This window comes from Episyrphus balteatus, chromosome 1 (assembly GCF_945859705.1).
Source record: "Episyrphus balteatus chromosome 1, idEpiBalt1.1, whole genome shotgun sequence".
Classification (NCBI taxonomy): domain Eukaryota; kingdom Metazoa; phylum Arthropoda; class Insecta; order Diptera; family Syrphidae; genus Episyrphus; species Episyrphus balteatus.
In genome coordinates, this window is record NC_079134.1 from 99,818,798 (window position 1) to 99,962,976 (window position 144,179).

At 32.4% G+C, this 144,179-nt stretch overlaps 3 protein-coding genes across 7 annotated transcripts; 2 read left to right on the top strand and 1 right to left on the bottom strand.

Annotated features, from left to right (window-relative positions):
* Positions 1-2,667: 2,667 nt before the first annotated feature.
* Positions 2,668-28,431, bottom strand: LOC129907888 (uncharacterized). Of its 3 annotated transcripts, none has more exons than XM_055984370.1 (4): positions 28,280-28,431; positions 8,041-8,319; positions 7,829-7,982; positions 2,668-2,868 (listed from the first exon to the last, which is right to left on the bottom strand). In XM_055984370.1, exons 1-4 carry the CDS (start codon positions 28,311-28,313, stop codon positions 2,811-2,813), a joined length of 525 nt encoding a protein of 174 aa, XP_055840345.1. In that variant the 5' UTR covers positions 28,314-28,431; the 3' UTR covers positions 2,668-2,810. The 3 variants fall into 3 exon arrangements, with proteins under 3 accessions (XP_055840345.1, XP_055840346.1, XP_055840344.1); XM_055984371.1 differs by lacking the exon at positions 28,280-28,431 and adding an exon at positions 25,026-25,318; XM_055984369.1 differs by lacking the exon at positions 28,280-28,431 and adding an exon at positions 25,030-25,317.
* On the top strand, positions 27,837-51,077 carry LOC129907887 (caspase-14-like). Its single transcript, XM_055984368.1, has 4 exons — positions 27,837-28,172; positions 45,377-45,655; positions 45,713-45,848; positions 50,931-51,077. The coding sequence occupies exons 1-4, from the start codon at positions 27,986-27,988 to the stop codon at positions 51,001-51,003; spliced, it is 675 nt and encodes a 224-aa protein (XP_055840343.1). The 5' UTR covers positions 27,837-27,985; the 3' UTR covers positions 51,004-51,077.
* Positions 51,078-92,198: 41,121 nt separating this feature from the next.
* LOC129918696 (mucin-2-like) lies at positions 92,199-123,240 on the top strand. Of its 3 annotated transcripts, XM_055999403.1 has the most exons (5): positions 92,199-93,263; positions 119,924-120,151; positions 120,518-121,755; positions 121,828-122,140; positions 122,207-123,240. In XM_055999403.1, the coding sequence occupies exons 1-5, from the start codon at positions 93,155-93,157 to the stop codon at positions 122,560-122,562; spliced, it is 2,244 nt and encodes a 747-aa protein (XP_055855378.1). In that variant the 5' UTR covers positions 92,199-93,154; the 3' UTR covers positions 122,563-123,240. The 3 variants fall into 3 exon arrangements, with proteins under 3 accessions (XP_055855378.1, XP_055855370.1, XP_055855387.1); XM_055999395.1 differs by having other exon boundaries at positions 92,201-93,263; positions 120,518-122,140; XM_055999412.1 differs by lacking the exon at positions 119,924-120,151 and having other exon boundaries at positions 92,203-93,263; positions 120,518-122,140.
* The last annotated feature ends 20,939 nt before the right edge of the window (positions 123,241-144,179 follow it).

Below are 144,179 nucleotides of genomic sequence, written 5' to 3' on the forward strand. Positions count from 1 at the left end.
GTCCCACTCCCTTCTTTTTCCTTATTCATTATTATAGGGGCACCTTTGCAAAAATTAAATTGGTAGGAGGAATATTAGGATTGCTTTAGTCTTTCAAAAGAAATTGGGGCGCCTTGTTCTTCAAAGATGAACGGAGATTTTGGACACCATTGTCCTTCCGGAAGCCAAATAAATTAACCCAAAATTGGGGGGCGCCTTCATTCTTCAAAAAGTTTAGGACAAACAATACGAGCGCCGTTGAAAATGTAAAATAGAAAAAAATTGGGGCGCCTTTGTGAATGTAAAAAAAAAATAAAACATCGATTGGAAAGTATTCGTTATTTATATAACTTTTGTAAAAGTTCGGGGCGCCTGCGGCGCCCCTCAATTCTTGCGCCCCTGGGCGACGGCCCAGGCTGCCCCCCCCTAAAACCGGCTCTGCTTCTAGGTAAAATATTAGGTGGCCCAATATCTTAAAATGAAGGTTACATATTTTACTAAGAATCATATTAATTTCATCCTTTTATCACAAACTGCACAATTGATTTTTATACTTTAACTTTTGCACCTCACTCCTTCAAAATATTAATTTGTAAGTATAATTAATTTTTGGATTATTTTTGATTCTCATACGATGTGTAAAATATATATGCGGTTCAAAAAAATGCAAAAAATTTCCATTCGGTGCAATGGTACCATTTCAAAAGTGTTCTTTCTCGCTAAAAAAACACCCTTTGACCTGAAATTTTTTGATGGACATATTTTATTATTTTTTTCTATGCACGGTTAAAAATTCTGGAGTATATTTTAATATTTTTTGAGTTACATATAGGTAGGTCTACACCAGAAATGTATTAAAATTAAATACATGACAAATATTAAAATTTTTTAGTTAATACAAAATGTATTAAAATTTAATATAGCTGGTATTAAAACATAATACAATTTATATTAGAATTTAATACAAATGTATTAAATTTTAAGTATTGCATATTAAAATTTAATCTTTTTATATTAATTTCTAATAAGAATTTTATTAAAAGTCAATACAAAAATATTTCAATTCAATACCAAATGTACTTTAAGTTAATAATATATGTATGTATTCTTTTCCTAAATTCATTACTGAAAATAAATGTCATAAATATTATTATTAAATAATATATTAATGGTGATATTATTTTATCTGTTTCACAAACTGTGGCATGTAAAATCTTACTGCCGATCAAAATTCATAATATAATAATATATACCGAAATGACATTGGTCGCCAAATTGTCAAAACATGGAAAAATCAATTTGGCGACCAATGTCAGCTAGCGTAATTATTTTAATTACCGACGAAAAACGCACAAAAACCAAAAAACCACGCACACCACTAATTTTTAAAAAATTATTCACCATTTTCCGCGAAGAAACACGAAGAAAATTTGTTTATTTTTAATTTATAATTTTTTCAAATGACATTTTATAAATTAAAACAAAAAAAAATTTCTTATTAACTGCGGTTGAAATATAAAAATTAAAGGCATACCTGACACGTGTACTGGCTGGCGTTGTTTGATTAAAATTTAATATTCTTGTATTACTATTTAATACTTTTTATATTAGTTTTTAATAAATTTGTATTACATTTTAATACAATTATATTAAAATGTAATACAAAAATATTAAAATCTAATACAGTGCTATTAAAATTCAATACAAGATTAGAATTTAACCCACGGAGGTTTTTTTCTAATAATTTTTGTATTACAAAAAATAAACTAAGTACTTAAATATTGAAATTTAATACAAAAAAAAATAAAAAATAATTTTAATATTTTGGAAGTATTTAAATGTAATATTTTTTGTATTGAAAATTGTTTTAATACAAGAGTTGTATTAAAAAATACTCCAGAATTTTTAACCGTGTGGTATATGAAACGTTCACCCGAAATTTTATCAACCTACCACTTTTTTTCAAGGAGTTCTTGGTAATATTCTGACTCTTGCTCTTTGAGTAAAAGACAATTCATAAAGAGTCCAAATCTTTTTACATGATGGTCGAGACATTTTGGTATTGATTTTATTCGATCGGGCGCTAGAAAATACCTCGAAATCATGTATCATATTAATACAAATGTTTCATTGCCTATACTATGATATGCAACAAATCGAGTGCAACACAGAAAAAATTTGGTATCTATCCTTCCAGATGGAATACAATATCTCAAAATAACTCTTATATTGAGTATTACCAAAGATGTTAATTTCATGCTTTTATCACAAAGTGCACGATTGAACTCTTTTTTAATGCTAAGCCGCCTCTTTATACTACAAGTTGCTTAAAATCACTTTTGAAATTGAGCACATATACAATTCTCAACTCTTTCCTTTTTCAGTAAAATGCCTTTATCTCAAAACTACAAAAATGGATATATGCGCCGTTTTTGCTTAGCACGGCAGCATAACTTCTGTTTTTCATTCTTTCAGTTCCGGCATTGGTATTTTTTTTTTTTTCTTTATATTATTAATATCACCAAAAAAGCTTTTGTCAACAATTGCAAAACACCCAAGAAATTAATAAATCTGGCAGATTTCTCTTAAAAAGAAGTCAGCCCCACAAGCCCCCGCCCCCGGCTACGTGCTTGTGAGCGGCACTGTAAATATGCGGCCAGACACAGTTAAATTTTTAAAGTGAAAGAATACAGTTCGTAATGAAGTTTTATTGCAATACTTAATAAAACATTAGGTACAATATTTAGTAATTTATAAAAAAAATTAATCCAGTTGTGCCATTGTTTTCGCTCGATCTACGTGCATATTCAATTATTATCGACAATAATTAGCTATTTCGCACTTCTCAAAATAAACGGTTCACGTAGCCTAGTCCGTGATGGAGAGTCTCTGTAAATACAAAATGATATAGTTAAAAATTAAGAGTAAAGACAAAGAACGCAAGATTGAATCCTAGTTGCTGCCAATCTTATCTTTCAAAATTGAAATTGCATTTGATGTCGAACTAATTCCGACAAAAATGATTTATGGCGCAAAATGTATGTGAGACCTTCCTTATCAACATACCCAAAATCGACATTCGTACTGTTGGGACTAACATTCTAATGATCTAATGATCATAAAAACGACCAAATTTCAAAATAATCAAAATATAGCAATATGGGTATCAAACGAAAGGTATTTTTGTACTGAATCAAGAAATAGTCATTTTTTATCTGTTCACAATTGATAAGATGGCGGCCATGGCGGTTTGGCATGTACCTAAATTAGGGGTATTCACCATCTGGTGCAAGAGGCCTAGTAAAAATGTAAAATTTTATTTTTGAAGATTGTGAACACACCTCTTTTTGTCTATAGTAAATATTGAAGCATGAACGAATATCAGCTTCACTACGTTTTTTTTTCGGGGCCGCCGCGGATTCTTCTTTTTTTCCACTTTTGAAAGGTTAATTCTTTGTTTTGGCGGGTTTATTAATTTTCACAAATTATTTTACAAGAAAATAAACAAAATAGCGGCATGAAATCAAAAAAGTTACCGAAAACATTTTTGATTTTTGAAAAGTTTGGAATGCAATTATCAAGATTAAATCCTTTTATTTAAGATTGTGTGGAAAAACTATACTTTTGTTTTTTCTTCACCCCTAATAAAGCTTAAAAATTGTTAAACAAATCATCATTTCGTACATAATTCATGCAGTAGAGTAGAGGGTTGAGTTATGCCTAGAACATGGTTCCAGATCTGTTTTTTGTTATACATGTATTGATATTAATTAACCTTAATTAAACCTAAGATTTGTTTGATTTGTAACATTTTGTTTAAGGATCAGTTTACACCAAGCGAGGGGGAATACCTTTGTTGAGCTTATTTGGTAATAAAGGTATCAGCGTACCACTTTTGTTAATCAGCTAATGAGCTCTACAACTACCTGAAAAGTGGCCCGGCAAAGGTGAATGTTAAACTGCTTTGCTTCTAAATCATAGATAGATAATCGACAGTTAGAGGTAGTTATTGAGTTTGTAGAGACAGAATCTGCCTAACTGTATCTATGGTTGAGTGTCCACCTGGGGACCTTTATAAATAGAGAACATTTTATTCTGGAACCGTTAAAAAAAACAGCACTTGGAAGAAAAAAAGACAGCATTTGATTAAAAAAAACAACAATAAACTTAACATAAACTAAATAAATTTATTTTTCTAGGCAGGGCCATTCGGCTATAGACGATTTTCGGCATTATTTTAAAATTTCAATATTTGTTGCTTTTTTTTTGTAATAATAACGAGTAAAATAACTGTTTTTAATAAGATTAATAAAAACAAGCCAAATTTAACAAAACATTTGTTTTATTGCGCTTGGGATGACTGATCAAACAGAACTTTCTTGAAAAACGATAAAATATTAGATATTCGCTCAGTTTCGTAGTCAGCATAAGACTCTGACCCATTTTGGCTGAAAATCTGTTGAAAATTTTGAAGAAGTTGTAAGGGCAGTAAAAAAACACAAGTCTAAAAGCGATGAGCTTTGAGCTTTCCATTTAGCTGAAATACGACCGAATTTTAAAGTTATTTCATCACAGATTGATAGATCCTATCTCGAGGCATTGTTAAAAGTGATTAAAAGTGGTAACAATTAATTCTAGTACACTGAATATATTGAAACAAAAGCCTTTTTCCAAAACGAGCAGAATTGGTCAAGTCCAAATACCAATATGATACTCTCCATTTTTGGACAATGAAGCATTTTTTAAAATTTTAATCAGGAAAACAAATGATGGCATAATATAGAAAAATAATAAAATAAAAACGATTTAATTTATGTAAAGAACACAACTTTTTCAAAAAAGGCAAAACATTTGACCACTTTTTCTCGTCACTGTATATGTCTCACTGTTTGCTTTTTAAAAATCTATGTCTCACTGTTTGCTTTTTAATAATGTCTCACTGTTTACTTTTTGTCATTTTTCGGAAGGATATAAAATTACAAAAAACGAGAAGGAATTCTAATTACATGATATTTTTTTATGAAAGAACATATATATATAATACATATGTAAAAAAAGTTCTGTCCACTAACCAGATTTTTTTGTGTTGTACACTCTTTTTATAACACTCCAAAAACTTCTTTCACCTGATTTTGTGTGATATTTTACGGTGTTTTTCTGGACACCAAGTGTCGTTATACTTTTCGTATAGATTTGAGCCCAGAAAACTCGAAAATCTTATCTAAAAAAAATAATTATGGATAGGTTCTCGAGATATGATTTTTCAAAGTTTTTTGTCGTTTTTTTTTCAGCATACTTAGTATTCGGGCTATATCTTGAGTAATAAACAACTAATCTGAACAAAAAAACCGGTTCTTGAAAGCTGATCAAATAAGCAACAAACACTGGAATAACTTTTTTGTGTAATACACTTTCTGGCAAAGATAACAAAGTAATTTTCTTCAAAATCTATGGATAAGTTATAAAGATATGATTATTTTTGTAACGATCAATATTTTCGAATTTTTTTTGTTATTTTTTTTGCTTTCGTCTATAACTTGAAAATGAAGCCGAATATGAAAATTTGTATTCAGTAATTTTTTGTAGTTACTTAAATTTCATATCGATATGTATCCTTTAAAAAAAATTAATATTAAAATATTGTAAAATACTAATGAAAAACTATTCGAAAAAGAAAAAAACATGACATTTTTGGTGTTTTTACTAAATAGTTTATTTTTATCTTTTAAGCATTTATAGATATTGAACATGTAACGGAGAAAAATACTTTATCTTTCAACATAATGGTCACAAAAATTGAATATGACAAAAATTGGATAAAATATGGACTTTCAAAATCTACTGTTTTTGGTCTCTTTGAGCCATTTTTCTTTAACATATTTTACAAGTTGTAATTAGGAGTTTTGTATGTTTTTATGTTTATTAATTTATGCTCTATTTTCTAAAACGCAATCTCATATGATATCTTTTATCCTAAATCCCAAAACTATTTTCTAATTTTATAAAATGTTTCGAATGAAAATAGATTTAGTATTTGTTTTAATATTTTCTAAGTTTTGCAAATATTTTTGCATTAAGTGGTTTTATGGTTATAATGTTCAGAAAGTAATTTTAAATACAATAAAACCACCGCTAATCACCATTTCTTAAAACATGTGTTAAAGAAAAATGGCTTAAAATTTTTTTTTTTTAAAAAAGGTACCTTAGACAATGGATTTTTTTCTTTTTTAAAATGACTGCTTCTGTCGTTTGATTAATATTTAATATTCTTGTAATACAATTTTATACTCTTTATATGAGTTTTAAATAAATTTGTATTACATTTTAATACAATTATATCAAAATATAATACAATTATATTAAATTGTAATACAATTATATTAAAATGTAAAACAATATAATAAAATGTAATGCAAAAATGTTAAAATCTAATATAGCGGTATTAAAATTCAATACAGGATTAGAATTTAACCCACGGATTAATTTTTAACTTAATTTTTGTATTACAAGGAGTAAAGTAATTTTCAATATTTTGGAATTATATTTTTTGTATTGAAAATTGCTTTAATAAGAGCTGTATTTAAAACATACTCCAAAATTTTTAACCGCGTATTAGCCCTGTTCCATTGGAGGTGGTAGTCTACTAATAGAAGATGTTTTGGTTAATCTAGTACTATCATCTGCTCTTTTCCCGAGTTAATACGATTTGTATTGAATTCGTTGAAAGTGCGTTCCATTAAAAATCGCTAGTACACACGGTTCAAAATTCTGGAGTATTTTATAATACAGCTCTTGTATTAAAGCAATTTTCAATACAAAAAATATTACATTTTAATACTTCCAAAATATTAAAATTAGTGTTTATCTTTTTTGTCTTAAATTTCAATATTTAAGTATTTAGTTTACTACTTGTAATACAAAAATTATTAGAAAATATCTCCATTAGTTGACTTCTAATCTTGTATTGAATTTTAATACCCCTGTATTAGATTTAAATATTTTTGTATTACATTTTAATATATTGTATTACATTTTAATATAATTGTGTTACATTTAAATTTATTAAAAACTAATATAAAAAGTATTAAATTGTAATACAGGAATATTAAATTTTAATCAAACGATGCCAGAGGTCATTTTAAAAAAGAAAAAAATCCATTGTTTGAGGTACCTTTTCTGAAAAAAAATTGAATCGAAAACTGTAAATTTGTTCGAATTTGAAGGCGATTTGTATTTTTTCGAAGCAAAATGCATACATTGTTGATGAATTTTGATCGGCAACAAGATTTTACATGCCACAGTTCGTGAAACAGATAAAATAGAGGCAATAATATCATTATTATAATATTATTTATGATTAATATTTATTTACAGTAATGAATTTTGGAAAATTTAATAACTTTAAATACACTTGGTATTGAATTGAAATATTTTTGTATTATCTATTAATAAAATTCTTATAAGAAATTAATATAAAAAGATTAAATTTCAATACATGCAATACTTGAAATTTAATACAATTGGTATTAAATTTTAATATAAACTGTTCTATTTTTTAATACAACTATATTAGATTTTAAAACATTTTGTATTAACTAAAAAAATTTAATATTTGTCTTTCATTAACTTTTAATACATATCTGGTGTAGACCTATATGAACCCAAGAAGGAGGTACTTTGCAACCTCCCTAAGGAACAGGGCTATTAGCAGACTACCACCTCCAATGGAACAGGGCTAAAATAACAAACTATGTTTTTCAAAAATCTTAATCTTTATAAATTAAGTTAGACTTGAAAATTTCATCCGAATATTATTTAATGTATGTACTGTACATATATAGATACTTACTCAGTTATTTGAGGACAAACAACTTCATCTAACAATTTATCAATAGGAAGTTGATCTTCTTTTGGAAGCATAATATTTTGGTTGATTCCTTCACATAAATATTTAATGAAAGGACTTGGACTTCCACTCGTCCATTGGTGATTTAAAATACATCCTTATAAAAAAGTCAGCAAATTTAATAAAAGTAAATAAAAAGATCTTAACCTACGAACCTGTTGAAGTTGCATAAAATTTCAAATCATTTCCAAAGTAACATTTTTGGTTTTTAATTGTCCGTCTTTTTATATCTTCTGCAAACACTCGATTTGTTTGTAATATAAAAAAACGAAATTTTCTTTCTAGAGATTTGTTTGCACAAATTGCTGTCATCAGGTCCCCATTTATATGAAAAATTTTTTTATCTTTAGTTATCCAAATATATTCGTCCTCGTTTTCATTATCCAAAATAATGATAACAATATATTCGAACTCGGTGAAGTCGCCCTTAACAACTAAATGAAATAAAGAAATGGAAGAAATGCGAATAATGTTAAATTAAATTTAGCACTTTTTTAAACGACATTGGTTAAAATGTTTTCATAGACTTTAATACATTATCTTGAGGTTGAGAACTTAATTTTTAAAGTATATCTATGTAGGTCAGGTAGAGTTACAGAGTGAATGCACAAATGCGGATGATATTGCTATTGCCGTATCGGTGGGTTAAAAAAAAATGTGTTAAAAATAACGTTAAAAACTACTTAGTTCTTGTTGCTAAAATCAACGTAGTCGTCTCGGTTAAATCAAATTGTTTAAAATAACCTTCTTAGAAGGTTATTATAACCCATCAACTTGTTTATATTGATCGAGAAACTCGGTTACAATTTGAATTTTTTGGGATTGTTTAATTTTACTGATTAACTTGGTTAAATCAAACGGGAAACCGACGAAGTTACGAATTCCAGAGTTACGGGCGACAAAGTTACGCGAAACCGAAGTTACGAAAAACTAGAGTTACGAACTCTAAAGTTATGTTAAGCTATGACATGTGATTTTTGGGTTGGCAACAATTGCGAGGAACGATATGGAATTATGCAAATACAAACAAGAGATTAACATTTTTCTCATTGGTCAGAACTAAATGAGTTAAGCGAAAATGGGTGTTATTTAATCTTCTAAAATTTTGATTCGATAGGTATAGATATACAATACATATATGGTTTTGTTTTTGTGAGAAGATCGCAAAAACGTTGAAATAGAAAAAAAAAACATAAGTATACTTATGTAAGTTTGGGGGACATAATAATTGAAATTAACTTCTTATTTGTCCAACTAATATTGCACCAACGTATTTTTTTTTTTCTATTAATTAATATAATTATTCAAAGCGTGATTTGTTATACCCACTTTGTATATCTATACCTATCCAATCAAAATTTTACAAGATTAAATAACACCCATTTTCGCGTAACTCATTTAGTTCTGACCAATCAGAAAAATGTTAATCTCTTGTTTGTATTTGCATAATTCCATATCGTTCCTCGCAATTGTTGCCAACCCAAAGATCACATGTCATAGCTTAACATAACTTTAGAATTCGTAACTCTAGTTTTTCGTAACTTCGGTTTCGCGTAACTTTGACGGCCGTAACTCTGTCGCCCGTAACTCTGGAATTCGTAACTCCGTTACCATTTCAAATCAAACAAGTGTATTTATTTAATTTAACATATCAGTTATTTAATATTAAACCACCTTCTCGTTTGAATTTAGAAGTTTTTGAACTTTTTTAAATTTACCGAGTGGTTAAAATAAGGAAACAGATTTATGTTATTTAACTGAGTAAAAAAATTAAAATTTTGAATATTAAATAATATTATCGGTTGATTTACCCGAGTAGTGATGGTCATTACAAAATGATGGGAGTGCACATCAATGCAGATGTGCACTTTATATCCTACAGTGTCTTCTATTTCTCGGTCGCAACAACCGCTACTTTTCCCCGATTTTTGCTCTGCGGTTGTTATGCTACACCATAAACAAAAAATACCAACACTGAAAACTCGGCGGTCAACTGACGTTTGCCTATAAGCTGCGAGGTGTGGTGAATGTCGTGAACCTATCGTTGTGTTCGTGTCCGATGTGTGGTGAATGTCGTGAATCTATAAATGTGTGCGTGTTAACGTCATTTACCATCGTGGTGGCTTTCACATATATTCACAGACAACACTATACACAAAAGGGTTTTGGGGGGAAAGACGTACGAAAGTTTCCAGTCTTGGTATTTTTTGTTTATGTGCTACACGTTTGGATGGATTTTATTTAGTAGACGAAAAAAGGAAGCTCACGTGTTTGTTGTTGTTTTATTGCTGTTCTCGTCTCGGTCCGGGGTGCAGCTGGTGGTCAATGATAAACAATTTTCTCGCGCCGCTGCCAGTTACGAGTTACCGCTAATTAGAAACAAACATTGTTATGCAGTTGTGCTCTAGTAGGAATTGTCCTGTTCGCACATGTTTTTTGATATAAATATGTGCATTTTCCAAATTTTTGATAAATATTTTTGTTTGCTTACTCTATTTAAGAAGCTGAGTTACTCATATAATCACTTTTTAGTTCAGAGCTCAGTCTTTGAATGTTAAAAGCTGAAACACAATCACGCTTTAGGGCGTCGCTTCGTTGCGTTACGTTGAGAAATCCTCAAAGCGCGCTTCTGTCACTTTGACTTTGAACAGCTGATTGCAACATAAAATCTGCTGTCAAATAAAAAAAACACAGTCACTCACAAAATTATTGGGCCAAGTCTTTATCTTGATTTAATTGTGGAAAAATGAAAAAGGATATTAATGTGTTTAAAAAATGCATAGAAATTTGTTTATTCTTTAATCCTATAGTTATAAAAACAAAACCAATCAAAATATATTGTTTTTAACAATAAAACTCAGTCTAAAACATCATTAATTTTTTTTTGTTTTTAATACGTAAATTGTTTTGATTTAAAATGTCTCGATGTCGTTTTTTTGTGCAAAATCTAGATAGAGAAATTAAAAAACACACATAGTTTTGCAATAATTTATTTTTTTTTATTCACATTTGGCGCAATAATAATGTGGGTGACTGTAACTATGTCTGTTAAATGTCAGAAAGCGAGCAAAAGTTCAGTCTGGTTGAACTTTTGCTCGCTTTCTTACGTTTCCTTACGTTTGTCAAAAAAAGCGTACGTAAGAAAAGCGTCATTGTGTGAGGATACACAGATTTCCTATAGTTGAACTTTTCGCAGTTGTCAAAATCATAAACAAAAAATACCAAGACTGGAAACTCGGCGGTCAACTGACGTTTGCCTACAAGCTGCGAGGTGTGGTGAATGTCGTGAACCTATCGTTGTGTTCGTGTCAAATGTGTGGTGAATGTCGTGAATCTATAAATGTGTGCGTGTTAACGTCATTTACCAACGTGGTGGCTTTCACATATATTCACAGACAACACTGTACACAAAAGGGTTTCGGGGGGAAAAACGTACGAAAGTTTCCAGTCTTGCTATTTTTTGTTTATGGTCAAAATCCACGGCAAAGCGTGATTGTGTTTCAGCTTTAATGCAAGTGTTCGGTCGTGCTTGTCTCCAATTTTTTGGAATGTAGGTATTTTCTAATAATAGTCAAAGTTACAAAAGTGAATAATTAAGTAAAAAAAAGTTATTGTTAGTGGACGAGGACGTTGCCTGTTTGCTGCGCCAGAGGCCTATATGTACATATATAAAAATTTGAAAGTATCTAAGTAATAAATAATAATAGGTATACATAGGCACCTATTTCTTTTGATTTTTTTTAAAATATTATACATATGTATATGTATATATATTATTTATTGAAAAGTTAAGTAAACAGTTCTTGGAAATTGCGCACGTTCTTAAAAATTTGGTTTGTTTTGTTTTTCACCAAGTCTCTGAAATTTATTTTTTTTTTTTTTTCATTTTGTCACTGTCAGCTGTGGGGAATTCCGAATAAGTTTCCAGTTTCACAAACAAACAGTAGAGGAACCAACCAACCAACCGGCAATCTCTTGGTAAGTTATTTTATTACTTATTTAAATGTAGAGGTTAAATCTACTGTATTTTTCAAACTTTTTTTAATTTTATTTTTTCAGTTTCATAATATTTCAAGTGTATCTTTCCTGAAAACACCAACGGACTTATAGAGTGTTTTCACACATACGAAAATTGGCTAGTTAAATTAGCTGCGAACCTAACTGGAAAGGACAATTTTTTACAAAACTTGCTGGCTTTGGAAAATAATAAAATAAGTAAAATAATATAATATAATTTTGCTTTGATAATAGTAAACCATTAAACTTAATAAAATATACGATATTGTTAGCTTATAATGGAAATAAATAAATTTATTTGTAAATAATAATTGAAAATTATTCTTTTATTTTATCATTTATTGATATATTTTGGAGATTCGCTACTACAACCGAGCAGATTGGTTACTCCAACCGAGTAGTCGGTTACTCTAACGTCTAACCGAGTAAATAGGTTATTTTAATAATTGAAAAAAAAAGAGGATAATAACCGAGTAGATCGATTTTTTCAATCCATTGGAGTGTTTTAAGTAACAGAGTCAATTAGTTATTCTGTTTTAGAACTAAATATAATAACCGAGAAGATGGGTTACATTAACCAATTAACTTTATTAATTTAATCGAGTAAATAGGTTACATTAAGCTATTTACAGGGTAACTTTAAGTACCGTACTCGGTTAATCCAACCTATTATTTTTAGACAAAATCTAACCGACTAGGTAGGTTAAAATTATTTTAGAACCCTTTAACCGAGAAAGTGGGTAAAATTAAATAATTCTGAATAACCGAGTCGACTCGTGTAATTTTAACCGGGTTAGTTTGCAGGTGCTATATTAACAATCTCCCTCTGTTAATTTTACACGAGTTTTACGTTGTTTTTAACCGATCATTTTTCTCCGTGTATACCACTTAAATTCTCTGACGAGGCAAAATATCTAGGTCTGATCTTAGATAAAAAGGTAAGCTGGAAACCTAACATTCAAGAAAGAGTTAGTGGCACTCTTCTCATGCAAAAAAGCCATGGGAAATAAATTAGGTTGAACATCGAATTACTCATTGGCTCTACACAACCGATCCTTACATACACGGTTAAAAATTCTGGAGTATTTTTTAATACAGCTCTTGTATTAAAGCAATTTTCAATACAAAAAATATTACAATTTAATACTTCCAAAATATTAAAATTATTTTTAATCTTTTTGGTATTAAATTTCAATATTTAAGTATTAAGTTTACTACTTGCAATACAAAAATTATTAAAAAATAATCTCCGTGGGTTAAATTCTAATCTTGTATTGAATTTTAATACCGCTGTATTGGATTTTAATATTTTTGTATTATATTTGAGTGTATTGTATTTCATTTTAATATAATTATATTACATTTTAATATAATTGTATTAAAATATAATACAAAGGAGAATGGGCATTTTGGACGTTGAGCGGCCATCAATAAAATTGGTATCAAATGAAAGAATTATAGCCCAGGAAAAACTATTACTATGGACGTTTCGCTGTATTGCGTTAAGAATGCAAAATAATGCAGTATTAGTATTGTTAATGCATTGTTCAATGTATGAAAGAAAAACTGATTTATATTTTTATATGGAATATAAAATATGATGCTCTGTCATTTTCCCTGAGCATGAAGACATTAATCTTGAAAATCCGACCAATAGAACTCATAATATAAGATTTTTAAGACAACCATTTCAGGTTCGAAACTTTTCAAACAATTCAAAGTAACAAAAAATTGAACAACAAAACTCTAAAAATAGGCTTGAATTTGTTGTTTTAAAATGCTTATAGTTTGGGTTCTAGTGGTTGGATATTCAAGATAAAGGTCTTCAAACTCAGGGAAAATGACAGAAAATAATATTTTGCACTTAAAATACACAATTGAGTTTTAACATTGAGACATATATAAAGCGTTAAATGCAAAAATGCATTTTATCCGTTATTGAAATACGTCACAGGGATAAAACTTCTGCACAATATATGTAAACCTTAATTACTTAAAAAAATAACAAATTCATTCCGGGCCGCGTAACGTCCACGTTTCATACAAACTTGCCCATTCTCCTTTATTAAAAACTAATATAAAAAGTATTAAATTGTAATACGAGAATATTAAATTTTAATCAAACGTCAGCAGCCACAGTACACATAATAAGGTTATTATATTCCGAACGTTGTCAAAATTTGTTTGTCAAAAATGGGCACCAATCTGTCAGGTCGGCCTTTAATATTTATATTTTAATCGCAGTAAACAGGAAATTTGTTTTAGTTTATATTTATAAAGTGTCATTTGAAAAAATTATAAATTAAAAAATAACAAATTTTCTTCGTGTTTCCTCGCGGAAAACGGTGAATTATTGTAAACAAAAGTCGTGTGCGTGGTTTTTCAGTTTTTGTGCGTTTTCCGTCGCTAAATAAAGGAAATAAGATTTACGGTAGCTGACATTGGTTTGGAAGATATTACCTTTTATGTGTGTACTGTGGTCAGCAGAAGCCATATTAAAAATGAAAAAAATCCTTTGTTTGAGTAACCTTTTCTAAAAAAAAATTTAATTAAAATTTGCAAATTTTTACTAATTTGAAGGCGCTTTGTGTTTTTTCGAAGCAAAATACATACATTACAGATAAATTTTGATCGGCAATAAGATTTTACATGCCACAGTTTGTGAAACAGGTAAAATAGAGAAAATAATATCACCATTATTATATTATTTATGATTAATATATATTTTCAGTAATGAATTAAGAAAAAGAATATATTTTATTAACTTTAAATACATTTTGTATTGAATTGAAATGTATTTGTATTATCTTTTAATAAAATTATTAGAAATTAATATAAAAAGATTAAATTTTAATATACAATAATTGAAATTTAATACATTTAGTTTTAAATTCTAATATAAACTGTATTATTTTTTAATACAACTGTATTATATTTTAATACATTTGGTATTAACTAAAAAATTTTAATATTTGTCTTGTATTAAATTTTAATACATTTCTGGTGTAGACCTATATGTAACCCAAAAAGTATTGAAAAATACTCCAGAATTTTTAACCGTGTACGGTGTGTCAGTATGGTGGACTGCTCTAAGCAAAGTCCATCGTTCAGCCTGTCTATGCATATGAGGAGCACTTCGCACAACCCCTTTCGCAGCACTGGACACGCTGTTCCATCTAACACCCCTTGACATATATGGCAAACAAATGGCTGCAAGTACAGCTATTCGTCTCAAAGCCTCTTCACAATAGATCAATAATAACATTGGTCACTCTATTATTCTGAACTCTTTCGGATCAATCCCAAGTAAAATAGACTACACCATACCACAACTGCAATTTGATAGAAACTTTCACGTACACGGTTAAAATTGCAGATGAATTTTGATCGGCACTAAGATTTCACATGCCACAGTTTGTAAAACAGATAAAATAGAGACAATAATATCACCATTATCATATTATTTATGATTAATATTTATTTTCAGTATAGTGAATTTTGGAATAGAATTTATTTTATTAACTTTAATTACATTTGGTATTGAATTGAAATATTTTTGTATTATCTTTTTATAAAATTCTTACTAGTAATTAATATAAGAAGATTAAATTTTAATATGCAATACTTGATATTTAATACATTTGGTATTAAATTCTAATAAAAAATGTATTATTTTTTAATACAACTATATTAAATTTTAATACATTTTGTATTAACTAAAACAATTTAATATTTGTCAAGTATTTAATTTTAATACAATTCCGGTGTAGACCTATATGTAACCCAAAAAGTATTAAAAAATACTCCAGAATTTTTAACCGTGTAAAGGAACTATACAACTCTAAAAACCCTAGTATGCATACTATGATTTTCGCCTGATACTAGCAAGATATTCTCTGATACACTTGTAGTTTAATCTTATATTAGTAGTGTCTGGGACAGAATAAAGTGATGAAAAAAAGAAAGAAGTAATGGATAAATAGTATGAAAATTGGTGACAAAAGAAGAGAATAAAAAATGTCTGTTTTACTTTTCCATTTGACCTCTGCGTTAATTAAGTCAATAACAATTTTTACTCCAATAATTTTTTTTTATCAAATTTCATAAAAACGCAACATCACAAAAATAGTGTTCTTGGAAGTTCAAAATTCGATATATCAAAAACTTTGCACGTTAGAGCCATTCTAATTCTAGATTCAAATTAAGAAGGTCAAAGGCCATTAGAAAAGTGGTTTCTATGGAAAAATATTTCTCGCCAATAATACTGCCACTTACGGAAAAATCGATCTTAAAAATCGTTTTTTTTTTCAATTTTTCTCAATATTTTCTAAAAGAAAAGTATAGTTTTTCTACATAATCACAAATAAAAGATTATAATCTATAATTACTGCTTTCCAAACTTTTCAAAAATCAAACATATTTTCGGTAGCTTTTTTGATTAAAAAATAGGTTATTTTGTTCAAATTAAATTCGTCAAAAATCCAAAACTTAACACAAAATTTTAAGGACATAAGGATCACGAAAGTCACGAGCACATCTTTTAATGAAACCAATCATCTTATAAGCTTTTTTTTAAATATAATTGTAAAGGTTAGTGAATGAAAGTTTTGAATCCAACACCACACCGACACGTCAGAGAAACTTGGTAGACTACACAATTGAGACGTGTTTAGCAAATAAGTATATGACAAGACATTGTGTTTGCGTGAAAAACGCATGATTTTACACTTGTCAATATTAAAAGAAAGACGATTAGTATTGCACCATTCCCAGAATTTTTGAAGATCTTCCTGTAAAAGTTCACAGTCAGCTACTGAGTCAATTTTTCGAAATATTTTGCCGTCATCGGCATAAATTACACCCATAGAGCTACTTAAAACGAAGGAAGATCATTAATAAATAAGACAAATAATAAAGGACCCATGTAACTACCTTCTGATACACCCGAATTATCTTTAAACCATTGGGAACGTTCATTTCTAAAGACAACACTATATAATCTATTTTTGAGATACGAAGAAATCCATAGAATAAAGTGATCGTTAAATCCAATGGTGCTTAGATTCTTAAGTAATATTTCATGATTAAGTTTGTCGAAAGCTTTACTGAAATCAGTAAAAACACAATCTACTTGTTTATACTTTTCAAAGGCATCTAAGCAGATCGTAGTAAATTTGTAGATTTCTTTTTCACAAAGACATGGTGGTTTTCACATATAACAGGGGTACCTACAATGAAACGACAGAATATCACAGGTAATAGATTCGAACAGTTTAGGGATGACAGAAAGCTTGGCAATAGGTCTGAAGTTTGTCACTAATTTTTGTGGACATTTATTTTAAATGTGAGTAAGAAATGCATTTTTCCAAATACTAATTGACTTATTGAATAGTACAAACAACGGGTAAGAGAAGACATATATATTGCACATTTTTTCAAAATAAAAGACGGAAAGCCATCACGGCTGGGACTGAAACACTCGTCTAACTTTTCGAAATAGTTAAGGATAGTTGCTTCAGAAATTGCAAAATTAATCGAACTCATCAATTGAATAAGTTATATTTGATTCATTTGTAGAATCATTTTCAAAAGCACCATGGAAGAATTCTGCGAATATGCGGAAATTCTAGTAGAATTATTATACGTCATATGTGCTTGGTAACCGACAGATTTTTTTTTACAAGTAACATAATTCCAAAAGTTACGTGGATTAGGTATAAAGTTCATTTTCTGTTTTAGATATAAAGTTGTATAGAGAAAGTTGGAGTAGCTTGCTTAAATGAATGTAACTATTACGGTTTTCATCAGTTTGTGATAGATTGAATTTTATCCAAGCTTTGTTTCTTTTGTTAGCTTTTTTATATGCAAATCGAACCATGGCGGGATGCTATTAAACAGTTGTTTTGTACGTACTCAGTAAAATTTTGCTTAGTTTAGTTTATTTCGTTAAATACTAACGATATATAGTTACATTTTTTCTTAAAAACTAAAATTATAATTATATATTATACATTACATTATTACAAAAGAAAAATTTACATCTATAGAAGGTACATTATGGATTATTTTGAATAAAGAATATTTTTCTAAAGTTTAGTGATTTAACATTGTCATAGCTGCAGTTATTTATATTTGAATTTTTATTGTAAATATTTATTAAAAGATTTAAAGGACTATTAGCACCGTAGTTTGATCTACTGTAAATGTTAGAAATTGGCAACTGCCTTCTCAAACTATACTGACTAGCAATGAAATTCAATCGACAAAGGATCGATGGAGCTGAAATCGATCCATGGATTATCCCGACAATAAAACAAAGTTGTAGATACGCTCTGTGACTAGTTAGAGATGGAAGATTTATTAGTTTAATACGTTGAGCGTAAGGTTAATTTGATTTGACCATGGTAGAAATCTTAAGCAAAATCTCATAAATCTTCTTTGAACGGACTCCAATCTATTTATATGAACCGCATAATATGGAGCCCATATAACGCAACCATATTCTAAAATGGATCTTACGAATGAGACATATAGAGTTTTCAAAACATAAGGATCACGAAATTCTCGAGCAAATCTTTTGATAAAACCAAGAGTCATGTTAGCTTTTTTAATAATGTATTCAAAATGGTCAATAAAAATTAATTTTGAGTCCAACACTATCCCAAGGTCACAATGATGACAAATTAATAGAGTAATTATAGACAATCACATTTTAAGCACGGGAAACAACAACATATGACTACTAAGGATAAACAAGGTTTTTTATCTGTTGGTAAACAGAGAGTTTCTTAAACTTATAAATTTTTGACAGCCCTGTGTGATTTTCAAAGTTATATAATAAAACCACCAATAGCCCCAAAGTATGCTATGTATTTTCAAAAGTATGCAAAATAAATTATTTGCTAGAATATTTCATACAGATCACAGAAGTATGCATATAGGGATGGCGGTTTTTAGTACAAAAACCGGTTTTCCGTTTTTCCGTTTTTTTTTCTTTTGGTTAAACCAGTCGGTTTAAACCGGGCCAAAAAACCCGTTTTCGGAAAAACAGTCAACAAAAAATTAACCTAAAAACTTTTCGAAGAAAATCCCTAAGAAAAGCTTCTTTTAGTTTGATTTTGTTATTAGAGTTTTTAACTCACTCTTAGCAGGAGTTTTGAGGAATTTTTTAAGCTGAGTTAGTTGAGGGAGGGAATGAAAGTTTTGAGGGTTTTCAGTGTTTTGTCTCGTCGTGTATTTTTTTTTGTTAGGCGTTTTTTTTCAGCTTGTTTTTTCGTTTTGCAAAAACCGGGAGAGCAAAAAAAAACGGTTGACCGATGCAAAAAAACCGAAACCGGTTTAAACCGGCCGGTTTTTCCCATACCTAATGCAATAGCAAAATACCACAAACCAGAGAAAGAAACAAATAGTTATTCACCCAAAACAAAAAAAAAAAGAGCACTGGATGGAGGTTGTCAAAACACAGAATGAAAAATGTGGATTTGTAAAAGTTAATTATTAAAAGACCAATTGTATTTTATGGGCTTTTCGTTTGGTCCAAAAATCAATTTATTTTTTGATTTAGATCTGTCAGAAAACTGATTTTGACCATTTTTGTCTTCGTTATGGCCAAAAAAATTGATTTATTTTTTGATCAATTTTCCAGATCTGGATTTTTCGGCATTTTGCATCATTATTGACATCCATCTGTTTTACAAGTTTTTGTTCTATAATAATTTTCCACCACATAAAAAAAATAAAAATAAAGTATTAAATAAAGAAAAAAAAAATTAAAAAAACTTGAAAAAAAAAACAAAAAATAAAATGAAAAAGCATACTTAAGCACTTGTTAGATCAGTAGAAAAAAATAAAAAGTCTAGTTTCAGTTTCTCTTTTACTTTTACTATTTACTAATCTTTAGGTCCAAGAGGTTTATAATATACCATATAGAAAGTTTTTTTTGTGTGATCTTGCTGTTATTGCAATCAAAAATATTAGAAATTTTATTAACATTCCTTAACATTCTCGTAATCGGTTCATTTTTACCATAAACAGTTCTATGAAGAGCTTGATGAAATTGCGGGGTCGTTCTGAGAGAGTGGGAACTTACGTTAAAACTAATTTGCTCAAGGAGGGTAGAGCTTTCAAATACATCAGATAAAATTTGGTGTTTGCAAACAACATCGGCAACTTCGCGAAGTTTTGCTAAAGATTGTAAGTTAATGAGTCGCAAAAGTTCTTGATACGGGGGCAAGTTGAAATTGTCAGCCCACGGAAGTCCTCTTATAGCAAAACGGAGGGATCTACGCTGTACTGCTTCAATTCTCTTGATGTGAACTTGGTGATAAGGGTACCATACTTGGCTCGCATATTCAAGTAAAGGCCTCACAAACGTAGTATAAAGTGCTTGACGAAACCTAACAAAAAATTAACCTAAAAACTTTTCGAAGAAAATCCCTAAGAAAAGCTTCTTTTAGTTTGATTTTATTATTAGAGTTTTTAACTCACTCTTAGCAGGAGTTTTGAGGAATTTTTTAAGCTTAGTTAGTTGAGGGAGGGAATGAAAGTTTTGAGGGTTTTCAGTGTTTTGTCTCGTCGTGTATTTTTTTTTTGTTAGGCGTTTTTTTTTTCAGCTTGTTTTTTCATTTTGCAAAAACCGGGAGAGCAAAAAAAAACGGTTGACCGATGCAAAAAAACCGAAACCGGTTTAAACCGGCCGGTTTTTCCCATACCTAATGCAATAGCAAAATACCACAAACCAGAGAAAGAAACAAATAGTTATTCACCCAAAACAAAAAAAAAAAGAGCACTGGATGGAGGTTGTCAAAACACAGAATGAAAAATGTGGATTTGTAAAAGTTAATTATTAAAAGACCAATTGTATTTTATGGGCTTTTCGTTTGGTCCAAAAATCAATTTATTTTTTGATTTAGATCTGTCAGAAAACTGATTTTGACCATTTTTGTCTTCGTTATGGCCAAAAAAATTGATTTATTTTTTGATCAATTTTCCAGATCTGGATTTTTCGGCATTTTGCATCATTATTGACATCCATCTGTTTTACAAGTTTTTGTTCTATAATAATTTTCCACCACATAAAAAAAATAAAAATAAAGTATTAAATAAAGAAAAAAAAAATTAAAAAAACTTGAAAAAAAAAAACAAAAAATAAAATGAAAAAGCATACTTAAGCACTTGTTAGATCAGTAGAAAAAAATAAAAAGTCTAGTTTCAGTTTCTCTTTTACTTTTACTATTTACTAATCTTTAGGTCCAAGAGGTTTATAATATACCATATAGAAAGTTTTTTTTGTGTGATCTTGCTGTTATTGCAATCAAAAATATTAGAAATTTTATTAACATTCCTTAACATTCTCGTAATCGGTTCATTTTTACCATAAACAGTTCTATGAAGAGCTTGATGAAATTGCGGGGTCGTTCTGAGAGAGTGGGAACTTACGTTAAAACTAATTTGCTCAAGGAGGGTAGAGCTTTCAAATACATCAGATAAAATTTGGTGTTTGCAAACAACATCGGCAACTTCGCGAAGTTTTGCTAAAGATTGTAAGTTAATGAGTCGCAAAAGTTCTTGATACGGGGGCAAGTTGAAATTGTCAGCCCACGGAAGTCCTCTCATAGCAAAACGGAGGGATCTACGCTGTACTGCTTCAATTCTCTTGATGTGAACTTGGTGATAAGGGTACCATACTTGGCTCGCATATTCAAGTAAAGGCCTCACAAACGTGGTATAAAGTGCTTGACGAAACCTAAAGCAGAGTTAGCACTGGATACTATATTGTTGTTTTAAATTATTTCGAGCACTGTATAAAAGGTATTTACTATTGCGCTTTTTTCGTGATTTTAAAAATTAATTGATTACACTGCACAGTGGGTACCGCCATAGGTCAAAAATAAAAAAAGTAAATGTCAGTTTTTTAAAATCCAATGATTAAACAACGTTCTACGATCTCCCATCGAACCAAAACCAAAAAAAGGTTGACGGTTACCCCTTTTTTCATTTCTTTATAGCCATTCAAAGTCATTATATAAAAAAAGGTACAATTTTCTTATCACTGCAGTTATAAGGTGTGTACTTGCGATAGTGATAGCGGGTGTTAAAAAATTGTGAACAGTATTAAATTGTTATGGATATTAAACGAGAAGGTTATATTATTTCTTTCTAAAAACATAAATTATATTGTTAAATATCATTAAGACTAATTGAATCATTTATTTTCAAAACATGATAAGGCTGTCTTCAAAATATGAAGTATCTACTCCATCTATATCCGATTTTACAGCTACGCGAAATACTTTTTTAGCATCAAAAACAGGATAAGTCCCGGACTTATTATCTTTTGAAAATAAACAGCAGCTTCTTTATGTGAAATGCTATAATAGGCTACTGGCTGAAAATCTTAAGTTTAAAGCGTCTTTAAAGTTAAATAAGCACTCCGGACATTAGGTATATTTTAATCTCAAATACAGTTGTGTGATAAACTGGGGATGAAAGCAAAATGGTATACCCATTTTAAAACTAATTTCACATCCGTTTATTTTCAAAGTAGTATAAGTCCAAAAGCGTTTTTATTTTTTATCTCCTGAAAAACTTAAAATCATGGACTTATCATGTTTTGAAAATAAATGATTCAAGTGTAATGGAGCTCGTTAGCGAAGCAGTTTTCATTTTTATTTAGCATAATTTTCAGTAAATTGGAGATTTAGTTGGTTTGCCTTCGAGTGCCCACTACAATTTAAGTTCTCAAATGAAGAATACTGTCCTACCTTTCGAAATAATAGCGCAGTTTTTTTCCCTTTTCGAGTAATACGACTTCAAATGACGATACACGGAGAAAAAAAAATTTCAACGTAAAACTAAAAAAATCCTTTTTGGCACTATTATTTTTATAAAAGACTGAAATAGAGGGTAAGGTGGTCGACTGACAGTCAGGTTCCATTTCCGGCATGAACCATTTTTTTTTTAATTTTTTTTTTTTACCTTTTTTTATTTTTCTTCAAAATAACAAAAGTTTAAAAAAAAGGACTTGATACATTTTTTTGCAATAAGAAGTCATATAAAATGATAATACAGGCGTTTCATACAAAAACATGGTCATTATATTTTTGACCACACTTTGTATGGGAGGGTACCCACTGTGCACTGGTCTGCAAAAGTTATCTTTTTTTCTATACTTCAAATAATTTTTTTAAATTAAGAAAGATTTGACTTTCCTGAATCTAAATTTGGTTCTAAATTCTAGCACGTACCATTTTTTTTAAGTGAATTTTGAAAAATATGAGTAGTTTGTAGAAAATAACCCTTTTAGATTCGGTTGACCTTGTACAAAAATAAAACTATTATTCGTATTCAGCTTAAATTTCGAGGACTTATTTCTCATGATCTATTATTATGACATCATTGTATTTATTAATTAAAGTTTACAAACATTTTAAGATACTAATTAACAAAAACAACAAAAATATTGAAATACTGCTGTTTTTAGTAAATCCCACATGAACAAAAACACCTTAATAAAGGAAAACGTATAATCTCAACTCCCGCTGTATATAAAAAGTCCAATACAGGGTGGCTGATGAAAGCCGCTACCTTTTTCTTCTTAGTGAATCTGGTTAATTTTTTTTTTATTTTACAGATTGGTTTTTAGATTTAACAAAAATGCATAATAGAAAATGGATAATGTTTTCGTAGAACTCCTACGAAAATTTTCCGATAAGCTCATATGCACGATTTTACCATTCCGTTAAAATCCCAAATCGCTTGCACTTACTGCATCCGACTTTTTCTTTTGAGTTTATTGTAAACAGGAAAGCCGCAAAGCAAAATCAACAAATTTGAATGAAAGAAAACAATCCAATCGAGAAATATTTGCATTTATTCCTGTTTCAAATCTTCAAAAAACAACTTTTTTTAAGGCACCCCATATGCATTAAAGACCAGGGTAGGCATTTAAAATCCATTATTTTTAAAACTAATAAAGCTATATTTAATAAAATTGAATGCGCTTTAACATGAATAAAAGAAAAATAAATTTCATACACTGAAAAAAAAGTTATTTGAATTTTTTAATGTAGCGATATTCATCAGCCACCCTGTATATAAAGGAAAGTATACATAATAAAATACCTTAATTAAAACAAATTTATACGTGTTTTGTAATTTTATATACTATTTATCTATTTCGAAATATTTTATTTGTGCTAAACCATTCGATAAACTGCCTAGTAAAGCTTCAGATATGTTTCGGGAGGTTTTCCTTGCAGACCAGTGTGATCAAAGTTTTAGTTTTGAAAGGGCGGCGCGTGAAATCATGGTCAGGGGCGCCGGTAGTTCTAAAATCGACACTGGCAGTATGGAAAATATTTGTGGAGAATAATTGCAAAATTGTTTTCATTTATAAGCTTTTTGTATAAAAGCCGTGTTTTGTTATTCATGTGGACCTGTATTTTCTCCACTTAATGTAAAAAATAACTAAAAAAACACGATTTTTCAACTTTTAACCACAATAGCAAAGTATTATTGAACATCATATGAAATGAGATTTTACTGTATTATATTTAATAAAAATAACACAAAATCTTCAATTACAAATTAAAAGACACTAATCACAACAGAGTAGCCAAAGCACCTTTAAAACTCAATTTCACCTCAATTGATCACAAAATCCAACTTTGAGGTCAGTTATTTTTTTTTTCACTATCCCCACCCAAAAATGTATTCATACTTGCTTAGTGCAATTTATTAGCTGCACAAAAAACCGGTTTTTGCCTTAAATCTTGCTAGTGAGTTTTTTAATAAAATTCCGCTAGATGAGCGATTTGTCACACTGTGCGCCGCTCGCTAGATAAAAAAAATAAGTGATAGAGATGGAGTTGGAGAATAAAAATTATGAGCGAAAAAAGATGAATATAGATATCTGTTTAAAAGGTATATTTGTTCATTCAGATCGCTATATTTTGTAATCATGATCATATGGATCATTGATCATAGTAAAACGTAGCTAAAGAGGACTAAATATTGGCAAAGAAGTTGAATTAAAGTTAATCAAGTTTAATTCATTAAAATAAAATTAAAAGCTTTGTCTGGTATGAGGTTTAATTAACCACTGAGCTTTATTCCAATGTACCTACTGTTTTTAACTTCATATTTCAGCTGATCATATGTTTTATCTTGCACTTTAATTACTTTTACTACACACTTCAAAGATTCAAATGTACCACATAAAAGTTCAACATCTTTTTCATTGTTATTAATCTTATTAAAAATGTAAACATTTGACAATTCTTCTGGATTTGAAAATAATCCTCCCATTTTTGTTCGTTATATTTTATAAACTAAATACAATTATTGTTTGTGTTTACTTATCAGACGATGGAAAAGAGAAATGCTTCACTCCAGAATTTAAAATTTATGTATAACCATATTAAAGCAGTCATAGCTATTTGTGCTTTTTGAATGAATCATTTGTTGATACTTCATTTTTTCATTGTTTAAGAATTCAATAATCAAAATAAAAGATACGAACCTCTTAATATATGTATGCGAATATTTTGTTTCATTCTATTTTTGTAGTGGAAAGCTTTTTATCGAAGTCTGGGCTGTCGTTTGAGTATTGACGGACGGAGGTCCGTGAACACAAGTGAACATACAATGAAACTACTTCAAATAAAGTGTATGAAAGTTAATTACTGAACGTTTATGCAATTGTGTTATACTCGTATACCTATGTATACCTATAATATGTTGTTATTGTTTATGTTGAATCGGGCTTTTTTGGTCACTTCCTTCTATATGCAAATACACATTTTTTATTTCATACTTTTTCCCTACGTTTCGTCGTAATTTCACGACTTCATCACGGGAATTTTATTAAGAGACAATTTTTCAATCTTCTAATAAACAGTCAGTTAACTGTTCTACGAATAAAGTTATTAGGCTCAAAAACAATCGGATAAAAACATTGAATTTTTCAATCAAGAATAATTTATTCTACAGAATAACAAAAAAAAATTGTCAAATTCAAAAATATTTAAAATTAAACGTCAATTTTATTCATGATTGTTTTTGTTTTCTTGTGTTCCACTGTATTTTTTTCAAAATTATTTCAAAACAGCTTTGACAACTGACACTATAATTATTGATAAATGATTTTATAATTTTCTAAAATAAAATATAATTTATTGACAATTAACTAATAAAAATTAAATATGTAAAAACATACATCATAGTTGTGTTCACCGACGCTGCACAGTGGGACGAATATATGGAAAAATCGGCATTTCTAATCAGCCCTATGATGGTAGCCGATCGGAAAAATATCCGATCGGAGAAAAGTTCCGATCGGAAGATTTTTGTATTCACGGTACCCGAATTTGACAAGAAAAATTAACTTCCAAACAACGCACTCATTTCCCATTTTTTTTTGGTTTTTATATTTTTCGGATAATATTTCACGTTTGAATTTGTGTCGGGAAGAATCGGAAAGAAAAAACAGCACAAAGAAAAACCCGTCGCAAATATTTTGACAGTTCACTGCATAGCATCGCATTTATTTTAAATTTTCAACGCGCCTAAGATTTTTTTCGTAAATCTGTCCGATTTTACAGTCGGAAGGGTAAAAATCATACGAAAACTGAAAAATTCGTACAAATCGGATACAAATCTCTTCCGATCGGCTACCATCATAGGGCTGAATATCTTGTGTTTTAGTAACTAAAACTACGCAAAGTTGCATTAAGACGTCTATTTACACCTAAATCTATGAACTAAACATGAAAACCAGATAAATGGAAACGTTTTAGCCAGGAAATTCATTTTTATTTAATTAAAAGAGTTTAGCAGCGAACTTTTTATGATTTTCTTTTTATTATTATTTTTTCTTTTCTTTTAAATAATTTTAATTTATGTAAAATAGAACTAATAATAGTATGGATAATAAAACACTATAATTTGAATATTCAAAGAAATAAGAAAATAACAAAATAAAGAAAGAAAACTTTTTTATAAAATTTGATCCCTTCATTTTTGATTAAAATGGTAAAATGTTATAAATAACATTGGTTTAAAGAGCATTTTTTTGTTTTAAATTGATGTTATCACGTACGCAATCATGTATAGATTTAGTTATATTCAGATTAGAATTCAGCCATTATTCGTTAGCGCTCATGAACCGATTGAGTCTTCTAGAAGACTGCTCCATCTTCTACTTTACTTTGAGGCAATAAAATTTAGTTACTTCCTGTATTTGAGCTTCTACATCTCATGTTGACTCCTCTAAGCCAAGAAGTTGTTGAATTTTCAAACAGAACCCATCAAATCGTCTGTTTTTGAACTATCCAGCCAAGTTTTTAAATTTTGGCCATTTTTGATATAGGGGGTCGAACCTAAAAAACGCGATTATAAGTACTTGGGGCAAGATTTTGATTCCTTTAGAGGATACTTTCCTGAGTATAAAAACATAAAAACCCCAGAGAGCCTTTTAGGTGTAAAAAAGAAAATCTTACTCAAAGTCAAAAAAATTTTTTTTGCTATAAATATAGCAAAATTTCCTTCAAATTCAGAATTTATGAATAAAATATTATGACTTTGAACCAAATATCTTTTATTTTGATTAGATAAAATGGATTTTAAAGTCATTCAAAGTCATTCTGGTGATAGAATAACCAGTGATAAAATTTACAGAACATGGACACAGATGAACTAACAAACTGAGAATCAGGCTATTGTTTATACATTAGGTATTATATCGAAGTTCAAAAAAAGTACCAGAAACTACTAATTTGAATAATGATTTCCATTGAATAAGTTAATAAGACACCACTGAGTACTCTCCCAGTTTAAGCTCAAAAATACAACCTTATACTTGAAGCACATATGTATGTCTAGAATCTGTTAACACATTTGATTGTCATAACGTCATGTCATGCTCTGAATGCATATAAGTGTATAACGTATATAATATAAATTTATATATTAGTAAATATGTTCGAAAAATACATTTAAGTTGTTTACATTTAGATTCGATTCGGTTGCAATGATAACTGAAGTGTACTTTTTATTTTTATAATATTTTTAACATATAATAACATGAATAAATCTTGTGCAGTGGTGATTTTTAATTTTATTGACTTTGATGTTCATGATCACTTAGAGCGTCGAACATCGAGTCTTCGTGATGTGGAACGACTGGAAAAATTATTTCATTTGTTTAATACAGATATTGAAAAAATAATTAACCCAAATCTTCAAGAATTCAAGGAAAAAATTGACAAACGTGAGTTAATAAAGCATTTTTGTTAATAAAAATGGAACAATTTTTACTACGTTGAAATATATATCTAACATTGAATAATGCACTTTGGATATGACAAAGTTACTTACGATTAAGAGATTGTCTAGCCGAATGTCGAAACATCGACTTTAATAACGTTATCAACGTTTTTCGGAAAGACTATCTAATATATCAAATTCTTGTCTCACAGTGTTTGTTACCAAACTCCTTCGAAACGGCTATACCGACTTTTATGAAACTTTTGTTTCATATTATTTGTTTGACTATCTGTGTTAAAATTTTAAGCATGAAAAGCTTTTAGCTTCAATTTATTAATTCTCAAATAAAAAAACTGGCAAATCGCATAAAATTTTTAAAACTTCTTTTTTTAAAAGGCGATGTTAAATTTAATGGAAATTTTGGATTGTTACCCACATTTCTTAAAAGATACATCATTTTACATTTTTTTGGTTATTTTTTATGGATAAGGCCCAATGTATACACTATCCATTAAGTTTAAAGACGTCATTAAAAAAAAAAAATTGTCAAATCGCATACGAATTTAAAACTTCCTATTTATATGGGGACTTTGAATTTAATGGAGAGTGGATAAATTGGGACTAAGTTTAGTTTTCAAAAAATGAAATTTATAACAATTCATATTTTTGCGTGAAATCCACAAAAATGTAGGAAATAAGTCAAGGAAAATATTGCAATCACACACGTGATTATTTTTATTTGTTTTTAATAATTTTTGATTTCATGTATTTTTTTGGTGTCCCGATTTGTCCCGACTTTTAAGACCTATTGTCCCGACATTAATAAAATTTTATCTGGAAGCCCTAGTCCAACCAAAAATTTTTTGAATTTGTTTTTCGAACGATATTTATGATATTTTTTTGTGCATATCCGGTAAGTCTAAGAATCAGCCAACATCTACTTTCATACCACTAAGTGGTTAGGGTGGTCCAACCAACATTTTAAAAAAAATTTTTTTTTACGATTTTGTGTGCGTCTGTGCATATCGGGTAGATCTGAGAATCTACCAAAATTTATTTTCATAAAAGTAAATGGTTCGCCGCAGCGTTTAAATTTCAATTTTTCTTCTTAGTTAGTAGAATTCCTTAACCAGAAGCGCACCCGGTTTTTGTTATTTTCGATTTTTTTAACTTGTTTGATTCTGTTAAAGGGAAAAATATTTTTAAAGTGGAGTTTAAATGAGCATAAGAAAGAGCAAGCCACCTACACCATTTATGAAACGAAAGCTTAAACAAAAAAAAAATAAACTAATTTTGACTGCGCATTTCATCAGTTCTATTGAAAAGTTTTATTATTTGTGGAAATAACATTTTCAAGATATAAATATATTAATTAGAACCGTTTTTTTTCCTATAATTGCTTGGTATATCCTTGTTTAGACTATGCATGTAAACACAAGAACAACGTTGCTTTCAATGATTGTTTGCGGTACGTTTATGGCATACCTAGGCACGTGAGCGTTTCTTGCTACAAAACTTCGATACTGCGAATGAGTCTGGATAACTTTTACAGCTTTAAGTCAGTTCTTAAACTTCATAGCATAATCCATAATGATTGTCCCGAGTATTTACATGAATATCTTTACTTTATGCAATCGCCAAGAGGCCTAAAATTAGTTTTACCACGATTTACACATACCATTGGAGAACAATCTTATTTTGTTAATGCAATTAGGTTGTGGAACAATCTTCCACACCAGCTGCAAAGAATAACATCGTCGCGGAGGGAGTTGCTCAAACACATGGCGGAAAGACCTTAAGATATATCTAATCATTTTTGAAGTTATACTTCTTATGGGACGGTGGGTATGAAAATTTGTTTTTTGACAAGAATGTCAAAGGGATTATGACGCGATCGCCATCTCCGACAAACGACAGCCCTGCTACCAAAGAATAACACCGAAACAGTCAATTAAATTGTAAAAATCTGTAATTCTTCTAAAATACACAGGAGGCAAGTTATTTTATTTATGTTCTCTTTTAACATAAACATTATTTCTCAAACATCGAATTTCACGGTTTTGACTTTTAAACGTCTAAAACTCCAGTAGCAGATTTTTTACATTTTTAGTTTGTATGTGTGACTTTTATAACTTCACAATATCTATCGATTCCAGTATCAATCATTTTTTTACCATTCTTTGTTAAGGAAATAGCATTTTGACCTTTTTTCAAATTTACCTCAGTTTCCCCTTCTTATATGTCAAATTTCTAAAAATCCTGAATATTAAAATTTTTAAATGTAATTTTCTCTGACATAATTTTTTTTTACACCTCTAACACTTACCATATAAGCAGGGTGGTGTGGTCGAAAAAACTCAAAAAATGAACTTTAAAGCGTGGCAACCCTATGGCTTGACAGGATGTCGCCAGGCAACTCATGTGCAAACTGTTTCTTTAGACACTACCCTTAGGAAAATATAGCTTTCAACTGGTATAAAGACGTGGATAGGTCGTCCTATGACGGGATTTTTTCCTTTAATATATTGAAATACCAAAATAAGTACCTTTTCAAAAAATCCCTCCGCGAAAACGGTAAGTTAAATTAAAAATTTGACAGATACGTGTCAAGTTAATTTATTTTTTCTAACTTATCACATATATTTATTTATTATGAATTATTTCTCAAATATAGAATTGGAGTGTCATGACTTAAAAAAGACTATATCTCGAGTTTTAGATTTTTTACATTTTTAATTTGTATGTGTGGCTTTCATATTTTTATAATATCTATCGATTCCAATTTCAATTTTATTTTTATCACGTTTTGTTGCCCTTTTTCTAAATTCACCTACTCAAACTTCAAATTTTAAAAAATCCTGAAAATTAAAATTTTTAAATTAAATTTCCTATGACATAATATTTTTTTTATAACTCTTAGGGTGCCATATAAGCAGGGTCGCTTATTCAAAAATTTGCAAAAATGAACTTTAAGGGCTGGCAACCCTATGCCTTGACAGGATATCGCTAGGCAACCCATGTGCAATTTATTTCCTTAGACACTAGCTTTCAGAAAATATAACTCTCAACTGGTGGGATTTCCTACTAGTAGTTTTTCAACTCATATGAATAGGCAAAATTAATATTATTTCATATTCTAAATACAGGAACTGATGCTCTGTCATTTCCTTTAAACCTGAAGACATCAATCTTGACAATGCGATCAATACAACTCAAGAAGCACATTATTTTATTTATAAACACCTATATTTGATGTTATGCCCCGATTTTCTTTTTTGGCAAAGATTTTCACACTCGAAAATAAGCAATAAAACAAAACAAAACAAAACAAAAATTAATAAAGGGGCCGCAATCTATAGATCCTTAGGATCTAGTGTCGAAGACAGCCAAGAGCTCCATAAATTTTGACTTCTATAGAATTAATATTATCATTCCACGTTAGAAATCTGTTGAAAACAATTCCAATTTTCCAATTGACAAATTCTAGTTCAGAGTCATCAAGTACAATAGGTGGAAAATATGAAACATCAAGGCAGAGGCGTACATTCAGCGGGTGGGTCACCGAATAAGAATCAATTTGGGGCTCTTTTTCATTTTTTTTTAAAGAAAATTTAAGTTTCTTTTTATTTTTGTTCACCTTATTCAACATTTTGTAGCTCTTATCGGTCAGTTTTATTTCAATTTGAAGTTTAATACGTGCTCTTCCGGTCCCTTGTGCCAATGGAGATGGGTTTAAAAACGACTTTCTTGAACATTTTCTGCCACTGATTATTTTGGAAAGTTACAGCTACAAAATAAGGATAATTTTTTCAAAATTTCTACATTGGCTTGAGCAAAACGGAAGTGGGCTTTTTGAATTACTCATAAGTTATGTGGTACAAAGTTATTTTTGGCGCATGAAATGAGCTTTTAACTAGTTATACTTTTGTGATTGAAATTTTTTGATTCCACCATAAAGTGTCCGCCAAAGTAGTAAGGTAAAAAACAACTTAAAAACAACGAAAACCACGTTGATTCAACTATTTTTCGGAATGATTCATTATACGTTGAAGACGAAAATTTTAAAATCAAAGTAGGTTAGGTTAGGTTAGGTAAATAGGGTAGTGCACAGCTAAGCTGCAGCACACACGGGGGCCTATTGGTCCATTGTGATTCCCTTTTATTTAAAAAATCGCATTGATGTTCCTAACTGTTCATCGGTTTAAAAAAACTGGCTCATTTACGAACCATCCTGTACTTTCAATGAATTTTCTCATGTTATCCATTGACACTTGCGCTAGATCGTCTAGTTCTCCTACGAACCTTTTTCCGAAGTAACGGAGTCGGTTTGTTTGGAGGTTTGGACAATCGCAGAGCAGGTGTTTAATGGACTCTATTTCCTCTTCATCTTGACAGCTTCTGCAGATATCAGGTGCAAATACACCCATTCTAATAGCCATTGTACCAATGGCACAATGACCCGTTAGTACACCTATCAAGATATTCTAATGTTCTTTTTACTCAGGTATAAAATATACCGAGTTCCTTTTTCGTTGATTTTAGGCCATACACATCTAGAGATAATACAATCGTCCCTAGTTTTCCAGGTGTTATTGATTTTTTCTTTAGTCATTAGGTCTATTTTCCTTTTGAGCACACCGATAGGGATATCTGGTCCCCTTACTAATTGGCTGCTGCTATCCTCTTTTGACGCTGACCCTAACCTAGCTAGTTCATCCACTATTTCATTCCCTTCTATATTGCTATGCCCAGGAACCCAGCAGAGTTTTACTTGGTTAGTGTAGCAAATGCTATTGATTTTCTTTCTGCAGTTTAAAGCCGCTTTGGATCATATCGTCTCACTGGCTAAAGCTTTGATAGCAGCCTGACTGTCCACAAAGAATGTTATCTCCGAGGAGATTAGTTTTTCTTTGTGAACCAATTCTGCCGCTTTTTCTATAGCAAAAATTTCAGCTTGAAACGCACTGCAATCGTCTGGGAGTCTATATGATTCTCTAATATTGAGAGGTTTACAGAACACCCCAGGTTCTGTTCCTGTTTCCATTTTTGAACCGTCAGTGTAGAAAGGGAATCCTTGTTCCCTGATAAGCGATTATTTGTTTTGGTATTAAAATGGAGAAATTTTTATTGAAATCTACTAAAGGTGGAATGTAATCTGTAGTCTCATTCAAACCCGGATCTGTGTCGTATCTTTGCATGATAGACCCATGACCATAAGTGTTTTGCCTCCAATAGCCCAATTCTTTTAATCATCCATTGGATGACTTGAGGTCGCATACCCCATCGTGCACCAAAGGTTATTTTGCATGTGTAGAAAGCGCATAGTGCTTTTTTCATTCTTTCCTCGGTGTTACGTTTCCATGTTAGATTGGAATCAAGGATTACTCCAAGATATTTAGCTTCTTTGGAAAGAGTCAGAGGAATATCACCAAGTTTAGGAGGATTAAAATCCCCTAGATTCCTTTTCTTCGTGAACAGAACTAGTTCCGTTTTTGTGGGGTTAACCCCAAGACCATTTCGGGCTGCCCATGAAGATATTTCTTTGAGTACGTGTTCCATAATATCTCCGACGGTGGTAAGAAACTTACCTGTTATCAGAACTACTATGTCATCAGCGTAAGCTACTATTTTAATACCTTGGTTTTTGAGTTTTGTGAGAATTTTGTTAATCACAAGGATCCAAAGGAGAGGCGAAAGAACCCCTCCTTGTGGCGTACCTCTTGTAACTGTTTTCTCTACCGTACTATTTCCCATTTGTGAGTTAATGATTCTGCCATTTAACATAGTATGAATCTAATCTACTATGACAGAATCTACTCCAATATCGACTAGACAGTATTTAATTGATTCTGTGTTAACGTTGTTAAACGCTCCTTCGTTATCTAAAAATGCTGCTAGTGTATGTTCTTTGTTTTCAAGACTTTTCTCAATATGCGAAACTACCTCATGCAGTGCAGTTTCCACTGACCTGCCTTTAAGGTAAGCGTGTTGGTAGTTGCATAAGTTGTTGGAATTGAGAAGTTCCCTAATATGCAGATCAATGATTCTCTCCAGTGTTTTAAGGAGGAACGAGGAGAGACTTATTGGTCTATAATCTTTTGCGGTTGAGTGTGTCGGTTTTCCTGCTTTTGGAATAAAGACCACTTTAACCTTTCTCCAACTCATAGGGACGTATCTAAGTTTAATACAACTAATGAAGATAACCCTAAGCCATGGTGTTATTACATTTAAAGCGTGTTGAAGAAGAGCTGGGATTATTTCATTTGGTCCCGCAGATTTGTAGGGTTTAAACGAGTTGATTGCCCAGATAATCTTCTGCTCTGTAATAAAATCTGTTCTATGTTTGATTCTTGGTTTGTGGATTCAAGCAAGTTTGATTGCGTGAATCCAGATTTATCAGGATTTTTACAGCCAGGAAAGTGTGTTTCCATAAAGAGTTCAAGTGTTTCTTGGCTCGAGTTCGACCATGATCCGTCAGAATGCTTAATGTAGCCCGGTGTCGTGGGGTTAAGAGCAAGGACTTTACCTCACTTGTGTTCTCAATAGATTAGCAGTGCCTAGCCCATGAATCTTTTTTAGCCTTCCTCAGTTCTTTGGTGTAAAGGTTAAGTTCGGCTCTATATGAATTCATGTCTTTCTCTAATTTGCTCATTTTTGCTCTATTGAAAAGTTTTCTGACCTCTGTTCTACGTTTCTTTAGCTCACTATTCCACCATGGTGGGTTAGTGGGTTTTGTGCAACGGGATAGGGGACAGTGTTTTTCAAAAGTTTTCATTTTAATAGTAAGGTTTTGGACAGTAGTATCGATGGCTGATGTATTTGAGAGCGTATTTTCTCTTGGTGGGTCGATACGCTCCTTCAGCCAATTTGTGTACTTTGTCCAATTTGTTCTAGTTGGGTTTCTATAAGGTTTGATATCTATTAAATTTCTGTCTAGGGTGAAGAGTATCCTAAAGTGATCCGAGAAGGATTCCTCCAATCTCCTATCGAAATTTGCTCATTTATGCTTATAAGAGTCAGATCTAGAATTTCTTCTCTGTTTTTGTTTCGAAATGTTGGGTGATTACCCCTATTGCATATCGTCATATTGGAACAAAGAATGTATTCAAAAATTGACTCACCTCTTTTATTGATATCATTACCACCCCATTGTGTATGATGGGCGTTGGCATCACATCCCATCACCAAAGGTGTTCCATTTACCGTGGAATAGTCCACAAGCTCCCGGACTGTTTTTGATGGTGGGTTCTCCTCTTCGTATGGCATGTACGTTGACGTTAATATGAAGTTGCCTTCCTTGTATTCAACGCTGATTGCCGCATTATCGTTGTTGCTGTACCTAGATAAAAAGAAAGCATTAATCGACATTTTCGTTAAAATACAACTTCTTACTTTACCTACTTCAGACGTGGAATGAAAAAGGTTGTAGTATTTTGACCTCAATCCATTTACCTGGTTCTTACAGATCCATGGTTCTTGGATCAAGGCCACATCCACGTTCTTTTGAGACATGACGAGCATTTGGTCGTGAGTCGCTGCTTTAGCGTGGTGCAAGTTGATTTGCACCACCAGCAGCTTTTGGCTCCCCTTTGCTATCATGCCTTCTTACCTTTACGGTGCCAATACCGTACTTCAACACGTCTCCTTTCGTTTTTAGCAGGAGGTCAGATTTCTCGTCAACCGCGAGAGGTCTTTCCCTACCCCGCTATCGGCCATCTTAGATTTGATGAGCTTCCACTCCCATACGGGTATTTCCGTGTTTTGTCCTTTTAGCAGTCTGATTATGTCCGCGTCCTCGTGAGTTGCAGGAGGTGGTATCCATACATTGATCTGCTGGCGAAGTGGTAGAGCTGTCACGGGAATGATTTAAAGAGACGCCCCTTCCCACAGTACGCCACATTTGGCGATTATGCTGGAAAGGAAATCTTTTGATTTCTGATCACCGCAGCAGACCACTTTAACTCCTTTTCGCCATCCAGCGCCATCGAAGGTATAGTTCGCAGGACCATCATTTTCGGGTAACGCCATCATCGCTTTAAGGATCTCGTTTTCCACAAGTAGCCAATGTTCCGTCGAGATTTTCCCATCAGGGTTGTCCCGACTTATTATGGCCACTTGTAGATCGATCGGGGTGGTGTCAAAGCTGCTGGTTTTCAATTTCTTGACACCTTCAGTTTCAGCTGCTTCCTCCGACCTGTCTCTTTTTGATGCTCTTTTGCTTCGTCCTTGTAGGGTTGCCTCCTTGTGCTTTTAGCAGTAGAGGCTAATATCTTACTGGCCGTCGCCTGATCAATATCTGCGCCATTGAGCATTAGAGTTAGAACCAGCCTGTTTACTTGCACTAAGAGTAGAAGGATCCTTGCTTTCTGTGGCTCTCACGAATCTCTTCGAATATCTGTAGCTCCTGCGGTTCCTCGATTCCTTGAGGTGTTCAGCAGACTTTAGCTTGATGTCTTCTTGACTCGGATCTACCAGTAGCTCATCCTCGGTTTGACTACCTATAGAAGGAGGTCCGTCCGAGTTATCCAGACCTGCGATCGTTAGCTGATCAAGGTCAGGAAGGAGGTCCACTGATAAAATGACAGCCTTTTGTCTTTTAAGCTCTTGCTTTTCGTTGTTTACATTTGTCACTGGCGACTTAGCTTCTTGCGAAGCCAAGCCCTCGCCGACAGCCGTGACTTCTGCCGACACTTGAGTGTATATCCCCACTCGATTTTCATTATCCTGTAAACTTTTATTGTCCATGATTATTATTAGATAAACATCCCTGCGTTTTTATTGGTTTTCTTGGTTGTAAGCCTCTGCAACTGGATTGCTGGAGAGTCAAACGTAAGCCCACCCGCCGCGACAAGGCGAAAACCTCGGGGGGTAAAATCAAAGCAGAACATCGTTATGGCTCATTCACACGACTGGCAAAATGACAATTTTTCTGTCAAATTGAAGACATTAAGTTTGTGTTTGTGTTTGATTGTTTTTTTTTGGTCAATTTGGTTTGTTTATGTAAATAAAAATTAAAACATAAATTTTTGTCCCGACGCGTCGTTAGTAAAAACTAAAAACTTGCATTCTTTAAAAGGTGTTGAATTGGTAAGCAATAGACGCAACATGATGGTTTTGTGCAGGCTTCTCTCTTCTCTTTGCATAACTCTTACTATGTAATCTGCATTAGTTTTAAGGTTTTGAGTATATATGGGTGTTTACCAGACTCTACATAGATTGCATAGTTCGGAGTTGACGTCGGCAATCTAAACAGGCGTAAATAAATTCATATTTTCAATTTGAATTGAATTTAAATTTGCTATTATACAATATTAATTGAACTTATATATTTAGATATCTCATATCCTTAATTTGTTTTCAATTTTATTAATTAAAGTAACATTTTTGGCTCAATTCTGTAAAATTAGCTTACCTCTATTTTATAAGATTTTATATCTTACAGATTGTAGGCAATCACGAAAAATGAAATAAATAAAATAGTGTTTTTAATTACCGACGTTTGAAAAAAAGCTCATCAAAATCAGAGCTGTTCGGCCGGGTTCCCTAATAATTTGCTTTAGTTACTTCACTAAGTGAGATTAATCTTTTTTACACATCGTCGCCCGAGAGTTGTTTTGTCGTAAACGCCAAAATGCACTTTTTTATACTGGATATGTAGTAATAGGTTTTAGAACGTTCTCTTTTCATTTCTGTTATCAGATTTGTCCTATCGTTTACCGTTACTGAGATAATTAGTGTGCATTTTGTCGTATATCCACAAAATAAGCATCGGATTAGCGTTGGTTTGTCGTAAGCGCCAACTTTTGGCGTTTACGACAAAAATTCTATGTATTTTTCAGCTTTTTTTTCTTCAGTATTGGTTTGTCGTACGTCGTACAAAACAGATACGGTAGAAATTTCGAACTTGTTTTGTCTAAGGTAAATGACCCAAATAGAATATAAACAAATATAATAAACCTACTAGAAAAGTATTTATTGAAAATAAGGACTTCATGTGCTATAAGGACAATGAATTTAAAAACCGTCGGTCGCGGGCGCCGCTTCGTTCAAGCGCGTTGTCTTGAGCGAAGTGAAAAAAGGTCGCAGTTTTATTTTTTTATTGTTGTACACTTATTGATCTTGTCACTTCGTTCGCGCTCGCTGTCTTCAACGAAGTAAAGTGAAAAAAAGGTTGCTGTTTTATTGTTGTATACTTATTGATCTTGTATCGAACACACAAGATCAACAACTCGACTGTCGTGGGCGCCGAGCCCGTGGCGCCTCTTCGTTCACGCGCGTTGTCGTGAACGAAGCGAAAAAGGGTTGCTGTGAGTTTTGTTATTGCACCCGCTCGCAAAAAACACCTGCTGGTCGAAAATTATTTTTTTAAGCCGCCATTGTTCTTCGCTAAATTTGCGTTACCTATTGTTTTACAAATTGATGATACTGATGATACTTTTACAGTATTTTATAAAGCGAGCGGTAGAAAAGTGGAATATAAAAGCTCATCAATATTTAAAACATATAAAAAGTCTACCATAGCAACTTCTGTAAATTTGTTCAGCCAATGTCTTCAAATTACTAAAAAATCTAACTCGATAACTAAGGATAAGATTATTGATATTAAAAGCCTTTTCATATTTATGCCTAAATCAGACCAAGAATATTATGAAGCGTTATTCAAATCAAAAAATAAGAATAAATTCTTTAGTTTGATATTTATTTAATTTACTTTTATTTATGACCATATATTAATTTATTAATTTAACCAAACTTGGTTTATTTTTATTTTATGTCTTTCATATTTCATAGACATAGGATGACTTCTATTTTTTGTTAAGACATTTTTTAAATTTTTTTTTTATGTTTATGGTCATATTTTTTGGTTTTTCTTTATTTTTAATCTATTTATTTTAATAATTGAGCCTCTAATTCAAACCAATACTACTTCTATGTAATAAGAAACTATTTTTTAAATGTTTAATTAATAAATAAAAACGAACTGTGAAAATTTTTTAATTTATTTTTTAGTATTGGAATGTCGTACGTGCGCCTACTTTGTCGTACGTGTATGGGATGGAAAAAAAGTTGATTTTGGTGGCGTTTACGACAAACTGATTTTGGATAAAAACCTTGATAATTTGAAAACTAAAATAGATGTGACAATTTTGACAACATAAATATGAAGAAGATATCGCACAAAATATTCTATAAAAAATTGAAAAAAATCTATCGGCCAGTTTTTTTTTTATAAAAGATCAAACCTTAAAATGCGATTTCCCAAAATTCCAAAATTGGCGTATACGACAAAACAATTCTCAGGCGACGACATTTAACTTTCTTTTACGTAAGTCGCAACACCACCACCACCACGATCTAATCTATCAGAGCGAAAAAGATTATAGCCCTTGAGAGAATACATGGTAGGTATAATTTACATCAAGCGAGAACCATGTTTCTAAACCACAGATGGCGTCGATTACAGATAATTCGAAAAAATATATAAATTCTTCGATTTTCCATTAACGCGCTGGCTAAAATTCAAACCATTGTTCGTAAAATACCACCACTGCACTTACACCTAGCTGGGGAGCTCACATTCATTTCACTCAAATCTGTCTGTATCAATTCAATAATCGCATGGTGCCAGCAACATACTCATAAACATAAAAACATTAAAATGACTTCTTTTATATAAATAATATTTACAGACAAATCTACCAATCAATACAAAATTGATGTTAAAAAATACACAAATTCTTCTGAAATCACATCTAATTAAAAAACTTGATAAAAAATACAGTCACTCGCGAAATTATTGGGCCAAATCTTTGTCTTGAGTTAAATGTCGAAAAAAATCAAGAAGGAATATATAAAATATTTAGAAAAATGCATTATTGTAAATATAATTATTGGGCCAAAAGTCAAAAATCGAGTTTGGGCAATTTAACTTTTAATTCAGCACTTTATTGAATGACTCTTTTATATTAAACAGTTTTTAGACCTCTCCATAAAGTTTACACCAGGTTTTACGAGCTAAATAATTGATTTTATTCGATTTTCCTTATTGTACAATATTCCATGTATTTGTAAAAATAACGGTTAATTTCTGAATGTTAAGCCTAAATGTAAGCCACAATTAAACTACAAAACAAAGTTTATCGGAAAAAAATAGCTTAATAGGTTACATCTATTAGCTATCAGTATATTATTGTAAATATTTGTTTTTTTTTTATTTGCATTTGGCCCAATATTTATGTGAGTGACTGTAAATGGAATCCGTTTATGTCTGTTAAAATCAAACTGAAATTTCATTACAATAAGAATTTACATCCTAAAAAAGTTAAGTGTGTCTGCTAAGAATGAAAAGATTTCTCATTAATTATATGTGTGCAATTGTGCATTGGGGTGTGTCAAAATACTAAAGTATGGAATTTTCAAATGTAATAACTTTTAAAAGTTGCATGGCTTATCAAAATTAAATCCTCCGCTTACAATTTCATTTTAATTAATATCTTTGGCTCGCTCAAAATAGATATAGGAAGAAATCGAAGAAATTTGGATTTTTAGAGATTTTTTAAATATACACAAGCCCAAAAAATTAAGGGAACAAAAATTAGGATTTTTTAGTGATTTTCGATAAGGTGTATCTCAGTAAAAAATGATCGCATAATGACAAATCAAAAAGCATGTGAAAGCTACATTTGTCTTGTTTTAGGATTTTACAACTAAATATTTTATTTCTAACGGTAAAAAAGGTTAATCGTTGGAACTGTTCAAAAACCAACATTTTCAATTTTTTTTTTTTGTTTTTACTTTTCTCATAAAAAAGTGGGAAATTTTTTTGTGATAAAATGATAGTAATTTTTAGAAAGGCAATTTATTTGGCTTCAAGATTATTTTTGTTTCAAACTTCTACGATTTTTTTAGACTACAATATCAGTCCTCGAACCAAAAACCATACTTTTGACTTTGACTATCAATATCCCAACAACGGATCACTCCACAGAAAATCTAATAGCCCAGTCATTTTAGTCATTTTTAAGCCCAATCTGCGGAAAAATTCCTACTGGGCTGAATTTTGGTATACAGCTTAATGACGGCTTTGTTATGAAGATGTGAAAAATCGACATTGATATCGTGTCCGCGTTAAGAGTTATAGGGGTCAAAAGGTCACAAAAACTGGTTTTTCACGATTTTCAGCAAAACGGTAAGTCTTATCAAAAAATTTTCAATGCAAGAATTGTAGACCAGATTATTATATATAAAAAGTGTCATGACACTTTTTTTCCTAAGACCCACCGTTTCTTAGGTATAACGATTCAAAAAGTTGAAGTTTAGTTGTAATCGTCATAATCCTATTCCTGAAAAAAAAAACTCCTAACTGAAAAGTTCCTGAAATTTCATTATTTTTTTAGCTTGAATTTCGTTCCTCAACTGTTAAGAATATGGGGAAACCAAAAAAAAATGAAAATTTTCGCAATTTTTCCGATTGGGGTCCTTCTCCCGAAACCATTTCCCTGGGAATTTTTGTTTAGAATATGTCTGAAAATATACAGGGTGTGCAATAGAGAATGGACAACCCTAAAACGGCTTATAGCTACACTTATGATTGTTCTAAAAACAGATAGAAAAAAGTTCTATCGCAACCAGTTCATAAAATATGGACTTTTTTTCGTTCAGTGTATTTTAAATTTTATCATCTTATGTTTTCGTTCACTACAACCACGAATGAATGAATTTTATTTATTTCTTTTTTTTATAATTTTCTACAATAATTGGATGAGTACATAAACACTTTAAAAATTTCATAGCTATTGCACATTTGTGTAAAAAAAATTTTGAAATCTGTTTTTTGATGCAAAATGTAAAAAAAGTATTTTATGAAAAATTTTAAACACCTGTGGTATAAAATAAATCTATAGAAACCTAGGTGGCCATCTTTCTTAAAAATATTCTCCTTATACCATATAGACCAAAAATTAATTTGCAAAGTTTCAGACTTATTCATCAAACAGTTTTTCTGTTGTGAGAGTTTGAACTTTTGAGATAATTTAAAACACCACATTTTTGCAGCTGAAAATGACTTACTTCTAATGACTTTTTTATGAGCAAAATCAAATTCTTTTGAGTTTATTTGAACATTTTATTAATAAATACCTTTTAAATTTTAGATAAACCAAAGAAAAATCCAAAATTTTCAAAAAAAAAAAAAGAAAAAATATCCAAAAACGGTATGATTTTTTTTTCAAAATTTAAATTTTTTTGAAAACTTTTAGTTTTCTTTGGTTTATCTAAAATTTAAAAAGTATTTATTAATAAAAATGTTCAAATAAATTAGTTAAGCGGGTGAGATGGCGCGGCGGTAGAGATGGCGTACTACAGGATGTCCCAAAAGTAATGGATCAAACGAAATATGTTTATAAGCCAACTTAAGGGCTCTCAGAATTTGGTAACTTGTTCATCCCAAATCCTTACGGTTTTCTATTAAATGCATTTTTTGTGAAATTTCGAAAAATCCCTACTTTGCAACAGTATTTTGCTTCCTCCGTCCACAATTGATTTTTGTTTTTTAATTATTCTTTCACTTTCACATTGTCCAATAATAAGAAACAATAAATGGATCAAAATATTGTTTATTTTAAACGCCATTTTCCAGCCAATTAACTAACAGTTACAAGTTTTTAAAAAACTTAATTTCTTACATTTATTTCAGAGCAACACACCGAAAAAATTTGTATGGTGTGGGACAGGTTTCTTATTTTAAAAACTTGTCACGATATTGCAGTTTTCAAAAAGATAAAAAAGTTTCGAAAGTTGAAGTTATATAGAAAAATATTTCAATTTTATAAGGCTTTTTCAGAGCAAAAATACAAACAAAAATAGAGGCTTTTGTTCAAAGAAAAATAAACAAACAACAGCTCGAGAAAATGTGTTTATTTTTGTTTAATTTTTGCTCTGAAAAACCCTTTTTTGTTTTATTAAAATTGAAATATTTTTTAAAATAATAAACTTGTCTCACACCATACAAATTTTTTTTCGGTGTGTGGCTCTGAAATAAATGTAAGAAATTGAGTTTTTTTTAAAACTTGTAACTGTTAGTTAATTGGCAGGAAAATGGCGTATTTTGATCCATTTATTGTTTCTTATTATTGGACAATGTTTTAGTGAAAGAATAATAAAAAACAAAAATCAATTCTGGACGGAGGAAGCAAAATACTGTTGCAAAGTAGGGATTTTTCGAAATTTCACGAAGAATGTATTTAATAGAAAACCGTAAGGATTTGGGATGAAGAAGTTACCAAATTCTGAGAGCCCTTAAGTTGGCTTATCAACATATTTCGTTTGATCCATTACTTTTGGGACACCCTGTATATCTTGTACATTTATTGCTCTTAAATATATGAAAAATATTTTTAGCTTTCTTTAAATATTTTAAATCGAAGAAGCCAGTATTAGTTTCTTTAACTGTGATACAAAAAATTAAAAAAAATTTCAAAGTAAATCATGTGATGATTTTTTTTTTCGATTTTTTTTTTTTTTTGATCTTTTTTTGTTCCAATATTTTGTGAGTCGTTAGGATCTTAGGTGCCCTTGATACACTAATACATACAATAGAGTATAAGGTATGCATTGCATGTGAAATGTGAGCTCTTGTTCTATCTGCTTTTTATGGGTGCTTACGAATAGGAGTTATGCGAAAAAAAGGTGAGATGGCGCAGTTTTTTGCGGGTGAAATGGCGCAGTTCGTACTAGAATTTTTTACTTGAGTTTAGTTTCAGCATGTGCTATATCACCCTCAAAATATTTTTTTAAGTAATTCAGCCAAGCTCAAATGTTCATTAAAACACACAAATTAGAATGAGGTAGTGTAAGTGAACTTTTTAAACGTTTGCTTTGACATAATTAGTATCTATTGCTTCGTTGGTATACAAAACATTCTTTTAACTTAAACAAACAGGTAAAAACTAAATAGCTTCAAATTTAAAGGAAAATCAATTCTTACGGAAACATTTTTATAAAAAAGACGACTAGTTTTTTTCTAGTATATGGCATGCGCATTGGTGATTGACTCCTGCACATCGTTCAATCATTTGTGCAATGAATATGGCAATTGAAACCTAAAACAAACTTATGCACCATCTCACCTACCAGGGTATGCCATCTCACCCACCCTAGAGGGGGAGATGGTTTTTTTAAGCTTTTTTGCTTTATTAATTTAAAAATATAATTTAAAAATATAAACTTCTGTAAAACATAATAATACGTTGGATATTGAATATACATAGAACATTTTTGCGTTGTTAGAAATATGAAATGTGGTTTACTTTTAAAAATATGCCAAAAACAAAAAAGGTGTGCCATCTCACCCGCTTTTACCCTAAATGCGGAAATCCACTTAATTTAATACACTGAGGGAAAAAACAACGTAAAAACAACGAAAACCACGTTGATTCAACTATTTTTCGGAATGATTTTGCGTTGAAGACGAAAATTTTTAAATCGAAGTAGAACATCGTTAGTTTAAAGTGGTTTACCGTTATGAAACATCTTTAAATCAAAGTTGTTTAGACTTGAAAAAGCGTCAATTTATTAATAAAAAAGAAAAAATGGGCAGCCGCTGGGGATCGAACCTACAACTCTTGGGTTACTAGGCGAATGCTTTACCAACGTGCTATCTCACTGTTGAAAATTAGAGTGATAAAATGCAACAAAAGCTGAAGTCCGACAAAACTAAAAAAATTTCTTACGTTGTTTCAATTTTATTTTGAAGAAGTTTCATGTTAATTTTTTCAACATTAAATCAACGTTGAATATTTTACATTTTACGTTGCGTTTCCCTCAGTGTACAGATTCCATTTGATTTAGTATGTCTTTTTTCTCCGTGTAAAAAAAATAACAAGAAATATATTAGTCCAGTCAAATTGTATTTTTAAGGAGTATGTAACTTTACAAAAATAAAGCAGCCGAAAAACAATAACTTTATGAGTACCTACAGAAAGAAATTTTCATTTTAAATGCAGTTTTACTGGGCTATACGTAGTTTGAAAAAAGTTTCTGATAACAGCTGCGTTCCTTTGGGAACATTATCTACATAAAACTTCTTTGAACTACTTTTGCTATATTGAAAAAGTAGTCCAAAGGAGCTTTAAGTACTAAGCAGTAGAAAAATATTCCCAAAGGAACACAGCTAACATGTATGTTTCTTGTTGCTTAAATTTTTCACAGTATCGAAATTTGATTTCACCAATTATGAATCAATATTATTGATTTACATGTCCCATGGTGATACCGAAAACACAATTTCCTGCAAGGATGGAAAATTTAATTTTTTGGAAGAATCCAAAAAGATTTTTAGAGAAAATTCAACTCTCAACAAAAAACCAAAATTTATAACAGTTCAAGCATGTAAGGGTTCATTTGATGCGGATTTTTATGCGTACGATGACAAGAAAGATCTTTCTGACGATTCTCATATAACCGCTATATTGATGAGTTCTTTTGAAGGTAGGTTATTTAATTAAAACAAAAATCTACCAATATAATAATTATTATTATTTTCAGGTTTCGTTTCAAGACTAGGTGATGATAACGGATCATATTTTATTGAAGTTTTTACTGAGATGTTGAGAACATCGTGGAACAAAAAACCTTTCTTACAAATTCTCAAAGATGTCAGCAAAGAGTTCAACGTTTCGCGGTAAGCTTACACTCATATTTTAATAGTGAGCTGCTGGCTAAGCAAGTCAATCGTGTAACTTTAAGATATTGGGTGATATGCGAAATGTTTCATCTCAGTCTCAAATCTCATTATTTTTTCTTTTGCTAGCATTTGTATGCAAAATTGATTTGAGATCACAATGGCTGAATATTTAAACATTTTTGATCCCTGAGTCAACAAAATAATATAAAATCATTTTTAGGTTTATACCCTTATCCAAGTTGAGACCTTAACTAATAATAAAATTATTTTCTTAAAAATAGTTAATATTTGGTAATTTTTCTATAGTACCAGACGGAATGATGTTCTTCTACGATTTGTTGATTACTGAAATTGCTGAAATAATAATAATAGTAATTTTATAATAATTTTAACTACATCCTCAGAAATAATTATAAAGGTAGTTGATTTGATTTGTTTTTAGATATTTAAAGGATATAAATTTTTTAAATTTTTTGCACAAATAAGAAAAAAGCAAACGTTAAACTTAATTATTGAAACAATTATTTTTTGCGTTTCTGGTGCGAAATAATTATAAAGGCACAGCTGATTTTCACGTTTAAAGATTAAAATGTAATCAAAAGTAAGCAAAATAGTTGGAAAATGAATTTAAACCCAGGAAAAATAGATTTTTTCAGGGAAAAAATGTAACAGGCTGATTTTTGGTATACAGCTTGGTGTTAGAGTGGTTTAAAATCTGTGAAAAGTTCTGAAGTTTCCTATGTCCGCTAGTCCCATTATAAGAGGTCAAAGGTCACAACATTTTTTTATTTTAAAAACGGTAGATTTTAGACAAAAATTATGTTCTGCAAATTTTAGCTGATGTTATTTAACAAAAAATTGTCATACAAAGTTTTCTTGTATCTTCAAACTCGCGTATTTTTTTTGTTACGGTAGATGACCCTACCCTATTCAATATGCGATGATTTGCTTCCACCAATTGCTAAAGAAGAGAGGAACTCCTATAGTAAAGATTGGATCATAGTCCTGATAAGGGAGTGCAGTATGCATGCTTGTCATTGCACGACGCCCATGCTAGCTCGTCGGTGTCGTGGGAACTTGCACTGTTAGGTACTTTTTTACATGTCTGAAATATTATTATTTAACCGAACAAACTATTTAAAAATTATGTAGGTATATGCCCAATGCCCACGAAATTCTTAGTGATAATTCAAAATTAAGGGAGAAACATAGTCGTAGTTTGTTTCTCTTTGGCTGTTTCTCTTTTTTTTCGTTTTGGTTTACTTTCTTTTTCTATCAATTCAACTCAACTTGAATCATATCGATACGCATGTATGGAGTTGAAACTTTTCAAAAGAGAAACTCAAAACACACAGGCGCGAAAGTTTTACCGTTTATTTTTTTATCTCTCTCCAAAATTCCTTCGCGTCTCTAGAGCATGTCAATTTTAGGGCCGTGGTTTCATAATATATCGTTTTTTTTTTCCTTGCAGATTTTCTTATAGAAATTGTTTGCTTCGATATAGTATTTTTTAATGGCTGGATAGTTAAATTTTTGGAATACTCTTAGCCATCCAAATGATTTTTTTCTAGCCTTTTCACATTCCATATCATACCACTCCTTCTTCGTTTTCTGTATTGAAGTATTTGATTTTCTAAAAATCGGATATAAAGATTTATTTAAGTGTTCAATATCCCCTACATTAAACTCAGCTTGCTCGTGAAGATTTCGATTTAAGTTCTGCCGATACACAGTTGACTTATTTTCCTTCCAAATTAGTTTAGGAGGCAGACTACTGTGATTGGCATGTGATCAGAAAAAGGCACGCTCAAAATTTCAAAATCATGAATAATTGGCATTCATTCGCCACTTGCTAGACAAAAGTCTACAACTGGAACTGATACACCTTGCTGCCCCACAAAGGTAACTTCACCATTTTAATCAAAATCACTCACACCATTCAAGATATGGAGTCCAAATGACTCACACACTTCTAAAGCGGCCCATAGACAAGACACTTGTGTGCACACTTGTGCGCACATTCGTGTGTACACCGCACCACAGACGGCACACCGATCATGACACCGACACAAAAAAATCAAAAAGTTTTGATTTTGTGGCTACGGTGCACAGTGTGGTAATTCGCTCATTTAGCGGAATTAAATTAATAGCGCTTACAAATTTAACTTTTTGAGAATTCTTTTTTTGCAAGATTAATTATAAATATATCAATAATGAAATATAATAACAATTATTTAAATATCTCGTCAAATTTTGTATGTACAGAGCTCTGAAAGTACAAGTTTTTTCCCTTTCGTGGACTTATTTTTAAAATTACTCACAAAAAAAACCATTTACCATTTCTTTTTTATAATATTATTAAAAAATAAGTAAAATAATGAGTTGAAGTACGATTAATAACATATTTACACACATTTTTGATTTACAGAGCTCTAAAAATACCTACACGTTTTTGGCACTTTGATAGACCCTCTTAAAAAATTAATTTCGCACTGAAAAAAAAACTTTTCATTCATTTTTGTTGGTACTATTTATTACTATTACATACGAAAATGAAATAGAAATAATTTTGTATGCAAAATTAACCAATTTTTTGATAAACGGAGTTCTGAAACTACATGATAAAGGTTAACTGGAAACATTGGGTTTTTTGCAGGACTCATCAAATTCTTTTTTGTTTTATCTAACGATGGTCTGCTATCATAATATGAGAAATTAATTTGATCTTAGACTATTTACAGTAGTCTTAAATTCTCAATGAGTCGGGAAAAGTATGTGAATTTCAAGCTTCCACAGTTTCGACCGATTTTAGCCCATATTTCACTGAATCTTTAACAAAGCGTTCTTATAGTTGCCATAAATAAATTTATTCTATCTTCAGAAAGCAACACATTGTCTGAGCCACGAATTATAAACACTGAAACACACTTTATCCGATATAATCTTTTTTTATTCCCTGGTAAATTCCTCTTTTAATTTTTCAAATTACTTAGTTCTTTTTTTCTCTGACTCTAAATTTTGGATTTGAACACCCTGTATTTCTGTTATAACTATTTATAAATGAAATTCACTAGCCTATTGTTTTTTAAACACCTTGTGAAATAAAAAAAATTCTTAAATTTATAACATAGCTAACCAAATCCTAAGAAATTATTCAATTTTGACGGTAGGTCATCTTTTTTTTGTTGAATAGTCACTTAGAAAAATCAAAAAAATATATATTATAACATAATTGGGGTTCCAAATTTTAGTGATTCTTGATAAATAATAAATCAAGCTTTGCATTAAATATTGTCTCTTAGCGGAATAACGCGGAATAACTAAAGTTTTGCTCTAAAAAAGGTACAAAAATCGAAAAAACACATTTTTTTAACTTCAATCACCAAAACGAAAAGGTGAAACACCCTGTGAAATAAAAAATTACTGATTTAATTATACCTTGATATTAAGGAAATATAAAAAAAATAAAACTTTTATTTAAACACACCAAACGCACTAGAAAAAAATAAGAGCAAAGTAATCTTTTCCACCAAATAAACAGAATAAAAATCGCCAACTGCAACTTCAAAGCTGTTTTTTTTTTGTTTTTCATGATCCCCACCGCTTTAAGAAAAACCGGTTTTGGCATCAAACAATACAAGTCATTTTTCGAATTAAATTCCGCTAAATTCGCGAAATCCCACACTGTGCGGTGGTGTGCACACAAGTGTGGTGTCTATGGGCTGCTTAATAGCTTAATTTTTCTCGGATTTATAGCTGTATCTTCTGATTTTTTTACTTTACCCGCGAACATATTTTCATTAACTGTTTCCCTCCCAATTTTTGCATTTAAATCGCCTATAACACTGGCCAACACATACAAATTTTCCATATCGTTGTTTATCATTTCTTATTAAATTTACGGTGCTGATTCCGAAAACAACATTAGTTTTCTTTTAGCAGCTCTAGTTCTTAAGTTATTCATACATGAAAAGGCATAGAAATTTATACAAATTTTTTTTTTGTTAAATTTTTTTTTTTATGTAAACATTTTTTTTTGTATTTTTATTTTACTTACTGAACCGAAATACAATACATTCAAAATAAAATTTTTCCAGCAAAACTTTAAAAAGGCTTGTAATAAAAAAATCAAAAAAAAAGTAGTATCAAATCAAATCAAAAATCTAAAAAAAAAACTAGAGCTCCTAGCAACCTGTGTGATTTTTAATCTTTGTGAGCCCAAATGCAACAGGTTTGACAAAAAATGTTCTGGAAAATCTTAACAAACATTTAAAATAAGCATAACTTTAAAATTAGAACGAAATCATCCCCAAAATGTGGAAAACTTAAATATTTTAAAAAATAGAGCTCCTAGAAATAAATTAATGTGATTTTTAGGTTTCTGACTCTTAATACATTAGGTTTAACATACATTTTTCTGGAAAGTTCGAATAAACGCTCAAAATAAGGAAAACTGAAAAATTAGTATTAGTAATATTTCGTGCGAAAAATTGTTGAAATCACGTTTCTTCTTCGCTTTGGATTTACCAAAACCAATAATTGTTTTTTGTCAATTGAGTTACATCAGTCGGACCACCTTCCCAAAATCAAGCCTCCTACATTTTCTGGTAAGTACACTCAATATAATACATACCAAACTCCATAGATACATTATTTGGCGTGTTTTTAACTTCCAATGCCACTACTCCCCAGGGGCGGACCACCAAAGTATTTTGTTGTCATCCGATCTACGTATATGTACTAAGTTTTGATTCAATACGATAGCTGGAAGTGGGTCAAAATTTAGTTCCAAGATTTTATTACATTATTGTTAGTAAGTTAGTTAGCTAGTTAGTTAGTTAGTTTAGTTAGTTATAAGGTAGTTACAAGTGACGATAATAGTTAGTTACAAGTGAAGCTAATAAAAGGGTATTAAAAATAAGTGGTTTGTTATGTGAGAACACCCAAAGAGCTACAGCGCACCGAGAGTGTTTTTATTTAATTGGATAGTAAAATTTAACAAATAGACTTAGTAATTTAACAAAAGACTTAGAAATTTAATTTTGAAAGAGACAACATCTTTTTTATTTTTTTTTTCAGCCATGAATCCGCTGGAACTATTCAAATTCGACCAAATGTTTGTGATGACATTTCCAACTTCATTCTTAATTAAGCGATCAAAATCCTGTCAATGGTTAATAACTGTAATTTATCTTAAGAACAAAATTATAAAGCACATTAAACTTAGTTTAAAGCCTTCTTTCTTTCTTTTTACCGCATATTTAAAGGTGAGTATTTACACTATTTTCAGAAAAAGCCAGTAATACGTACCTACAACAAAAAAAAAGTTTTGAAAATGAAAATCAGTTTACTTTTTTCAGCAATTACGGGTGATTGAGGTTCGTCAAGATAGCACCCTCACCCCCAAATTTCCAAAATCTGAGTATGCAGGAATTTGTTGTTAATTAGTTGCTCTAACACAGATGTGGGTGCTATCTTGACGTCAAGATAGCACCCACACCTGTGTTACCAATTTTGAGGGACAAGGGGTGGAGCAACAAACAAACAATAGCAAGTATTCCTGCATACTTAGATTTTGGAAATTTCAAAGATCTTTTTGTAGTGTAAAAGTTGTCAATATTTTGAAGTTAATTTATATTTAGTTTAAGTGTTAATACAAATGTACATAAGTACAGGAATTTTCTAAAAAAAAAAAAAACTACACACTTACTGTTATGAATGATACCTTTATTCTATTTTTACATTAAGTTATTTCAATCATTTGTTTCGAAATAATCCATATCAAAGTCAAAGTTAAAAAAACACATTGAATGCTATTAAATTTCAAAACAAAATTGACAGAAGATAAAGTAAACTGCATCAATGTATTCCTTGACAATCACTAAAATTCGTAATAGACCCACATTTAGCGAAAACCCAATTTAAACAAACAATAAAATAAACATCTCACTTCCAAATTAAATAAGATGCACGACTGATCGCGCGAGTTTTCTCTTAGAGTTCAAGGTCAAGTAGCTAGAGTTTTTAGTATTTTTTACATAAAAATTTAGCAAATGTAATTATTTTTGGTAAAAACAAAAAAAAAATGAGATGCACGACTGGGTCACACGAACGGCGGCGTTTATCATTGGCGACTCTCCAGAGAGGTTTTTGGAATTAATGTTTGTAAAGGTACTTGCCATATACCGGTTTTATTAAAAATGAAATTTCTCCAAAACGGCTCCAAAGATTTTTTTTTAAATTCAAATGTAAGTTATAAGACAAAAGTAAATTATAAGACAAGGTCTCTCTTCTTATGAAAAAAAAAAATTTAATCATTATTAACGGTACCTGCCATAGAATCGTTTTTTTTTTAATCCGATTTTCTCCGAAACTACTAATTCGATTTCAAAAACTTTTTTTTAAAGCATTTATATAATTTTAATACAAGCCAAAAAAAAATCGATTTTTTTTTTTTTGAAAAGAACTGGGTTTCAATCCAGGACTACCTACCAAGGTTTCCCAGACTTAAAAAAATAAATTTCTTAAATTCCTTAAATTAAATTCTTAGGAAATAAAATCTCTTTTTATTTAAACTTTTGAAGATTACTTATCAGCTTAGGTTCGGTTTTGGTAAACTTCCATATAAAAAGATTCCATATACTTACCCTAGTAAGTAGAAGTAACACCCTGTGTTTATTTTTATTTCTTTTCCATTTAGATAATTTTTTGTATTGTTGTTTAATTTGTTTCATTGTTGTTTCATATGTACATTTTTTTAATCGGACGGATTAATAAAGTGTATCAAAAGTCTGAACCCAATCCATCACACTGAGCTACGGGATACAGCATAATTATGCTGTACGTTTGCAAGATTTATTTCATCGAACGCGCCCGCTTATTTGACAGTTGTCATTTGTTTCGTATCAATCATCAAAATTAACTTCATAAAAGTTAAATGCCTAATTAGATTCGCGTTTCGTTTTGTCTATCAATAATAATTAAAGATCACTTAAAAATAAAGAATCCCCACGTTCGTTGTGGGGCCGATTTGAGATGTTTTGAGGAAAATAAAAAAAAAGCATAACCTATACTGGATATATTTGGAGTGTTTTAAATTGGCATTGGATTGGAAGTGATTGTTTTGTGTCGTTTTAGTTTCATTTATGTTTAAATTGGTATTTAAAAGAAGTTTCTATTCCCTAGGTGTTAGGTGCAATTTTATTGTTTTTTTAATTGAATGATTTCAGCAGAGCGAAGCATCAGTGTAAAAAACAACAACAACATCAACCCCATTTTATATACGAAGTATTCGAGTTTTTTGTTTGTGGATAAATAAGTGTACTGCCCATAATCTCGTAAAGGCCCTAACTACACTTTTCTTACTTCTGAGTTATAGAGGGAAACAGTAAATCTAATATCGCAATTTGCATATAAAAATAAAAAAAATCAAAAGTAAATTTTCAATTTTCTGACTTATTTGAAGACCTAGGTTAAAAATATAAATGAGAATAAATCAGAGACAATGCCCTAACACCAATTATGTAAAAAAATCAAAATCGAAAATTTTGTAGTTAGGGCCTTTACGAGATTATGGGCAGTGTAGGAGTACATACTTTTTGACGTGATAACGTCTTATAAATCGATGAACCATGGCAGCCACCACAAAAAAGTGACGCCATTTTGTAGCGTTACACTCTCGCACTTTCGCAGTGCGGCAAAAAATTTCAATTCAAAATTAAAAATAAACTATTAGAGATACAAAAATCTTCTAAGCTTATTTGAAAGATAATAACCTAAAGCTTAATGCAAATGAAAGATTTTTAAAAATTCCGTCATTTAATAGGGTAAACAGGGGTACAACGGAAAGATGCAATTTGGGCTAAAATCTAAACGCGTAGTCGTAGAGAGTTGATTCTTTTTGCTATAGATAAAGGAGACTGATTTAAGGATAACTGCATTTAAAAAAAAAAATCTAAAAAATTCTGGAACTCCGCTATAACGTTTTGTTTGAACGTTGATCAGGTGTTGTGGGTATGACAAAATGTTGATTATGGGTAAGGATTCACTCAGTCCAGGAATATATGCTATATATATATCGTGATCAAAAAATCTATTCATCTATAGCATATATTCCTGGACTGAGTGAATCCTTAGCAAAAAAGTGCGAATACTTTGTACCTGAAATAAAAACTGCTATGAGACCAAATTACAAAGTATCTCATTTTTCCGCAAATACAAAATCAAAGATTGAGAAAACTAATAAAAGTGGAGTAGTTTATTCTATTCCATGTAATGATTGCCCAAAAATATATATTGGTGAAACAATACAAAAATTGGGTTCTCGGATCAATCAGCATAAAAATGAATGCAGAAAAGTCATCGAAGGTTCATCCAACAAAAATATTGCCGCTCTAGCTGAACATACAAAACAAAATGGCCATTCTTTTAAATTTGATGAAACTAAAATTTTAAAATCTGAAAAACAAAAATGTAAATTATAAGTGCATGAAGTCAATCAAATTATGAAACATGAAGAATTTGTTTGTAATTTTAAAACAGATAAAAAGACTACAGTAATACTTATCATAACTAAATAGTTAATTCTTAAAATTAGGTAAATATTAATTTGTTAAATAATCACTTTGTTTGTACTCAGTAATTTTTGCTTGTTTTTGATTCTTAATTAAAAATTAAAAATCAAAAATATAAAATTAAAATCAATCATATTCATAATATATAAATGTTTTAGCCGAAAAAACAATTTGTATGTTATAACAAAATATATTATAATAGGTAATTTATTATTTTATTGTATATGTTAATAATATATTAAAAAACGCTTATTGTATTTAAATATTTTAGCCCTGAAGATGAGGTTACCTCGAAATATATTGGCAAATTAAAAAATAAAAATGGCGTTGTTATTGAAAATAAAAGGAAGTAATACAACCACAAAATATAAAAATAAATGTTTTTTTTTTGTTTTTTTTTTTATGAAATTTCATCGAGTTTAAAAAATTCTAGCTCTTTTTGTAGATGTCTCATAGACTTGATCTATATATATATATATTGAGCTGAAACAATAAGCTTTCAGGTGGTATAAAATTTATTATAGTTTGTTGTATCAAAAAAATGAGTTTTTGGGTGAACTGATTTTTTCACTTTTTTCATAAGAAATGATTGTTTTCAATAAATTATTTTAATGCTTTTTGCTCATTGTAAAAATTTAAAAATGGTTTTATTATTTAGAGGAAATATTTGGCTTTTAATGGTATAATTTTTTTTGTGAGCTTTTAAATTAAAAAAATTAATATAATGATAAAAGAAGAAAGGTATTTTTTTTTTAGCTTTTTCTTGTAAATTATGATTTTTTGAAATAAATAAACGCATTTCTTACGACGTTATCACGTAAAATCATCGTCCGTAAACCGGCTTTACAGACAACCTCTTTTTTTTAAGTAAAACTTCTTTAGTATCGTAGTGATTTGAAACAAGATGAAACGAAAAAGCGACACGAAGAATCAATTGATTATAACTTTTTTGTTTTAATAGATCATCGGTTCTCAACCTGTGGTCCGCGGACCCCTGGGGGTCCGCAAAAAATTACATTGGGTCCGCGTCAGCTTTTCCATAAAGCATCAGAAAAACGTATTTAGCATAATTCTAATGTGACGCTCAACAAACTTTGTTTTTTTTTTTAACTTTTTAACTAATTTCCTCGTATTGCATTTTCTTACCCCTCTCAATAATAGATATATGAATCTAATTTTAATTACCAAAGGATCGAGTGCTAATTTTCTGCAAATTCAAAATTCTACCCCCTGCTAAATTCAATGTTTTTTTAAATATATTTTCCCACCGCTAGGTCGCGCATTGCAATGCAAAAATGTATTTTTTCTTGCATTGTATTAAAAAAAAAATGTTTCACTTCAGAGTTGGTACTAAAAAGAATTATATAAAATATATAAAGGAAGTAAACTAAAGTTTTAAACTGAAAAATATTAATTAAAAAATATTTTTACTCCGTAAACCCTGACCTATCGTTTGTTTTTAGGCTAATTCTTTCAGGTTTCAATTCCAATAAGGAACAACTAATGGAGGCTTTTTTGAGAAGAATAAATGCATAAATTAATAAAAAAAAAAATGCAAAAGTCATTAAATAAAAAAAAAACAAAATGCAAGTAGGTATGTGTTTTATAAGCCAATTTGTTTTTTTTGTTTTTTTTTTTTTTTTTTTATTTCAAAGCGAATGCGTGACCGCGACCCTAGGCGGTTATTTTAGAAATTAAAAAAAATCTTTTTATACTTTTTTGGATCCAATGGAACTTTTTCGGGGGGTATGTTTTTTTTTTTATTTTTCAATTTAATTTTTTTACCATTCAATTTCGCTCCGGCCCAATGGGCAGGACTCACAGTCAGCCACAGTGTGTAATTGTTAATTTAATGATTCTTACACATAATAATAAATTAAATTTATTCTTGAAAGGGGTCCCCCAACTGACAAGTTTTTTGTTAGGGGTCCGCATACTCTGAAAGGTTGAGAACCGTTGTAATAGATGATGAATGAAATTTATACTGTATACAATAAACTATAATTGGACAACATTTCAATCATATTCAAAATTCTGAGATAACGGTGAAAATATAATCTTTTTCTAAACACCTTACCTATATATTTTCATCAAGAGCACATACTAATTTGATTTAACGTTAATGCGCATCTCAATAATATTAACTTTCATTTGATATATCACACAACGGTACGTGGTCTACAAGTTACACAATCTTAAATTGAAAAACTTGTAAAGTTCATCAAAACACATGTGGAGATCTGTTGCCGTGACCAGTCACCAGTGTAGGAAGTACCGTAATCTCAGTTTGAAATTTCGACATGGTTGACTTTAAAAAATTCTTACTTCTTTTGTAGGTATCATAGAAAAATAATTGAAGCGTCATTTGAAAGATGGTATAATCAAATTGATGATATAAAATTTATTATAGGTTGTCATTTAAAAAAATGGATTTAATGGTGTTAGAAGAGAAGAAAAGAATCCCCTGTGCAGGGACGGGTTAGAATATTCCTGCAGCGCCTCCCCGCTTGTCGTAAAAGGCGACTAAAGGAGCAAATTTATCTAGGTCACAAACACCAAGGTGAACCTAGCGACACTTAACACCTGTAAACTTTCCCAAAAGTGTGCATGCCAGTCCCTGGGTTGGCACGACTGGAGACCACCGGTGCTGTTAAAGAGAGATCAAATATAAAACTGGAGCATGCATGCGTCGAAACAAAACAACAACAACAACAACGTTTCGCAAGATTTTGTGAACTGAAGCATTATGGAAGTACTCGTCCAAGGAAATGACACTACCCCGCCAGGCACTACCATTACTAATGGTACTGATCCTGGACCGAGCAGCAATGCTCGGGTCAGAGCTAGACGGATTCCGGGGGCTAGCAAAATAATGCCGCAGATTAGACAAAATCTGAGAGTTGCGAGTTGGAACGTTGGGAGTATGACAGGTCGAAGTTTCGAGCTGGAAGAGATGATGATAAGAAGGCGAGTAGACATCTTATGTGTCCAAGAAACGAAATGGCGTAACACGGGAAAAAGAGCTCGTTTCTTGGATACAAGGACAAAAAATTACAAGATGTTCTACTATGGAACGGAAAAGGGTAAGAACGGAATCGGAATCATCCTTGCAAAAGACCTCTTAGGCAGCATATTGTCCATTTCGAAATCTAGTGACCGTTTGAGGTTTGATGTCCCTTAAATTGGTGATTAAAGGAAAGTTGTGGAATATTGTCACTGCATATGCTCCCCAAATTGGATGTGAGCAGGTGGAAAAAGATGCATTTTGGCTTGATTTTCACAACCTACTTAAGGACATCCCAAAGAAAGAGTTTTTGTTCGTGGACATGTCGGGAAAACAAACGAAGACTATGAAGATTGCCATGGAGGCCTCGGATACGGCACTAGGAACTCTCCTGGTGAAGACATCCTGAGCTCGTGCAAAACATATGGTCTTATCGTACTAAATACCATGTTCATCAAACAAAGCCGACACCTGGTCACTTACAGCAGTGGTGGAAATGAGACCCAGATTGATTACCATTTGGTATCTAGTTTCATGAAACCTCGGGTCAAGGATTGTAAAGTGATACTTGGAGAAGCGATCGCCCACCAACACCGTCTCCTACTGACAGAATTTTTTATGGAGACAGTGAACGACAACAAAAAGACAAAGACTTTTCGGAAGATCAAATGGTATAATCTGGATAAGGAAAAAGGCGAAACTTTTATTTCGAATATGCAAAACTATCTGTATAACAACACCAATATATTTCGAAATGAAGAGAGTACAGCACAAAGTATGTGGGACCTCCTACAGCGAACTTGCATAGAAAAAGCCAAAACACTGTTAGGGGTTTCAAAAGGACACAACCAACAAGGCAAAGAAACATGGTGGTGGAATGATGAAGCTAAAGCAGTTGTAAGTAAAAAGAAAATGACTTTCAAAGCTTGGTCGAAGTGCCCCTCTAATAATACAGAGCAAAAGTCGCGCCTCGAAGTGGAATACAGAAACTGCAAGAAAGAAGCGAAGAAGATATGTGCCCAAATTCAAGCCAAGAATACGGAAGACCTGTATCGGGAGCTAGATGTAATTTCTACCCCGACTGCTGGTGCTATTCATGAGCTACGACAAAACGTGAATAAGGGCGCAACCATCTTCAAAATAGCCGCTCAAAGAAGAAGAAATGCTCAGGAGATCTGTTCGCCAAAGTTTATTAACAATGCTCAGGGCCAACTACTTGTGGAAAACGACGAAATCCTCTACAGGTGGCGACAGTATTGTGACGAACTTCTAAATGAACAATTTCCAAGGCTACACTTTCCAATGGCTTCACCTAACTTAAGCGAAGTATCCGATGTCACAGTCGAAGAAGTTAGTGAGGCTGTAAAATACTCCAAAAAGGGAAAAGCTGTTGGGCCAGACGAAATACCCTCAGAGTTTTGGAAAAAGATGGGAGACATCGGGTCTAGATGGCTCATGGTTCTTGTTTCCAAGCTTATACGAGGTGATCGAATGCCTAATCAATGGAGGGAAAGTTACCTTCTTCCAATATACAAAGGGAAGGGTGATACTCGAAGCTGTGATAATTACCGTTCGATTAAGCTGATGTCACACACCATGAAGATCGTTGAGCGAGTCTTGGGTAGCCGACTGCGAAAAATAATAAGGCTTTCTGATGACCAGTGCGGGTTTGTTGCGGGTAAATCAACCACAGATGCAATCCAGAGTATCAGAATCATTATGGAAAAACATCGAGATTCCTTGGAGGATTTGCATGTGGTATTGGTTGATTTTGAAAAAGCATTCGATCGACAACCACGAGATCTGATATGGGTGGCCCTCAGACAACAAGGAGTTCCGGAAACCTATGTGCGGATAATTATGGACATGTATGATGGAGCAGTTACTAAAGTAAGATGTGCAGCTGGAGTCACCGAAGAATTCGAAATCACAGTAGGTGTACACCAGGGAAGCGTCTTTAGTCCTCTGCTCTTTATTACCGTTCTTGATTACCTGCTTGAAGGCAAAGTGACGGACCCAAAAGTGCATCAGTTATTCTTTGCTGACGATGGAGCCATCATAAGTGAAGACCCGATATCCCTGCAACGAGCACTTGATGTATGGGTGGATGTTCTAGAAGGTAATGGGTACCGCATAAGCGCGAGAAAGACAGAATACCTATGCTGCCCATTTTCTGATCCACACAGGCCTATTCCTGACATTTATTTGAATGGTGTAGTGCTTCCCAAGTGTGAAAAGTTTAAATATCTGGGGTCTATGATAAATAACGAAGGTACTTGTGATGGCGATATCAATCATCGCGTAAGCGTAGGGTGGATGAAGTGGCGGGAAAATTCTGCTATCTTCTGTGATCGAAAAATGCCCCCTAAGCTGAAAGGAAGGCTCTACACCGCAGTTGTGCGTCCAGCACTCACATACGGTTCACAATGTTGGACAATGTACAAAAAGTATGAGAGTAAGTTAACGGCAGCTGAGATGAAGATGCTTCGTATGACAGCAGGAGTAACAAAGCTTGATAGAATTAGAAGTACGAAGATCCGAGGAAGCCTTCATGTTAAAAACACCATCTCCCAAAAAATTGAACACGACCGACTCAGTTGGTATTGCCATGTTCAAAGGAGAGATCCTGAGAACCCCGTCAAAAAAGCAATATCATACAACGTTCCAACACGAAATAAAAAGAAAGGTAGGCCTAAAAACTCCTGGTACAAGCAAATGCAAAAACACCAGCATTCAGTTGGCCTTAGAAATGGAACAATACAAAACCGGGAGGCTTGCCGCCGATTTCTGAGGTCAACCCGGCGAACCCCACAAGCGGATCACTAGTGTGAAGCAGTAACGTGGGATAGTTATGATCCCCTCGACATCGAGATCATAACAGCGCCGAGAAAAAGGAAGAAGAAGAAGAAGAGAAAAAAAGAATGATTTTTTTTTGCTTTTTTTGAGAAAACTGATTGGGTTCAAACAATTCTAGTTCTTTTTGTAGATGTTGTATAGACATGGTCGATATAAATATTTCGAGCTGAAACAATAAGCTTTCGGATGTTATAAAATTTATTTTAAGTTGTCATAAAAATGGATTTAAAGATGATAAAACAAAAAAAGTTCGATATTTTGAATTTTTTCTTACCATTTTTTTTTGTGAATTCTTTTTTAACTTTTTTATAATTTTGGATAGTATAGTTTTGTTAAAACATTTTTTTGATAAAAAAAAAATTTTCAAAGCACAGTCGGTGTTTTTGATAAAGAATCTTTGGGAAACATTTTAAATTGAATAGCTTGGAAACTGGCAGTTGGGTGAAAAATATTTAGTTTGAAAAATTTTTAATACATTTTAGATAATTTAGTTATATTTTTTTTTATATTAAAAATAAAACAAAAACCATATTTTTTTCTTTTCTTTTTAAATATTTTATTACTGTAGGAGTTTATTTAATAATTTTAGATAAAATTTGGAGGTTAATTGCTGTCAACGTGCAAATAAGATTTATTTTTTAAATTGATTTTAAAATAAATTTTTTTTCCCCGGTGAGGGAGTTAGTAGGTAAATTTTTGTTTGAGATAAAAGCTTTTGTTTTTCTTAAATTTATTTTTAAATTTCATATTTCTTTTTCAATTCTTTTATATTTTTAAAGCTTTAAATTAATTTTAATAGAGTTTTTTTTCATATTACTTAATTTACTTAACGTAAATTCTTAAAAATAAAATTTAGTTTTTGTAATGGATGTAAGCCAGATAAATCGAAGTAAGAAATTTCTTACGAAATCGAATGTCGTGGGTTGACTTTAGGGAACGTTGAGAAGATGGGCAAATCGTCAAGAGCTGCCATCAAATTGGAACGTAGAAATTCTTTCATGCCTCCCCCCTACCCGTTCACATTTGAACAGGATCAGATGACGGCCGAGAAGAAATAAGTAGAAATAGGGAAATTGTTATTAAATCCACCAAAGTCAGAAACTTTGGCGGAGTATTTAAAATTTGTTACTAAAGTTGAGTGGGGATTGCGTAGGATGGATAAGTCAATACCAGAAAATGAAGAACATGATAAAATCAAACAAGAATTGAAGAATAAGTTGATTATGGCTATGGCAGCTTAAGAGGATGATGCGAATGATGATAGGGAAAATTTTGATAGGGTAAATAATGATAATAAGGGAACAAAATCAAGGAACGAAAGAGGTTGAAAACCAGCGTTCAGCTGAATCCTCGGTCAAATCAGTTATAGAGGGTTGTTCTCCAATCTGAAATTTTTTTACATACCTATAGCCATGTGAGCCGTGAAGTTTACTGGAGAGTGTTGTGATGCTTCCGTAAACGCGTTCCTTGAGAGGGTCAATGGTCCAACGGAACTTGACACCCTTCTATCAAACACAGCTTGGTTTGGCTAAACCAACTTGTGTATCTGAATTGGTAGCATTAGGTAGCAATTTAGAGGCTTTAAGGGCAAATGTAGAAGCTTATCTCCCACCGACCAACGTTCGCAATAGTAGAAATTTGCTTGAGCCAGATCTGGCATATGTTGGAGTAGGTGTTGAAAATTCCAGAGTTTCGGTTGTTGCTGAGAACAACGAAAATATTGGTCAGGCCCAATCTTCAAACCAATCAAGGTCGTCGTCGATTAGGTGTTTTAATTGCAATGGATCAGGCCATAGGGGTGAACAGACAAAACTGTCGACGCTGCTCGGGAAATGGTCAACGGGCTCTTGCGCCAGCATGCAGGGCGAGAAGATCGGAAACGTTGAGGGTTTTGCCTGCTGGAAACCAGCTGGTGGGAAAGTTTATCTAAGTTTTACTGTTGAGCAGTATTGCCATAAAATATTCTTTGAAATCGGGAGATTACCACATCAAAAATCGGGAAATCAATAAAAATAAAAAAACAAGATTTTAACTAATAGTGGAGTAAGGGCTCAGTTATAGCTACCAGTAAAATTCATCAGTAAAAATTTTGTTTTGCTATTTTGAATACTTTAATCTTATATTTTGTGGAAAATTTTGATGAAATAAATTGAAAACATATTTCCACCAATTTTTTCAAAAAGAATCAATGCAAATTTTATACACAAATTCATTTTATAAATTTTACTGGTGAAATTTCATTTGACTGAACAGCTGACTGCCAAATGCCAAAAAACAAATTCCATTTCGTCTTACTGATGGCGTTCCATTTTTTTACTTTTAATTTAATGACGTAAATTTACTAGTTGCTATAAACGCTCATCAATAAAACATTTCAGATTCCTGATGTTTCTATTTTTACTGATGGATTTTACTGATAGCTATAACTGAGGCCTAACTAAAGCTCGAAAATGGCAATATAAGGGAACCCGGCCGAACAGCTCTGATTTTGATGATCTTTTTTTTCAAACGACGCTACATCACTCCCCGCCGCACATTGGTCGATTTTGAGTCACTAGGTGGACTTAATTCTTTTTTATGTCTTATTGGCTTTGAATATTATTTTTAATGTGATAACCTCTTACAAATCGATGAACCCTGGTCTCCCGTTCTTCCCGTGCCTGTTAGCAGTTTTTTCACCTTAGCTGCTATATTCATTATCAATATACAGCTTAAACTATTACACTGGTTTACAAGGGTTTTGTTGCCAAAACAAAAATATACTTTTCTGAAGGTTTTCGGTGTCCTGAACTCGAATCCGAAGTTAAAAAAATTAATCAGCTCCCATTTTTGAAATATTACCGCAAAAAACGTTTTTTTGGGTACCTCGGACCTTATTCTTTTATATAAGGAAAATTGTTTGAACATATACAGTTAATTACGGTTTCTATAAGAACTGTTTTTCATCTTTCAATGCCTGTTTAAATCTTTCTGATATCTTTTTTATTGCCCGAGATATTTTTAATGGGAAAAAATATTTCTTTTTCCCAAATTTTTTTATTTTATTTTATTTATTATTGTTTTTTATTTATATCGTTTTCGTTTTGATAGATATATTAATCAAATTAACAGGAAATATAGATTAAAGCCAGGACTAAATTTCAATCATTTTCATAGTCACATTTTTGAGATAACGGTAAAAAGATGGTTTTTTTTTTGACACGTAATATCTTTTTACATAGAGCATTTGTAAATTTGATTTATTTTTATTTTGAAAAGAGATAATATAACCTTTCATTTCATATATCACACATAACAGTTCATGCTCTACAAGCTAGACAATCTTAAACAATGTCCTTCCGTAAAAAAAATGATCACCTTTAAAAGAGCGGATTCGTACCTGACAGAGACGAAAAAAATAGTTTGCGGCGGTTTTCGGCACTTAATTTTAGCATCAAATTAAAGGTAATGATTCAAACTACAAAATATAAAAAAATCACGATGGCACTCTTCGGCACTTTTTTTTAATCGTCCAAGAAGTAAAAAACAAACATCAGAAAACTATCAAAAAAATGCCTTACAACATTCAGTTAATAGAAATAGAATCCGACTTTTTTTTACAAAAAAACAAACTGAATTTAAAAATACATACCACTAGCATTTTCTGACATTTTTTTGTTCAACTCAATTACTCACTTTTGTCATAAACTATCACTTTGTAAACACTTGTTAACTCGCGGACGTTAAAATAGAGAGTGAGCAAATCATGAATGATTACATTGAGATGCTTCCCAAATGGCTCTCCAAGTGGTTCTCCTCCCATTTTAAAATTCACAATGCTCGTTTCAAGAAGATTTTTCAATCCGATAAATATAACACCTCAACTTTCTACGCATTCTTGCCTAAAAAATATGAGTGGATGTTTTTCTCCCCTGGATCCGACGTGACGGAACGAGATGGTGTCGAGTTTCGTCGAATTAAAAATACTGCTCCCGCCCAGAAGGCCCGCGTTTCTTTCAATCGTCCTCTTAGACCTGATCCGAACTGGCATCTTAAACTTGGAAGATATCCTGACTTTAACAATGTTCATCCTTTTCGTTCCCATAACACTTTTAATGCTACCCACAACTTTTCCCTTCCAAACACTCCCTCTCAACCAAAGCCTTCAACAATTCCTAATAGACGTGTTTCTTTTGACCTTTCAGACTCTTCTACGAGTAGCTGTCCCAACCCTAAATACTCCGTAAACTCCTCGGTAAAGAACTACCCCAATTTTATTCGATCTCACGTTTTAAACCCAACATCCTCTTCTTCATACTCTACAACCTCCTCATCTTCTTACCCTGCACCCTCTTCTACTTTGAGTCCAACAGCTCATTCTTACTGTCCCCCAATCACTACAACGTCTGGACTTTCTCTCACCCATAACGTTTCACAACAATACCCCAACTGCTCCGTCTCAAACTCCTCCAGCCTTAATAGTCCTCATATATCTTCACCCCCTTTCTTAGATCCTCTTACCCCACCAGTAGCCAAGTTAACAAAACATTTTGTTGACCTTAACGATGATGGTCGTTACGTCCTCTCACGTCTTCGTGATCGTAGAATTTATGCTAACATTCGCCTGTACCTTGCTTACCTACATGACAAACATGACTCCGTTATTGTTGATGGGGTTACTAGAACAAACCTTATAGTTTCCATTCAACAAGAAGGTCTCCCTACCAACCCAGATTTGCTAAGATCAATTTACGTCCGATATCATGAAGAGTACAATCTCACTCCAGCTGATGTTGCAAATGATCTTGCGTCATTCGCCTCTCATGTTAATTCAAATCGGATTTCTCATTTACAAAGAAGTCGGACCAATTTTAATAATTTTTTTCGTCCCTAAACCTCCTCAATCCCAAAATAATCATCCAGAATGTTTGTCTTTATATTATCAAAATGTCAGAGGTCTTCGCACTAAAACCTCATCTGTCTACCTTAATTCTTCAACACTTCCCTATGATATTTTTGCACTCACTGAAACCAATCTTCTACCTAGCATTAACGATAATGAACTTTTCAACCCTGACTTTAATGTTTTTAGAGCTGATGGATCTTTGGATAATGATATATCCCATGGTCGTGGAGTTCTGTTAGCAATTCATAATCGTTTCGACTCATCACTCCTTAAAACTTCTGATTCCCCTTCTTTTGAGTTTGTCTGCGTCAAATCAAAAATTGGCAAATTTAATCTCTACACAGTTTGCTGTTATATCCGGCCTTGCCAGCCTATTGAATCATACCAGCTTGCAGTTGATGCTCTTGACTCTATCTTCGATGTCACCGACTCGTCGGATGTCGTCTTAGTTTTAGGAGACTTCAATTTTCCAAATCTTCAATGGACTCCCTCTGATGATGAATCTTACTTTTTGACTTCAAATGCCACAACAGATAAGGAAATCCTATTCAACGATTGCGTTTCTGACTTAGGACTTTTTCAACTAAGTGGAATTAAAAACAATTTAGGGCGGCAACTCGACCTCGTCTTCTCATCAGATGTAGATAACTGCATACTTTCTGCAAGCGATCACCTTCTTTCGACCCTAGATTCGTACCACCCTCCTCTATTTCTCACCTTTTCCTATAACTCCTCCCTTACTGTCATTCCATCTGAATTTCCAAATGTCTTCAATTTTCGCAAAGCAAACTTTTCGAAACTTAATGACTTACTACATGCTGCCAACTTTAGTAGTATCCTTGAAAGCCGCGATATTAATACCTCTCTCTCTCAATTCTATTCCATTGTCTTCAATTGTATAAGCCAATCGGTACCAACTGCCCCTCAAAAAAACATTTCCTCTAGTCCTCCGTGGTACAACAATGAACTCAAGTCACTCAGAAATAGAAGAAATAAACTCAGGCGCAAATATCTGCAATTTCGTTCTGGCTTTGACTTCTCGAATTTCCAGTGCTTGAACTTTTTGTTTTCTGAGTTATGTAACTCTCTCTATAATGATTACCTTTTAAAAATTCAATCCAACATACTATCCGATCCTAAAAGCTTCTTCCATTTCATTAACGCTAAAAAGAATTCGGATAGCTACCCTTCTACCCTTGCTTATTTGAACACATGCTCGGATGATCCCAAAATAATAACTAATCTATTTGCGCAATTCTTTAGCCAGTCTTTTTCTAATAATTCCTCACAACCGGACTTAGATTATTTTTCATATTTAGCCACTTGCACTCAAACGTCATTAACTTCCATTGTTATTCCCTCGTCCGTCGTTCTTGAAAAGATAAACAAACTCAAAGTTAAATATACTGGAGGTCCTGATGGTTTACCTTCAATAATTTTAAAAAATTGCTCTGCAAACCTACTACAACCCTTAACTGCTCTTTTTCAGCTCTCTATCTCAAAAGGGATCTTCCCTTCTCTTTGGAAATGTTCCTACATTATCCCGATCCATAAAAAAGGTCCCAAAAAAGAAATCTCTAACTACCGCCCCATAGCTAAACTATCATGCATACCCAAGCTTTTTGAAAGCACAGTCTATGACACAATGCTCTTCCATTGTAAGCAAATTTTCTCCCCTAATCAACACGGTTTTCTAACTGGTAGATCAACTACCACAAACTTAGTTGATTTCGTTTCCAGTTCAATTTGTGCCATGGAGGCTGGCAAAGAAATAGATGTAGTTGCAACTGACCTAAGCAAAGCCTTCGATAAAATCTCACATACCCTTATTCTCTTCAAACTAAAATCACTTGGTTTTCAACCCTCTTTTATTGCATGGATCGAATCATATTTAAATGGACGTCAGTATAATGTTCTTTTTAGAGGTTCAGAATCAATCCCAATCCTTGCAACATCTGGCGTTCCGCAAGGTAGCCATCTCGGCCCTCTGATTTTCATATTAACAATCAATGATGTCGATTGTGTCATAAAAGATTCTTCAATCTCAGTGTACGCTGACGATAAAAAAATATATAGAAGTATCTCCTCCCTTAATGATACCCTCCTTCTTCAACGTGACCTAGACCGATTTTCTACCTGGTGTCAGAAGAACTTCCTTGAGCTTAATGTGAGCAAATGTCAAGCAATAACGTATTCACGTAAACGCTCATCACTTCTCCCTCGTACCTACTTTATTAATAATGAGCCGGTCACACAAGTGGATTCTTTGCGAGATCTCGGAGTAATATGTGATAAGGAACTTAATTTCAGATCCCACATCACTAACTCGATAAATAGAGCAAACTCCGCACTTGGTTTTGTTAAACGTTGGTCCAAAGAATTCTCCGACCCCTATGTCACAAAAACCCTTTATCTAACATTTGTCAGACCTCTTCTCGAATATGCTAGCCAGGTATGGTCCCCATTTTATGCATCTTATTCACTTCGTATAGAAGCCGTCCAACGTAGATTTCTTCGATTTGCTCTGCGTGGTCTTCCCTGGCCTGATAGATTTAACCTCCCACCTTATGTTGATCGTTTAAAACTCATAGATCTACAACCCCTTGATATACGCCGTAAAGTTGCTGACATTGTTTTCATTCATCAACTTTTAACTGGTAATATCGATTGCCCTGCTCTTTTGCAAAAAATCTCCCTCTATACCAACCCGAGAAATCTAAGATCTGTTTCTCTTTTTGTTCTTGACTATCACCGTACAAATTATGGATGTAACGAACCAATGAATCGCATGCTACGTACCACTAATAGCGTGGATAACTCTTTTGATTTCCACCACTCCAAACATTCTCTAAAAACCTCTCTCTACAATATTTTCTTAACCCCAGAACCTCCTTAATTTATCTTCCCTAAAATTAATTTAGTTCTTAAGTATTTTTATCATCTAGTTTTAAGTTTTTTTTTTTTTTTTTTGTAAACAATAGTTGTAAGTTTCTATGCTTGTATTAAGCTAAATAAATAAATAAATAAATAAATAAATAAAATAAATAAAATAACGGAATCAAAAAATTATTTTTGTTGTTTTTTGTTGTTTAAGAATATTTACTTTCGGCCTAACTGTATTTTTTTATGTTGACAACAACTTTTTTTTAGACTTTTGACCAGCTACGATGTACTAAATCGACAAGTGTGCGCCGTACAAAATATTACATTAAGTTAAAATTGAAGTTATTTATGTAATGCAAATGTGGCTGTTTTTGTTTTATAACTGAATTTACATTTGAAAGTTTAATTAATTCAATACGTAATTTTTAAATTTTCTTGTACCTACCTACATTGTTTATTTTGTATTTTGTTTGTACAGTGAGTTTTTTGGCAGAGGGCCTTACAATATTTTGACTTTGTTTATTTAATTTTGGTTTAAGACCTTAAATAATTGATTAAACAAAAAATTAATAAGCAATCAAAATTGTAAAATCTGAAATAATTTTTTTTCAGAAATTTAATGCAAATTGAAAGTTCTTGCTTGGTTTTTGGCTGAGGATCACTGTCTTTTGCGTAAAAAGCTGGTTTTATTCGGTCAATAGATATAAATTGCTTTTTATTATCTATGAAAAAGTTTTTTCAAAACGATTTATAATTTCGAATGGCCTTTATACGACGGGTTTAGACTTCCGAGATTCACCTCCTCTCGAACGAAAACATATAAGCAAGTTTTTAAATCTTTTGGGACGAAAATGTATTTTTGCTCGCGATTTCTACTAGAACATGGCCGAGTTTGCGATATGGCTTGGATTATTTCTTTAGCTGTTGTTCAAATTCGAGTTCAAAATCGGATTTAACGGTTTGGGTTCAATTAATTCAGCTGGCAAACGGTAATTTTGACCGTACAAAAGTTGAGCGGGAGTTACATTAATATCGTAGATTATTATTGTTGAACGAATAACGAGAAGAGTCCAAGGTAAGTTGGAATACCAATTTTGTTTATCTTCATGAGCGCGAGGAGATTCTATAAGTTGTCGGTGAAATCGTTCTACTGATCCGTTCGCTTGAGGATGGTATGTTGTTGTTCTGATTCGTTTTGTTCCAAGAGTTTCTGAGATTTGTTTAAAAAGACTTGACTCGAATTGAGTTCCTTGATCAGTCGTAATCGTTTGAGGTACTCCAAATCTTGAAACCCAGTTTTGAACGAAAGCAGAAAAAACAGTGGAAGCGTTGATATTTTTCAGCGGAATGGCCTCAGGCCAAGAAGAAAATCGATCTTTGATGGTAAGCAAATAAGTGAAACCTTGAGATAGTGATAATGGACCAACGAGATCGAACTTCTGGAACTGGAAAATTTCCGTGCTTTGACTTTTGACAAGAAATACAACTTTTTGTCCATCTATTTACATCACTGCTCATTTAAGGCCAAAAGCATTTTGCGGTATTAATTTAAGCATTGCCTTTGAACCTAGACGTGAAAGTTTGTGATGATTGTCAAAAATTGTTCGTCGAAAAATTTTAGGCACATACGGACGAGTTTTTATTGGAATGTGAATTTTTTCTAATTTGCAAGATGTTTTCGAAAGTTTTAAAATTGACTTGAGCTCTTCGTCGTTTTCTTGCTCCTTAAAAAGACTTGGAATGTTGACATTGTTAAAATCGATCAATTCGACATACGATCTCGATAAAGTATCGGCGACGATATTTTGAATACATTTGATATAACGAATATCAGTAGTGAACTCTGCTATGAACTCTAAGTGGCGCGTTTGACGAGGTGACTTTTCAGTTTTTCAAAAGATTGCGTTTGTGAGCGGTTTGTGGTCGGTGAACTCGGTAAATTGTCTACCTTCCACATAATACCGAAAATGTTTAACGTTTCTGAAAATTGCGAGGAGTTCGCGATCAAACGTCGAGTATTTTCTTTCGGCCGGACTCAAACGAGTTGAAAAGAAACCTAAAGGTTCCTAAAAGCTATTATGGTATTGCTGGAGTACTCCTCCGATAGCGTCGTTAGATGCGTCTACCAATTCAATTCAATTTTGTTTTATTGAACATACTATATACAATTGACTTAAGCTTAACTTATTTCTAATAAGATACATTGATTGATATAAAATTTGTTGGCACATATGGGGCCTAACCTTATACAATGGATAAAAGATATAATATATATATAAATATTAGGGTGGGTCAAAAAAATCGAAATTTTTTTTTTTTGATTTGGTACTCCGAAAAATCGATTGCTAGACCCCTCTAGAATATACACACCAAATATGAGCTCTTTATATTAATGAGAAGGTCCTCCGCTTTGCAATTTTCCATTTTTACATCAAGCTTCTACTAAAAAAAAATAATTTTTTTATTAATAGACTTTTTAGCAAATTTCTTTTCATATTCTTGTAGGAAATTGAACGCTCTACAAAAAAGGCCTTATACACTTTTTTCGTTTATCTAACCGTTGAATAGATATTTGAGGTCCAAAAATCGAGAAAATCTTTAAAAATTCGTGTTTTGTTCTTAATTTTGTAACAAATTGAAAAATTATAATGATCAAACGCGCAAGACATATTCTTGTTGGAAATTGATTGCTCCACAAAAAAGGTATTATTAACTTTTTCCATTAATCTAACCATTCTAAAGATATTAGAGGTCAAAGTTAAAAAAAATATAAAAACATTTTATATTTTTAAAAAATTTCTAATTCACTGAAACTTCATTATTTTCAAATTAGCAAGATATATTCTAGTAGGGGCTTAAACGTTCTACAAAAAATTCCTTGGAATGAAATTGATTGCTTTAACCGTTTAGAAGATATTCGTATCCAAATCGCAATGCATACGGGTCATAAGAAAACTATTGAAATCAGTGAGCATTGGTTTGGATACGAATATCTTCTAAACGGTTAAAGCAATCAATTTCATTCCAAGGAATTTTTTGTAGAACGTTTAAGCCCCTACTAGAATATATCTTGCTAATTTGAAAATAATGAAGTTTCAGTGAATTAGAAATTTTTTAAAAATATAAAATGTTTTTATATTTTTTTTTTAACTTTGACCTCTAATATCTTTAGAATGGTTAGATTAATGAAAAAAGTTAATAATACCTTTTTTGTGGAGCAATCAATTTCCAACAAGAATATGTCTTGCGCGTTTGATCATTATAATTTTTCAATTTGTTACAAAATTAAGAACAAAAAACGAATTTTTAAAGATTTTCTCGATTTTTGGACCTCAAATATCTATTCAACGGTTAGATAAACGAAAAAAGTGTATAAGGCCTTTTTTGTAGAGCGTTCAATTTCCTACAAGAATATGAAAAGAAATTTGCTAAAAAGTCTATTAATAAAAAAAATTATTTTTTTTTAGTAGAAGCTTGATGTAAAAATGGAAAATTGCAAAGCGGAGGACCTTCCCATTAATATAAAGAGCTCATATTTGGTGTGTATATTCTAGAGGGGTCTAGCAATCGATTTTTCGGAGTACCAAATCAAAAAAAAAATTTTCGATTTTTTTGACCCACCCTAATAAATATAGTACATGAATAGGCTTAAAGCTGAAACACAATCACGCTTTGCCGTCGATTTTGACAACTGCGAAAAGTTCAACTATAGGAAATCTGGGTATCCTCACACAATGATGCTTTTCTTACGTACGCTTTTTTTGACAAACGTAAGGAAACGTAAGAAAGCGAGCAAAAGTTCAACCAGACTGAACTTTTGCTCGCTTTCTGACATTTAACAGACATAGTTACAGTCACCCACATTATTATTGCGCCAAATGTGAATAAAAAAAAATAAATTATTGCAAAACTATGTGTGTTTTTTAATTTCTCTATATAGATTTTGCACAAAAAAACGACATCGAGATATTTTAAATCAAAACAATTTACGTATTAAAAACAAAAAAAAATTAATGCTGTTTTAGACTGAGTTTTATTGTTAAAAACAATATATTTTGATTGGTTTTGTTTTTATAACTATAGGATTAAAGAATAAACAAATTTCTATGCATTTTTTAAACACATTAATATCCTTTTTCATTTTTCCACAATTAAATCAAGATAAAGACTTGGCCCAATAATTTTGTGAGTGACTGTGTTTTTTTTATTTGACAGCAGATTTTATGTTGCAATCAGCTGTTCAAAGTCAAAGTGACAGAAGCGCGCTTTGAGGATTTCTCAACGTAACGCAACGAAGCGACGCCCTGAAGCATGATTGTGTTTCAGCTTTTAATTTTACAAGTCTGCTGACTAGGTTATCCTCGGGGTGTTCCGTCCCGGTTGTCCAGTTGTGGTATTGATTATGGTGGGTTGGGTGGTATGGTAATTAGCCGCGGTAGTAGGCCGATTGCGTATCGGCGTAAAAGTAAACTAATTCCTCGTTGTCGGTTGGGATTATGTGCTCATCCAGAATATCCAAAGCACTAAGGTATCTGGGTTCGGGATGTCGTTGTTGGGTTCTCATGCTTCTCATCAGCTGATTGGCGTGGTTGGCGATGCTTCCGACAAGTTTCTTTGCAGATTGCAGCAGATACTTTTCCAACGTCATGATGTTTGCTTCCTCGTAAAGTCGCTCGTTGCTGTAGTATTTTTGTCGCTGTCGATCGAAGTAAAGTCCGGTGCAGATCCTCAGGATTTTCCTCTCAAAAAGTTGAAGTTCCTTCATGGCTGTCTTGGAAATGGTATACCATACCGGAAAGCTATAGGCGATGACAGGTCGAAGAAGCTGCTTGTAGATCAGGAGTTTCGTTGGTTGGCTTAATCCGTTTCTTCTCTTCATCAGGGGGTGAAGGCGATGGAAGGCGTAGTTGGCTTTTTTCAGGACAGACCTAGAGTGAAGGTTGAACCTCAGGAGCTCGTTAAAGTTGATCCCTAAATACTTCGCGTTGCGTTTGGCTGCCAGTTTAGTACCATCAGGTAGTGTAAGTGTGATGCTCCTACAGATTGCAGCTGACCGAATGCTTCGTCCTCCTGTTCGTCTAAAGCACAGTAATTCCGATTTTGATGAGTTGATCCGGATACCCCATTTACTGTAGAACTCATACAGTTTTCGAATGTGAGCTTCAACTTTCCTGGCAGCTATCGTTGGCGAGACGGACTTGTAGTATGTGAGCGAATCGTCAGAGTAAAGCAGGTTCTCGCACTCACTTGCAAGCGGCTGGTCTGACGTCAGGATACTATAGAGGAAGGGACCAAGTTTTGATCCTTGGGCAACTCCAGCTCTAATGCACTTCATTGCTGATTTTCTATCCTCCACTTGTACGAAGAAGTTCCTAGAAGAAAGAAAAGAAAAAATGATTTTTATTAGTGCTACAGGGAAGCCTAGTAAATGAAGTTTATGGATAAGGGCTTCTATCCATACGCTGTCAAATGCTTTCTCGACATCCAGAAAGCATGCGACGGTAACTTGATGGTTGATCAAAGCTGAGGTGATGTCTTGGTGGAACTTCATGAGCGGATGCAGTGTGGAGTGCTTCTCCCGAAAGCCGAACTGCATGTCTGGGATAATGTTGAAATCGCTGCGAAACTTCTTGAGCTTCCTCAGTGTCAGCTCTTCCAAGAGCTTACTTAAGTTGTTGAGAAGAGAAATTGGCCTGTAATTAGATATAATGTTCCTCGCACCTTTCTTAGGAATTGCCACGATTCTTGCAGTTTTCCATTTCTGCGGGAAGTAGCTGTTGTTGATGCAGTTGTTGAGGATAATGGTTAAGAAGATTAATATTGTCTGCGGGAGCCTCTTAATGACGAAGTTGGAAGTGCCATCCAGTCCGGCTGATTTCTTAGGTTTGGATAGGCTAATTATTTCGGCAATCTCTTCTGGGGTGCTCAGGTTTGGGCTGACAACTGGATCACTTGCGGGATTGGTGTTGCTGAATGTTGCTATATCGATGTTAGGTACTAAGGTCCTTCGGATGGATGCTTCCATTTCCTGTAAGAAGACTGGGTCTGCGGAAGGGTTCGGTGCGAAGTTACCTTCGAAGTGGGCTGCAAATGCTTCTGCTTTTTCCTGAGATGTTGTTGCTTCTCCATTGTTGGTGTTAATAACTTCCGGCATTGGTGACTTCTGTCCAACAATTCGGTTGATATTCTTGAAGGCATCAGGTCCGGGCTTTATTGACTGCAGTCTCTTCTGGAACTGTGTGTTGTTGAAGTGTTGAATGGCGTAACGGAGCATGATGTTGGTGCACTGCAGCTCACTCCACACTGTCCGGTAGTTGGCATTTGATGTGTTTAAGTCCCGCTGGTGGATCCTTTGGAGGCGTTTTCTTAACCGCTGTCTGTGTGCGTATAAATTTTGCACGTGTACTGGAAGATGTTGGTAGCGGTCCTTTGATGTCTTCGGCTGTTTTTGATTGTCCAGTGCACTTGTGATTGCCGTTTCCAGAGAACCAACAGCAGCATCAATTTCAACATTCTGGAGATTTCTGTTGTGTGGTGGGAAAGTGATGGATTGTTCAACCTCTCTCTGCAGCCTGTCTATATCCAATCTCCTATAGTTGATGAAGTGTTCCGCTGGTTGTGTCACTAAGTTGATGGGCTGATGAAGCTTAATAATGAGCTGAACTGCTTCATGGTCCGAGTCGCTGTATACTGTTGAACAGATAAAGTTGCAGAAATCAGGATGAATATGCACAAAATTTGATGTTACTAAGAAGAAGTCCAATGTTGAAGGTGTTCTTGGGTAGGTTGGTTTCGGTTGAAAAATTACAACTAACGAGTGTTGGGCACTGTTGAAATCCAACCAGTCGGATATTGCCTTCCCTTCAGTGTTGATAGTTGTATCCATCCAAAGGTGATGTCTAGCATTGAAATCACCGCCGTAGATGCGTCTACCATAGTGCTTATGTGCGCTAGAGGCTTTGGATGAAAAAGCATAGTGCGCTCGCACAAATCTCTTTGAGAACTTGAAAAGCTTCTTCACAAACGTCAGAAAATTGCTTTTTTACTTTCTTTTGTACTGACTTTTTTAATTGTTCGTAAAGAACTTAGCTTTGAAAGCCATATTTGGCATAAAACGATTATAAAAGTTTATCATGCCGAGGAAGCGGTGAAGTTGTTTGATGGAGCTGGGACTAGGAAATTCGTTAATTGCTTTTACTCGTTCTTGCGAAATAATTATTCCGTTTTTGGAAACGCAGTATTCCAAGAAATCGAGTTTGCTTACTCCTAGTTCGCATTTCGCTAAATTAACGTTAAGTCTGTGCTCTTGCAATCTTCGAAAATTTTCACGTAAATGCACTTTATGTGCATTTTTTACCGATTTGCTTGAAACGAGAAGTACACGAAAACAAATGAAAGGTCACCTAAAACATTGCGCGAATCAAATCGATATTAAGAAATAGAACTTTTACACACGTTTTTGACAGGTGACATACATGATTTATTTTCTCAATATCATGCTTTAAATTAAAATTTTAGCAATGATTTTAATTAAATATGCTTCACAATCATAAAAAATGGCATCACCTTTAAAAATATCTGCAGATAATTTAAAAAAGTAACTCCTTTTTATGCGATGCAAACTTGAAACATAAGGGCCTATTAAAAACAGCTGTGTTTATATTATCTTCGATGTTTTTCAAGCTAATAATTCTCTAAATTTCTTCGTGACCCTATTTCTGACCTTTTACACTTGCTTGCTTTTTGCATTGAACTTCTTTAAAATGTTCCGACAGAAAAGCATCATTCATCAATGATAATGCCTCATTAGTTGAAAATTCCAGTGGTTTAGTGGTTCCAGAGGATCAGAACTTAATCTTTTATACATTTTGACCCTTCACTCAAAGAATATTTCAATAAATCCTTTCCGGTATTATTGGAATATGCTTTTTCAATTTTGCGGAGAGCGATTCTACTAATTTTAACTATTTTCTACTGGATAGGTGCACTTAGGAGACTTTTAACCTTCCGTTTGTTATATTTTTCCCGTTTTTTTAGTTTTTAAAAATTCTTTTCTACTTTTGTTTCCCTATCTACTGTTTTTGTTTATATAGTTATCAATCACATACCTAATATTGGTCAAGCAAAATTAAATTCATGTTTAAAGAGCGGTCCACATTGTCTTCCACCTTTTTTGTCTTTTTTTCACTTAACTTGAAGCACAAAACTTTTATATATGTATGTTTTTAATTTTTATTTATTGTCAAAAATGTTCCAAAGATGATACCTGCTCATTAAAAGATCAAAAAACCTGTCTTTTCGATCTTATTTGGCAGTTTTGACACATTTTTCGAAAATTTGTTTTTTTGAAAATCTTGACTTCATTTTGAAAAGTGAAAAAAGTTGTATGGCGGTCGAGAAAACGCGAGACATGTAAATAGCTAATCTTAATGACAACACTCCACAATACATTAATTAATTTCAGACCGGAAAAATGCGGAAAAATTAACTTTACCTCTAATTGAAAAACAAAGATTTTTTTTTTGCACTTCTTCTAGCACTTTTTCTAGCCTTCTTACAGAATTTATATTTTTTTAAATAGCTGCAATGGTAATTAATAAATAAAAATTATAATACTTTACCTCCAAATGTAGATTAACAATTAAAAAAACAATTACAACAAAAAAACTGCCACAGCGTTTTTAATCGTCAACCAAACTCAAGCGAAAAATAGAATACTTTGTATTATCTCCATCCAACTGTTGACAAAAACCAACTTTCAAGCTTAGCTTACGCTAATCCGAGATTAAAACAAAAAAACCAAACATGAATTACAGTTACCCATTGTATTGAGAAGCTCAACTCATGATTTAAAATCATGTGGCTAAACTTTTTTTTTCTATTTTGTCCAGTCAGATTGGCGAATTACCAGTGTGGTGGTGTGGTGTGGTGCGCTGTTATTTTCTCGATGTCGAGGGGATCATAACTATCCCACGTATCTGCTTCACACTAGTGATCCGCCTGTGGGGTTCGCCGGGTTGACCTCAGAAATCGGTGGCAAGCCTCCCGGTTTTGTATTGTTCCATTTCTAAGGCCAACTGAATGCTGGTGTTTTTGCATTTGCTTGTACCAGGAGTTTTTAGGCCTACCTTTCTTTTTATTTCGTGTTGGAACGTTGTATGATAATGCTTTTTTGACGGGGTTCTCAGGATCTCTCCTTTGAACATGGCAATACCAACTGAGTCGGTCGTGTTCAATTTTTTGGGAGATGGTGTTTTTAACATGAAGGCTTCCTCGGATCTTCGTACTTCTAATTCTATCAAGCTTTGTTACTCCTGCTGTCATACGAAGCATCTTCATCTCAGCTGCCGTTAACTTACTCTCATACTTTTTGTATATTGTCCAACATTGTGAACCGTATGTGAGTGCTGGACGCACAACTGCGGTGTAGAGTCTTCCTTTCAGCTTAGGGGGCATTTTCGATCACAGAAGATAGCAGAATTTTCCCGCCACTTCATCCACCCTACGCTTACGCGATGATTGATATCGTCATCACAAGTACCTTCGTTACATTAAGTGCTCGTTGCAGGGATATCGGGTCCTTACTTATGATGGCTCCATCGTCAGCAAAGAATAACTGATGCACTTTTGGGTTCGTCACTTTGCCTTCAAGCAGATAATCAAGAACGGTAATAAAGAGCAGAGGACTCAAGACGCTTCCCTGGTGTACACCTACTGTGATTTCGAATTCTTCGGTGACTCCAGCTGCACATCTTACTTTAGTAACTGCTCCATCATACATGTCCATAATTATCCGCACATAGGTTTCCGGAACTCCTCGTTGTCTGAGGGCCACCCATATCAGATCTCATAATTGTCGATCGAATGCTTTTTCAAAATCAACCAATACCACATGCAAATCCTCCAAGGAATCTCGATGTTTTTCCATAATGATTCTGATACTCTGGATTGCATCTGTGGTTGATTTACCCGCAACAAACCCGCACTGGTCATCAGATAGCCTTATTATTTTTCGCAGTCGGCTACCCAAGACTCGCTCAACGATCTTCATGGTGTGTGACATCAGCTTAATCGAACGGTAATTATCACAGCTTCGAGTATCACCCTTCCCTTTGTATATTGGAAGAAGGTAACACACTTTAAGACCTCTAATTACGCTATTTCATGCATTTTTCAAATATTTATCACAATTTTGAGATCTCTTCTATTTATATTTCATAAGAAAATTGATAATATTGGGGTTATATGGTTGCTAACTATGTTTTTAATTAAATATAAGAAAACATGATATAATGAAAGTTTCAATGTTCAATAAAACTGAGAATTTATTTTTTCCGTAAACCGAAATATACTTTTCTAATAGATTTTAGCGTTTTAAATTCAAATCCGGAGTCAAAAAAAATCTATGACGTCACGTTTCGAAGATAAAAATTAGTTTTGATCTGCTTATAGATTTTTTTTTGACTCCGGATTTGAATTTAAAACGCTAAAATCTATTAGAAAAGTATATTTTGGTTTACTGAAAAAATAAATTCTCAGTTTTATTGAACATTGAAACTTTTCATTATATCATGTTTTCTTATATTTAATTAAAAACATAGTTGGCAACCATATAACCCCAATATTTTCAATTTTCTTATGAAACATAAATAGAAGAATTTTTAAAAAATGCATGAAATAGCGTAATTAGAGGTCTTAAAGTGTGTTTTACTAAATTGGCATTTTTTGGACTTTGTTCTCATTTTTTTTTATTTTTTTGTAAAGAATATGAATCTATGAGTTCTAAATCTTAAATCTAACACCTTTTTGACATGAATTTAGCCCAATTTCTAGCTTTTATACTGTTTTGAAAATGAAAATTCTATTTTAACGCTCATTCTTTCCGCCATTTTGGAGCCGCCATTTTGAATAAAAAAAGTTGGCAGCCTTTTCGTCGCCAAAAACGTCAAATGGCACCACTGTGTACCGTCGAGGTTAGCGGAAAAGTCTTGAGCGTTGAAGATCGGATGCTTGGGTGGTATAGTCGCTTCATATAACCATCTGTAGTCACCACATGGTCTGAAATCTAAAAAATTCTTTTTCGGAGCCATGTGAAGTGGTGAAGCTACGTGTGATTTTGAGACGCGACAAATACCCAAATCGATCATTTGCTGAAATTGACGTTTATTGAGCACTAGCTGAAGGGAGTTGACCATCTGTTAGTATCCGGTGGACAACGTCATGTTTAACCGGTAACGTAAGGTCTGGTGGAGCTTTTAGCACGGGAACCTCATCGACGATAGCGCCGAATTCACTTGGAATCGAAAATAGTTTTGGAGAGCTAGTGTTATCGGATTTGAAAACAGCTGACTTGAAGATTAGTGCTTTTATCGACTACTTGTTGACTTCGAAGATCGACGATTAAATTAAACTTGTGCAAAAAATCAGCTCCTATGTATTATAGGGTGATCGATGTCAACAATAACGAAAGTGCAAACAAAAGCGCGTCGAAGATTCAAGTCAACTGTTAATCGTTTGCAACCGTACGTGTGAATTTTTCCACCGTTAACAATAAGTAGAATGAAATCGTTTGGTTATTTGATTTGCTGGCAGAATTTCCGAGGAATTATCGAAATTTCAGCACCAGTGTCGATTAGAAATTAAAACTTTGTATTTTTATCGCGAACAAATAGACGGCGTGAAAAATTTGCCTCGGTGGAAGCCGCATTTGAGATCAGGCGAATTGGTTTTTTTTGTCGATTTATTAGCTTCTGACTGAAATGAGCACGATTGCTTTGAACAATTCCTCGCGTTATTCCCGATTTTTTTATGAAACCAGCAAATCGAACTATTTCCGCTTTTTAACCTACTCTGTGAACGGGGTCTACCACCATACCTATCTCTAGAAAAGCTTCTGGACGCTCTGTAAAAGTTGTTGTTGGATCTTGAAAAATTTGTTTCAAGCCGTTCAATTTTAAAAATTAATTTTTGTAAAATTTCGAAATCAGAACTAGTATCTTGAGAATTAATTTGGGCGACATGCGAAGCTGCTGAGGAGTGATGGAGTCTATCGGCCAAGGCAAAAAGCTCACTTTGAGTCTGGGAGTTCTCAACTGCCATGAGGCAAACGCGAATATTCGACGAAAGTCGATTTAACCATAGCTTCATAACTAATGGCGAATTGACGAGGTCGTTTCCACTCGCCAGACTCTCCATGCTCCAATGGCTTCATGTCCCCGAGCTCATCTTTGTTTAACAGAGCATCCAGCCGCCTTTCTTCGCTATCCCGATTTCGGGATAGCGTCTGCCTGGCAATCTAACATTACTTAAGCAGAGGAACGAACTTGCGTGAGCGGTTCACTTAAGATATTTAAAGTCACCAATGTCGGCGTCTGTTTAACTAACCGAAACCTTGCCTGGCTCGCTTCACGGGTTCTCAGTATTTTAAATCCCTTTTAGGGTCCTCTGTCCCGCTCACGTAACTCCGTTGCTCCGCTTAGGATATGTAAAGTCGCCAGGAAGGCGCCAATAACACCACTTTTTTAACTACACTGTGCCTTGTCCCGTGGATCTTAATTCCAAATTAAATGGAACTTACATCCACGGGGGTTAGTTCCGTGGGTGTTACACTCTTTTCAGTTTCTTGAAAACTGAATTTCGAAATGAACTGCTGATTTTCATGATTCTGTAACAAGTCAAATGTCAAATTAAAAATTCGCGACTCTTTTTTCTTCCTATTTATTTATTCTTGGTAAAATGGGAATTAAGTTAACATTCAGAGGGAACGAAACCCACACGTTTTTTTTAGATTTCCACCTAGCATGGGAACTTACTCCACTTTACTTACTCCACTGTGCAAAGGAAATTAATGACCCCTATGTTACACTTTCCTTATATAATTGTTACGTTCGACCCCATCTTGAATATGCTTCGCAAGTTTGAACTCCATTTTATGAAATTCATAAAAGCCGTATTGAATCAATTCAACATAATTTCATAAGATTCGCTCTAAAGGGGCTTCCTTGGTCTGATCCTTATAACCTGCCTCCATATGAACAAAGGATCCAACTTCTTCAGATTCAAACTCTATATCAAAGACGATTTAATAATGAACTAATATTTCTTTATCAACTTCTTAATGGACACATTGATGCTCCAACCTTGTTAGCCTTTATCGCGGAGGGTCTCACCACCTTCGAAGATTTGAACTTTTACACGTTGACTTTCATAGAACAAACTATGGCATACATGAACCTCTTAATCGTATGTGTAAACTTTTTAACTTAAACACATCTTATATCGACTTTAATATAAGTAGGGTGGGATTGAAAACAAGTTTTCGGACCAGTGCACCACTATCGTAATTGTTTTTCAATGTCTGTATTAATTTTATAATGTAACATATGTTAATTGTTAGTTTTGTATCGTAGTATATATTTTTGTGCATGTGTTATTTACTAACCACCAACACATGCACTTATGATGAGCCTCTGATTGTAGATTGCAGCTTGCTCTAAGCTCACTACATCGGAAATTTCTGAAGTGTTAAAAAAAAGTGGGTTTCGTTCCCACTTGGTGGGAACAAACTACCTCAGTGGACTTAGTTCCCGTGGACTTAGTTCCCCGCACCTTATGGAAGTGCTTCGTTGTTAATCCTTACATTTATATTTGTTTATTTTTATTTATAGTTTCACTCTATAAAACTTTTTTTTAACTTTTACTTTAAGTTTACTTAAGTTATACATGGAGACAAATAAGGCACCTAGAATCAAGATGATACACCTCTAAAATTAATAAGATTTCTAACAAAAATAAGTAGAATCCTGTTAAAATCTGTTATAATCAAAGTGAATTTCAATTCTTAGCAGGTACCTGCTATGATTGAAATGATTTTTCATTTATTTTATGTGCATTCTTATTCAAATAAGAAGATTAAACAAACTTTCAATTTTTTTTGGTAGGTACATAACCTATACCTAAATTTTGCACCGTAGATGATTGTTTTTAAGACGGCTGTCTTTTAAGCAAAAAAGCATGTAAAAATCCGCTTACTTTAAAACAAATTCTAAATACATATTTTTAGCATGTCTTCTACGTGATTTGTGGTATTTTTTTCTGTTATTTAAAATAGAATTTGAGAAGTCCTTTAACTGTTTAGTACAAAACTTAAATAAAATCAAAGCATATTTCACGATTTAAGTCACTTTTTTTCCACATAAAATCCATTTATCTCTTTATGACTATTCAAAATTTTTAACAAAATTTATCATAAAATGTTCTATGTCATTTTTTTTAAATGCTCATTGAATCATTTTTTATGTTGAAATTCATGTTTTTTTCATGGTTTTATGCTATGACATATGACTTTTTAGGGTTATTTATAAGATTGCATCAATACACTCTACTGCTATTTAACTATTTTATCAAAAAACCAGCCTTAAAAAACTTTGAGATCGATTTTCTCAAAACTAAGTTGAGTTGACATACAACCCTATAATTCTCAATCAGCGATATCGGAATTAGTACTTACTCGTTTTCCTGCCATTTGAATTTCGAATTGAAAGGTATCCAATTTTTTTTCTGGGTTAAATAATCCTGCAGACGAATAATGAGGTCATTTTTGTATCCAGCAGTAGGAAGACCTCGCTTAGTTAATTCCTCCTTAAGCTCAGTCAAACTTAACTGATTTAATGTTTTACCCATTTTAACTTATTAGAACGCGAGCACTTTTACTTATTTCAAATTTTTAACACTTTGTTTATTATTTTTTTTTTGTCAAAACACACGCGCGCTTCTTTTTACCGACTTCCAAAAAGGAGGAGGTATTCAATTCGACTGTATTTTTTTTTTTTTTTTTTGTTACCTCATAACTATGGACTGAGTGCACCAATTTTGATAATTCTTTTTGAATTGGAAAGCTGCGGTCCCATTTTAATTTCGTTCAGTTCTGGCCATAGGAACTATTAGAAAAACCATAAAACCCAGTTTTAGCCATGGAAGTCGGTTTTGTTTTTTAATAAAAATGATTATTTAATTCGCGAAATTATCTGAATCGCACAAATAGATTAATAAGTTTTATTCAACTTTTCTGGTACCAATGTAATGTTTTATTCAAGGTTTGCAATAAAACTTATTTTGTTTATTTAATTTCCACCTTTATTTTCCGTTAAAAAAACACACACTTTCTTTCAATTCTATTTACTTTTATTATAAGCTCAAATAAACACACTATTTATTACTTTATTCTTTACAAATACTATCCAACACTTTATTTTCACCTTGTACTGTAATCTGTCAATTCCAAAATTAAACTGTTTCCGGTCGGTGTCCACACTGCCCTTTTTACCTGAATTTCGAAATTCGAGAATATCTTCGAATGTTCTCGTCTTTGCTTCTCGAAACTTCCTTTCCAGGAGGGGGCGCTTCATACTGCCGGTGGGAAATTTAAAGGCGTGTTCGCACTTATACACTTATAACTAAAGAAACGTTCAGATCTTTATCTTTACGGTGGTAGGTAGTGTGTTCAGTAATTCATCGTTACAATATTGAAAATGTTAAAATTGCTACTGGCTCAGCTCAAGCTAATGGTGAGTAAATAGCCTACTCGGAAATGTAATATTACATATACTAAATACACAGAGAAAAATAGACCACATAAAATAGAACAAAAACAATAAGATTTCTCTATGGTTTTCATCCAAGAAGGAAACCTTATTAAAACAATCGGGTTTTCCTTATTGTTTTAAAATCTGCAAAAAAATAAAAAAACGATGACCAAGCTGGGAATCGAACTGGAGACTTCAAATCATTAGTCACCCACCTTACCACCTGAACCAACCTGCCATGAAAATATTGATCGCGATTTTTGTTCTACTGCTAAGTTGCAAAAAAAATCAACTTTTCAGTCAAATTTTAATAAGATTTTCTCTATAAAAATAATAAGAAATCTCCTTAAAAAAACCTTATTAATCGTTGATTTTAATAAGATTTCCTTATGAAATGTATGGCCGGTAAAACAATATGGCAATCTGTTAGTTTTTAGCGGGTCATATTTTTCTCTGTGTATGGTCGGTATGTATGTAAGTATGGTTAGCGTATTTTACACTTGAAAGTTACATACAACACATCACTTGAATCATTTATTTTCAAAACATGATAAGTCCATTTTGAATATTTTTTGTTAAAAAGGAAAAGGACGATTTTATTGATTCTGATGTATTCAAATCTTGATTAATAGATACTTTGATATGTGTATAGTATAACAATGATATTTGTATTTAAAGTAAAGTTCAAACTTGTTAAATACAAAAAATATGTTGTCAAAAACTTGTTTTGATCAAATGGACTAATTATGTTTTAAAAATAAACGATTCACTTAGCTTCGAGAAAAATATATTGCTATAGATAAGTTCGAAGAACTACCTTTTAAGTTTCCCTTTTTTTTTTTCTTCTAGAATAAAGTGGGGAAGATAAGCATCTTTTTCCCTTCGGCTCTTTTGGTCGCAAAAGATGTTACAGTGATAACAATAACGAAGAAAAAAATAACTTATAAATTGATGTTACAGTGATACAATGAAGCTTTTCCCGACGTTTCGGCAGGGTTTGCTGACTTCTTCAGGGAAACTTCATTAATTAACATAGACCAAACAATAAACTGTTTTTTACTAAACTATTTATTGGTCAATAAATCATTTTTTATTTATTCTTCTGTCCGTTTATGAACTAATGAATGATTCCTAAATGATATACATACCTACCACAAATTTTTCATGTTAACCTATTAGGTACTTGCAAGCAACGAATTTTCTTCATAAGCATAATTCCGAATAAGGAAACAACAAAACGAGCCAATATGCAAAGTTATGATTTCAATAATTAAGTGTGAGGTCTAAAGTATGAGACAATCTGATCTTTTTTTTTATTGGTATTATATTTCGTCAAATATTATTTTTGAGGAAATATAGACAAAATACATTTATTTCTATAAAAGTTTCAAAGCATACCTACTATTATTTTTGCATTCGGCGTACGCGTATCTACTGTAATCACGGAACTTGTTTCCGGTTTAGAAGGTTATGCAATAGTCGAACAAAAACATTCACATTTCCCATTAAATAGGTAGGATCCAAAGCCAAAACAATCTACGAGTACAACCATCTTCCAAAGCAACTCAATTTACACACAATAAAGTTTTTCGCAAGATGCTGCTTATAATTTTATATTCATCTTGCGTCGGATTCCGATCATCTTCAACACTACCTACTAGAGTGCCAAGCTTCGTCATCATTATTGACTTCATCGTCACTTTTTACCTCACTTGCTTTCGACTTCGAGTCGCCGCCGCGCCGGCTTACTCTCTGCATATACACGCCCAACAGGTTCAAATACAAGTTTAAAATATATTTACAGTGCTGAGCCCAAAATTTGATCGAAATGAAAAAGACTTTTACCCTCTTGAATAATTTACGTGACTCTTCATACACGGTTAAAAATTCTGGAGTATTTTTTAATACAGCTCTTGTATTAAAGCAATTTTCAATAGAAAAAATATTACATTTTAATACTTCCAAAATATTAAAATTATTTTTAATCTTTTTTGTATTAAGTTTCAATATTTAAGTATTAAGTTTATTATTTGTAATACAAAAATTATTAGAAAATAACCTCCGTGGGTTAAATTCTGAATTTTAATACCACTGTATTAGATTTTAATATTTTTGTATACATTTTAATATAATTGTATTAAAATGTAATACAAATTTATTAAAAACTAATATAAAAAGTATTAAATTGTAAACCAAGAATATTCAATATTAATCAAACGACGCCAGCCACAGTACACGTGTCAGGTCTGCCTTTAATTTTTATATTTCAATCGCAGTTAACAGGAAATTTTTTTTTTGTTTTAATTTATAAAATGTCATTTGAAAAAATTATAAATTAAAAATAAACAAATTTTCTTCGTGTTTCTTCGCGGAAAATGGTGAATAATTTTTTAAAAGTGCGTGGTTTTTTGGTTTTTGTGCGTTTTTCGTCGGTAATTAAAATAATTGCGGTAGCTGACATTGGTCGCCAAATTGATTTTTTCCATGTTTTGACAATTTGGCGACCAATGTCATTTCGAAATATATTACCTTTTTCTGTGTACTGTGGACGCCAGCAGCCATTTAAAAAAAGAAAAAATCCATTGTTTGAGGCACCTTTTCAAAAAAAAAAAAATAAATCAAAAACTTTAAATTTGTACTAATTTGAAGGCGCTTTGTGTTTTTTCGAAGCAAAATGCATACATTGCAGATGAATTTTGATCGGCAGTAAGATTTTACATACAACAGTTTGTGAAACAGATAAAATAATATCACCATTAATATATTATTTATGATATTTATTTTCAGTAATGAGTTTAGGAAAAGAAAACATATATTATAATAATTATTAACTTTTAGTACATTTAGCATTGAATTGAAATATTTTTGTATTGACTTTTAATAAAATTCTTATTAGAAATTAATATAAAAAGATTAAATTTTAATATGCAATACTTGAAATTTAATACATTTTGTATTAAATTCTAATATAAATAATTGTATTATGTTTTAATACAGCTATATTAAATTTTAATACATTTTGTATTAACTAAAAAATTTTAATATTTGTCATGTATTAAATTTTAATACATTTCTGGTGTAGACCTATATGTAACCCAAAAAATATTAAAAAATACTCCAGAATTTTTAACCGTGTATAATTAAAACAGTTTTTATAGTAGGCTGTTAGAAATGTTACATACACAAAAGAATGAAAATTTTGTAAATAAAAGAACAGACTGCGATTGTCTTAGCAATATGTATATGAGGCGTTCAGAATAATAATGGGTCAAGTCCATTTGAAATTTGTGCATTATTTTGAAATTTGAGAAGCTTTGTCTCACAAACTTAAGGAACTTTTGAAATAAATGTTTCACAGATCAATAGCCTTATATCTACAGAATTTCTTATTATTATTATTATATTATTCTGAACGCCTAATATATAGTTATTTAGCGAAGAGTTAATTATTATCACTTTATTGATTTGTATTGCTGTAAGTTTTGATTTTATTTTTATATGAAATATTTTGTTATTTTTGTATTAATCAAAAATTATTTGTCTTTTAGCAAATTTTGTTCATATATTTTTTGGAAGTATCAATTTTTTGAATTATTGTTATTAATGTATATAGATAGTGTAGGTATTCGTTATATAATATTTGTATTTAAAGGCTCGATGAAGAGGATAACCATCCTCGAAACGTAGCGCTGAAGATTTTATCAAAAATACATGACTGAAAGCCTGCAATAAAAACTGTTTAAAAGACTTTTATCTTTTAATTGTGTATTGTTTTTTTATTAATTTTTTTCTTATAAATAATAATAAAAAAATTCATGACTGGGTCGCACAAATTTGTTCTTAGGGTTAGAGTTGCTAAAATGTTAGAGAATTTTTAAATTGAAATTTAGAAAATTTGTATGAAAAAAAAACAAAAAATTCGTTTTTCAAAGGTAAAAAACAACATCTGAAATCCAATTGAGCTCCAAAGTAAGAATGTAGTTTGATTTGTTTTATCAAGATGCATTTTAAGAAAAAAAATTCAAAATCGTTAGAGCCGTTTTAAAAAAAAAAAAACTAATTTTTTATGAACAACTTTTTGGAAAAAAAGTTTTAAAATAAAATTGGTATGCCATTTTTAACAATTCACCAATCAATATCTAAAACCGAAATTTCAAAAAAAAAAATCAATGTCCAGCTTTTGAAAATTTGATTTTTCAAAAAAAAATTTTAATTTTTTTTTAAATTCAAAAATTGCTGTTTTCGAAATTTTATTTCTGGTTTATATTAAAATTGAACAAATGATTTTGTATAACAAAATTTCGTTGAAATGGAATTCGTAGTTTGGCTAAAAACTAACATTTGAATTTTTTTAACAAAATCGTTGGAGAGTTTTTGAGAAAATTGAACGTTTCCGAAGCCGATTGCATATGTGTGGTAAAAATCTCCACCCCGAGAAAACGGAGCCGAAGTCGTACCCGAGTGGAGCAGCAAAAGGAACAAAAACAGAAATGACGCATTTGCGACCAAAAAAAAAAGAACAACATTTATTTTTTTTCGTTGAATTTTTTATTTTGACAAACAAACTTTTATTTTAATCAGAATAAATACAATATAAAACTTAAAATACATTAAGAGCCGATTTTTCAATCTTCTAATAAACGTCTGTTGCGTCTGTTAACTGTTTGACGAATAAAGTTATTAGGCTCATAAACAATCAGATAACAACATTGAATTTTTCAATCTAGAATAAATAATTCTACAGAATAACAAAAAAAAAAATAGTCAAATTCAACAATATTCAAAATTAAACGTCATTTTTATTCATAATTGTTTTTGTTTTCTTGTGTTCCTCTATTTTTTGTCAAAATTCTTTCAAAACAGCTTTGAGAATTGACACAATATTTTTGTTGAAATTATTCCTTAAAATAGTTTTTATTCGTCTCTGAAAGAAGCAGATAGTTTTATTCCTAGGAATAAGATATATCTGCCTGTTGAAAAAATGATTTTTTTCTCTATCAGGGGAATAAGTACTAACTGAGTGTTTAACTGACTATTGAAAAATTGGCCCTAAGTCTTTTAATTTATTTGTTGCTGATGTTGTGCAGAATTCTCTCCATTTCGCTAATGATATCGTCTCACACCAAAATATTTTTTTTTTCATTTTTCGAACTTCCACCTCCCGGTTGCACTTTGAAAATCACGACTTGCAAACACTACATTTTTCATAGTAAATTTTACAAATTTTTGTATTATTATTTAATATTTAAAAAAAAACAATAAACTAACTATTAAAATAGTCATTTTTAACTATTATTTTTATAGTTAGAAATAATTATTATAATAGTCACATGCCAGAGCAAAATAATTTAAAGTAACTATTTTGTATACACTGAGGGAAAAAAACAACTTAAAATCAACGAAAACCACGTTGATTCAACTATTTTTCGGAATGATTTTGCGTTGAAGACGAACATTTTAAAATCAAGGTAGAACATCGTTAGTTTAAAGTGGTTTACCGTTATAAAACATCTTTGAATCAAAGTTGTTTTAACTTTAAAAAAAAAAGCATCAATTTATTAAAAAAAATAGAAAAAATGGGCAGCCGCTGGGGATCGAACCTACAACTCTTGGGTTACTAGGCGAATGATTTACCAACGTGCTATCTCACTGTTGAAAATTAGAGTGATAAAATGCAATAAAAGCTGAAGTTCGACAAAAATAAAAAAATTTCTTACGTTGTTTCCATTTTATTTTTAAGAAGTTTCATGTTAATTTTACGTTGCGTTTTTTCCCTCAGTGCACTGAAGGAAAAAACGCAACGTAAAATGTAAAATGTTCAACGTTGATTTAATGTTGAAAAAATTAACATGAAACTTCTTAAAACATGAAACTTCTTAAAATTAAATTAAAAGGTACCAAATTCGGCGAGCTCTTATTTTGGCCAGCATATCTTGTTTGAACCATTATACTTTTGAGACATTGTATAAAAAACGATTAAATTAAAAAAACTATTTAATAACTATTTTTTGATTTTTTGGTGTATAATCTCCCGTCCCCTAAGTGGAGTTAGATACATCACCCACCTGCCCCTGTAAAAAATAAAATGCACGACTGGGGTCACAAGCACTTGCTCTTGCAGTTTACTTGTAGATTTCAAGAGCTGCCTCTATATAAAATTTTGTTAAATGAAATTTTTTTATTTGACTTTTTTGAGAAAAAACAAAAAATGCAGTTTTATTTCGATTGCTTTGAATATTACGTCTGCAAAGTTTAATCAAAATCGTTAGAGCCGTTTTATAGTTATTTGGTTTGAATTGAAAAATTTTAATGAGAGGTACGCTTTCTAAGCGAGATATAAAAAAAAACAAAACAAAAAACAAAAAAAAACAACTTTCAGAACCAAATTTGAAGAAAATCCGTCCACCTGTTTAGACTGTGGAAATGTATACAGTTGAACGTACAGACGCACAGACGCACGGACGGAATTGCGAGACCTACTTTTTTCGAATTCTCCATCATCGTAATGTTGGTTATGATTAAAACCTCAAATTTTTTTTCGACACGAAACCAATACTTGCCCCCCAACTGACTATTGAAATGGTCACAAAAAACTATTTTAATAGTTAAAAAAGGCTATTTAACAGTTAATTTGGAAAATCCTTCGATTGACTATTTAAACTGTCACAAATAACTATTTTGAACTAATTAAAATATAAAAATAACTATTTTTTTCTGTGTGCAACTTTGTTGCATCAAGTATAAATTTCAATAACGTTTTTTACTGTCGACATTCAGAAGTGAAACTTTACATATGTAGTTATACCAAACAAAAAACCATAAGAAAAAGCTGTTTTAAAAATTTAAAAAAGGAAATTCACTTTTTTTACCTATTTTCACTCTACTTTCCCTGGTTAATTTAAACATTGCAATGTGGAAAATAGAATTCCATGTACATAGTTTTAAATTTAAAATTAAATAAACAATAGTTTCTCATATCTATGTATATTAGTGTGGCCCACGTTATAAGGCAAAAAAAACATTATATCATTATATCATATGATGAAAATTTTAGTCCCCTTAAGTCATGGAAAGGGGGGCTCATCAGCTTTGAAATATCAGATTTTGTAACACTTATTATATGATGATATCGTAAATCGTAATAGGACTTGTCTTGGAGTTGTAATTTGGCTTAAAAATGATAAGCCCAAAAGTTCCTGACAACCGAAAAAACAAATTCCATCATTCTTTCGCGTCCAATAACTCATTTTTCATTCATTAATTTTTTTGACAAAAAATAAATTTACAGACGTTTTTAAATAAACAAATCTAATCTATCAAAATATCAACTAGCTAACGGTTTTTTATAAAAGAGAGAGGCACATCCCAAGAAACTTCACCAGATAAATTGAAAAAAGTTCATTTTTTAGTTACCTAGAACAGCATCAAAGCAAAAACTTTAAGCTTGCTGAGCCCAGTTCCACCACAGCTAAAAAGCTGATATTTCACATATTTTATACAAAATATAAAATGTAACAAGTTTTAAAGTGGGGAACAACAAAAATGTAAAATATAAAAAAATTTACCACCCTGATGTATATGTGTATATGAACTTTTCCTTTCCTCAAGTGTATTGACCACAAAAAAACCAAACGTTGTTGAGAAATTATTTTAAAAAGGAGAAAGAAAGAAAAAAGGCACAAAATTTCAAGAAGAAGAAGAGGAGTTTTTGGACAGTTTTTTAAAAGTGGAGGGAAAGTTAATTGGGTAAAAAAAACCCTCTATTTTAGAGGTGCGAAGGTAGTCCTGCTCATGGCCGCTTCACAATGCCGCTTTGGGCTTTGCTTTGACAGGAAAGCAACAGTTCAAACATAGGAAACTATTCTGATTCTGAATGCTCTCAATCAATGTTGCCACAATGTTACAAAAGTAACAAAAGTGTTACTTTTTTGAAATATTTAATAAGTTTGTTACCATGTTACTTTTTATTCCGTTTTGTTACCCTTTTTTTCAATAAAATTTTGTTTGTTTTTCGTTGAAATATATTGAAAATTTCAAAGCACTTTTTTATTCGACAATTTATGCAATAACTTTGACTATTTAATAGGCAACAATGATCTGTTTATGGTTAAAAAAGTTTTAAATCTATTCTTTGTATAAATACCTATTTGTATTCACTAAGGACAAAATGGATGGGAGTTAATGAAGGAAAAATTTAATGTGTTACTATTATGAAATGTTTAATTTTAGGCTAGACGCTCCAGCCAAGAAATTCTTCTCGAAAATAGTTCTAAATTTCCGTTTTTAAATTATTCTACAATAAAAATATGCATTAAATTTTGAAAGTAACAGTTATTAATCTTAAAATATCTACATAATAATCTAAAAGCTCTTGGGGATTTATAATATCTTTTAATAATTCACAAGAAGGCAAAACTGTTTCAAATGCAGGGCTATTTTTCAGAAAGATATAAAACCTAATAAATAGTTCCCTTCCGCCTCCAGAACGTTTTTTAAACTTCATTTATTAAAACCTAGATGAGAAACGAAAATCTTACACAAAAATGGCATAACTAAAAATAATATATGAAAATTAAATTTGTAAGTCCTTTTCGACACGAAAATGATAATGGGGACTTTTCACGAGCCGATTTTTGCCGTGCGGTGAAGCTTTTCGACTCGTGTGAACGTAAGTCACAGGCGATTAAAGTGACAATCCCCATAGAAAAATCCTAGTCGACCGACATATCGTGCGGCTAAAATCGACTCGTGAAAAGTGGGCATAAAGTCAAGAAAAAATATCAGAAAATACGTTTTTGAACAAAAAAAAAATCAAAACGTCAACGCCAGGAAAACTCTCCACATAATCCGGAAAGCTGTGTACTGAAAAACTGAAAGCATATTGGAATTTTGATTTCTTTCTTTCTCTAAGCACAAACCAATGTAACATGAAGTCGAGTTTCATATACAGGGTGCCTTTATTACAGGGCACCCTCTTTATTATTTTGTTAGTTTTTTGTTTTTTTTTTTACTCGGCACTGTTTGTGTATAATTCTGCCGCAAACAAAAACGACGCAACGCCACTGATTCCGGATCCAAAGACGATCAAGCTGTGAGATCTTAGCTAGATGAAGTCAATCGAATTATCTGAGGTTTTAATAAAAGTTTTCATTTCATACGGTTAGCACGTAAGCACACACTGTTTTTACTCACTAGCCGTGAGCTACCGCAAGTTCCACCTCCGGGCTTCTTAAGTGCTTTGTCCCATCATCGTCTCACCATCGATCGATCACATCTTTGAATGTTTATCAACTAATACAAAAAGTTTGGTTTTATAAATCGCGAAATAAACTTCAGATTTGGGAATACAAGTTCAAAATCAGTTTCATGTCATTTTAGTTTATATGTTTTACAAATTTTAAATAAGTGTATGTTGGTACAAAGTGCCTTTTGGTGTATTGAGTTATTCGACTTTTTCAAATATAATAAAGCAAAAACGAATATAAACAACAGACAATCATTGTTAAAAATATTACATAATGAATAATCCAAATGTATTTGGAAATAAAATTTGGATTGCAGCGGTGGTTTTCTGTGTAGGAATTACGATATCGCAGTTTCCAGTTTTTGCAGCTCCGCAGAATAATGGTACATAATATGATGGGTACAAATAAATAATGATCAGAAAAGTTTTCAAAATAAATAAATACTTTTAAAGCAAACTTTTACTTTTAAAGTTAAATATTTTTGTTTTTGATGAGCTATGTCTACTGTCTGTCGTTTTATATTCATTACCTTATTGATATACATACGTGCACGTGCGTGCAGTGCAGATTTTTTCTTTCTCTTTAAAAAGAATGCATTAGTTCTTTTGTAAACACTATTTTAATAAATATTCAGAACTAAAAGTGTTGTTCACCCGTCGGAAACTTTATAGGTTTATAGTAAAATGTGTTTTATATTACAGATAAATTGTTCACAGTTTTTTTTTTATAAATTTTATAATTAGGTATAGCATTGGCTTTTGCCAGAAAAAAGAGTAGGTATAATCAAAATTGTTTATATTTTCAAATAGAATTATTTGAAATTTATTTATCAAGACAAGACCAGTAATAAGGTTTGTTTTTTTCTCAAGATTAAAATGTTGGTGTTGTTTATAAGTTTTTTGTTTAAGGAAATATACAGGGTGTCCCAAAAGTAATGGATCAAACGAAATATGCTGAAAGGCCAACTTTAGGGCTCTCAGAATTTGGTAACTTGTTCATCCCAAATCCTTACGGTTTTCGATTTAATGCAGTTTTTGTGAAATTTCGAAAACCCCCGACATTTCACCAGTATTTTGCTTCCTCCGCTCATAATTGATTTTTGTTTTTTACAATTCTTTCACTAAAATATTGAACGAAAGATATTACAATTTTAATGCAACAAAACAGAGCTTTTCAGAGAAAAATAACAAAGAAAAAATAAACACATTTTCTCGACTGTTGTTTGTTTATTTCTTTTTGAATAAAAGTGTCGATTTTTGGTTGTTATTTTGCTCTGAAAATCCCTGTTTTTTGCGTTCAAATTGTAATATCTTTTGTTCAAAATTCTTCGTTCAGGATTTGGTATCGGTATCTTAATCTTATTGCAGTTTTGACGTAACTACTCAACACTTTCCACTCCTGAGCGTTATGGATTTCTTTGGCTTCGTCTTAACTTAAGACAAGTTTTTCCCAGTTTCCTCTTCTGATTGCATCTATAATGGAGCAAGTTCCTAGGAAGTGGAATACGTCTTCCCTCACTCTGTAGTTACATAAGGAACATTCTGTTTTCATCTACACAATATTCAGATTTAGTAACACTCCTCTCGTTTTGAAGACAGTAGAGATTGTGTCTTAGGTGTACAATGTACACAGAGAAAAATAGACCACATAAAATAGAACAAAAACAATAAGATTTCTCTATGGTTTTCAGTAAATATGATTAAAATAATCGGGTTTCCCTTACTGTTTTCAAATCTGTCACGAAAATAAAAAAAAAATACGATCATGATGGGGATCGAACTGAAGACCTCAACTTTCTAGTCACACACTTATTTTTTTTTTTTTTCAATTTTCAATTAATTTTTATTTTTCATCAAAGCTAGACATAAATTCATAAAAACTAGCCTGCTTATCAATTACTTACAACTAACTTGCTGGCCCTATACGAGCACTCTAAGTCATACTTCATTTTTCTTAATTCTATAATGCCTTTCGGCCTTATAACTATTTTAATACTAATATTTCAATGGTTGTTATTTTTAACCAAGAAATAATTTAAAAAAACTCGGAATCATATCATTTTTTTCTTACCTATTTTAAAACTTACAAACTATTTAAAACTACTTAAAGTTACTTAAACTACTTAAAAAACTAGAACAGGCACAGGAAGCAATTTTTATTTTTTTTTATATATTTTTTTTGTAGGTATATTTTTTTTTTTTTTTTTTTTTTTTTTTTTTTTTTTTTTTTTTTTGTATATTTTTTTTTCTGTGCCACCCCGACTGTCCCTACTTAAAACTAAACACCTAAACCATGTAAGCCGGCCAACACATAAGAAACGAAGACCACTTTTACCTTTACATTAATACTATTATTAAGCCACCAAAACTAGTTCTCCTGCATTACCTTATCTCTTCGGTCCCGATCGGACACAGTCCTACTGAACCGAAGACGCCCTTCTGCGCCTAGTGCGAGGATGTCCCGGTCACACAGCAGTCGCCCGTCCACGGTTCTTCGCCCGAAGTGGATTAGCGGAACTGCCAATGTCTCAGGCGGAATATAGCCGCTTAAACACACTCTTGAAGTATTCGTCGTATTAATCCCCAAAAATGTAGCTATTTGAAGAGGCCATCGCTCTTGCAACGTGGCCACGAACAAGCTTCAACATAAATTTATCAAATTTATTTATGTTGGCCCCACTATATAGATCCTCAATTGAATAGTAATGCGTGCTATCAGATTCTGGTGTTTTGTGCAGACCAAGGCAACGTCTAAGACACTGACTCTCAAACACCCGAATCTTTTCCATTTGACATGGAGCAACGTTGAACCACACACAGGGCATTCATAGACAATCATCAGCCGGATGAGGGCCATGTAGCAAATCACCTTAACCCTGGTGTCAAGCCGACTGCTATAAAACAACCGTTTCGTCAGGGCAAAGACTCCCCTAGCCCTGTCTAGAGCAGCATCTATATGTCTATTGAAATATAGATATTGATCTAGCCAGATGCCAAGGTACTTTACTACACTTTTAATCGGCAGTGGATGTCCGTATGGTCCAGCGGTCGCCAGCTTCCGCCATTTCCTTCACGTATCCCTTGTGACCCTAGCCAAAATAGTCCTAAATAGAATCGTTTCTGATTTCTGAAAGTTGATTTTCAACTTCCAGTCATCACAATATTGCTGAATTTTGTCAAAGTCACGTTGCAAGAGAATTCTGATGACCTCAAATTTGGAGCTGTTCTGTACGCAATTAGATCGTCGCCATACGCAATTGCCTGAGTTAAACTTCCTATCAGATCGCTGCACAGTGGTGTCATTGGTCGTTTTTGGCGTCAAAATTCATTTGCACGGCCATTTCTGGACGAAAAGTCATGAAATTTGGTACACTGAATGATAATGGTTTGGAAAATAAGAAAAAACTGCCAACTTTTTTATATTCAAAATGGCGGTTCCAAAATTGTGGAAAGAATGAGCGTTAAAATAGAATTTTCATTTTCAAAACAGTATATAAGCCGAAGTGGAAAAAAATCTACGGCGTCACGTTTTTAGATATAAGTAGTTCAAAATGAATTTTTATCTACGAAACGTGACGTCATAGATTTTTTTCGACTTCAGATTTGAATTTAGAACATTAAAATCCATTTGAAAAGTACAGTGCGGTTCACATGGTTAGACGCACCAAAGTTCATTTACATAAATTTCATTTTTTGGAAGGTGTGTTGTGTGTACAAGAATAACCAAAAAAATTGTATTCATTAGAATGGTTATTTAGTTCTTAATAAAAAAACAAAAAGAAATAGTGGGTGAGTGCAAGTTAACGGTACTACTTCTTGTCTCTGACGTAAGAAAAAAGGGCACTTTTTTGGTTCACATGATTTGACGCAGACCTTAAATTAGTTAGTTTGGCGAGATCTAATGCGCTGATTTGTTTAATTTTGGAAGATTAAGCATCAAGGAGTATTGTTTTATTGATTTTCATTCAAAATCTGTAAAAAAAAGTTCTGAGCGCGAAAGAAAAAGGAAAAAATGACGCGTTGGATTCCAAAGGTGTTTCCATAAACACCATTGCCAAAAAAATAGGATGAAGTGAGCATTTCGAGAGGAATTATTTTTTAGACAATGTTACCGTAGGAGGCATCAGGAGAGAAACAATAGAAGCTTTAGCACCTCAGCAAAAAAGAAAATTTATAAGAAAAGCTTCGAATTCAGCCCTATCCACGAGCAAAATTAAAGAAAAAGCTGGGATAACGGAAAGAACATCAACTTTTTGGCAAATTATTTTGAGTGACGAATATCCTTAATTAAAATAAAAGTTAAATATAATCTCTAAAAAAACACCTTATCACCTGAACCAACTTACTATAGAGTATAGAAATATTGGTCACAATTTTTGTTTTAGTTGCCAAGTTGAAAAAAATAAGAAATTTTTACTAAAATTTTAAGAAGATTTTCTACATGAAAATAATAAGAAATCTCTATGGATAAACATTATTAATCGTTGATTTTAATAAAATTTCTTCATAAAACAGTTCAATAAGGCAATCTCTTTTAGGTGGTCATATTTTTTTTGTGTAGCGATCATCAAAATAATTGTTGGCGGAAACGTTGTGCTCAGAAGCGGCGGAAGGGGTCTGCGGAGTGTGCCCCCGCACACGGCCCCGCGCTTAGACGGGCCCCGCGGTCGCTAAATGAAAATGTCTCAGAAATAATAAATCCGAAAAACCATGTCTTTTCTCTCTATTCAAAACAATCAAATAATTGAAATTGGCTTGTTTCCACTCGATTTTCATAATTCCATCGAGATGAGTCGAAGCATACATTGGCCACTTTTTGCAAAAGTAGGAAAGAAAAAATAAATTAAACAATTTAAGATTATTGTTTGTTTTTTTTTTTCTCAAGTGAAGCAGATAATTAGTTTGCCAAGCAACTTGGATTATCTAAAATTTTGCTTTTAAAATTCCCAATTAAATTTAAAATACAAAATCTCAGTGATAAAAACAGTTTTTTTTTCTTTTTTCTATTTTTCAATTTTGTATAAGTATTTAAAATTTTATGAAATAAGTTTTTGTAAAGGTTAAGAATGGGTAAACTTTACTTCCCTTAAAAAAATTCTTTGCTCGCTTACGCTCGCAATTTATATACCTAAACTGATTTTTTTTACACTTTCTAGCAATTTAAACACTTTGTAACTTAGGACTTAAGAACATTTCTGTTTTCCGCCGCCAATTTGATGATTAAAAAGGACCATTTTGTTCAGTGGAATTTTCGAATTTTCGCTGTTCGAAATTCATTCGAACACATTTTGCGGATTCATTGATGTTTCAAAATACGGACGGATTTACAATCCACCAAACTTTAAAAACCCGTTTTAAATCAAAAATTTTGCTCAAACAAACATGCGAATGATTTATCAGTTATTTCGTAAAAAAAAATTAAATGATTGATAAGTATCTAACAGAGGTTAGCAAACATCAACAAAAACAATTTCAATTTTTTATATATCTTCCTTGTATTTAGCAGGGGGAGCCCTTGTTTTTTTTCGGTCTCTTCTTCTTCAACTCAAAAGCAAAATTTAATCACCAATTAAAAGAAGCAATAAGTCCTCAATATTCCTAAAATTACATTTTGATGTAAATCTTGTCTCTATACAAAAAAAAAAAAAAAAAAAACGATTTTCTAATAGAAATCATATACATATGTATACAAGTGATTTAAAAAAAAAAACAATAGTTTAAAGAAAGAAACAAATCCCGGCCTTATTTCCTTCTTCCTACTGATAAATTTTAATTTTTTTATTTTAATATAGCAATGGCACTCAGCTATATTACAGGTTGTTTGAAAAGTGTAAATTTTCAAATTTTAAGACTAACATGAGACTAGCCTAACTACATTCTTAGAACCATAAAAGAAGTTGTGCAGTTATTTGCGTTTTGTCAACAATAAGATGAGATGGATTTATTCCCCTTTTCCAATTGGTAATTGATACTTTTATATTCTAAAAAAGAAACCGAGAAACTGACGAAAACAAGAATTTCTACATTAAAATAAATAGCTATATTATACTGTACCAATTTTAGAAAAGTACAATTTAATCAAAAAAGCAATCAAGTGTTAGTTTTTATTTTGATGAAGAAAGTTTGATTTTTATTTGAATTGTAAAATTTTAGAAAATTTTGCATTTAATTTTTCTGAAATTTGGAATGTAGATTAAAAATTTCTTCAAAATTTCATATCAATTTTACTTAAAATAGTTTTTTTCCGAAAAATGTTTATAGCGATTTCTAACGATTTTGATTTTTTCTAAAAACGCTCCCTAATAAAAGAAATCAAATTGCTGAAATTCATTCTAGAGGTTGTTTTTTTGTTTGATTTGAAGAACGAATTATTTTTTTTTTTTATATGTACGTTTTAGAACATTTAACAAAAAATCTTATTCATATAAAAAGTTTTAAAAATTAAAGCAATCTGAAACTTAAGATCGAATCGTGCATTTTGTTTTTCATCTACAGCCCTGTTCCATTGGAAGTGGTAGTCTTCTAATAGTAGATGTTTTGGTTAATCTAGTACTATCATCTACTGTCGTGGAAATCGCTAGTAAGCTACTAGTAGTACTTTGGCACCTCCCAAAGGAACAGGGGTTACATTGAAATGAAACGTTTTGTCTTAAGTTTGTTATTAGAATTTTGAACTTGAACTTGGACGGAAGATTTGATATTTTTTTCAAAATAATAGTCCAAATTCATTTTCTCAGGGGCCCCGAAAATTTACTCTAGTACACGCCTCATTTTGGTCTAGCGCCGCCTCTGTTGTGCTGCAGAAGTGCAGACTAGGGCTGTAAAAGTAACGACAAAATGATTCCCGCATGTAAGTATTTCTCGTACATTTCGTATGTTTCGTTATGCTTCGTATGTTTCGTACATTTCGTATATATCATGTATTGGATATTTTTCGTATGTTTGGTATTTTAAGTATGTTTCGAACGTTACGTTGGGTGTAAATTCTTTTTTTCGAAAAAAAAAAACAAAACCATTTTTATAATCTAAGCTACATTTTAATACCATAAACATTAAAACTAGTTGCGGCATTCTCATGTAATAAGAGTTTGAAGGTATGTAGATATGTATATTGATTTTTTTCCACGAAACGTGGAAACTTTTTTGAATTTTTTCCTAATTTTTCGACAAAGCTTTGGTAATTTCATGTTTATATTTGTTCAGTTATCTTATCACAATTCTTTTAAGACCTTTATTTGAAAAGTACATCGCGCAGATCTCGGAATTTTAACACTTCAATACAACAATATCGAACAATTTTTCATTTATTTTTTCTATTGAGAGTGATTTTCAAACCTCGTTTTGTCTGCTTTTTTTGTGTTGAAAATTTCGCACCGAAAGTATACAAATTTTTTGAAAACCCAAAAAAATTTGTACATTCTTAAACTACATTTCAAGACGATTAACACCAAGGCCATAAATAAACACATTGGTTGCGGCGTGGGTCATAGATGTAGCTAGGATTTCATTTCGGGGGAGGGGGTTAGCTCAGACCAAACAAATTTTTTTTTAGGAATCACAACACTTTGTATCAACTATATGTAACTGCAGTCGATTCTTAAGGGGGGAAAACCCTCTGGATTTTTTTTATTTTTGCATTATTATTTTTTTCCCTAAAAATTTCATTTATCAACCGAAGAAACAATTTTATTGGTCTTAGCCGTGAATGGAGCCTCAAAAGACCCCAGATAGTCCCGAAACCCATGCGTTCCGAGTCTACCACAGTACAAAAACGAAAACTAAAAACGCATTTTTCTCGAAACACATTTTTTTCCGCGCCGTGCAACGTACATAACTCGAAAACTAATGAAGCTATCGACTTGAAATTTGAAGCAAATTACTCCTTGAATTGGCCATTGCATGAACCTAAAAGTTGAATTAAATTTGTACAGTAAATATTTTTTTTTAACTACTTCTATGTAAGAAAAACACCTTTTTTTCGTATTTTGATTTCTAATTTTTATTTTTCATTTTCAAAAAATAATTTTAGGTTCATGCAATGCGTATTAATATCATCTAACGGAAAAAAATTTCCCTTTTGATATAAGATGGTTTCCTGGGCCTGTGCGTTGCACGACGCAAACTAGAGGCGCCAACTTTGAAGGGCTCTAGAGCCGCCATTTTGTTATTTTTTTATTTGAAAAAATTTGTATCAATACTTAATAACACGGTGCGACACTGAAAATACACAACAACTCTCAATATGTTATATGTTTTTGGAAAGAGGAATTCCAGACCTTTTGAATTATGTATATAAGTCTATTGTTTAAACAAATTAAGTGTAGGCTTTTATCATACAAATCTTGAAAAAGTGATTTTTTTCCCAATTTTTTCAACTTTACCCAATTTTTTTTTGCAAAATAAAACAAACAAAAAAATAAAATAAGGTTATATTCTGAAAGAATATACATTTAGGCACAAATTGGCGTATTTTTTTTTATTGAATTTGACCAAAAATGCGGAATCTATGCTATTTTTTCGTAAATAGAAAATGTGGCTTTTCATGATGTGAATTGCAAGGTGCACAATAGGGTGTTCGTTATTTTAAAATAATAAGAATTTCTATGCTCCTAGGATCTTATATGGTTGGAAATAAACTAAAAAAAATATTCCCCAAGTTTCAAGTCTCTAACTTAATTCTAACCCGTGCCGCCAAGCGATTGAAGTTTCTTATGGGAATAACATGGGGTTTCTTGGACCTTGTTCGATCAATTTTAAATTCCAGCCAAACCATTCGTTCAAAAAATTTAAAACTTTACAAACTCAAATTTAATAAGTGTAGCTATCATGTGAAAATTTTTCAGATTTTTAATTGTTATAATTTTAGAGATTTAGCTTGGTAAAAAAAGTCATTTTTTCAGACTTTTTCAAAAATCGCTTTTTACCCGTTTAATGTCAAAAAATTAAAAAACATACATTTTTATTCCTAGGAGCATAGAAATTCTTATTATTTTAAAATAACGAACACCCTATTGTGCACCTTGCAATTCACATCATGAAAAGCCACATTTTCTATTTACGAAAAAATAGCATAGAATTTGTTTAAACAATAGACTTATATACATCATTCAAAAGGTCTGGAGATCCTCTTTCCAAAAACATATAACATACTGAGAGTTGTTAGAAAAATGACTGAAATATTGATAGATTACATCGTAAGGTCTGTAAAAATGTTTTTTTGTAAATAAAAAAAAATGGAGAGTTCCAAAAATATAACAAAAATATTTGTATGCATTATTCTACCATACGAACAGAATACACTAGGTTATTTCTCGGGTGTATTTTTTTTTTTTTGTAGCACAGTGTAATGTCAGTAATATCTTGTTCTATTAAAAATTTTAATAAGTGCTTTCAGTTTTTCATAAAAAATTATTGAAAAAGCTGTCGTCCAGAGGGCTTTCCCCCCCTTAATCCCGCTAAATCTAATGGTCATTAGAGTCGAAGCGAAAAACTTGCCAATATCCTTTTTAAGTAATTTTTAGGAGAGGAATTCGTAGTTAAAAGTTTAAAATAGCTCTGCTTACCGTAAACGAATTTAAAAATGGCCGAATATTCAGCGACATGTCTATTTTAAATTGGTACAAAGAGTGATAGGTTGGGTGATATAAATTGCGAGCGTTAGCGAGCAAGAAAATTTTTTTGAAGAAACAAATTTTAACCATTCTTAGGCTTTATTATACAAACAATTATTTCGTACAATTTTATATATAAAACATTGAAAAATTGACTTTTTTTCGCACTGAAATTTTGGAGCAGAATACCGACTTAAAAACAAAAATTTTAAATAATCCAAATTGTTTGGCATGAGCTAATTATACTTCACTTTGAAATTCAACAATAAACGGAAATTGTATAATTTTATAATTTAAAACAAAAAAATATCGAAATGTTGTACATAGGTACTACACTCTCTAAATAAATGGATACATTTATTTTCGCTTATATACTGAACTTTTAAATATATTTAACGGTAATATTTCAAAAACGAGATGGGATCGAATATGTCTGTCTTTGGATTCGAGTTCGGCACACCGAAACCCTTTTAAAAAGTATAGTTTAGTCTCGGCCCCAAAAACCTTGCATAAATACTTGTGGTATTTAAAGGGTTCTTAAAAGAGCATTTTAAGGTGTTAACATGGTGCTTAAGGAAATGGTCAAAGAGGCAAAAACTAGTTTTTTGAAAAATCCCTTACCAAACGTTGTAAAGAACCAAAAAAAATTTGATTTCCCTTATAAAAACTTCATCGACAGCTGCTTCTTTAACGATACAAAATTGGTAGAGACTTAAAGGGAGATTTTCAGATAGGTAATCAAATCACTAAAATACAAAAACAAACCATTTAGTGCTGCCCATATTAGACTTGTATTTGTTTATAGTATATCTTTTGATTTTCTGAAAAAAAAATTTCGGGGGGGTTAAACCCCATAACCTCCCCCCCCCCCTAAATACGGCTATGGCGTGGGTATATTTCGGCCACATAGAGAAAATACCCTAAACATCTCTTTTGATATATCTGTAAAAATTATCGAAAACACAACGATTTATTGAACCTTGGCACCACTGATCTCTATAATACACTGGATAGTGTATTCATAGAAAATTTTTGAGGCAAATTGAAAGAAGTGTTATACATGTACCGGCCAACTCCATACATTATAACAACTAACAGTATAACAACTTGTCATTTCACAATTGTTTGTGAATTGATTTTTGGTTTACACCCAACGCAACGTACGAAACATACTTAAAATACCAAACATACGAAAAATATCAAATACATGAAATATTCGAAATGTACGAAACATACGAAGCATGCGAAAGAAACGAAACACACCAAAAATACTGTGTTGTTATATCGGATACACAATAAAACTTATTTCGTTTATTTAATTTTCACTTATCTTTCCGTTCAAATAAAACCCACTTTAATTCAACACAATTTATTTTTATTATTCGCTCAAACAGACACATTTTTAAATCACTTTATTTACAATTTCCAACACTTTATTTCACTTTGTACTGTACTCTTTTACTTTCAAAATTAAACTGTGTCCGGTCGCCCGGTCGGTGTCGGTGTCCACGCTGCCCTTTTATACGAGAATTTCGAAATTCGAGAATGTCCTCGAAGGTTCTCGTCTTTGCTTCTCGAAACTTCCTTTCCAGGAGGGGGCGCTTCATACTTCCAGTGGGTGAGTTTAAACAATCTAAATGCATGGTCACACTTATATTACTAAAGGTGCGTTCAGGTGTTTATCTTCACAGATGTTCAATAATTCATCGTTCTAATACGAAACTTACGAAAGTAACGAATAACGATATTAATGATGCGGTACTAGTATCAAAAGTAACGAATACATGCTGGAATTATTTTGTCGTTACTTTTACAGCACTACTTGGGGCTATTGATGGACATTTTCGACTCCGTTAATTTTGCCCTGAGATGTAATTTGAACGACAGCTGTGGCTTTATAGTAACTCCAAGATACTTGAACTGTTTTACAACCTACAGGTTCACATTTTCCCATGTCCATTTTTTATTTCTTGTGAGTCTGCCAGTTCCATTCCTAAAGATCACGATTTTCGACTCTTTTGTATTTACCGACAATATGCTTGCACTCTGCTTTGAATCATTAAAAATTATTTTTGAGTAGTTTTTATGTATATTTAGGGCCATTTTTTTCACTCGGAGTTGAACATAACTTGAGAATTTTTATATTAAAAATTCTCAAGTTATGTTCAACTCCGAGTGAAAAAAATGGCCCTTAATCTATTTTTGAGACGTTAGAAATAAAACAAACCAAATTAAATTGCTAAAAATGGATTTTCCTGATTTTCCATTTGTACATTTGTTCAAAGTTTGATTTGTTATTTTGGTTTTGCTTTCGGATAAGTTTTTGACATATTGGGGTATATTCGTAGATTTGGTCAGTCTTCGTTTATGAAATTGAAGTTCTTATAGTTGGCCCATTTATATGCAGGGTGGAAAGATCGAAATTGAAATTCGTATGTGAAATGTGGAAGACTTTTGAAGACTAAATAAATTTTGATTCTCCTTTGATATTTGGGGGCTCTTTTGATATAGAAAAGGAGACTTTTTTATGGGGCTTCTGTGTATATCCTTTCATGCTGGCTAAGATTATTCAAGTAACATTTTTTGGGGCCCTAAGATAATATATAATTTTTCTTTCAAAAAACCGATTTATATTCTTGGGGCCTCTGAAGTAATATTATTTTTTTAGATGAAATATTATGTTGATGGCTACCAATTCATTATGCATTACATTACACTAAAGAATAAATAATTTTTCTCCCTTGTGTCTGAAGTGATTCATGTCAAATATCTTATCTTGTTGCTTTGATACTTTCATAATAAGTTGTCTTCTATGCATTCTCTCCAGTCAGGGCCTGTCGTATCGGGGGTCCCGGAGCACCGCCCCGCTTGCCCCAATGGTGTGTACGCCCATGATCAAAGGATACGACGGATTTAAAAGTTGAAAGTTGGGCTACTTATGGGTCGGTTCCCCTAAGAACGTGTGTATTTTGAAAACTTCGACGTAACGCAAGCGACGGATTCTATGAGTTAGCCCCTTAAGACTCAACAAATATGCCAAAAACCAAAACGAACTTGAAGCATTGCCTGATGTTTATAACTATCTGACTATGTAATCTTTCACTAAAGCGAAAACCCATCTCTAAATGTCGAATTTGTAACTTTTTTTTATGCATATTACATATCCGTGAAAATATCTGGCATAGTAGGTTATTGTACCTCCATACATCAAAGCCAATTAAATCCACAAGGCTAATGGTTTGTCAAAAACTTTTTTGTTTTCTATATATAACAATGATCAATGATGTATATATGTATAATTGATGTATGTACCCCTACCCATCGCCGTTTTTGGAAAATAAAAATAAGGCGAGTTTAGCTTATAACAATCAATCATTAATTTATTGAACTTTTTCTGCAGTCAGCTACCTTTATTTCGTTCTTTACTAAGAGAAAGACAAAGACATCAATCAGATATGAGAATATTCATAATCACTTGTTTTGAATCGTGGTACAAGGAAATGGGTTTCTCCATTATTATTTTTTTTGCATTATTTTAAAATTATTGAGTATCTATGTATATGTTTTATTTAATTCATTGTTATTGTTGTACTAACTACTTTGGTTTTTGTTTTTAATATTATTCGTCACGAGGATTATTACTTAAAAGAGAAGACGAAGACAAGCTTTTCAACTTATATCGTGAATCATATTAAAAATTATAATTTATACAACCTAGCCGGTTCAGCTTGCTTTTATTTAAATTTGTCAGATGCGTGATCATTTGTAATTTCAAAGCTTTTCTAATGTGTGAAATTACCTACATAGCTATGCACAATATACGTTTATCTGTCTAATTAGAGAAGAATAAATGGTTTTAAGAGAGGGATTAGTAGTGATCTATTCACATAGGCCCCTTTTGGGGTTCCATCAATATTGCTTTTAAAAACCATTTTAAACACCATTATTAACTAAAAGCCCATTTTCCTTCAAATAAAGAATTAAACAACAGAGTAAAATCTAAGTAAATATTTTCTAAAACTGTTGTCATAACGTGGCAGTTCCTTCAAGTTGTTGCATTATGGGATAGTGTGCTTTCTGCTCACTTGCACATGCTTTACGAACAAATTAAACGAAATAGGGATCACAACAAAAACATTACTGTTAAAAAAAGAGCCAAGTTCTCCTATGTTGAAATTATGCTGGCACAAAAAGTACTGAGATGTAAAAGTGTACCAAGTTCTAAAGTTAGGGTTCAAATTCGTATCAATAAAATTTTGATTGTTCTCTTTAGAATTTTTCTTTTAGTTACCGATTTTTAAAGTCATTTCAAAAATTGCCAAGTAAACAATCAAAATTTTATTGATACAAATTTGAACCCAAACTTTAGAATTTGGTACACTTTTACATCTCAGTACTTTTTGTACCAGCATAATTTCAACATAGGAGAACTTGGCTCTTTTTTTAACAGTAATGTTTTTGTTGTGATTTCACTACTTTTTGCAAGGTATGGCTGTAGAATTGAAAATCTCTATATTTGATGAAAATTCAGTGAAAATGGCAAAAATTCTCAAATTGTAAATTTTTTATTTAGTACAAACTACTATCTCTACCATTCTAACAAATTTCATGATTCTACGATAATCAGAAGTGCTCTAAAATATTTGATGAAAATTCAGCGGAAATGGGCGGTTGCCACGCCCCCTGGCTAAAATTCTCAAATTTTAAATTTGTTCCTTTGTATAAACTACCAGCTCTACCATTCTACCAAATTTCAAGATTCTACGATAATCAGAAGTGCTCTATAACATTTGATGAAAATTCAGCGGAAATGGGCGGATGCCACGCCCCCTGAATTGAAAATCTCAAAATTTATTTTTCCCTTTGTATACACCACAAGTCCTATCACCGTGTAAAATTTCAAGTTTCTACGATAGCGGGAAGTTCTCCATAATTTTGATAATCTGTAAGTGAGTCAGTTACGGTTTTTGCGATTTTTGAAGCCCTATATCTCAGAAACTAATCATCGTAAGAAGCTGAAATTTGGTTAGGAGTTTGGTTTTGACCAGTGAAATGTAGTGAGTTTGAAGTTTCTAGCATCTTTTTTGTGGAAGTTAGAGGGGGGTCGAAAATGGCCTGAGTTGTTTCCTGTAAGTAAGGGTGTAGTGCCAAAGTTGCTAGAGAACTTGGCTGGGCACTTCCGTGCCCCTTGATCAAAATGTTTTTTAAACTGGGGTAAAAATGGGCGTAAGAAAGACCAGCTATGTACCTATACCTATACGACCCATACATGAGTCGACAATTAAAACGAAAGAAAAAAATTCTTATTGAACATATTTTTTTTTGCATTTTTTTTGCATTATCTTTCGAATGGCATTTTTCAAATTGTAAAAAAAAATGTCCCCTAACTATAATCACTACTTTGTCTACCACACGTTTTAGTTTTAAAAAACCGTTCATAACTTTGAAATTTTCTAGAATTTTTTCAATATCCTACAAGGAGAAAAAAAGGGCACCTTAAAATAAGATGATGCTCACATTAAATAATATTTCCTTAAAATAAGGTGATATCCGCTTAATATAAGGTGATTTCACTTAAACTCAGTTAAATTTAATGTGAACTTCATCTTATTTTAATGTGAATGTTCATCTTAAAAAAACCGACCAAAAATAAAAATTTTAAAATTATAGTCACTCTTTAGCCTTACTTGCAGTTTATCATATTCTTTTCAAAAAGTGAGATAGCACAGTGGTAAGGCACTGGCCTCGTAACCCAACAGTTGTAGGTTTGATCTCCGGTGGCTGCTAGTTTTTTTTTTTTAATTTGCACATTCAAGAAATTAATGGGACTTGTCACCTTAATTTAAGGTGATGTCACCTTAATTTAAGGTGAAACTCATCTTAGCAAAAAACCATGCAGAAATCCGCTTAAATTAAGGTGCGATCCGCTTAATTCTATGTGGTCTGTTTTCTACGTGTACGTAATATTTTACTCAAAACATTGAAATTTTATCGACTTCGGAAGAAACCGCTTTTAAACAACATAGTTAAAAAAAATCCTATTTTCTTCACTGTATGTTCCTTTTGAGTTTAAATACATTAGAATCTATACACTTGAAAAGTTTTGCTTTAATATGATTTATTTAAATTGCCATACGGACGTACATATTATAACAGATTTCAATAGTTTCCCAAAGTAACCACTATTTCAAGGTGACTTTGTGCCTCAATTTGTACACAGAGATAAATATGACCACCTAGAAACTAACAGATTGCCATATTGTTTTACTGCCCATATGTTTTATGAAGATATCTTATTAAAAGCAACGATTAATAAGATTTTTTTTATAAGGATTTCTTATTATTTTTATAGAGAAAATCTTATTAAAATTTGAGTGAAAAGTTCATTTTTTTTTTGCAACTTGGTACTAGAACAAAAATCGCGATCAATATTTTCAAAGCGGGTTGGTTCAGGTGGTAAGGTTGGCGACTAATCATTTGAAGTCTCCAGTTCGAGTACCGGCCTGGTCGTCGTTTTTTTTTTTTCTTTTCAAAACCCTACAAGTGCAGATTTTAAAACAATAAGGAAAACCCGATTGTTTTAATAAGGTTTCCTTCTTGGATGAAAACCATAGAGAAATCTTATTGTTTTTGTTCTATTTTATGTGGTCTTTTTTTCTCTGTGTAGGTTTCCAGGTTAAAAATGGTGGAGTTTTTGAACTAGTAAGTGGTAAGGTAGTTTTTTTTATTTGCTTTTTTATAATAAGCGCGCACTAAAGGGATGAATGTACCCTTAATATGGTGAACATAGTACGACCATTAGGGAAATAGGGAGGGGGTTGAAAGGAGATATCGATGAACATTAGTTTTGAAATGGGATGGGAAAACAGAGGCGGGTAACGCGTTCCACATTCGTGTAGTGCGGCTGAAGAAAGAATCTCTGTATTTGACGGTACGTCCGAAGTTGGACTCTAGGTATACTCTAGGCATTCCTTGAAGCGCGAGTATTACGGTTGAATTGTTTCCGGGTTAGGAATGCAACTAGCACTGCTTATTAAAGTAACGATAGAACAACGTTAGACATGAGACGTTACGACGGTGCTCGAGAGACGTAATTGTATCAGTTATTGATCTATCGCCTATCATTTTTATAGCTCTATTTTGTATTCTATCCAAGAAACTCAACGACGTTATTGGAGTACCTGTCCAGATGTGGGAGTTATATTCAAGCTTTGGACGAATTTATTATGCCTTATAAATAACTGCTAGATCAGACGGGGAGAAAAATTTCATGCATCTTCGTAGGAAGCCTAAACATTTTGCAGCGGATTTAGCGGTGTCAAATATGGGTTCATTCCACAGGAGGTGGTTTGTAATGCACATACCGAGAATGGTAAGCTTTTCGGTTTCCTCGATGGAAGTCCCACTCATGGATAGTGGCATAGGAGACAGGTTCCGCTTTAATGGTAGTAAGCAGCATTGAATTTTCGAGGCATTAAATTCTACGCGACTTCTTATTCCTCATTGGACAATGCTATCAAGATCAGAATTTAATGAGCTTATCATATTAAGCCGTTTAAGATCCACTTCCGAAGAACTTGGGCGAGAATTAGGAAACGAATATGAAAAGCTGAGAGTACTATCATCAGCAAAACAGTTGAGTGGATTAGAAGTTTTAGACAGGAAATCATTTATAAAAATGAGAAAGACAGTCGAAGACAAAACGGAGCCCTGTGGCACACCAGCATTTATTTTGTGGGTTTCAGACTTGAATCCATCTAATTAGACTTGTATTGAACGTTTCAAAGGGTAATTTCTAATCCAACGAAGAAGAGACTCATCGACGCCAAAAGCACGCATTTTCGAAAGAAGAGCTTGATGCCAAACTCTATCAAATATATCAAGTGCAACAATCTTACTTTCTCCGAAACGATGTAAAGATTTGTTCCACTGCTCGGTGAGATAAAGTATCAGATCACCAGTGGACCTGTTGCTACAGAAGCCGTACTGTCGGTCATTAAGAAGCTTTCGTTCCTCGAGATATTTCTGCCATGACCTTGGAAAGAAGGGATGTAAGTGCAATCGTTCGGTAATTGGAGGGTGAGGAAGATTCGCCTATTTTAGGGACAGGCTAGACAAAAGCTGTTTTCCATTCACTCGGGAAGAGACCAGTAGAATAGGACAAATGAAAAAGCTTACGCAGTGGTTTTAGCAGCGTGGAAGAACACCTCGTCAGAACGATGGGGAGATACTATCCGGGCCAGCGGATTTGTGTATGTCAAGATCTCTGAGAACTCTTGATACTGTACGAGTGCGAAAGAAGATTCGTCCCATGAATCCGTTTACGCGCTCAAGTACTTCCGGAGTCATGACACTATCTGGCAATGTGGAGTTGGCAGCGAACTGCCTCGCAAGTAGGTTAGCTTTCTCCAGAGAGCTAACAAAAGGAGTGTCATTGAAGACGAGCGTGGGAACTGACGACGAGGTTGTATTGCGTATGTTTTCTTACAAATGACCAAACATTTTTACTACCTTTGTTACATTGAAGTATTTTTCGCCTTAATTCTTGATCATGCAAAAATTTGGTTCGTCGAATATGGGCGTTGCTGGCTTTTCTAGCTTGTTTCAACTTTTTTCGGTTTTCCTCAGTGGGATTGGCTTTATAACATCGAAAACTTTCCTCTTTCAGGGTAGATAACCTCTTTGCAGTTCGAATCAAACCATGCATTCTCTTTTGCTGCCCTCCCCTGATTATTCCCGACATTGTAAATAAACCTTCACAAGCACAATTTATAAAACGGCAACAATCAAACCTAAATATTATTGGGAAAAGTGTGACCAAACGCCCGCCGCAGTGAGAAATGTATATATGCGGTAAAAATAACTTGAAAACGGCAAGCTTCTAGCTAAAATTGACTGCGTTTTATTCCCTCAAGTATTTTCGAGCCTTTAATTTAATTGAATTTAATTTAACTTTAATTTTTAAATTTTATTTTATTCTATGAAAGCACTAGCACACCACCTCACCTTAGCTATATTTTTATAGATAACTTATTTTAACAAGTTGTCCTTGAAATCCCGCGTCTTACCTTTACATAATATTAAGACCATCGACCTGTTAACCGGATCTTTGAAATTTATCTGACATCAGAGCATTTAAAATCTTTTCCATGTCAACCAACAATTGCATTGACAATATACCTACCTAAAGATGAATATTGAAATTAAATTACACCACATCACATAATCTACTCGTAAAGCCATGTTTTTGAATTCGTTATCTTCTTAATGCCAATTTAAAAGTCGAAACAACTTGATTGTAATCTTTGAACAACAACAACAACTGGATTCAAGAACTTTTGGCTTATGAATGTAAATGTATACACAACTGTTAACTTAGGCAGGTACATACATTGTTTACTGAGTGTTGAATCATATCCAATAACAAGTTTATCCCGTAGAAATAAGTTAGAGACTCCTAGTAGTAGTAGTTAATATTAACAGTGCTGGTGTTTTTACCAGCACTCCTGATTTCCTCGCTATTTTCACTAATTGAAATACATACATTATTCTGTTTTTATTTTATTTGTCTGTTAACTCGACAATTCTGAAGAAGTACTCCTCATACACCTGTTGTTTGGGGAATTAAAAAAAAGTACTGTTCATGATCGCCACAATTTGTTTATTCAAAATCTATACTTTTATATAAACAAAAATTTCTTAGGGGAAAGAAAGGTAAATTAGGACACTTTTTAAAAAAGTTTTTCTCGAACGTTAAAAAAACAAATATTTGTTTTTGAATATATTTGTGCTTTGGTAATGCCCGCTAGGCAGCTTTGGACAACCCTGAGGCAGTTTTGGACATGCATATGCATAATGCATTAAAGACTCACTATGGTGAGTTTAGTTTCTAACTAAACTATTAAAAAATAGTAAGTACATTACATAAATTAATTCAAATAACTGTCCATTAAAGTTAATTTTCTAATATTAATTTAATTTTGCCTATAGGCAAATACTTCAAACTTCGAAAGTTTCATTAAATTTTAATTTGACGTGAATAAAGAAATTCACGGGTCGTTTAATGCATAAATGTTCCTTGGGGTCTAAATAGTAAGAAAAAAGCTTTTTTTAAATCTTTTATCGAGCTATTCGTTTTTGCGAGCTTAATTAGTTATGAAAAAAGCGTACTTTTACGTACTCTCCCTCATGTTTTGGTTCATAACTCTGTTAATTTAAAAATTTAAAAATGATATCAGTTTAATTAAAACGCGGATAAAAAGAGACATATTTCTTCTAAAAATAGAGCCATTATTTAAATTACCATTATTACCATTATTATTAACAGAGTTATGAACCAAAACATGAAGGAGAGTACGAAAAAGTACGCTTTTTTCATAACTAATTAGGCTCGCAAAAACGAATAGCTCGATAAAAGATTTTAAAAAAGCTTTTTTCTTACTATTTAGACCCCAAGGAACATTTATGCATCAAAAAATCTGGAGTGAAAGACACTTCGAATAGTGTCGTGTTCAAACGACCCGTGAATTGTTTAACAGTCAAAAGTATATTTTGGGTTATAGTTCGGTCAATTTAGACATCCAATGCCCTCTTTACCATAAGGGCACACGGGGCCCGTGCCCAGGGCCCCCATTCTCAGGGGGGCCCCGAAGGAACGAAAATTTCTCTCACACATTTATTCTCAAAACATTTTTGTCGGGCAGACCATCTACCAAAAAATTTTAGTTTTTATATGGCAACCAAATAAAGTTTTTTCTACACCTATACGGAAAATACAATATGTTTTCAAAATGAAAACAAATTATGTGGCGTTGTATGCGGACAAAAATTTAAATCCAAACGACCAAACCCAAATTAAATTTTCCAAAAAATAAGACAATAATATTTTCAAAAAACAAGAAAACACTGTAGGTAAGATTATTTATTATTGATAAAAACAACGAATTCTCTTCCATTATCTTTTTCCTTAAATAATAATTTTGTTGGAAGTTCGCAAAACTGTAAAATTTGTAGTGCGTGTTAAAATCAGTGTAAAAATATGTGTAGATTCGTATTAAAAGACGAAAAAAGAATCAATTCGTTGGCAAAAAACATCAATACTTTTTCCGTTGGAAAACGTTAAAAAAAAAACTATTGCCGGCTCATCGACGGTACATCAATGTTTTGATAATTTTTTTGTATAAACCTTTTTATGTCAAAATATTCATTAAAATCGGTTGTGTCGTTTACATTAAGAAATCGGTTCTATGGCAAGTAGGTACCGTTAATAACGGTCCAAAAAATATTTTTCTTATTTCAAAAGTGCGTTCTTATTTGCAGCATTACATGTTTTTTTTCAAAGAAAAATCCTTATCCGTTTTTGAGAAAATTGCAATATCTCGAAAACTTTATATTGGAGATATCCGTTAAAAAGGAGACATTAAAATAAAATAAAATAAAATAAAATAAAATAAAATAAAATAAAATAAAATAAAATAAAATAAAATAAAATAAAATAAAATAAAATAAAATAAAATAAAATAAAATAAAATAAAATAAAATAAAATAAAATAAAATAAAATAAAATAAAATAAAATAAAATAAAATAAAATAAAATAAAATAAAATAAAATAAAATAAAATAAAATAAAATAAAATAAAATAAAATAAAATAAAATAACGTCTCTTAGAAATCACGTACAAATCGTCTGTATCGAGTTTTTAGCGAATCTATCAATCCGTTTGAGCTCTTTTTTCCAATTCTTCAAACAGAAACTTATAACCGGTGCAGGGAAATTATTGGCAGTATAAAATGTACAATTATTGGCAGTGGCAACGTTTGATGTCTCAATGTGCGTATTATTGGCACCCCCTACCAATAATAAAGACACTAGGTACTTTATATGGAACGATATATTGGCAGCCCTTTTTAACCAACCATTGCTTTTTAGCCAACCATTGTACTTATTTTACTTTCCAAAAGGGCCCCAAATTCTTGTGTGCCCAAGGGCCCCAAGATAGTTAAAGACGGCCCTGTAGACATCCGAGGTAACATTAATTCCCAGCAAGCTGAAATTTAGTAGGATTGTTGGAAATACCATCATAAATTAAATCTCAAAAGTCCTCATTGATCCGAGACCTGGAAAAAAATTTACTTGGGGTCAAAGGTCACAAAAACTGGTTTTCCACGATTTTCAGCAAAACGGTAAGACTTATCAAAAAATTTTCAATGCAAGAATTGTAGACCAGATTATTATATAAAAAAAGTGTCATGTCACTTTTTTCCTAAGACCCACCGTTTCTTAGGTATAACGATTCAAAAAGTAAAAGTTGAGTTGTAATTGTCATAATCCGGCGTATTCTGAAAAAAACTCCCAACTGAAAAGTTCTTGAAATTTCATTATTTTTTAGCTTTATTTTCGTTCTTCGATGGAGTTAAAGAACGAGTTAAAGAACACGTCTTGACGCGACGGAGGTTAATTGTTTTTATGCTGCTAATAATTTTTTTTTTTCAAATTATTGGCACTGGTCTATAAGTGCTAGGCTGATGAAATTTGGTGTGTACGTTTAATATACGATAGAAAGCATAATAAAATATGCCCATCAAAATATTTCTGGGTGTTTTTTTTATTGAGAAAGAACATTTTTGAAATGGTACTATTGCACCACATGGAAAATGTATGCATTTTTTTGAACTGAATTTAAATGTAGGTACATACATAGTATGAGAATCAAAAATTAAAAAATCTTATATTTACAATGGAATATTTGATTTTCATGACAAACCCAAAGAGCTTGCTTTTATTTTTATATTGAATTTCCATACAATTTAATGTTTTGAAGGTGTGAGGTGCAAAAGTAAAAGTATGAAAAATAATTGTGCAACTTGTGATAATGGGATCAAATTAATGGGATAATGGGATTAGTACAATATATAACCCTCATTTTATGACATTGGGCCACTTAATATTTTATCTTTAAGAGTGTTTAAAACGATGCAGAGGAAGCAAATTAAATGAATTTAAGCAAAATGTGTGGTTATTAGAAGGCTTGTAATTATCTTCCTAGGTAAAATATTATGTAGTAAGTAATAAAAATGTTTTATTACTTATGCTATGATATGCAATAAAGCAAGTTCAACACAGAAAAACGCTTGTATCTACCCTTCCGGATAAAATACAAGGCGGCCCAATATCTCAAAATAACTCTTATTATGAATAATACCAATGACATAAATTTCATGCTTTTATCACACTCCACTATATTGCAAAAAATACAAATTTCTCCTTATAATGTGTGTAGGTACATTTTGTGTATAAACGCTTACGTCTCGATAGGTATCGTAACTCTTTCGGAGTTTAATTCTTGCTTTTCGGTCTTTCGCTGCAGTGTTTCAAAATAATAAATAGTATTCTGAAAAATATTTGTTGACAAATTCCTTTGGGTCCGCGGACAAGCGGACAGCGGCAAAATAAAAAAAAAAGTATCTTTAAAAACGAAAGCCGACCATTTTTTTTGACCATTTATGATCTAAAACTTTGAACAAATACTTATAGTCATCCATTCCAGTCTGAATAAACATTCGAAATGGGAAAAATCGTACGGTTTTTTTTTTATAGAAAGGTAGATGGTAGATGGGGTCACTGGGAGCTTAAAACGAGTTTTTCGGGAAAATCGAGCTCTAGCCGCCATCTTGGTTTTAACGAAAGACAGGTTTTAGTAAACATCTCGGCCATTTTTGGTTTCTGACCAAATAAAAGGACAAAACTTTTAGTGTATTGTATTTTCTACAACTTTTATCATAATACATTTTTTTCTGCGATCAATATTTTGCGAGTTAATTTGAAAATACATTTCTCTAATTCTGTTTCACGTTGTGGTTGCACCCTCTTTGCGATGTTTATATAAATGTATATTTATCTTTAATATTTTTGTCGTTGAGAAACCTAGCTGCAAATTAGTTTTTTTTTAGAAAGCGGCAGACGAAAATTGTTTTAGTTTTAAGTTTTAATTAATTCTTTAAACATAAGTTTTAATAGCACTCCAAAAAGAAAATACAAGTAGTGTATAAATATTTATAGTAATTAAAGTTACAAAAAAAAGCTAAAATAAACTGATTAAATGTGAAGTGAACATTGATTTGATTGGATTTAATATGATTTTTACTTTTTATTACTTAACATTAAGATTTAGGTTTTATTATTTATTGAAATTTTTGCATTAAACAAAAGAAAATAATAATAACAATGTTATCAATAAATACTAGAGAGCTAAGATTTATGTAGGAAAGCGGAACTCTGATTTCTTCATGATTAAAACCAAGAAGCCAAAGCTTAACTTGCCTTAAGTAAGTTGGAAGGCATCGTAAAAGTCTCATATTTAAAGGTAGTGTATTGAATAGTTTACAGGATATAATAGTAAAGAAGTTTCAGTAATGAACACTGAACAGTTTGAAATGGGGGAATGTATACTAAAGAAACAGAGTTGCTACGTAGATAACGAGTTTCAAAGATTGGACTTTGCAAAACAACTTTTATTAAAGAACTTTTTTAAGACCTTATAATAATACAAATGTTTTACTGGTAGAATAGAATCCCCAAATTTCTAAAAAAAAATCCATGGAAGGGCTCAAGCAATTTGCACTTGTAATTATTCGTAACATTTTTTTTATAAAACAAGAAGACTTTGTAGATTAGTCGTATAAGGCCCACCCCAACAAGAAACAACATATTGCAGTCTTGAATGAAATAGAGCGAAATAAACTGATTTTAATTCAATTTTAAAGTTCAATCGCTCCACATAAAATAAAAATAATATTTACTATTTTTTCTTCGTTAAACTGGTTTTATTGTGTTTGAGCTCAGGAATTTTTTTAAATGTAATTATGACGGAGAAAGACTCGAAAATGTTTTTTTAAGATAAGAGATGTGGTCTAACCAGTTCATATTTTGGTCTATAAATACAGCCAAATATCGAAATTTAATCACAATTTCAATTTGACAACAACTTAGGTTCAAAATTTTTCATTATTATAAATTATTCCATCATAAGCTTCGTTGCACGAACAGCCAAGATGAAGATACTTTTTGCATTGTGACAAATGAAAGCAGAATTCAAAATCAGGAGGGTCCTTATCATCAGTGAGGCTAAAAAACATAAGATTTGTTTTGGTGCTGATCATTAATTTATTAGTCGAAAAAAAAAAATCCTATTAATTTTATGTCGAGATTAACCCTCTGTAGGCACACCTCTCTTTTGTGACGTGGTGATAGGCACACGGGTGTGAATTTGGCTTCTACTTTTTCATGTCGCTTTCCCTAGAACTTTTTTAATGTCTGATATTTTATAGAGAATACGTATATGAAATTTATGTAGAATTTCCCGAGGAATTGGAATATTGTACTCACAATTCCAAAAAAAATATATTGTCACCATTATAAAGAGACTTTTTTGTACCCACTTTTTTTTTTAATTGTTATTTTTGTCGTGCCAAATTCGCACCCGTGTGTCGACAGAGAGTTAATATCAGCAACTCAATTCAGTGGACTTGTTGAATCATATGCAATACCTACATAAGTCATCTGCGAACGCTGTAGGCCTTCCACGAAACTTCAAAGTCAGACGGGAATCAATAAAAATTAGAAAAAATATTGGACCAAGAACAGATCCTTGAGGAACTCCCCTGTTAAGACCCAGAGAGTTACTTATGTGCTCACCAATTTTTACTACTTGACTTCTATCCTTGAGATAGGAAGTAAACCAACTTATCATAACACTTCGAAAACCAATGCCATATAAGTTATCTAAAAGAATGTTGTGGTCAACCATATCGAAAGCTCTAGTAATATCGACGAAAAGCCCAGCACAGCATTTTTTCTCGTCGAGCCCTTCGTAAATAATTGCACTAAAAGCTAGAAGAGCATCTTCTGTGGAAAAGCCTTCCCTAAAATCAAACTGCTTTGCGTTGAAAAACTTATTTTTTTCGATGAACATTTTTTAAGATGAAAATTCAAACTAAAATGAACTGAGTTTAAGTGAAAATTAAAAATACATCATTAAGACTTGAAATAAATTGTACTCTTCTTTTTGCAAATGTACTCTTTTTTTAGTCTCTGTAATCACATATACTCTATTCTTTCTAAAAAAAAGTTTGCAAAACTACCCAGAAGAAGAACACACTTAAAGCAAAACAAATAAATTATAAGAGTTGTTAAGATATATGAATAAAATAACAGAAAGAACTTGATTGAAACACTTGTCTATTTCTGGCTGTAAATGCGAATTTTATTGTTTGTTGCATCCCTTTCCCATGAAAAACACCACCTTACAAATAAATAAACGACCTTGCAATAAGTGAAAACGTGAAACTAGAACGGACACATTCAAAAAACATTTCAATCAGGCTGATGTCATCGCAAATGAAATTGGCGCAATAATCTCGGTCCGCAGAATCACCGGCCGTCAAACAAATCGGGCGAACATTCAGACTCAGTCAGTTGAAGAATATTACCGACATTTAGTAAATATTCCTTTTCTGGATTATATGTATATGTTAAGTGAAATGTCATCCAGGTTCCCTAGCGCTCCCATGCAAAAAATCGGGCACTTGCAAAAGTTGCTGTCCCATTACGAAGATATAGAAGATGTTTTGTAACGCGCTGAAGCATGTAAAGAAGACCTCCCTTGTTTGTTAGCTTTAAAGCGAGAGTGGCAACAGAAGAAAGAAAATATCCTAGTATATAAAAGAGCAACGGTGCTGAAAAATCTTAGAACTCTTTGTCAATTGCTGTGCACGTTTCCAGTGACTACTAGCACTGCTGAGCGATCTTTCTCTACCTTACGTCAATTGAAATCATTTCTTCGCAACAGGATGACAGAAGAGGGTTTTAAATGGATTGGCTTTAATACATATCCGTCAAGACTTTGCGGCCAAAATGGACGCTAATTAAGTGCTGGACATCTTTGGCAGGAAATATAAAAGAAAACGTTCTTTGATAAACATTTAATTTTTCTATTGGACCTTCCTATACATACTTAAATAAACTTGACTTGAAGTATGATACTTCACTTTATTTCTAATTGTTATTGCTGATTTTTTTACCAATCCTCCTCTTGTATAGTAGTATGTATATTTTATCAGTTAAAATAATATGTATTAGACATATTTTTTCTACAAACTGTTTTAATTGATCAAATATGTTAATATGTTTTAGACATATTTTTTCTACAAACTGTTTTAATTAACAATCAAAATCGAAGTTTTGAAAGTTTTCGAGACCTTTTTATAGCCTGCCTACCTACCCACATAGATAAGAATATTTTGTTCTATTCGCATCGTGTAGCATTCATTCGAGATCAGTTCCTCAAAATCGTACCATACTTAATATTTTTGCTTGTTTTTAAGTATTCCAAAATCCAAATTTCAAAAATGCATATAGATATCATACTTTTCAGAAAAAAACGAGACGCCTTTTCCATTAGAACTTCAACCTCCATTGGTTGATAATTTACAAGACGCCATTGATAGCTATGGTAATCCAATAACTTACTCTCAGCCGATAGAAACTCCGGATGGCCGAAAAGTTATTACCGCCCAAGGGGTACAATTTGAAATTCCCAATTATGCTTCTGGAATAACTGAGATCAAGAAGCCAATTCAGAATTTGCTTCCGCCATTTGTTGGTGAGTCATCCCATGAAAATTTGGTAAATTCAACGACAAAAACACTGACTACACTTACAAAATCTAATGACGACAGCACACAGTCCGAAACCGCACAACAACTTGACTTTCAAAACTATCTTTTCATGAACTGTTGCATTAACCAAAAAAATATCGGTTATTTTACACCTGATCCTTTTCCCACAGACCATCTAACCCAAACCCAAGATCTATCTAACTTTAAAAGTAAAAATAATAGTAGTAGTAATGAATATCCTATAGTATTGCAATTGAATAAATCTCCCGGTGGTTATACCAACACCAATAAATCTAACTTTCCTTTAGATCAATCATCCATTATTAACCAGTCCCATCCCATCACTTTAGATCCCAATGCTGTTCAACAACAAAACGATGCTTTCTACAGTCAGGGAACTGACTACTCCGCAACACAACAGGAATACACATTGCCTGATTGGCTAGCGGATTTCAATGACCCCGATGTTGGACCAGGTGTCCCTTATACTCCATCTAGTGATGAAAACTCTCTAAAAATACTATCTTGGGATTTAGTGCCTCCAAAAGAAAGTGATCCTCAGGCACAAGAAACCAACTTTGGCATAAATCAACATAATACATTTCCCTTAAAATTAACAACCAATCAAGGATTTAAAATCAATGGAGGAGCTCAAACTACGTTTAGTCTGCCAATAATCACAACGACAACTACTACAAGGCCAACTACAACAAGCAAAAAGACAACAGCTAGAACTACGCTGACAACGACGACAACTACAACTACTCCATCACCCGCCACAACAACCACAGAAGTAATTAGTTCTTCTAATAGCATTTCTGATGAAGTGTTTGCTCTTCCAGGAGGGAATTCTGAAGTTCTTCCATCATGGTTGGAAGGATTTGATGACCCTGAATTGTCTATAGCGGTTCCATTTGAAGTTCCCGAAGATAACAAAGAATATAACCACACACTCTCAAGTAATCTGCTTCCACCGTTGGAGCCGTTTGAAGATCTTAAAATTTTAAGTGTTTCTGGTTTTCCACCAAGTCAAGTTCATTCAGTTGTAAAATCAACGTCCACAGCACTTCCTAACACAACTCCTTTATCTATCCGCACAACTTCTGTAAGACCACCCTCATCAACTTTCAAGCCATTTCAATTTCAATTTGTAACAAACCGACCAATCACATTAACCCAAAAACCTATCTTCAATACTTCCCCAAAAACCACAAATAAACCAATGACAAACTTCAGCGCAATCACTGAAAATCCAAACACAATTCGAATACCTCAATTAACGTTGAAGTCATCGGCACAACCAACCGGGTTCACACCAAGTTCTTTTGTGGCAACACAGCCCACTGTGAAACCAACAGTGCAGCCAGTTTTCAGTCCGTACTTCCACTCAAGAATTGGCCAAAATGGATTTACATCTTATTCGAAAATCACGTCAACAATGGCAACTCCAACTCCATCATGGCTGACAGGTAGTGTCAAATCAGGACAGGGAGTCCCTTTTTCATTACCTGAAAAAAAGGAATCACAGCAATCATTTAATGGAATCCTTCCAACAACAAATCATGTCGCAGAGCAAACTGTTGATGGGGTAACAATACAAAAATCAATTTCATCTGAGCTTCCACCATTGAATTTCATTCATAACTCTATCCCATCCCAGTCCATTGTCCCAACCAATCAAGCTTTTATTTTTACTTCTACACCAATACCGGAACCATCGAGACTTTTTACACCGCCTGCTGTAGTGCTGCCAGACAAGGACGTAAATTCGAACATCGACGGAAACTTGCAATTGCAAACCATTCCAATAAACAGTTACAATTTTGCAGAACCAACAGAACAGACCACAAAACCAACTTCCAAATTTACATTTAATAAGAGCGACCAAGGAAAAGTGATTTCAAATAGCGTCTTTCAACCAGTTCAACTATCGACAAGGACAGATCCCCCAATTTCGCAACCCACTCCAATTGGTAATATTCTTTAAGGCATTAATTAATTGAGTTAATTTAATTTTAAACAACAATTTTATTTCACAGGTTTTACAAGCTCAACTCTTGTTCCCAATTTATCACCGCAGTCGGCAACCACGGGAACAGTTTTTGGAGGCAAATACACGGGAGGGTTCGGAGGTGCTCCTGGATTTTTGGGTGGTCAAAGTAGGCCAGGATATGCAGTTCAACCTGATGGTTCAATTCGGGACCCTGATCACACTGTACGTCCATTGGGACAGGTGGCAGCACCTTCGGTGAATTTACAATCACGTTTTGATATTCCAAGAGTATCAAATTCTCAAACTACCACTACAGCAACTGGTCCAAAGAGGGTTTATACAGGTTCATTTGGAGGTCCTCCAGGTGTTCTGGTTCCTTTTGACAATGTGTCGGTAGCCTAGTTTAATTCTTTGTAATTGAAAATTTTAATGTTGAGTGCTCACATTCTTTTTTTTTTGTATATAAATACTATATGTATGTGTTTTCCTAGTTATTTAAATACCTTCTCTCAATAAAAATAAATAATCTCTGGTTTGTAATCTTACTTATCTTTGTAGATTAAGTTGCTTAATATTGACATCTATTTGATGAGATCTTTTATTCTGTTATGGATTTCCATACAAAATCTTTGATGTTTTTCATAATACGTATTCGACACGCCAAAATCTGTTTTATGAATCATAACAGAATAAAAGGCAATTTTTGTGTCATTCTTCATCATAAAAGATTTTATAAGAGTAACAAGTTTTTGATGATGCAAATGTTTTCCCTCATAAGTTTCATTAATAAAATCTTGCGGGGAAACTAAGAAATAACCCAAGAAATGCAATGAATTAAATTTTAGAAAATTCCAGGTAAAATAAGTTTGGGCGACTCGGCTCGGTCTGTAAAATGAAGAGTGCAACTGGCTACTAACTTTAAAAAAATCAGACATGACGCCAACTGAGGCATAATTTCATTGGCAGATGCCATGATACAACTACTAAAGATATGGGATTGCGCATGTTTGGTGTTGGTGTCATGTCACATTTTTATACGCCTCAATGACGTCACTGAGTTGAGGCAAGTAAGTATTTTTGGCGCGATTTCACTCTAATTCCTGTTGTTAATGCATTAAGTATTTACTTCAATTCAAAAGTTAAAGTGACCTCAACTCCATATGCGTTTCGCCCAGGTATGACAGTGACAGTGGGCTCATCAGTTAGACGCTGTCATACTGATAAGACACAAAATTTTGCCTCATGAATATAGACACTTATAAAAATCACAACCTGAATAAACTGTGAATTTTAATATTTTAGGGGAACATGGTTACATTCTTGCACCTGGAGTTGAGGTCACTTGAACTTTTTATTATTTTTTTACTTTGTTTATTAAGTATTTAATTTAAGGTGACATTTATTGATAAAAACAACATGAAAATGCTTAAATCGACAAGAACAAACAATTTTTTAAACTATTTAAATCTATTTATGAAAAAATAAATGTATATTAACATTTTAATATAAAAGAATTCATATGCTGAAGAAGAAACGTCAGACTCTTTGAGAGTCTGTGACGTAGATGCGCAGAACGAAACAAAATCATAAACGCGAGTGCGCTATGTTTAGTTCTATAATGGGCTGAGGCATTCAGGCTTATTTTTTTCCAAAAAGTCATAATTTTTTTCATTTCAAACTTGGCTTATATTTCTTAACTTCAAAAGCTTTTTTTTTTTAAAGCAAAAAATCGAAAACCTACAAACAATTTTCTGGCTAAACTTGGTCTAAAATATTTTGGATTATAGGTAAAAGGTAAGGTGTCCATGTCCATGGTATCTCTTTTACCCCCTGAATACAATGGTGTAGCTGTGGCTGTAGCTTATGTAGCGCAAGTTGAAAAATTCTCAACTTTTTGCTCAGCTGCCGCCATTTTTTGTTGTTGTTTCCCTCAGTAAAATTTTGACAGTACTACAAGCTACAGCCACAGCTACACCATTGTATTCAGGGGGTAAAAGAGATCATGTTCTCTTTTTTGCTTGCGATCTATTTTACACTTTCTTTTTCCCCACGGATCTTTTTTTGTGTTCTCTTTTTTTCAAACTAAATTTTTACTTATTTTAATTTAATTTACATATAGGTATTCTTTTGAACTTATTTTTAGTGGTGGCATTTACAAAATTTTATTTTTGCGTTGTGAAGTAGACTTTTTTTATATGCATTGTAAAAATGGGTTAACAAAAATTCGACACAAAATGTTGACTTTTAAATATACAAATATAGATATTTATATAAAATTGAATTTATTTCAAAAAGTCCACAAACAAAAACAAATTCTTTTCTACATTTTCTTCTTCTTCTTAATAATTTCTTTCTCGAAAAGGATAAGATATGAGAGTTGAAACTAGAACAATCCTTAGTATATACACATACAAATTGGTCGCTTATTTATGTCAAATTATATACCTAAGGCGATAACTTATGGCGTTTTTAATTGGCAATCTGGAAGCAAAAAAAAGCAATCTGAATGCGTTCAATTGGGCAAAACTGACAGTTATGATTCTGAAAAAAAGAGAATTTCTCTTCTGGTTTTAAAAACAGAATCAGAAGCAGAATCACTCACACATTCATAGATTTAAATGTCAGTAGTACAAAATGTTTGCAGCACAAACACAAATGAATTTTGGCGCGAATACACATATATGTGAAACATGTTAAACTCAAACAATACATTCACACCAAACTTCAGATTCTTCGGAATAAAAAAAAACTGTTCAATTGGGATTCCGAATCGAAGAACAATTCCGGATTGCCAATTAAAAACGCCATTAGTCTAAAAAAATTCTTTCGAAGCAAAAAAGTTGCCCTATAAAAAATAAGTTAGTTGCCCGAATCAATTAATAAAACAACGTTAAAATTAGTTTTTAAATTAATTTAAAAAAATGCTATTTAAAACTCCTGCATCTTATTTAAAATGACTTTAAAATTATTTGTTGTATTTTTTGTGTTTGCTTATTGTTTAAAAAGTCAGAAAAATGCTAAACTGCAACAGTATTATCAACAAAAACAAAAAAGATAAACCAAATTAAGCAATTCAAGGTCTGAAAACTGATATTAAATAACTCCGTACGTGTTGTAAAGCAGATTTTACTCCATGAAAATTTGTAACTCATCTCTGAAAGGTTCGCGGGTTGACAGATAGACCATATAGATCATTAATTAACACGTATTACAACAACTACATGAGATCTTGCTTTTCATCAGGATCAAGAATCGTGATCCCGATTGAAAGCAAGATCTCATGTTGTTGTTATACGATTTAATTAATGAAATGATCTATATGGATCAAGTGGGATAATAAAAAACGGCTATTGTCTCTCTTGGACGACCACTGCACTTTAGTTCTGTCTTGGTAGATATTACAATCATGATCATCATCAAATTAATATAAATAAAGTCATTTCAAGAAAACGATTTTTTTTATTTTTTACATACTTCGTTAATTCAACTGCAAATTTTTTATGTTAATTTCGTTTGAATTTTTTTTTCTCTTTTTCTTTATGAGTAAAATAATAAATCACAACATTGTGAATGGCATTTGTTTAACCCAAAATGCTTCTTAACAAATTGACTATAATTATTGCTAAGCCCTTCACAATCTGATCTTCTATTAACAGTATTGTCTGTATCTAAGATATGTACATATTGTAACGATGAATTACCGAACTACTTTTAAGATAAAAGTCTGAACACACTACCTGCTACAGTAAAGGTAGAAATGTGAACGGACCTTTAGTAATTAAGAAACTACCCTCTGAACGCATCCAAAGAAATTCCCTCGACTGCTGAATATCCCAAAATATCCCACTGGACTGGAAGTATGAAGCGCCCCCTCTTGGAAAGGAAGCTTCGAGAAGCAAAGACGAGAACCTTCGAAGACATTCTCGAATTCCGAATTTCAGGTATAAAAGGGCAGCGTGGACACCGACCGGATACAGTTTAATCTTGAATGTGAAAGAGTACAGTACAAAGTGAAATAAAGTGTTGGAAATTGTTAGTAGTAAATAAAGTGATTGAAAAGTGTGTTTGTTTGAGCGAATAATAAAAGTAAATTGATTTGAAATAAAGTGTGTTCTTATTTGAACGGAAAGATAAGTGGAAGTTAAAATAAACGAAATAAGTTTAATTGTGAACCCGGAATAAAACATTACATTGGTGTCAGAAAAGTGGAATAAAACTTATTTATTTGTGCGAATCAGATAATTTCGCGAATAAAATAAAAAGTGCGCGTGTGTTTTAACAATAAACAAAGTGTAAAACATTTTGAAATAAGTAAAAGTGCTCGCGTTTTGAAAAGTTAAAATGGGTAAGACATTGAATCAGTTAAGTTTGACTGAGCTGAAGGCGGAATTAACTAAACGAGGTCTTCCTACTGCTGGATCGAAAAATGACCTCATTATTCGCCTGCAGGATTATTTAACCCAGAAAAACGAAGATTTGGATACATTTCAATTCGAAGTTGAAATGGTAGAAGAACGAGTAAGTACTAGTTCCGATATGTCATCCATGATGGCTGTTCTCCTTGCAAAATTTGAAGAACAGAAAGATCAAATGGAACAGCAACGTAAAGAACAAAAGGATGAACAGAAAAATCTTCTTGAACAAATTGAGACACAACGTAATGAACAAAGAGAACAAATGGAACAACAACGAACAGAGCAAAAGAGTGAACAACAGAATCTTCTCGAAAAAATTGAGAAACAACGTACCGAGCAAAAGAGTGAACAACAGAATCTTCTCGAAAAAATGGAGAAACATCTAGAAGAACATCGCGATGAGCAAAAGAATCTTCTAGAAGAACAGAAAAATCTTTTAGAGGGAAAGCTTGGTGATTTCGAGAAGAAGTTCACTGCTCTTGACGAGCGTGTTGAAGAAAACAAAGAAAAGCTGTTGGCAATGCACACAAAGTTCGAAGAGAAATTCCAAGACATTACTAAAGAGTTGGACAAGGTTCGAAAAATTAAGGCCCGAGAAAGTTCTGGTGAGTATTCAAAGAAGAAGGAAATGCATCCACCAACCTTTGATGGACAAAGTTCTTGGTCGATCTACAAGAAACAGTTTGAGGCAGCTGCCACAACAAATGGCTGGGATGACGAAGACAAATGTATAGCGCTGACTCTTGCTCTTAGAGGTCCTGCTGCTGAGTTGTTACAAACTTTACCACCAGAAAAGAATGGTAACTTTAACGCTCTTGTCCAGGTCATTGAAAAACGCTTTGGAGATGGCCATATGCAGGAAGTCTTCCGCGTCCAACTCAATACAAGAGTCCAGAAAAGAGGAGAAACTCTGCAACAACTCCAAGCAGATATTGAAAGGTTAGCTCATCTGGCATATCCGACAGCAGGAGACGACATTATCAATCAGTTTGCGACAGAAGCCTTTGTACGTGCTGTATCTGATATAAATCTTCAGCGAGCAATTCGAACAGCTGGAAAACGTTCCCTTCCTGAAGCATTAGCGTTTGCACTGACTATGGAAGCAGCAGAACAGGCTTCTCAAGGCGTTCATCGGGTAAGAGAAGTTGCAGTGGAAGAATGCTCTTGTCAAAAACTCGCATTCCAAAGAAACCAGAGGGACGGAGCTGCTCGATGCTGGAACTGTAACAAGACCGGACATCTCCAGCGGCAGTGCAGATTGCCACCAAGAAGAACTGCTTGCCAACACTGTGGAAACAGGAATATTGCCCAACAACAGGTAAGCGATACAACTAACACTCATGCTCATCTTGATTCCCATTCGGGAAAACGAGTAAGAACCAACTTCGAGGGGCAGAAGCTGGTTTCTGGTATCGATGGCCCCAGAACCACAATTCAAGTCTCACAAACTAAACGAGACAACAAAAGTCTGACAGTAGAGGCAACCATAAACAATAACCAACACGTGGCTACAATTGACACCGGTGCCACCGCCTCTATTGTACGAAGAGACTTGGTAAAGATGACGTGGCTACATAACATCAACAGCTATCGTCTGAAGACCGCCACAGGAGAAGCAGCAAGAGTGTACGGAGAAGTTCGTCTTGAGATCCGTATAGCAGAACTAAAGTTTTTACATGTGTTTTTGGTGGCAGATATATGTGACGAGTGCATCATTGGAATCGACTTTATGAAGGAGCATGGAATCATTTTGGATATCGGTAATCAAGTCCTGAAATACAGAAATGTAGAGATTCCAATGGTCTATGGCAGCGAAAACTCAACAACAATTAGAACTGTCATCAAAGAAGACATGTGCCTGCCTCCTTCTTCAGAAGTTTTTGTGTGGACGAAGTTAAAGGGGAACTGTGGAAACCATCGATACCTCATGGTCGAACCAGAAGTTGAACAAAGTTCCCACAACATCATCATCGGGAAGACTCTTGTGGCACCAAAGAACAACATGGTACCTGTACGGATACTTAACATCAAACCGTACCCAATCAAGCTTAAGAAAGGAGAAGTTGTTGGGCAATGTGAATCTGTGTCCGCAATAACTAAGATCAACGAGATGGACACACAGATGACTATGAACTCTGAGAAACTAAAGACTCAAATTCTCAAATCAGACAACTTGAGTCAACATCAGCTTAATGTTGCTGGAAGGCTTCTTCATGAATATGCTGATATCTTCTCTTCACCCAGCGGGCAATACGGCCGAACACAACTGGTGCAGCATCGAATCGATACAGGAGACGCTAGGCCGATTCGTCAACCAGCAAGACGTCTCCCCTTGGCCAAACAAAGTGAAGTTGAAGAAATGATATCGACAATGAAGAAAGACGGGCTGATCGAAAATTCCAAAAGCCCTTGGGCATCACCGGTAGTTCTCGTCAAAAAGAAGGATGGAAGCACTCGATTTTGTGTCGACTACCGCAGGCTGAATGATGTGACGAAGAAAGACAGCTACCCACTGCCAAGAATCAGCGATACTCTAGATGCAATGGAAGGAGCACAATGGTTTTCGACTTTGGACTTGAAGAGTGGCTACTGGCAGGTAGAAATCCATCCAGAAGATCGGGAAAAGACGGCTTTCTCCACAGGAAATGGTCTGTGGCAGTTTAATGTCATGCCGTTTGGGCTATGTAATGCCCCAGCTACTTTTGAGCGCTTGATGGAGTGCGTTTTGAATGGATTAACCTGGAAATCTTGCCTAGTCTATTTGGATGATGTCATCGTTTACGGAAAAACATTTGATGACCACTGTGAAAACCTAAAGGCTGTATTCCAGAGGCTACGAGAAGCACATCTTAAGTTGAATCCAAAGAAATGTGCACTTTTCAAGACCGAGGTTAAATATTTGGGGCATATCATCTCATCCCAAGGAGTGAAGACTGATCCTGAAAAAGTTGACACTGTGAAGAACTGGCCAACCCCTCAGGACAAGCATCAACTTCGGAGTTTCCTGGGTCTGGCAACGTACTATCGACGGTTCGTGAAGGATTTTGCGAGAATCGCCAAAAGCTTGCACCAGCTTACGGAGAAGGGTAAACCCTTTAAATGGTCAGGTGAGTGTGAGAAAAGCTTTCAGGAACTGAAGCTACGGTTATGTGAAGCTCCTGTGTTGGCCTATCCGACTCCAGGCAAACAATTCATCATTGACGCAGATGCAAGTAATGTTGGAGTTGGTGCTGTTTTATCGCAAGTTCATGACGGAGAAGAAAAGGTCGTTGCCTATTTCAGCAAGGTACTCTCGAAACAAGAAAGAAACTATTGCGTGACCAGAAGGGAACTTCTAGCTCTGGTATTGGCAACAAAGCACTTCCATAAGTACATCTATGGACAGAAGTTCCTTCTTCGCACAGATCATGGTGCACTAAATTGGCTTTTGAACTTCAAAAATCCAGAGGGTCAAGTAGCAAGATGGATCGAGATACTCCAGACGTATCAATGTCAGATTCAACATCGAAGAGGAAAGCTACATTCAAATGCAGACGCATTATCTCGGCGCCCGTGCAAGCAAGACTGCAAGCATTGCACACGGCTAGAGGAAAAGGAAGTTGTCGCTGTAAGAAGAACGAGAGCCGATCCCATTTGCGGCTGGAGTAATGAAGAACTCAGGATGGCCCAACAGGAAGATTCGGACATCGAACCCATCCTTGCATGGAAGGAACATGAAGAGAAACCAGAATGGGCCGACATCTCCGACCGAAGCCCCAATCTCAAAGCATATTGGGCACAATGGGACTCACTTCATGTGCAAGAAGGGTTACTCAGGCGTAAGTGGGAATCCGCAGATGGTAAATCTTATGTAATGCAACTAATCGTACCTCAGTCAAAGGTTAATGATGTTCTCCGAGAGATGCACGAGGGAACTTCTGGAGGCCATTTAGGCATCAACAAGACGCTGGAAAAGGTACGCCAGCAATTCTACTGGTTACGTATGAGAGAAGACGTTGAAAAGTGGTGCCGAAAATGTGATACTTGTGCCGCTAGCAAAGGACCAGCTAGAAAAATGCAAAGCAAGATGCATCAGTACAATGTGGGCACACCTTTTGAGAGGATTGCAATAGACGTGGCAGGTCCTTTTCCCGAAACCAACAAAGGAAACCGGTATATCCTCGTAGTGATGGATTACTTCAGCAAGTGGCCTGAGGCATTTGCCATCCCAAACCAGGAAACCAAAACAGTTGTGGATAAGATTGTCTTTCATTGGGTGAGCAGGTTCGGAGTACCCATGGAACTTCATTCCGACCAAGGAAGGAACTTCGAATCTAAGATTTTTCAAGAGGTTTGCTCACTCCTTGGCATCAAGAAGACGCGAACAACACCGCTTCATCCACAATCTGATGGGATGGTTGAGCGATTTAACAGGACACTTAAAGAACACCTGTCAAAAGTAGTCAACGATAATCAACGAGACTGGGATCGACATATTCCATTATTCTTGATGGCTTATAGAAGTGCAACACATAGTTCCACTGGACATACACCATCGGAAGTCCTTTTTGGTTCTACAATACGGCTGCCAAGTGAGATAAAATTCGGATGTGTTCCAAATGAGCCACAGGAAATAGATGAGTATGTTGATAACCTGAAAGAAACACTGGCTGACATTCACCAACGGACAAGGACAAATATAAAAGCGTCTAGTGACAGGATGAAAACAAGATATGACGCGCGAGCGACAGCAACAGGGTTTCAAGAAGGAGAACTTGTGTGGTTTTACAATCCCCACCGACAAAAGGGACTATCACCGAAGCTACAACAAAACTGGGAAGGCCCTTACACAGTAATAACCAGAATCAACGACGTGGTTTACCGTATACAGAGAGGGGTAAGAGGCAAATTAAAGGTAGTTCATTGTGACCGTTTACATCGTTATAATGGTGAAAGTAGCAATGGAGTTGTTCGGGACGAACAATCCTAAGAGGGGGGCAATGTAACGATGAATTACCGAACTACTTTTAAGATAAAAGTCTGAACACACTACCTGCTACAGTAAAGGTAGAAATGTGAACGGACCTTTAGTAATTAAGAAACTACCCTCTGAACGCATCCAAAGAAATTCCCTCGACTGCTGAATATCCCAAAATATCCCACTGGACTGGAAGTATGAAGCGCCCCCTCTTGGAAAGGAAGCTTCGAGAAGCAAAGACGAGAACCTTCGAAGACATTCTCGAATTCCGAATTTCAGGTATAAAAGGGCAGCGTGGACACCGACCGGATACAGTTTAATCTTGAATGTGAAAGAGTACAGTACAAAGTGAAATAAAGTGTTGGAAATTGTTAGTAGTAAATAAAGTGATTGAAAAGTGTGTTTGTTTGAGCGAATAATAAAAGTAAATTGATTTGAAATAAAGTGTGTTCTTATTTGAACGGAAAGATAAGTGGAAGTTAAAATAAACGAAATAAGTTTAATTGTGAACCCGGAATAAAACATTACAATATGTATGTATGTGTAGCATTTCGAGCAGGTATTATTTTAAGAAGTTGATTGTTTTCAAACTTAGTTACCAGTTACCGGCCACTTTTCGGAAAATCGTTATAACTAGTGATTTCAAAGGGGGTTATTCCAAATTTTCACTCTTATGCTGTTCTAACACATAAGAGAACAGCATAAGAACAACATTTTGGAATAAACCCTACGAAATCCCTAGTTATAACGATTTTCCGAAAGGTGGCCGGAAAGTGGAAACGGCCGCAAATAGGCAACTCTACCCTATGCGCTTAAAATATGCTCTTAAAAATAGAAAACATGCACTTTAAATACATATGCATTTAAGGCCACATGAATTTGTAAAATATCAATATTTCTTTAAAACTATAAAAAGATTTTACGTAACTCTCATGAAATCTATATACGAAACCATTTCCGAGTTCAAAGATGTAACTTCTTGGAAAGATTGGGGTTTTCTTAAAAAAAAAAATAAAATTGCCGAAAATGTACTCTTAAATAATCCAATTTATCATTTGTTCGTGTTTTTTATGAGTTTGGACAGCGTTGGTTTGTCAGTTTTGCACAGCATTTGCTTACGTGTTTGACTTTTTTCCAATTGAATTTCAGTCACTTTTATTTTTGCGAAAATATGTACGAAAAACATGCATTTATTTCCAAAATATGTTTTCCGCTAGTCCAGAATTATTTTACAAGTTATGTAAAATAAAAATCATTTTTATTTAATAACACTGGTAACTTTCGAATTAATTGTCTTCCTAACATCAGGCAAACGAATCGCAAAGTTTAGTAAAAAAATTGCATTTGAAAATACAATTTTTTTAAGTTTTGTTTTAAGATTATATGCGAGTTTTATTACAAGAAATTAGAATTCAATGCTCTTTGCATAAAATCCAACACCGACAATGTTAAGTAACCACCCAAATTTTTTTGTTTTAAAGAAAAAAACATTGATTTCCTGCTAAAATTCCCGAACTATAGGACTTATATAGATATTATGTTTTGATTTCGCTATGTGAATGTGAACTGATTGGTGGGTCCTGGATGCTAAATGAAAACAAATTGGGCCATATTCATAGTCATATTTTAAAAGCGATTCTAACTTAGAGGATGAAGTCTTAAGTTATTATCAGGTCAGAAGCAGCTTTTTCTATACAAAAATTATTTAGAAGTGGGTCGAAATTGTCTATGAATAAGATAAACCTCAGTTTATCTTAGAAGCAACAAAGTTACAACTTATGAAAGAACTATGAATATGGCCAATTGAAAACTGATGGATAAAACATATGTTTTATTCACTTCATCATATCGCTGGCTGAGAATTATAAGGGTGTATTTCATACAAAAAATGAGTTTTATACACCAAAATTTTCGTAATTTCAACGGCTTTTAGATAAAATTTAAAAAAAAAAAACTAGAACAAAATTAATGGCGACGGCACAGGTAAAAAAGACATACAACTTTCATGATTTCACATACATGTATTAATATAATAAGGTTCTATGTTATTCAAATTGCAACATAGAACCTTTTTACTGATTTTTTCAAACAAAAAAATACAATACGTTACATAGAACTTTTTTACGCAAATTTGTCAAAATGAAATCTTATGAAAATGATCTTTTTTCTAACTAAAGTAAAAATAAAAGATCTTTTGATGTTTTTGCTGGTATTGAACAACAGGGATGGAGTCGGCTAACTTGATAGTCAATAAATGACAGTCAAAAACGACGATTTTGCTCCATAATTCGTCGTTTTTGACTATCGACCAGCGGCGTACACACCATTGGGGCAAGTGGGGCGGTGCCCCGGGGCTTCCAACACGCCAGGGCCCCGTAAGGAAACAATGCAGAGAAGGCAACTAATTATAAAAGTATCGAAGGAAAAAGATAAGACATTTGACATGAATCACTTCGGACACAAGAGAGACAAATTATATTTTTCAGTGAATTGGTAGCCAGCCACATAATATTTCATCTAAAAAAAATACTACCTCAGTGTTCCCAAAAAAATAAATTGCTTTTTTGAAAGAAAAATTACATATTATTGGCGCCCCAAAAAATACTACTTGCTTAATCTTGGCGACCAACAAATGATAGGTACATCAGGGGCCCCAAAAAAATAAGTGGGCCTATACGTACTTTTTTATTTGTTCTTATTTTCTTTATCAAAGGGGCCCCAAAATTTTGTCTTTCTACGGGGCCCCGACAATTCAACGTACGCCCCTGCTATCGACTATCAAGTTAGCGGACGGGCTTTTGCTTAACAGCAAAGAATTTTTGTATCTCGTTCTGTACTCTTTAAAACAAAATATGTACTATCCAACCTTAACTTTTGCAATAATTCATAACCTAGATATTCTTACATCATAATTAAATTAAAATAATGTTTTTTGTCTGCCAAGAATTGGAAGTGATTTTTTGAAAACTTTTTTTTCATAATCGAGGTTGGGAATTTCATATAGTTCGTATTAATAAACCAAAAGTTAAAGAAACACTTAGATTCCTTAACTTTAAATAAAAGAAGCCACCTTAGTACCCAACAAACAAAAAATTAACTAATTTTTAGTGGTATTTGGATAATTGAGTATTTTTTTTTCAAAGGTCAAGATTTTACTCTACTAACCGTAGTGAACTCTTCGTTATTCATCTTTACAATTATATTAGTTTATTTCTATTAATAGTTTCATCGAATAAAACTTTTTTTTAACTTGAAGCAAATTTACTTACGTTATACATGGAGACAAATAAGCAACTTAGAATCAAGATGATACTCCTCTAAAATCCAATCCTCTTAAATTAATAAGATTTCTAATAAAAATAAGTAAAGTTTGTTTAAACATTTTTAAAATCAAAGTGAACTTCATTTTAATTAGAATTTTCTTCTTAAGAAAATTTAAGTGTAGGGCAATTCCATGGTAACTCACGTTACATTCACAAAAATTTCCAACACATAAATAATTTTTTTTTTTTCAATTTTAATTTAAATTGATACGAAATTACTATCCATGAATGGAGCATAACTATTACTTTCATAATTAACTAAAAAAATTGTCTTTATTTTTAACATTTGCGTGGGAAAAAATAAAAGTTTGATGGTAACTCACATTACAAAAATCGGACACGAATTTTAAGAGTCCGACAATATGAAGTTTTTATGTAAAATTAAGAATCTTAATTTGTTTTCAATGAAGATTCCATACATACAAAATTACAAGCTTTTGATATGAGTTACAAAACCAAACATTTTTTCAATATTTCGAGGGAAAATTTAAAATATTTAGGTAACTCACGTTACATTATTTCGGTAACTCATTTTACCTGTGATTTGTGGTTCCAAAAGTAAAGAAAAGATGCATTTTCACTAAAGTTTTTTTTTAATCGAATAATGTGTAACGAAGCTTGCTTAAATGTTAACTTATTTTAGCACTCACGAGGGGATATTGTCATCGTCACTATTAGACTCATCATATTTTCAGTTTGCTTGTTTTTCCTTCTCCTTCTGTTGTTGGCAAGCTTATGCTATAAAAATGCTTTAAGATTATTAAACTCCCTGAATTTTATGTCTATCCATAAGGGAATACAACAAAGAATCTTTTCTTGCAACTTGCATAAAGAGTTGCCGGTTGTAAATAGTAATTTGCTAATAAAAAAAGTAAAAAAGACTGCATAATTTGTTCAAAATTCGTGTCCACTTTTTCATGGAATTACCCTGTAGATACCTGCTAAGATTGAAATGATTTTTCATTAATTTTATGTACTTATTAAAATTAAAAGATTAAACAAACTTAAAATTTTATTTGGCATGAATTTTGCACCGTAGATGATTGTTTTAAGACGACTGTCTTTCTGGCGAAAAAGCATGCAAAAATCCGATTGATTTAATACAACTTAAATGTTTTTAGCATGTCTTTTTTCTGTGTACCTAATTCAACAAAAGTAGTAATTGTTGTTTTCTATAAATGCAACAACGTGATTTGTGGTATTTTTTTCTGTTATTTAAAATAGATTTTGACTGTTTTGTGCAAAACTTGAATAAAATTAAATTAAATCAAAGCCTATTTCACGATGAAGTCACTTTTGTCATATAAAATGCATTTATTACATATAAGCTCTTTATAATTATAAGGTTCTATGTTGAACATAGAACCTTTTTCAAATTTTTTAAAAATTTTTTTCATAAAAAGTTTCTATGTCATTTTTTAAAAATGCTCATAGAATCCTTTTTTGTGTTGAAATTAATGTTTTTTTCATGGTTTTATGATTTTTTTAGGGTCCTTTACAAGATTGCATCAATACTTTACTGCTATGTAACTACTTCATCCAAAAACCAGCCTTAAAAAACTTTGAGATCGATTTTCTCAAAACTAAGGTGAGTTGACAAACAACCCTATAATTCTCAGCCAGCGATATAATCAAATAAAATCCTAACTGTGCATGCACAAATCTACATTAGTAGATTCTTTTTGGAAAACTCCAAAATCAATTATAAAATGGCTAAATGATAGTTTGAAGTTCGAATAATGTAATGAACATCTAAATTTATGTTTTTGATACCAAATTAAGGAGAATACCCGACAAACAATTTTGGATCTATAAAGCTATACAGATGCAATTGTTGCTTCTGTAAAGCATTATAGAAGCAAAATTGTTAGTAGGGTACACTTATGATTATTTGATCAAAACCCAAAAAGGGCAATTTTAGCCTTGTTCCACATCATATGGGAGTATTGTGTAACAAATTTCGTCAAAAAATAAATTGAAGAAATTGCTTTCGGTTAAGAATTAAATTTACAAAATTATTCAAACGAGTTGATTTTTTTCTGTTTTTCACGCTTAGTCGAATTTAACCCATGTTGGTCACACTAAAAGCCTGCCAGACAAATTTATTCTTATGCGACACAGAGCTTTCTCTAGATTTGCATCACAACATTTTTCACATGACTGGTTTTCTTAAACAAGAAACAGAAACTGGATTTTTTTCGAAAATTTCGAAATTTCGACTTTTAAAGTTGTCTAGCGGGGTGTTTGTCAAAGAAATTTGGTCTGACATTTTGCGCTGACACTTTTCGGAATATTATGTGACAAATTTCATCAAAAAAAAATGTTATGCAAATTACTTTCCGTTAGGAATTAACTTACAAAATTACCCAACCAGGTTGACTTTTTTCATTTTCTTACACTATGGGTCAAATTTAAGGGGTTATATCACCTTGTAAACCACGAAATCGAGCGTCATTTTCATTAGCGTATAAAACAAAGAAGAAATATTATTTTCTTTTGGTGTTTGTTTAGTTTAATTAAGCATATTAATAGGTAACAGAATAGGCTAATGTTAAATTTTTTAATGATGTGAAATTTTTTAAATGGCGGTGTAGTCCAGGATGATAGTAAAATCCTGTGCTCCCATCAGGCGACCAACTAACTCCTACAGTTTTTAACCGATTGGGCTGAAATTAAAAAAAAAAAAAATTAAAAAATTTAACATTAGCCTATTCTGTTACCTATTAATATACTTAATTAAACTAAACAAACACCAAAAGAAAATAATATTTCTTCTTTGTTTTATACGCTAATGAAAATGACGCTCGATTTCATGGTTTACAAGGTGATATTACCCCTTAACCCATGTTGGTCACACCAAAATGCTGCCAGACTTAATAGGTGTGTTTTTTATTACCACCGGTCTTAACTGGACAAAAAAACGCAGTCGGGGCTAAGCAATTTACATGTTAAATGCAACAACACTTTAGCCCCTTGGGCCTAGTTGTTTAGCCCGGAGAATTCTCTGGGCTTGACTTTTTCAACAGATTTAAATCTATGCTTCCAAATTAACTTGTTCGTAAATTGTTTAGAATTTGTTTAAAAACATCAAAACTGATGTTTGGAGTGACAATTATTATTTTAAATATTTATTTAATTGGTAGTTAAACTTTTTTTCAAAAACAAACAAGAAACCCCAAAAGCGAAAAATATGACAACTCTATATTTTTTTGTGTCAGCTGATTTCGGACCTTGTGGCAAAGATTTAATGATCATTAATTAACATTTTTCTTTTAGGATAGGTACATTAAAGATAAACAACTTTAAAGACTGCTTTTTTTTTATATGGCTGCTTCTTTTATTTGCTGGTAAGCAGCAACTTGCCCTTAAGAGATGTTTTTTTGTACCAACCCAATTCAATTTCTTTTTAAAAGCTTTGAATATAATATTTATATGGATTTTAAATCTATACAAAACTCTACAGCACAGCTCAGCTTGGAGCCTGAAAAAGCCTAATATTATCGACCGAATCAAGATAATCCTAATCCAGCATAGCGTTATCTATCTAAATATAACCACATCCCCCAAAATATGGTAAAATGGTTTGTTTACTTCAAGCCCAATCCCCCCCCCCCCCCTAGCCATCAAGATCATGTTATTATTTAGCTGATTTCATCATTATGTATATGATTAACTGAAACTTGTTCGTAAATCTTATGTCGTTTTCTTTCACTCCAATGAGAGTACCCTTTTAGTACTTATTTTTGCACTTTTGAAGGTTTTGTGTTCTTTGACGCCACAAAAGTGTAAAAAAAAAATTACTCCGGAGTAATTTTAGTAGGTACTACGGAGTACCCCGGATTTACTCCACATTTTTAGTCAGATTTACACCGATTTGCACAGGGACTTGCACACACACTTATGAATTTGTAGCTTGACATTTTAAAATTTTGTTTGAAAATTGAAAAATGCGAAAAGTTTTTCTTTCAAACTTATGTCGAATTCCTTTCAATGCAAAAATCGAATTTTCGGCGATCTCGAAGCGAATTTTTTCTGAAAATCATGTTCCATAGAAAAAAAATTCGCCTCAAACGAAGCAGAATTCGAATTTTTTTTAATCCCTCTTTTTTGAGAGATTTACACGGATTTGCACACACACTTGGAACATTTGACATTTCTCAAACGTCAAGCTGAAAGATTCCTTCGTGTTGTTTGTTTATTTGGGAATATCAACTTCAAATAAGGAGTAAATTATAATGGAATATCGTGTTTTTATTGCGGAAAATTATGAAATAAATAAAAAAAAAACAATGTGCGATCAAAATATAATTTTTCTTGGCATAGTTCTTGTGAAAAAGTCAAATTACTGTGACTTTTCTTCTCGTGATTATCTTCAGGAAATTTTTTTCTCTGTAAAACCACAGCATACGGCCAAATAATTAACCTTTTACTTCATCTTCATTCAGATCTTAATAATATCTGCAATTTCCTATTGATTTGGATTAAATTAAATTTATATTACCGAAGCAAATAAACAAAATTATTGATCAAAGGAACCTTTGGTTTTATTTTACAGAAATTGTTTTGATTTCAGCTTGACGTTCGTGTAAAAATTGTTGTCAAATGACACACACACAATCGCAAAAAGAATTCGGTTTGTTTTCATGTTCCTTTTTAACACCAAAAATTCCAATTTTTTGAGGCGATTCTAAAAATTGAAAGGAATTCGACATTATTTGTTATTAACAAAAACAACCATTATGAATATATTTTCTACTGTATTATATTCTGCCAGATATATTTCTTCCATTTTTTCGTTAATTCTTCACTTTTCCCAAAATGAAATTGAAAACCGAATAAAAAAAATTTTCCGCCAGTGTTCTTCATCAATAAAAAAAAATCCTGTACCATATACAAAAAAATCCCATTTTTTTCTGCATTGATGGGATATTTTTATTTTACAATTATAAAATCAAACTAATGTCGTTTTCTATTGACGAATCTCAGAATGAGATTTGTGAATTTGACAGCTGAAAGGGGAGGTGAAGAGGGGAAATAGTGGACAAATCTCAGATTTCATGATCTATTTGCGTCCTGAGATTCAAAAAAATGACAAAAAAATGAATCTGAGATTCAAGAATCTGATTCTGGATTTTTATCAAGATTCACGCATACAAACACACGCACTTTCACACACACTCCTCTGTTTGACATTTGTCTGAACATTTGTTGTTGTTTTATTTTTTTTTATACGCACAGATTTCGCACACAATTACAAAACTAGATTTCATATTCTATTTGCAGTGGAAAATCTGAGAATTTTACACAAAAATCTCAAAAGTCAATAGAAAACGACATAAGGGTGTGTGTTAATTGCGTGTATAGTAACGTTTTTAATTTATTCAAAAGTTTTCGTTGCACATAGACCTCACTGGAGTTGTTGTTTTTGTATATTTTGGGTTTTTTTTTTGGAATTAAAATGCATAAATACAAGAAGACGTAGACGCACAAGATGCACATAAGAGCAAAGGAGAAATCGATCTTTCTCTCTCTCTTGTTCTTATGTGCATCTCGTGCGTCTACGTCTTCCTGTAGAAGGATAAGCCTGGTACGCTGATCGCGCTAAATTTTAGCTGAGATAAAATTCCCATACAAGTTATCGATAACTTGTATGGGATCCATTTTATCTCGGCTAAAAATTTTCGATAATTTGTATGGGAGCTAAAATTTAGCGCGAGCAGCGTACCAGGCTATAACAAGAACAGAATAAAACCAAATAAAATAACTGTCAAATTTGCTTCTTCAAAAAAATAATACGTGTGGAAGCGCGTGATACACCGAAACGAAAATCAAAAGGAAATTTGAAGATGATTTCTGCGCCTTGCGTCTTCGTGTAGAAGCAGACTTATCAACGAACGCTTATTATGCTTCATATTTTATTAATATTAATATTTTTTTAATTCATAAAATGTTTTCCCTAGGCCTGTTATCACTATTTTTTTCAAGGAAATTATCCATTTTTGCCTTGTCACACACACAATTACAAAAAAAAAATTACTCTCATTATGTTCTTTCACACCAGAAAAAGGAGTAAAAATTTAGAGTACTCCTTAATAGAGTGAAGCATGGTACGCTGCTCGCGCTAAATTTTAGCCAAGATAAAATTCCCATACAAGTTATCGATAATTTGTATGGGAGCCATTTTAGCTCAGCTAAAAATTTTCGATAATTTGTATGGGAGCTAAAATTTAGCGCGAGCAGCGTACCAGGCTTGAAAGAAAACGACATTAGAGATTTAGGCGCAGCACAGATGCTCGAGCCCCCTCCAAATTCTGAAACGGCTGTTTGTGTTTGTTTGTTTGAGTATGAGGTAATTTTTTTTCGGATTTTAGTCCAATTCGAATTCTTCAGATCATTTTTTTTTAATATTTTGACGTCGAATTACATCACCGTTTAATTTTGCAAAGACTTCTTATGCAATCTCAAAATGCCGTATCTTATAGTCTTGTGCATATTTACTCTTTTTCAAAAATAACATTTTTTCTCAAAGATATTGGAAATAGAAATTTTTGATATCTCAATATCTTAGTGGTCAACATAACTAATGGTTTCTTTAAGCACACATTCCAGTTTGCGCTACTGATTTTTATTACTTTTTGCCCATTCACTTGCCTAAATTGAAACAAGATGTTCTGTCTGCATTTTTTCACTCATTTAGATTTTCTGATCGAATTCAATTCATTTTTATTCTGTTCGTGAATTTTGTGCCTTTTTCATTGATTCTGAAATTTTTGGACAAAATATTCTCATTTAGGGCCAGTTGTACAAATATTTAATCCGTGGATCAGCAACTTTTATCTTCTGAAATTGGTAGCAAACCTGAAGTTTGGCACTGAAAAAGGCTTGCAGAATTTTGTCTTTGAAAGAAAAGTTCTTTTGATTATCTTCGTTTTTTCCATAACATAAAATAAATGCCGAATGATATGGAAATGACACAAGCGATTTCTAGTGTGATTCCGGTGTAAGTTCCAAATTCGTTGAAGTTGTATGCCCGATTTTAAAAGTATTTTATACACCGCCATATAAAATCGATTGCGATTTTCAAAGTAGAGGTACAAGGTATGTACTGTGTGTCTGTATCTACATGTCGATGCGAGCATAGTTTATTCAGTCGTTAAGAAGAATGAGTTACCTGTAAGCATAGCCGTAGCTAAAAAAACCAAAAAAAATTTTTTTAAGAATCACAATACCTACTTTGTATCAACTATATAGTCCGGTCAAATTAGACTAAAATAAGGGGGTGAGGTTACATTAATTCCCAGCAAGCTGAAAATTGGTAGGATTGTTGGAAACACCAACATAAATTAAATCTAAAAAGTCCTCATCATCCGAGGCCTGGAAACTCTTAACTGAAAAGTTCTTGAAATTTCATTATTTTTTTAGCTTGAATTTCGTTCTTCGATGGTTAAGAATATGAGGAAAGCAAAAAAAACCTAGGTGGCCAACTTTCTTAAAAAATACTCTCGTTTAAGGGGAATATTTTTAAAAAAGTTGGCCACCTTTAAAATTTTTCATAAAATGCTTTTTTTACATTTTGCATCAAAAAACAGATTTCAAAAATTTTTTTACGAAAATGTGCAATAGCTGTGCAGTTTTTAAAGCGTTTATGTACTCATACAATTATTGTAGAAAATTATAAAAAAAAAGAAATAAATAAAATTCGTTCATTCGTGGTTGCAGTGAACGAAAACATAAAATGATAAAATTTAAAATACACTGAACGAAAAAAAGCCAATATTTTATGAACGGGTTGCGATAGAACTTTTTTCTATCTGTTTTTAGAACAGTCATAAGTATAGCTATCAGCCATTTTAGGGCTGTCCATTCTCTATTGCACACCCTGTATATATTCAGACATATTCTAAACAAAAATTCCCAGGGAAATGGTTTCGGGAGAAGGGCCCCAATCGGAAAAATGGCGAAAATTTTCATTTTTTTTTTGCTTTCCTCATATTCTTTACCATCGAAGAACGAAATTCAAGCTAAAAAAATAATGAAATTTCAAGAACTTTACAGTTAAGAGTTCTTTTTTCAGAATAGGCCTGTTTATGACGATTACAACTCAACTTCAACTTTTTGAATCGTTATACCTAAGAAACGATGGGTCCTAGGAAAAAAAGTGTCATGACACTTTTTATATATAATAATCTGGTCTACAATTCTCGCATTGAAAATTTTTTGATAAGACTTACCGTTCGTGAAAAATCAGTTTTTGTGACCTTTGAGCCCCCGTAAATTTTTTTCCAGGCCTCGGATCGATGAGGACTTTTTAGATTTAATTTATGATGGTGTTTCCAACAATCCTACCAATTTTCAGCTTGCTGGGAATTAATGTAACCTCGGATGTCTAAATTGACCGTTCTAATATGTAACTGCAGTCGGTTCTTAATAGTGCTAAAGCAAATGGTCATTAGAACTGTGTCGAAGCGAAAAACTTGTCAATATCCTTTTCAAGTATTCGTAGTTAAAAATTTAAAATAGTTCTGCTAACGTAAACGAATTGAAAAATGGCCGAATATTCAGCGGCATGTCTAGTTTAAATTGGTGCAAAGAGCGAATAAGTTGGTTGATATAAATTGCGAGCGTTAGCGAGCAAGAAAATTTTGGTAAAGAAACAAATTTTAACCATTCTTAGGCTTTATACAAAAAATTATTTCGCACAATTTTATATATAAAACATTTTATGTATTGAGTTCTAAATTAAATTGGCAATAGGTACTTTAAAACAAAAATTTTAAATAATCCAAGTTGTTTGGCATGAGCTAATTATACTTCACTTTGAAATTTAACAATAAACTGAAATTGTTCAATTTTATAATTTGAAACAAAAAAATAACGAAATGTTGTACATACAATTTTAAAATTCAAGTGACCTCAATTCCAAATTTATAAAGCGTTTCGCCTGCTTAAAATAAAAATAATTTTAATAATTTTTTATTAGTTTTGTTATTTTTCTTCGTTATTAAATGTTGTACATAGGTACTACAATACTGAATAAATGGATACATTAATTTTCGCTTATACATATACTGGATTTAAGCTTAACATAGAACAAAAGTGGGTAACAAGCAACTGAAGATATCTCGGACAGTAGAAAAGATGTCGGAAAGATTTAAATAGATTTAACGGTAATATTTCAAAAACGAGATGTGGTCGAATATGTCTGTTAGTGTCCGACCGAAGCTTCGGATTCGGCCTTCGGCTTCGGCCGAATTCGCTCAAAAAAACAACATTCGGCCAAACGTTCGGCTTCGGCTATTTTAGGCTGAAGTTTTGGCCGAAGCC

Bases quoted from the DNA above. Each gene is read 5' to 3' on its own strand.
- LOC129907888 (XM_055984369.1), bottom strand. From the start codon at position 25,210: ATGGGAGGATTATTTTCAAATCCAGAAGAATTGTCAAATGTTTACATT. The intron at 8,320-25,029 runs GTAGGTACATTG...TATTTCATTTAG, and splicing joins GAAATATGAAGTTAAAAACA to TTGTTAAGGGCGACTTCACC. The intron at 2,869-7,828 runs GTAAGTATCTAT...TTGTATTTACAG, and splicing joins GTTTGTCCTCAAATAACTGA to AGACTCTCCATCACGGACTA.
- LOC129907887 (XM_055984368.1), top strand. From the start codon at position 27,986: ATGAATAAATCTTGTGCAGTGGTGATTTTTAATTTTATTGACTTTGAT. The intron at 28,173-45,376 runs GTGAGTTAATAA...AATTTTTCACAG, and splicing joins CAAGGAAAAAATTGACAAAC to TATCGAAATTTGATTTCACC. The intron at 45,656-45,712 runs GTAGGTTATTTA...TATTATTTTCAG, and splicing joins ATTGATGAGTTCTTTTGAAG to GTTTCGTTTCAAGACTAGGT.
- LOC129918696 (XM_055999395.1), top strand. From the start codon at position 93,155: ATGAATAATCCAAATGTATTTGGAAATAAAATTTGGATTGCAGCGGTG. The intron at 93,264-119,923 runs GTACATAATATG...CATACTTTTCAG, and splicing joins TGCAGCTCCGCAGAATAATG to AAAAAAACGAGACGCCTTTT. The intron at 122,141-122,206 runs GTAATATTCTTT...TTTATTTCACAG, and splicing joins TTCGCAACCCACTCCAATTG to GTTTTACAAGCTCAACTCTT.